The 143200-nt window shown below is 31.3% G+C and overlaps 14 protein-coding genes and 1 long non-coding RNA gene across 22 annotated transcripts; 9 read left to right on the forward strand and 6 right to left on the reverse strand.

Moving 5' to 3' along the window:
• Positions 1-1541: 1541 nt before the first annotated feature.
• Positions 1542-2230, reverse strand: LOC128296298 (uncharacterized). The gene is made up of 2 exons (XR_008286857.1): positions 1733-2230; positions 1542-1614 (listed from the first exon to the last, which is right to left on the reverse strand). It is a non-coding gene; the product is annotated as an uncharacterized LOC128296298 (long non-coding RNA).
• A 10376-nt stretch (positions 2231-12606) lies between these two features.
• LOC108469791 (protein TOPLESS-RELATED PROTEIN 2-like) lies at positions 12607-16009 on the forward strand. Of its 3 annotated transcripts, XR_001869200.2 has the most exons (6): positions 12607-12957; positions 13215-14384; positions 14731-14905; positions 15069-15182; positions 15264-15668; positions 15759-16009. XR_001869200.2 is itself a non-coding variant. In XM_017770835.2 (5 exons), the coding sequence occupies exons 2-5, from the start codon at positions 14354-14356 to the stop codon at positions 15400-15402; spliced, it is 459 nt and encodes a 152-aa protein (XP_017626324.1). In that variant the 5' UTR covers positions 12607-12957; positions 13215-14353; the 3' UTR covers positions 15403-15673. The 3 variants fall into 3 exon arrangements, 1 of the variants encoding a protein (XP_017626324.1); XM_017770835.2 differs by lacking the exon at positions 15759-16009 and having other exon boundaries at positions 15264-15673; XR_008287163.1 differs by lacking the exons at positions 14731-14905; positions 15759-16009 and having other exon boundaries at positions 15264-15673.
• A 17276-nt stretch (positions 16010-33285) lies between these two features.
• LOC108467419 (zinc finger CCCH domain-containing protein 19-like) lies at positions 33286-38734 on the forward strand. Of its 2 annotated transcripts, none has more exons than XM_017768022.2 (10): positions 33286-33626; positions 34432-34511; positions 34635-34822; positions 35154-35402; positions 35494-35884; positions 36050-36159; positions 36694-36753; positions 37425-37475; positions 38019-38089; positions 38330-38734. In XM_017768022.2, exons 1-10 carry the CDS (start codon positions 33472-33474, stop codon positions 38484-38486), a joined length of 1512 nt encoding a protein of 503 aa, XP_017623511.1. In that variant the 5' UTR covers positions 33286-33471; the 3' UTR covers positions 38487-38734. The 2 variants fall into 2 exon arrangements, with proteins under 2 accessions (XP_017623511.1, XP_052874178.1); XM_053018218.1 differs by having other exon boundaries at positions 35497-35884.
• An 885-nt stretch (positions 38735-39619) lies between these two features.
• Positions 39620-40733, forward strand: LOC128296458 (uncharacterized). The gene is made up of 3 exons (XM_053031671.1): positions 39620-39984; positions 40135-40362; positions 40577-40733. Exons 1-3 carry the CDS (start codon positions 39620-39622, stop codon positions 40731-40733), a joined length of 750 nt encoding a protein of 249 aa, XP_052887631.1.
• A 4911-nt stretch (positions 40734-45644) lies between these two features.
• LOC108468494 (adenylate isopentenyltransferase 5, chloroplastic-like) lies at positions 45645-47208 on the reverse strand. The gene is made up of 2 exons (XM_017769374.2): positions 47181-47208; positions 45645-46663 (listed from the first exon to the last, which is right to left on the reverse strand). The coding sequence occupies exon 2, from the start codon at positions 46654-46656 to the stop codon at positions 45802-45804; it is 855 nt and encodes a 284-aa protein (XP_017624863.1). The 5' UTR covers positions 46657-46663; positions 47181-47208; the 3' UTR covers positions 45645-45801.
• Positions 47209-48163: 955 nt separating this feature from the next.
• Positions 48164-48860, forward strand: LOC108468495 (serine/threonine-protein phosphatase 7 long form homolog). Its single transcript, XM_017769375.1, has 2 exons — positions 48164-48223; positions 48315-48860. Exons 1-2 carry the CDS (start codon positions 48164-48166, stop codon positions 48858-48860), a joined length of 606 nt encoding a protein of 201 aa, XP_017624864.1.
• A 1656-nt stretch (positions 48861-50516) lies between these two features.
• Positions 50517-54466, reverse strand: LOC108467825 (uncharacterized). The gene is made up of 7 exons (XM_017768616.2): positions 54104-54466; positions 52687-52777; positions 52371-52486; positions 52199-52258; positions 52045-52110; positions 50921-51126; positions 50517-50805 (listed from the first exon to the last, which is right to left on the reverse strand). The coding sequence occupies exons 1-6, from the start codon at positions 54158-54160 to the stop codon at positions 50935-50937; spliced, it is 582 nt and encodes a 193-aa protein (XP_017624105.1). The 5' UTR covers positions 54161-54466; the 3' UTR covers positions 50517-50805; positions 50921-50934.
• A 1793-nt stretch (positions 54467-56259) lies between these two features.
• On the reverse strand, positions 56260-68892 carry LOC108469839 (protein EXPORTIN 1A-like). The gene is made up of 32 exons (XM_017770900.2): positions 68381-68892; positions 66674-66790; positions 66346-66438; positions 66155-66226; positions 65741-65848; positions 65579-65661; positions 65030-65168; positions 64832-64900; positions 64661-64738; positions 64418-64480; positions 64287-64331; positions 63876-63983; positions 63659-63757; positions 63016-63219; positions 62526-62585; positions 61747-61857; positions 61516-61613; positions 61147-61255; positions 60644-60709; positions 60433-60531; positions 60246-60326; positions 60028-60117; positions 59550-59635; positions 59367-59447; positions 59100-59282; positions 58482-58548; positions 57748-57858; positions 57482-57589; positions 57256-57393; positions 57045-57182; positions 56872-56976; positions 56260-56734 (listed from the first exon to the last, which is right to left on the reverse strand). Exons 1-32 carry the CDS (start codon positions 68477-68479, stop codon positions 56612-56614), a joined length of 3231 nt encoding a protein of 1076 aa, XP_017626389.1. The 5' UTR covers positions 68480-68892; the 3' UTR covers positions 56260-56611.
• Positions 68893-71999: 3107 nt separating this feature from the next.
• LOC108469843 (protein EXPORTIN 1A) lies at positions 72000-85465 on the forward strand. Of its 2 annotated transcripts, XM_017770906.2 has the most exons (32): positions 72000-72532; positions 73948-74064; positions 74300-74392; positions 74503-74574; positions 75406-75513; positions 75592-75674; positions 76393-76531; positions 76664-76732; positions 76835-76912; positions 77128-77190; positions 77281-77325; positions 77555-77662; positions 77782-77880; positions 78406-78609; positions 78947-79006; positions 79642-79752; positions 79892-79989; positions 80224-80332; positions 80627-80692; positions 80812-80910; positions 81012-81092; positions 81224-81313; positions 81718-81803; positions 81910-81990; positions 82075-82257; positions 82730-82796; positions 83402-83512; positions 83732-83839; positions 83927-84064; positions 84134-84271; positions 84351-84455; positions 84597-85465. In XM_017770906.2, the coding sequence occupies exons 1-32, from the start codon at positions 72434-72436 to the stop codon at positions 84717-84719; spliced, it is 3231 nt and encodes a 1076-aa protein (XP_017626395.1). In that variant the 5' UTR covers positions 72000-72433; the 3' UTR covers positions 84720-85465. The 2 variants fall into 2 exon arrangements, with proteins under 2 accessions (XP_017626395.1, XP_017626396.1); XM_017770907.2 differs by lacking the exon at positions 83402-83512.
• A 10779-nt stretch (positions 85466-96244) lies between these two features.
• LOC108469339 (feruloyl CoA ortho-hydroxylase F6H1-3-like) lies at positions 96245-97596 on the forward strand. The gene is made up of 2 exons (XM_017770228.2): positions 96245-96840; positions 96931-97596. The coding sequence occupies exons 1-2, from the start codon at positions 96335-96337 to the stop codon at positions 97502-97504; spliced, it is 1080 nt and encodes a 359-aa protein (XP_017625717.1). The 5' UTR covers positions 96245-96334; the 3' UTR covers positions 97505-97596.
• A 6521-nt stretch (positions 97597-104117) lies between these two features.
• On the forward strand, positions 104118-105725 carry LOC108469299 (feruloyl CoA ortho-hydroxylase F6H1-3-like). Its single transcript, XM_017770194.2, has 2 exons — positions 104118-104736; positions 104964-105725. The coding sequence occupies exons 1-2, from the start codon at positions 104231-104233 to the stop codon at positions 105535-105537; spliced, it is 1080 nt and encodes a 359-aa protein (XP_017625683.1). The 5' UTR covers positions 104118-104230; the 3' UTR covers positions 105538-105725.
• A 1399-nt stretch (positions 105726-107124) lies between these two features.
• Positions 107125-108842, forward strand: LOC108469473 (feruloyl CoA ortho-hydroxylase F6H1-3-like). The gene is made up of 2 exons (XM_017770353.2): positions 107125-107714; positions 108083-108842. Exons 1-2 carry the CDS (start codon positions 107209-107211, stop codon positions 108654-108656), a joined length of 1080 nt encoding a protein of 359 aa, XP_017625842.1. The 5' UTR covers positions 107125-107208; the 3' UTR covers positions 108657-108842.
• Positions 108843-113144: 4302 nt separating this feature from the next.
• Positions 113145-113882, reverse strand: LOC108468496 (uncharacterized). Its single transcript, XM_017769376.1, has one exon. The coding sequence runs from the start codon at positions 113880-113882 to the stop codon at positions 113145-113147; it is 738 nt and encodes a 245-aa protein (XP_017624865.1).
• A 15419-nt stretch (positions 113883-129301) lies between these two features.
• Positions 129302-135033, forward strand: LOC108469637 (D-xylose-proton symporter-like 2). The gene is made up of 14 exons (XM_017770596.2): positions 129302-129579; positions 129951-130048; positions 130827-130905; positions 131053-131112; positions 131255-131321; positions 131422-131546; positions 131909-132010; positions 132149-132517; positions 132606-132653; positions 132762-132824; positions 133347-133427; positions 133644-133742; positions 134201-134338; positions 134690-135033. The coding sequence occupies exons 1-14, from the start codon at positions 129535-129537 to the stop codon at positions 134819-134821; spliced, it is 1506 nt and encodes a 501-aa protein (XP_017626085.1). The 5' UTR covers positions 129302-129534; the 3' UTR covers positions 134822-135033.
• Positions 135034-135087: 54 nt separating this feature from the next.
• Positions 135088-143102, reverse strand: LOC108469636 (pentatricopeptide repeat-containing protein At5g27270). 4 transcript variants are annotated; one of them, XM_053031630.1, is made up of 11 exons: positions 142397-143102; positions 140264-141668; positions 139789-140100; positions 139286-139390; positions 139117-139204; positions 138921-139042; positions 138005-138069; positions 136971-137636; positions 136236-136374; positions 136008-136125; positions 135088-135689 (listed from the first exon to the last, which is right to left on the reverse strand). In XM_053031630.1, exons 1-8 carry the CDS (start codon positions 142931-142933, stop codon positions 137079-137081), a joined length of 3192 nt encoding a protein of 1063 aa, XP_052887590.1. In that variant the 5' UTR covers positions 142934-143102; the 3' UTR covers positions 135088-135689; positions 136008-136125; positions 136236-136374; positions 136971-137078. The 4 variants fall into 4 exon arrangements, with proteins under 4 accessions (XP_052887590.1, XP_052887591.1, XP_017626083.1 ...); XM_053031631.1 differs by having other exon boundaries at positions 136527-137636; XM_017770594.2 differs by lacking the exon at positions 136236-136374.
• Between the last annotated feature and the right edge of the window lie 98 nt (positions 143103-143200).

Raw genomic sequence — 143200 nt, forward strand, 5'->3', positions numbered from 1 at the left:
CTGCCCTACGATGCTAGACCCTATAGGCTTTGAGCCCACAAATTGGTGACGTGTCCGGTTATAATTGATTCTATCAATTAACCAAAATGCCCTTTCTAAGATCAAATCGACCACAGGGTATTAAAAAAGAATCTGATGACATGACAGTCCAAACTTTAAAAAGACCAGACAGAGACCTTCGTAGGAGACAGAGTCCTATTTAGGTGGGCAGTCAATTTGGTCCTTAATTTCTTTTTAGTCTGCATTAATTCCTTAATTTGGATTTCATTAACTTGAACTAGGGGTGTTAATATGGTATTTAGGTTAATTTTTTAAATTCAGGCTGGACTTAATTGAAAAATAGGTTTATTTTTTCTCAAATTTAGTCTAATTTAAGAAAGATAAATTCAAATTTGACTCAACTCACTCATATTTAATTTTTTAGATTATTTTATTTAAAATAATTTTTAAAAACATAATACATCAAATGTATTAAAAAGGAAAATAAAAATTTTCAACACACTAAAAATATTTCTATTAAAACTACCATAAATATAATAAATATTTTATTATATTAAAAATACAAATAAATAAAATAAATATTTTATTGTATTAAATATAATCTTTAAAATTTTATATTTTGGGTTGAGTTATTTAGTTGGGTAAAAGTTTTTTTTAGATTTTTGACAATGAATTTAATTGTTATTGAGTAGTGATTTAATATTGATATAAATATATATAATAATTATTTAACATGTATAAATAATATGATTTTTATAATATAATATATTTGGATTAAGTCGGGCCGGGCTTGGGCAAGAAATATTGCCCAAGACTTGGCCCATGTAGAAAGTGGGCTTTAAATTTTACCCAAAGTCCATTTTTTGGGCCCTATATTTTGTTCAAACTCTCCAATTTCTCGGGTAGCCCAACCAATGAGCAAATCTAATATGAATCGACTAAAAATACATGCATGAATGTATTTAGGGTAAATTGCACTCAATGTCACTAAATTACTAGTAAGTTTACGTTTTGGTCACTTAACTTCGAAATGTTATAAAATAGTCGCTGAATTATTTAAAAGTTATAAAATAGTCGCTATTTAAAAGCTCAAATTTTAAAAAATAAAAATTCAGAAAAAGAAAATAAAAAAAAAAAGAAAAAGAAAAAATGAGCACAAATAAATAAGAAATTGGAAAGTAAACTTTGCCATTTACCTATGACTTTGCTTCAAGATAAAGTGAGAAATTTATAAAAAGACAAATTGGAAAGTAATAAAATCGATGAATATCTTACACTTAAATGGTTTACACATGAAACTCACATCCGTAAAAGGAAAGTATTTAATTGTTCTTTTCAACCGAACTTAAAATCGTAAATTGGCAAGTGTAATCATATATAAGTAAAGAACCTAGTCATTCATAACCCCAATCAAAATGAATTTTCACAGCTGCCTCCTCACAAAGTGAAATGTTTTGCTAGGTTTTCATTTCTCATTCTTTAAGAATTATCGATCCTTGAAACCTACTCTTTTTAAACAATTTTTTAGTTAAGCACAATAGTTTCACCAATAACTTGAGTACCATTTTATTCCATTGGATTCATTCATTTCCTTGTAGTTCTAAGAACAGTAACCTTCCGAGAACATAGAGTGGTCATATAAACAAACAAGCATTAATCACTCATAAAAAATGGTTATTGGATAGGTTGTTTCTAGGAAAGTAGGAGTTTCTCGTGTAGGAGCAAAACTTACAACACTAGGTCTTTTGATAATACCATCTTTTATCCTCCGTTGCAGATCTATGCATTCTTCCTGTTAACACATCATCATGCAACTAAGCATACAATGCAATAAGTTACCAAAATTCACAATAATATCATATCTCATGTGGAATGAATTTACGATGAACATATCGACTCCAAAATAGCATAGAAACAGATATAACCGGTATCCAACAACACAAGGGATAACTAATACACCAAGGAAGCTCAAGCAGTTATTTGAAATCTGTGAATCAAATATGGGAAAATAGTGGAGATGAACGCATACACACTCAATCACATTCCCAGCTTGCATTCCCAACTTTTAAAAGTTCACAACTAAGGACCTTATTAACACTCAAAACGACCATAGAATAAGTAAAAGTCACATCTGGTTTATTAAATTCCTTAGTTGTGAACTTTTAAAAGCTGGGAATGCAAGCTTATCGCGAAATAAGGGATTTGCTCCAATCAGCATCTTAAGCTCTACAAGCATGATATTCCAAGCAGATTTCCTGTCACTGTATTTTGAAAGCTGCTTATTTTGTCTGATAACAGAATACAAACAGAAAATTTGCAAGAGTACACACCTAAAGTTATCAAGAGTAAGCAAATGTGTAATCTCTTTAAAATGTTCCTTGTTAAGGGATGCAAAACCTTCAGATCCTTTACAATAATTTCAACAGCCTTTGCTCGATCCTGCCTGGTAGAAGATAATGCTTAGATTAATCCAACCATACAAAAAAAATATGACCCTTTGCATTATCGCCATTCAATTCATAAAGTTATAAGTGCAAGAAACACATAGTTCGTGAATCCTAAACAACGACAAACAAGAGATTAACAGCAATACAATAACTGCTCACCTATTGAGAGCTTTCAAATACTTCTGTAACAGCCTAATTTTCAGTGGTGTCGGAACAGTGATTCGAGATCACTAAATCCGACAAATGAGTAGGAAATATTATTAATTTAGTGAGTATAAATTAAATTTGAAGTTAGGAAAAATTTTGAAATAGTGAATAGTATACTAAAAATAAACATTAAAATAATTAGAATCGGAAAAGAGGTATTGATACCTCGGGAATTTTAAATCGAGCCATAAATATTTTTATAAATATTTATGGAGTGTTAATATGTTAGTATTAAAGTTTCGTCAAGAAATTTTAAAGTTCTGATAATTAATTGAACAAAAAGGACTAAATTGTATCAAATGCAAAATTGTGAGAAATGATTAAATGGCTTAATTGATAAAAGAAAGAGGGTTTAAAAGGAAAATAAACCCAAGGTCTATTTGGGCTGGACGGCAAGGGCATGAAATCAGCAAGAAAATAAGGAGAATTAAGGGTAAAATTGGAAAATTGCAAAATTTACTTAATAAAGGTAGGACTAAAGTGGAATTATCTAGATTTCTCTTTATTTTTCTGCATTCCCATCAGAAAAACGACATGGAAGAGTTCTATTAAGCTGGTTTTTCATATTTTTACTTCAAGTAAGTTCAATTCTTGATTATTTCTTGAAATTTTTGTGTTTTTGTGACTTTTACAACTAGGTCCACTTGTTGAATTCATTAGTTTTTGATTCTATGAAAGAAATTGAAAGTTTCTATACATATGTGCTGGAAGTATATGATGATTTGGAATGGATTTAGAGCTTTAAATTGTTTATATCTGGATTTTATTGTAAGAATTGAATAGAAAGTGAATGTTTGGGACCTAATTGTAAAAGAGTTTGAAGTTAGAATTTTATGTGGAAATTCTGAATTTCAATAGTTATGAAATAACTTATAATGTTTAGGAAAAGTATTAATTGAGAAAATTATCTTAATTGAGGGGTTAATTGAGCAAGGACTGAATTGTATGAATTGTGAACTTGGGGCAAAATGGAAATCAACATTTTGCACTAAAACTGTTTTGGACAGCAGCAGTAGTCTAACTTTGAAAAATCACCAAAAATTTTAGAAATGGAATTAGAGGATGAATAAAATATGAAATTAAAGCTTATTGAGTCTAGTTTCTTATAGAAGAAATAATGTAAGCAATGGAATTGTAAATCATGAGATATGATAAATTTTGTGAGACAAGGTCAGAATGATTTCGGGTTCCCCTGTTCTGAATTTTTAAAATCATCAAAAATTGGATAAAAATAATTATGGGCTTAAATTTATATGTTTAGAATCCTGAATGAGTCTATTTTCAAGAGAAACAAACGGGAACATCATTCGAATCCTGTACAAGGAGATAATTAATTTTTAGTGAAGAAGGGTCAGAACTGTCAGACAGCAGAATAGGGGAGACTTCAATGATAAAACTGTATTAATTGGCCCAACCAAAAATTATGAAAATTTTTTGATAAGAAGATATGTGAATCTAGTTTCAGGAAAAATTAGCGGATCTTAATTTGGAGTTTCGTAGCTTCAGATATAAATAATTCAGTGACTATGACACGGGTGGATAGCTTGAATATTCACATAAGTAATTAGTGAAAATTATGGATAAGGTTACTTACAAGTGTGTTATTTATACCAAGGATGTTGATGGAGATGAGGAGGAGGAAAAATATATGAATGACTCGTGTATAAATTGATCACATGCCTGATTATAATCAATAAGTGTTGAATTAGAAACGATATAATGTTTTATTTGGAATATTTATTATGAAATTACGATTATCGCTATAACACAAAAATCAAACTTGTGAGTTTATATAACTAAATTTAGTGACCATTTGTTAATATTATTAAATTTCAATATTATTTTATGAATGGTGATTAATATTTATGTATGTTAATTGTTGAAAATAAGTAAATTATATACAAAAGTTATGAAATTGAACTGAGAATTTCGGAAAAATGGAACGCAGGAAATAAGTACAATATTTTAGTGAAAAATATGAATTGACGGTAAATTACCCAAGTAAATCGAGATTCAGCATTTGTTGCGAATTCTCGTGTTTGCTTTCCGTTTAGCTCTTACGAGCTTTCGTTAACTCATATGAGTTTCAGTTAACCCTTTCGGGGTTTCAGTTCAGCTCTGATGAGCTTCGGTTAGCCTTCGGGCTTCCGTTTAACACTTATGTGCTTCAACTAGACTTCGGGCTTCAGATCACGATGTACTCAAATCCGTAAGCTGTTTCTTGAATGGACAAGTTGGTAAGTCATAAATGTAACATGTGGAAAAAGAAATGTAAGTAATGTTATCATTATTATTATTAAGCTCAATTATGTGATTTTGTCATTCAGAGATTGTGTTTGACATGATATGTTAGTAAATTATGAGTATGTGAATCAAAGTGACAGAATTTAAACACCTAATGAGGTTGAGCTCATTCACACGAATTTGTCATTTGAAATTGTGATTGACAGGAAGAAACAGTGAATTGCATGCTTATCAATGGCTACACATAATTATCTGAAAAACAAGAAAAATGACAGTTATTGATATATGGAAATGTGAGACATTGATATATGAATGTGGAATATGTTTGATAAATGTGTTCATTCTTAATTATGGAATTATGTACCTCATGTGTGCTATTTGCATAAAGATGATATTTCAAATACTTTGGTGAGTAAAGCTAATATGAAATAGTATGAAATAGTATGAAATGGAGACAAGTTGTTATGAAAATATATTTAAATTATCTGTAAGTGTTTTTGTACTCCTCGGTAATACCTCGTACTCTATTCCGGCGACGGATACGGGCAGGGGGTGTTACAACTTCTGCTTTCTAGTTTCAAATAAAATCTTAGTCGAGTAAGGGTTATCTTCAACCTTAGTGAACCCACATAGATAACGCTTGACTTCATCCCATTCACCCGCCTGGACTTGATCTTCAAAATGTTTCATATTGAATAAAAAACCAGACTCTTGTTCTAACCTATAATTCAAGCACACCATGCAAAACAAGACATTAAACAAGGACTCGAAATCTAGTCAAAGTCAATGAACTAAAAATGCTACCACAAAAGGGTACCAATGGTTTTTTAGCTACTAACAGAGCACATTTCTATATTGCTAATCAAAATATCCATGATTTCTCACCATTTGCTACACAAAAAATAAAAAAAGGCATTAACTACAAGGGTTTTAACAAATCACATAACATGATCTAAAAAAAACACTCTTATGGCATAATCTTCTAACCTATCTCAAAAGCCAAAAAAAAAACAAAGAAAATTAACATGAATCAATATAGCAAAATGAAATAATCAATTTACTTATGAACAGTTTCCTTGAATTTTTCCTCATCAAAGAACTGTAATATCAAAAAACACCAGCTCCCTACTTAAGGAAGACATTGTCCCGGGTACTCCCTACTTAACAAAGTGTGAGAGAGTTAACTAAAGCTTGAACTTCACTCACAACAACACCACATGTTGCTTTGAGTTAAAGATAAATAAATACAAGCCAAATCATTAAGCATATTGGGGTGTTTGAGTCCAATAATCTTTTTGTGAGATTTGTTGCTTTGAGTCAAAAAATCATTAAAGGCTATTAAATTAATTATTGTGTTAAAAATATGTACACCTCATCTAGACCCTGTAGGGTAGCCCATAAATAGGTGATAAAATGCCCAATCTAATAATTTATTAATATGAATTTTGAATAAAATTTAGTATTTTTTATGTATTTTTATAATATTATATATAATATATAATTATTTCTATGTATAGCAGCCTACACCAACACCATTTCTTTTTTTTTCACAAATTTAACAGTTTTTTTCACCATTGAAACTCTATAGATTCTAGCATTGCTATTATTTGAAAGAGCATCCTGTCGAAACTATTTTTAAAAAAAAAGGGAATCGGTTTTATTTGAAAATGAAAATTAAAAACTGGAGTCGCCACCGATCTTTATTAGGTGTGATCGGATTACCCTTGCTTTAATAAAACGTTTTAGTTTATTAAAACGATGTTTTTGGTCTACGAAACTTGAGAGAAAAGGATTCGGGAGTCGGTTACGTGCGAGGAAGGATTAGCACCCCCGACGCGCCCACAAATTGGTACCGAATTGATTAGTTAGTGTCTTAATATCGAAAGTTAAAAATCGGGAATAGATTTGAAGTACGATCCCTTGTTTATATTAACATTGAGAACCTCGCTTTCTACCCGAATACCCAGTGGCTGAGGTAGAACGATCCTGGTACTTCTTCAATTTATTTAGAGCAGAAAACTAGGATTTTCCCATCGGTCTTTTACTAAAAATTCAAGCTTCACTCTCAGCCTGTTTCTTTTCTTTGCTCAATCTTCTGCTTTATAAGCTCTCTCTGCTAATGTAACAAACTCTCGAATTTCAAGAATTCCGATCAATAGCTTAATGTCTTTATTCAACCCTTATTCGAATCGTTTGCACATTTCACACATTGACCCATTCCATTCTCGAGCATATTTACTCAATCGAACAAATTCTCTTTCATACTCGAATCGATCATTACCTGTTTCACTCAAGAAATTCTTTTCTCTTCGATCGAGAAACCTCTGGTGATATATTTCTTTCGAACTCGGTTTGAAAGAATTCCATGTAATTTCTTCTTCGAACAACTGAAGCTTTAGTATTCCACCAATGGTAAGTTGTGTCTTTTAGCGGTGAAACGACACATTTCAGACATTCTTCGGTGTACAAGATAATTCCTCCAAAACCCGAGTAGTGTTTTCTAACGAATTCACTGTTCGAATCATCATCAACTGCTGCTCAAATTCTTATTTATATTTTCGAATTTTATCTACTAGAGCTTTCCCTTTTCTAACAGATTCAGTACCTGTACCCTGTGGGATCTTGGGAACCGGTTGAGGAGCAGGAGGGGGAGCTTGAACTTGTTGCACTACAGGGTTAGTTTTTAAGTATTGACTAAACCATTCATTCATTATTTGAAAGAAGGCTATTTTTGCCTTCTCCCCTCGACCCTCTGTCTCGGGCCTTCTACTGCTAGTTTATTCTCTTTGTACTGAAGCCGGAGCATGACTCCCATCTTCCTCAGATTGAGCTCGGTCGGTAGACATTTACTATAAGAAAAACACATTTAAATGGTCAGGAGATATCACACTATCAATAATAATTTAAATGGCATGTATAGCTAATCCCGTATTTGCTATTTCAGTCCGAGAACCGGCTAAACTGTAGCTCTGATACCAACAAATATAATACCCTCTACCCGTATTCATTACCAGAATAAGGTACGAGGTATTACCGGAGTTTACGATTTTTTTTTATATATTCAATATAGCCCCTCTATAAATATCTAACCTTACCTACAATATTAAATCGAGACCAAAAATAATCCACATCAACCAATCCAATTCAACATATTTTCAAGATAGGTTAACGCATATATATTCACGCATATTTATAAGATAACATCATCGCATACCAAAACCAAGATTTATTAGCTATACCATTGGTTGACCTTACATTCATTTCACGGAATCATTTACTTTATTAGCTTATACATGCCATTGATTTCCAAAATAAAGTTTTTTTTATATACCGAAATCCTGAGGTTGATAGTGTGATGTGTCTCTGACCAAATCCGACCTCCGAGCTCTTAACACTACAAAACAGGGGAAAAGGAAACAGGGCAAGCACTTTGTGCTTAGTAAGCTCATGTAACAAGAATTATACTTACCTAATATTTTAAATACAATACAATAAACATTCATATATCTATTCAATGCATTATTACCCTAACATGCACAAACTCAACATTCAAGTTAGTACAATAATTTCCATGTACCAATAATATATACTATGATTGATGAGCTCATCAATACCATGATTTCCATTTCCTTGTTATTTTTCCATATTTATCCCGTTGAATTTATCAGAATTTCAATGGATTTTTAGAGGTACACTTTTAGTGTACAATTCCGGGTCTGTCAATTCATATTCATGTGCGCACATTTCCATTTTAGAGAGCACACTCCCGTGAACCTTAACCTTGCAGCGGGATTACCAGTCCAGGCTAAATCCCCTACAATATAAACTCATAGAGTATTGTCGCGATTACAGTCCGAGCTAAATCCTCTGCAACGACAATTACTCTAATGAGCTTGGATCGAATTACAGTCCAAGCTAAATTGAACCTAATTCGGTTTACTTGTCCGGCTAAATCCATTTTACACATATTCTTCGGGAGAGCTATATCAGGATAGGATCACCCGTTCAGGCTAGATCCTTTTTACCGTCAATTCCTTTTCAGAGATCCATCGAATTTTCCTTTCATTCAACCGGGATTTCTTCCCATTTTATCAAATATATCAATGTTTCATTAATTTTCATACAATGAACATTCAAACCATATTCACATCAATAACATACAATCTCAAGCAATTTAAGAATATAATTCAAGTTACACGAACTTACCTTGATACTTGTTCGTGTACAAAAATCTACTAATCTGAACTTTTTCCTTTCCTCGATCTAGCTTCAGTATTTGAATCTTCGGATCTAAATAAATAAATTTAATTATCAATTTAATACATTTCATGTTCATATGCAACAATTTCTATAATTTTATTATTATTATTTATAGTTTCTTCAAAGTTGTCTATTTGAGTCATAATTACTAAATTATTTATAACTCGAGCTACGTAACTCCAAATTAAGATCTGTTAATTTTATCTGAAACTAGACTCATATATCTTCTTACCATAAAATTTTCAGAATTTTTGGTGTAGCCAATAAGTACAGTTTATTCTTTAAAGTCACCCCTATTCTACTGTCTGACGGTTTCGACCCTTCTTCATTAAAAATTAATTATCTCACAGTACAGAACTCGGATAATATTCCCGTTGATTTATCCTAAAAATAGACTCATTAAGGATTCTAAACATATAACTTTAAGCCTCTAATTATTTTTCTCCAATTTTTGGTGATTTTGCAAAGTCAGAATAGGGGAATCTGAATTCATTCTGACCTTGTCTCACAAAATTTATTATATCTCATAATTTACAGTTCAATTGCTTACAACGTTTCTTCTATAAGAAACTAGACTCAATAAGCTTTAATTTCATATTTTTTTCATCTTCTAATTTGATTTCTACAATTTATGATGATTTTTCAAAGTTAGTCCACTGCTGCTGTCCAATATTGTTTTAGTGCAAGCTGTTTATTACCATTTTTCCCTTAAGCTTTTAATAAATAACAATTTCATCCCTACTCAATTAGTCTCTCAATTTAGCTGATTTTTCTCAATTAATACTTTATTCCATCACCTTAAACTAGTTTACAACCTTTAAGAATAAAAAATTCAGCAATAGACTTTAATTCCAAATATTTTCACAATTAGGTCCTAAAATCAATTTCTATTGAACTTACCTAATAAAATCATCTCATAAACAAATTAAAGCTTTAATTTCATTCTATTTCATCATAAACTTACAGCACTCAACCATGGTGACTTTCAATTTCATCCATGAAATCAAAAACTAATGAATTTAATAGTAGGACCTAGTTGTAAAAGTCTTAGAAACACAAAAATTACAAGAAAAAGGCAATGATTAACTCACTTGGTGCAAAAATTATGGAATACCAGCTTAGATAACCCTTCTATGGCATTTTTAGCTGCTGGAATTGAAGAGAAATGAAGAGAAATCTAAATATTTCCTATTTAGTCCTAATTTCATTTAGTTAATTTTGCAATATTCCAATTTTACCTTTAATTTATCAATTTTCCTGCTGATTTCATGCCCTTGCCGTCCAGCCCAAATAAATTTTGGGTCTAATTTCCTTTTAAATCCTCTCTCATTAGATACTTAAGCTATTTAATCATCCCATCCACTTTTACACCTTTTACAATTTAGTCTTTTTCATTTAATTAACTATCCAAACATTAAAATTTCCTAACGAAATTTTAATACCACATTACTAACATTTCATAAATATTTATAAAATTATTTTCGACTCGGTTTTACGAGATATAGGTCCCGATACCTTATTTTACCCAATTTCTTTAATAATTTCTTTTTCTAACTAACCACTAAATCGGTAAAATTTTTCTATCAATATTTTCATACGATTTTCCTATCATATCAATTTTCATGCAAAAATATTGAAATAAATTTATCTTTAAATCGAGTTTGTGGTTACTGAAACTACTATTCCGATAATCTTGAATTTAGGCCATTACACACATAATAACAATAATCACTCAACATGCATTATTTAAATGTTAACATTAGTAACCAAGGAGGAAAAAATAATAAAAATAAATAAATGAAATAACATATGTGATAATCTAAAAAATATATAGTATAAAGCAAATTAAAACGAATAAAATATAAAAACTATTTAACATGATAATAACTAAGTTTTAAAAGTAAATAAAGTGAAAATGAATATTTAAAATCAATAATATATATAATGATTTAAGAAAAGATGATACATTTATTTACAAAAATTTTAGATCAAATGATGCATACACGTATATATGTATATATAAGTATAAAATAAGTAATAATATAAGGAAATAAATGGGTGATAAATAAAAATATTTAAAATAAAGAAATTGAGCTCTAAAAAAGGGCATAAAATAATTCAAAATAATAAGACAGTTTTAAATAAATAATACATAAAACGATTTTAAAATGAAAAGGCAATTTAAAGTAAAGAATATAAAACAATTTATAATAATTAACATATATAATATTTTTGGCATAAAATAAAGTAATATATATAAAGCAAACTTCAGATAAACAATATGTTAAATGGAATAAGATGAATAATACAAAATAAAAATAAAAATAAAAATAACAAGAACACTTTAAAATAACTTACCAAAGAGCTTAAAATGTGTAAAAGAAAAATTTAAAATAAATATTGTTCAAAAATAATTTAAATAGAAAATATATATAAATCCAAAATAATATTTATAAAAGTTTTTAAAATAAATACCTATATAATCTTAAAATTAATGATAATAAAGGTTTACAATAAATAATAAAAGAGTTTAAAATAATTTTCATATAAAATAATGTAACTAAGTAATATATAAAAATTTAAAATAGAATTTAGTTCAAATGACATATAAAAAATTTAGAAAGAATAATGTGAAAAAAGAAATTTGATGTAAGATGATGCATAGAAAATGTTTAAAATAAAAATATATATATAGATAGACATGTAATAATCTAAAATATCAAAATACGTATAAGAGTCTAAAATAAATACTACATATCATGATTTAAAAGAAATGATATATATATAAAATATTTAAAATTGGTAATAATTTAAAATGCATGATGTGTTTAAAATGAACAAAATAATAATAATAACAACAATAGTGTAAATAAATGTAAATATATATATATATATATATATATGGTATATATATGGTTACGGCAATAGTAATAATGTACTAATAATAAGGTAGAAACTAATAATAACAATACATTAATAGGGATAATGATAATATATTGGTGATAACAATGATAAAGTGATAAGGCAATAATAACGATAAACCAAGGAGTAATAATAAAATAATAAAAGAAATAATGACAGCCATAATAATAAAGAATGAAAGTAAATACAACAGTAATAGCGAACATAAGCATAAAAATTAAAATACAATTATAAAGTGATAGCAATGTTAGTTAATAAAATACAAAGGGGCCAATTTGAACTTTGGACACAAATTCGGGGCGAATTCGAAATAAAAAGGAAAGGTCGGACCACATTGAAACGCGCCAAAAAGTATAGGGATCCGATACGTAAATAGACCATTCAGTCAAAATGCGCGGATCCTCCGTGGGAGCGGGTCGGGTCGCGCGGGTCAGAGGCCCAAACGACGTCGTTTTGGCCTCTGAACCCTAATCATCCAAACGGCGCCGTTTTGTCTCTACTACTTAAGCCAAAACCCTTCTTTATTTTTTCATTTTCAGCCCCCATTTTAGAAAAATAAAGAAAAAAATCAGAGAGCTTCTTTGCTCTCTCTCCCTTCCCTCTTCTCTTAACCTCCTCCATGGCCGGCCATGGGCTCATCGGTGGTCGTCCGCGCCCACACCCTGAACTGCTGTCAGTATCGGGCGAAACAAATCCTCTTATCCTCCTACGAACGGGGCCGAAGACAAAGCCTTCACAATCCACCGCGACAGAGGAGAAAAGGGGAGGCCTTTTGGTTCGTCGCTCCCTTCCACGGCCTTTGGCTGAACCCCCTAGGGGTTCAACGACCTTCGAGTCGGAGAGGGACACCAGAGTACCCCCTAACGGTGGATCGGAGGTACGCTTTATTACCCCTTTTATTATTATTTTTTATATTTTTTGTAAATAATAAAAAGGAAACCATAATAGAAATCAAACAAAAATATTCACCTTTGAAAAATCTGTTCTTTTGATTAGTCTTGTTTTTTTTTTTGTAAGTGTCCGTAATACAATCTTTTTGAGGCTTCTTATAGCCGAATATATATAAAAAATTAATCCATGTTTGCTACTGTTCCTCTGCTCTCTGCGGTTCTCCTTTTTTTGTTATGTTTGCAGGTCTATGGAGGGTCAACGGGGGTGAAAACCGGCCATTTTGGTGCAGGGAAGCAGCCATCGGGCTTCGCGCGTGCCGAGGGCGCACATGGGAGGGGGGTACGGCGTGAGGGTGACCTAGGGTTTCCATTTTCCTAAACATGAGTTTAGGTCTTGGGCTAACAGGCCTAATTTGTAATGGGTTAGTGTTTAAGTTAATGGGTCTGTAAATGGGGTTTTGGAAAAATGGGCCGATTTAACTTTGTAACTAGACATTTAATGGTCTTGGGACTTTATTTGGTTATTTTTGGTTTCTAACGGGCCGGGCCAAAATAGGGCTCTTACACATGCAACTGTCATACCACTTAATCGGACAATTTTGTATTTGTATGAGAGACATAAAAAGAAAAAAGAAAGAAAAAAAAAAGTCCAACAGAGCTTTGTCCTAATCTCACAAACAAAAAGATACAGACAGAGAAAGAGAATCAAAGTTTGAGTTTTCCCCTTTTTTTATTTTTTTTTCTGACAAAAGTTAAGGTTGTTGTAGAAAAAAAACAAGGAAAAAAGAACCCTAACCCTGTTTTTAGTTTTTTTTTTTTACTCTGCTTGCTCTTTCATGGTGCTACAGCAAAGGCCAAAACTTTACTCTTTTTAATTTTTTTTTTCTCTAGTAAAGCTTAGAAGTTTCAGACTTTTGGTGTTGTTGTGAGTGAAGTTCAAGCTTTAGTTAACTCTCTCACACTTTGTTGGATCTTTTATTTAAGGTGAAATGAATTAGGGTTTATGTGAAAGGTTGAAAAAAGGGGGTTTTTTTTAAAGGGTTCTTTTGCTTATTTATTGTTTTTAATAATTTGGGTTTTTGTTGTTTTGGCCAGAAAGGGTTTTGGTATTTTGATTTGCAGTTTGTTAGTTGGGAAAAGTGAAATTGGAGTGTTTAATGAGTGATTTTGAAGGCAGTTAAAGAAATGCCATTTTCTGGGTATTTTCTTAGGGTCTTAATGAATTGTTAGTTTTTTTTTTTTTGGTGTGGTGGTTTTTTGGGTTAGTTTTAAAAAATTAATTTCTTGGTTCACCCTTAGTATTTGAGCTGGAGCGATTAGGAGTACCAGGGACAATGTCTTCCTTAAGTAGGGAGCTGGTCTTTTTGATATTATAGTTCCTTGATGAGGAAAAATTCAAGGAAACTGTTCATAAGTAAGTTGATTATTTCATTTTGTTATATTGATTCATGTTAATTTTCTTTGATTTTTTTTGGCTTTTGAGATGGGTTAGAAGATTATGCCATAAGAGTGTTTTTTTTTAGATCATGTTATGTGATTTGTTAAAAACCTTGTAGTTAATGCCTTTTTTTATTTTTTTGTGTTGCAAATAGTGAGAAATCATGGATATTTTGATTAGCAATATAGAAATGTGCTCTGTTAGTAGCTAAAAAAGCATTGGTACCCTTTTGTGGTAGGCTTTTTAGTTCATTGACTTTGACTAGATTTCGAGTCCTTGTTTAATGTCTTGTTTTGCATGGTGTGCTCGAATTATATGTTAGAACAAGAGTCTGGTTTTTTCTTCAATATGAAACATTTTGAAGATCAAGTCCAGGCGGGTGAATGGGATGAAGTCAAGCGTTATCTATGTGGGTTCACTAAGGTTGAAGATAACCCTTGCTTGACGAAGATTTTCTTTGAAATTAGAAAGCAGAAGTATTTGAAAGCTCCCAACAGGTGAGCAGTTATTGTATTGCTGTTAATCTCTTGTTTGTCGTTGTTTAGGTTTCATGAACTATGTGCTTCTTGCACTTATAACTTTCTGAATTGAATGGCAATAATGCAAAGGGTCATATTTCTTTTGTATGGTTGGATTAATCTATGCATTATCTTCTACCAGGCAGGATCGAGCAAAGGCTGTTGAAATTCTTGTAAAGGATCTGAAGGTTTTTGCATCCCTTAACAAGGAACATTTTAAAGAGATTACACAGTTGCTTACTCTTGATAACTTTAGGTGTGTACTCTTGCTTTCCTTTGTTCTTAATTGCTAGTTGATTGAATTATGCTAAATTTTCTGTTTGTATTCTGTTATCAGACAAAATAAGCAGCTTTCAAAATACAGTGACAAGAAATCTGCTCGGAATATCATGCTTGTAGAGCTTAAGATGCTGATTGGAGCTAATCCCTTATGTCGCGATAAGCTTGCATTCCCAGCTTTTAAAATTCACAACTAAGGACCTTAATGAACCAGAGGTGACTTTTACTTATTCTATGGTCGTTTTGAGTGTTAATAAGGTCCTTAGTTGTGAACTTTTAAAAGTTGGGAATGCAAGCTGGGAATGTAATTGAGTGTGTATGCGTTCATCTGCACTATTTTCCCACATTTGATTCACAGATTTCAAATAACTGCTTGAGCTTCCTTGGTGTATCAGTTATCCCTTGTGTTGTTGGATACAGGTTATATCTGTTTCTATGCTATTTTGCAGTCGATATGTTCATGGTAAATTCATTCCACATGAGATATGATATTATTGTGAATTTTGGTAACTTCTTGCATTGTATGCTTAGTTGCATGATGATGTGTTAACAGGAAGAATGCATAGATCTGCAACGGAGGATAAAAGATGGTATTATCAAAAGACCTAGTGTTGTAAGTTTTGCTCCTACACGAGAAACTCCTACTTTCCTAGAAACAACTTATCCATTAACCATTTTTTATGAGTGATTAATGCTTGTTTGTTTATATGACCACTCTATGTTCTCGGAAGGTTACTGTTCTTAGAACTACAAGGAAATGAATGAATCCAATGGAATAAAATGGTACTCAAGTTATTGGTGAAACTATTGTGCTTAACTCAAAAATTGTTTAAAAAGAGTAGGTTTCAAGGATCGATAGTTGCTTAAAGAATGAGAAATGAAAACCTAGCAAAACATTTCACTTTGTGAGGAGGCAGCTGTGAAAATTCATTTTGATTGGGGTTATGAATGACTAGGTTCTTTACTTATATATGGTTACACTTGCCAATTTACGATTTTAAGTTCGGTTGACGAGAATGATTAAATACTTTCCTTTTACGGATGTGGGTTTCATGTGTAAATCATTTAAGTGTAAAATATTCATCGATTTTATTACTTTCCAATTTGTCTTTTTATAAATTTCTCACTTTATCTTTAAGCAAAGCCATAGGTAAATGGCCATGTTTACTTTCCAATTTCTTATTTATTTGTGCTCATTTTTTCTTTTTTTTTTTTCTGATTTTCTTTTTCTGAATTTTTATTTTTTTTAAAATTTAAGCTTTTAAATAGTGAATAATTTGTTTAACCAGTTCGATCATCGATCCAATTTGAAAACTCAATAAACTATCACGTGGAAAGAGATTTTATCAAACATCGATTTCCAAAGAACAGATTTTATAAAAATAGATTATACCCAAACTGAACACACTTGTAATTATATCTAAAAAGATTAAATTTTAGCATAATTGGAACCATTAGCAACTAAAAGAAAGTGAAGTTCATATATGCTTAAAGCACGTTTTTTCCGTGATGCGAAAATTAAATAGAAGGTGGATCTTTGGATATAATTATTATTTAAGGGTTTGTTCAGTGTTTGAAGCTAAGCTCCAAGGGATTTTAGATGGCTTGGCTCTCCTACAAAAGCGGATTCACTAGCTAAAATGACAACTGATAAGAATTATAACGTTCAAGGATCGTAACATTCAAATTTTCATAGGAATAATGTTCAAATTTTTGAGCTCTTAAAACTTTTGAAGTCTAATACAGATAGGAATGCTTTTGTTTTATAATAGTTCAATGTAATATTATAACACCCCTAACTCGTATGCGTCGTCGAAATAGGGCCACAGAGTATTATCGCAATTTATAAAACATTCACAGATAATTCGTGTTAGAAATATTAATCATATGCAACATCAATCATATTGTCCTTTGAATGGTCCATCGAGGCCAATAATGAACAGTAAAATTGTAACAGCCCGCTTTTGGGTCAAGTTAGAATAGTAGTTTCGGTACCATAAATCTAACGTAAAAATTTTTATTTTATTATTTCTTTAAGGTCTACGACATGATAGAATGATTGTATGAAAATTTCGTTAAAAAATTTTATCGATTGAGCACTCAATTTAGCAATAAGGACTAAATTGTAATAAGTACAAAATGTGAGTTCTATAGGTTAAAGGTGTCTAATTGCCATTAATTTTTAAATTGGAGGTCCTTAAATGATAATTAGACCATTTTTTAAATCGGTGGACAAAAGTGGACATGGTTAGGTATGTTTCTAATGTTTTTCGTTAAGGGTATTTTAGTAATTTGGTTATTAAATTAATTAAAAAGCAAAATAAGGTCAAAATTCTTGTCCATCTTCTTCCCCATGACCAAAAATACCAAGAAGGCCGTAGCTAGGGTTTTGACCAAGCTTCCAAGCTCGATTGTAAGTCCGTTCTTGTAACACCCCTTACTCGTATTCGTCGCTGGAATAAAGTACGAGGCATTACCGAGAAGCACGAAACACTTACAGATAATTTAAATACATTTTCATACCAATTTGTTTCGATTTCATACTATTTCATATTTAAGCTTTATTCACCAAAGTATTTGAAATATCATCTTTATGCAAATAGCACACATGAGGCACATAATTCCATAATTATGAATGAACACATTTATCAAACATATTCCATGTTTTTATATATATCATAGTTTCATTTTTCCATGAATCAATTACCATCACTTCCTCGTATTTCAGACAAATACGTGTAACAATTCATAAATATGCAATTCATTAACTCTTCCTACCAATCACGATTTAAATTTCCAAATCACTTATTGAGCTCAATTTCAATGTTCACTAAAATCTATCATATAAATTTGGATGTACGTATTCATCAATAAATTCCATGTACAGATATCATCATCTCATATTTCCACATACATTTACTTTCCACATTTATGAATTCAAATAGCATATACAAGACATACTAATGTATTTCAAGTACGTTTTCATGATATTTTATTTCGAATTCAGATTATTTCATACGGATAATACACTCAATGCGTAGAAATATATAATCACAAATGAACTCATTCATCAACCAAGTTTTATGCTCATGTCTTATCAACTCGTATTTCCTTATGTCACATAATTCCATGTAATACTTACCAAACTTCTTCAAATTGGTGAACATCTTACGGAATTGAGTACTTCATTTTCTCGATGCCATAGTTCAACTATGGTCTTACACATCTTCACATAATGATGCCATAGCCCAGCTATGGTCTTACACCTATTCATATATCGATGCCATAGCCCAGCTATGGTCTTACACGAATCACATATCTCACTGATGCCATATCCCAGATATGGTCTTATACAGTAGCATATATCACACCGATGCCATATCCCAGATATGGTTTTATCTAAATCACTTGTCACTTGTCACTTGTAGCCGAAGCTACCACTATTCATCGATCGGTAGCCGAGCTACCATTTTCATCGATCGGTAGCCGGCTACCACTTTTCATCGATCGTAGCGAAGCTACCACTTTTCACTGATTAGGTAGCCGAAGCTACCACTTTTCACTTGTCATTGATTAGATAAGTGTAGCCGAAGCTATCACTTATCACTTGTTGTCATGGTCCAACCATGGTCTTTTCTTTCAATTCATCTTGTCACTGAACTGAAATGCTCAATTTGATCATTTATTCAATTTTCATGCTTTTACATTATTCACGATTTTATCAATACATATGAAATAACACATCATGAAATTCATAAAATTAACAAATAATCACTAAAATTTAGCCATATAAACTCAGAAGTTCGATTTTTGTATTATAACGATAATCATAATGTCATAATAAATATTCCAAATAAATTATTATATCATTTCTAATTCAACACTTATCGATTATAATCGGGCATGTGGTCAATTTATACACGAGTCATTCATATATATATATTTTTCCTCCTCCTCCTCTCCATCCACATCCTTAGTATAAACAACACACTTGTAGGTAACATTATCCATAATTTTCACTATCTACTTATGTGAATATTCAAGCTGTCCATATGTGTCATAGTCACTAAATTATTTTTATCTTGAGCTACAGAACTCAAAATTAAGATCCATATATTTTTCTAGAAGCTAGACTCATATGTCTTCTTACCATAAAATTTTCATAATTTTTGGTTGGGCCAATTGATATAGTTTATTCATTTAAGTCTCCCCTGTTCTGCTATCTGACAGTTCTGACCCTTCTTCACTAAAAATTAATTATCTTCTCGTACAGGATTCGAATGATGTCCTCGTTTGTTTCTCTTGAAAATAGACTCATTCAGAATTCTAAACATATAAATTTAAACCCCTAATTATTTTTATCCAATTTTTGATGATTTTACAAATTCAGAACAGGGGAACCCGAAATCATTCTGACCTTGTCTCACAAAATTTATCATATCTCATGATTTATGATTCCATTGCTTACATCATTTATTCTATAAGAAACTAGACTCAATAAGCTTTAATTTCATGTTTTATTCATCCTCTAATTCCATTTCTAAAATTTTTGGTGATTTTTCAAAGTTAGACTACTGCTGCTGTCCAAAACAGTTTTAGTGCAAAATGTTGATTTCTATTTTGCCCCAAATTTCACAATTCATACAATTCAGTCCTTACTCAATTAACCCCTCAATTAAGATAATTTTATCAATTAATACTTTTTCTAGACATTATAAGTTATTTCATAACTATTGAAATTCATAATTTCCACATAAAACTCTAACTTCAAACTCTTTTACAATTAGGTCCCAAACATTCACTTTCTATTCAATTCTTTCAATAAAATCAGAATATAAACAATTTAAAGCTCTAATTCATGCCAAATCATCATATACTTCCAGAACTCATCCATAAAAACTTCAAAACTTAGACATGGAATCAAAAACTAATGAAATAGTAAGTTGGACCCAATTGTAAAAGTCCAAAAACATAAAAATTTCAAGGAGAAGGCAAGAATTAAACTTACATGAAGCTAGAGTATGAAAACCAGCTTGAACCCTCCTCCATGGATATTTTTCAGCTGATGAATATGAATAGAAATGAAGAGAATTCTAGATATTCCAATTTAGTCCCATTTTTATTTAGCCAATTTTGGCAATTTTCCAATTTTGCCCTTATTTCACCCATTTCCTGATTTTTCTCAGCTATTGCAACCCAAAATATCTCTTTTGGGCTTATTTTCACTTTAGGTCCTTCCTCATTTGACAATTGAGCTATTTAATCCTTTTTGCAACTTTTACACCTTTTTTAATTTAGTCCTTTTTATTTAATTAAGCACCCAAACGTCAAAATTTTCTGACTAAATTTTATTACTACCTCACCAACACTCCATAAATATTTCTAAAAATATTTATAGCTCGGTTTATGAAGTCGAGGTCTTGATACCTCATTCTCGACCCAATTTACCTAATTAATTCTTTTAAATCACCAAATTCACTAATTCAAAAATGCTTTTATATTCACATTTGACTCGTAGGTATTAATTTATTAAATTTTCAACTCACCTGTCGAATTTAGTGATCTCAAATCTCTATTCCCGATACCACTGAAAATTAGGCTGTTACATTCTAGTCCCGTTTTTAATGATTTTTATGTTTTTGAGATCCTTGTAACCTAATCTAGCTATATCAAGGACTAATTTGAAGAGAATTCAAAGTATAATATTTTACCCATGTTATATGTGCATGTATTTTGATGTTTAATGGTAGAAAATACATGTTTGTTGTTAGATAAACAACATTTACAAAGTGATTTTTGATGGAAATGTCAAATAGGGACTTATTTGTAAAAAGTTATAAAATGTGTGCTAAAATATGAATAAATGAAAAATGTGGGCTGTTATGAGCTTGAATAAGAACCGGCTAGGCTTGGGTTTTGAAAAAAATGAATACATTTCATTTTATGAGCATAGGGACTAAATTGTAAAAATGTGAAATATTAGGGAAAAATATAAATTTGCCATAATGTGATTTTTGAGTTACATTGAATAGTGTGACGATTAAATGAGTCAAATTTGATATTATAGATCAATAAAAAAATGAAATTTGGATATAGATCGGGGGAAAAACAAAATAATTGACGATTAGGCCCTTTTTGCCTTTTTGCATCCAAGTTAAGTTCGTATGTTAATAATGTAATGTTATAATTGTATTTTTAATGCTTTGATATTACATGAATTGTATGATTGACCATATGGATATATTCGACGAAGTTCCGACAAGCGAGAAAACCCCGGTTGAACCTTAGGAACATGTCACTGGGAACACATGTGATTATGTGATTTATGTCATCCCGGGTGCTGGTCATGTACGTCCTACCAGTGGCTGAGTATTTTGGCATGTGTTGCGGATACTTGACAGCTTGTGGGAGCAGCACCGTGTAGTTATGTCTCGACTGACAGCTTGTGTGAGCAGGCCCGTGGATAGCTCGAGAGCGAGCATTTATGTGATATGAGATTGAGGTAGCATTGGCTACGTATGTGGCACCTAGTGTGCGAGATCTTTTATGTATCTGATAATATTCCAAGTGGTTCAACGGGTATGTCAAGGACAAAGATGAGTATGTGATTAAGTTGAAACGACACAAGTATGTAAGCGAAGCTTATAATTGTTGAAATTGTGAAATGATGATGTCTTTTGTGATGTTGTTATTATTTGCTTGGTAAATGATAGATTGTAGCATGTAGTACGAAAGTTTGATGGTTGAAATGTGACTCATTGATAAGATAACAAACTTATGCTAAAATATGTGATAGGAAAGTAGTTTAATAATGCCTATTGAATGTGAGTTGGCAAGTTTGGACTTGGTAAAATATGATGTTATGAGTATGCATGTAACACCCCCTACCCGTATCCATTGCCGGAATAGGTACGAGGCATTACCGAAGTTTACTGAATATTTTTAGATAATTCCGAGTTATTTATTATTCATATTTTAAAAATAATCATAACGTCTCTCTATTGGGCCCTCGAAGCCCGAAACATACATTAAAAATCAACCAAAATTAAATCGGGATCATAAAAAAATTTTCGCAAAATCTTAAATTTTATTTTCATCTAAGTACTTACCATTTCAGTACTTCTTATAATTAAACATGTTACCATTCAATCAATAGCTTGACACTTGTCTAAATGTCAAACAACATCATTGTTAGTATACTTGCATGTATTTCATATAAATTCAACATTTATATACTTATTTTCTCGACATGTTACACTTGAGTTTAATAATTGTCCTTGTATCAACATATCAAAGATAATCATATATGTACATGTCATGAAACATATCATTCTCTTACCGTTTCTTCATAAGTATATATCAATCATTTCGTTATATCAATATTTCATGCACCATCATTTCCATATATTTTATGCATATTTATTCCGTAAAGTTTATATCAAACTTAACATAAATTATATTCCATGTACTTATTCTTATTTTGTTTATCTATCTTCATAATTATTTCATGCAACTACTTTGTACATATATTTCCATATGACCAGTTCTTGTAAACATTTCACATAACTATTTCATATAACCATTCATCATCTGATACATATTACCTGAATATCAATTATTCAATAGATGTCATCGTGTCTCCCATCCACGGTCTTATTTATCTTTGACATGATGTCATAGTGTCTTTCAACTATGGTCTTACTCATTTTCTGTCATGTTGCCGTGGTATCTTTCAGGTCTTATTCATTTCATGTCACGCTGCCATGGTATCTTTCAACCATGGTCTTATTAATTTCCCGTCATGTTGCCATGGTATCTTTCAACCATGGTCTTATTCATTTCATATCAGGTTGCCATGGTATCTTTCAACCATGGTCTTACACATTTCATATCAGGTTGCCATGGTATCTTTCAACCATGGTCTTACACATTTCATATCAGGTTTTCAACCATGGTCTTACACATTTCATATCAGGTTGCCATGGTATCTTTCAACCATGGTTTTACACATTTCATATCGAGAGCACACTCCATGAACCTCATCCTTACAATGGGATTACCGGTCCAAAGCTAAATCCTCAGAATATAAACTCATAGAGTATTGTCGGGATTACCAGTCCAGGCTAAATCCCCTGCAATGACAATTACTCTAATGAGCTTGGATCTGAATTACCAGTCCAGGCTAAATTCAGACTCTAATTTGGATTACCCGTCCGGGCTAAATCCATTTACACGTATTCTTCGGGAGGGCTATATCAGGATAGGATCACCCGTCCGGGCTAGATCCTTTTTACCGTCAATTCCTTTTCAGTGATCCATCGAAATTTCCTTTTATTCAACTGAGATTTCTTCCCCTTTTATCAAATATATCAATGTTCTATCAATTTTCATACAATGAACATTCAAATTATTTTCACATCATTAACATACATTTCAAGCATTTAAGAATATAATTCAAGTTACTCGAACTTACCTCATTGCTTGTTTGTGTTTATAATTTCATTAATCCGATATCTTTTCTTTTCTACGATCAAGTCTCATATTTGAGTCGTCTGGATCTTTATAAATAAATTTGATTATCATTTTCATTCATTTCATATTCTAATGCATTTAATTAATGCTCTAGGCAAAATTACCATTTTGCCCCTAAACTTTTAATTAATGACAATTTCATCTTTAGGGTCAGGGAAAATAAAATTATTGCAATTTAATCCTTATTTCCAGCTATTATTCTCATATGTATTGATAATAGTTCATGAATTCTATAAAATATCAGAATTTTCCATAATTTCAACACTTTTCAATTTAATCCCTAAAACATGTTTTCCCCCGATCTTGAACTAAATTAATAAATTCATTCAATTTTGTAATTTAAATAATAAAATAATCCATTTCATGCAATTTGGTCATTTCTGACATTTTTACAAAATTGCCCATAAAGTTTTACTTTTATTCAATTTAGTCCCTGAGCCTAAAATATACAAATTAGCCATGCTAGATGAATATTCATACACATTTTTCCTCCTCCTCCTCTCCATTCCACATCCTTAATGTAGATAACACACTTGTAAGTAACATTATCCATAATTTTTATTATTTACTTTTATGAATAATCAAGCTGTCTATCTGCGTCATAGTCACTAAATTATTTATATCTGAAGATATAGAACTCCAAATTAAGATCCGCTAATTTTACCTGAAACTAGACTCATATATATTCTTACCATAAAATTTTCAGAATTTTTGGTTTAGCCAATAAGTACAGTTTATTCTTTAAAGTTACAACTGTTCTGATGTCTGACAGTTCTGGCCCCTTCTTCACTAAAAATTAATTATCTCCTCGTACAGAATTCGAATGATGTTCCCGTTTTTTATATTGAAAATAGACTCATTAAGGATTCTAAAAATATAAATTTAATCCTATAATTATATCTATCCAATTTTTTATGATTTTACAAAGTCAGAACAGGGGAACCAGAAATCATTCTGACCTTGTCTCACAAAATTCATCATATCTCATGATTTACAATTCCATTGCTTACATAATTTCTTCTATAAGAAACAAGACTTAATAAGATTTAATTTCATATTTTATTCATCCTATAATTAGATTTCTACAAATTTTTATGATTTTTCAAAGTTAGACTACTGCTGCTGCCCAAAACTGTTCTAGTACAAGATATTAATTACCATGTTATAACACCCTTATTTTCTTTTTCTACGCCATTTCTCATCACTTTATCTTATTTTATCTTCACTAACATATCAAGAACATAGGACCTTATGTAAGAAAACTCTACTATAACATTGTCAATAATAACAAACTTAAAAACATATTGAAATCTTGATATACTTACCTTGTTCTATTGATACTAATCTTTAACTTGATTTTCTCTCTCCTCCAGCTTTTATTTCTTGAATCCAACTTGATATTCTAACTCCCCATGGTCTCCTTAACATTTTTCTCTCTTAGTAGCTATGGAAATTCTTTTGATTTCTAGGTGAAAATGGTGAATTTTTGGTGGAAGGACCAAATTGTAAAGAAAACAAAATTTCTTTCTTTTCCTTCTCTTCTAACGTTGGTTGCATGGGAAAGGAAATGTGATGTTAATTCTTCATCTTTCCTTCCTTTTATACTAAATAAATAATAATATAATAATAATAAACATCTCATAAAAATATTAATAAAATAATATTTATCTAATTAATTAATTTAAAATATCATCAATATAATCATTACATTCTAGAATTATCTCTATTACTAATTGACCATTTTGCCCTTCATGATCTTTTAGAATTCCATCCTTGAGTCATCACTTAATTTGGTAAAATTACGATTTAGTCCCTCATAATTTTTTACCTATTCAATTTGGTCCTAGTTCATCAATTTTTCTTGGTTTCTAGACCATTCCACCCTTAAAATATTTGCACCATTAGTCCTTCAACTTTTTATATTTACACTTCAACCCCTTAAATTTTGAGTATTTACTCTTGTGCAACAAGACTTTTCTCATCTTTGCAATTTAGTCCTTTCTTGAATTAATATATCATAATATACTTCCCAATATTGACATAACTCAAAAATTCCCTTATTGTCACTTTATTTCCTTATTTTACTATATTACGGATAATATTTTACTGTAAAAATTTTCGGGGTATTACAATGCATATGTTGGCATGGAAATGGTTATGTTTAGTTGCTTAACTATGCTATGATCTATGCCATAGAAGTTGTGTATGTGTATGAGTAAATAAGGGTGACAAATGGCTTAGTAAATAGCCTTTAATTTGTCCACACGGGTAGACACATGGGCGTGTGTCTAAGCCATGCGTGACACACGGTTTGCCTCATGGGCGTGTAGTCTGGCCGTGTGTCCCCTGCATCTTAATTTTGAGAAAATAGAATGCTTAGTTATTGAGCACACGGACAGAGACACGGCTGTGTGTTTCAGCTGTGTAAGGGACATGGCCTTGGATATGGGCATATGTCCTGGCCGTGTGAAGTTTGCACCTAATTTTTCAAAAATTAAATTCGCCACACGGCCTAGCACACGGGCATGCCTGCTCACACAGCTCACACGGCCTGCTCACACGGTCTAGGGACACGCCGGTGTGGTCAGGCCGTGTGAGCAGGCATGCCAATATTCTAAGCTGTGTGGCTATACACGCCCGTGTCCCTTACCCGTGTAACTCTCTGACTTGCAAGGCATGAACAAAATGAAGTCACACGGCCAAGTCACATGCCCGTGTGCTAGGCCGTGCGGCGAATTTATTTTTCAAAATTAAGGTGTAGTTTTCACACGACCATGACACACGCCTATGTTCAAGGCTGTGTCCCTCACATGGCAGAGACACACGCCCGTGTCTCTGCCCGTATGCTCAATTCGAAGCATTCCGTTTCTTGATTTTTAGATGTAGGGGACACATGGCCAAGTCACACGCCCATGGGGCAAGCCGTGTGTCACACACGGCCTACACACACGCTCGTGTGTCTACTCGTGTGGACAAAACGAAGCCATTTTCTAGCTTCATTTTCTCACCCAATTATGCCAAGAACCTATACCAACACTTGCATACTTATACCAGCCAATTCAAGCATTAAAACCAAGACAAATCTAACGTCTAACATGGTATATTGTCACATGCATATCATGTTTATAATCACACTTTTAGTGCACATACAAACTAAACATAATCTAGTCATCCACATTTAACATATAGACATTGAACATGAGATAACTTTATAAACATACCAATCAAGTATAATAATATATTTTATCACTCTCTAAAAGACATGTCTTTTGGGTTCTTGAACAGACTAAGGAGTAATGAGTTCCGACTTTGAGGAGATCTTATGGCTATTTACCTTCCAAATCTGCCACTTAGAGAAGCAGAAGACAAATCTGCCACGATTTTTTAAAACTTTTCTATATATATATATTTTTATAAATTATAATTTTTTCTATTATAATAATTTTAAATATTTTTGTATTTATTTATATTTTATAATAATTTTAAATGTATTTATATAATTTTTAAATATTTTATATTTTTATGATTTTTTTTCTATTTTATAATTTTTAATAATTTTCTTTAATTTTTAAATTTTCAATAATTTTAAAAGTTTTCTACATTTTGATAATTTTGGATTTTTTATGTTTTATATTTTGACAATTTATATATATTTCATGTTATTTTTATATATTTATATTACTTTTCAAAAAATTTATTGATGTGACATATAAAATAAAATATTATCATGTCGTGAAATTTACGTATATTTTCAATAAATTAACATAAGACAAAATTATACTTTGACACTAAAAATAAAAAGCCTATTTAATCCCATCAAAATAATGAAATCAAATTAATATATGATAAAATCTACAATTTTCACATTTCAAAATTTAGAATTCAATTTTACCCCTAAAAGGATTTTTGAATTCAATGAAGCTTTTACGGAAAATATTTTCAGCTTTTTTCGATGTTTATTTCATGTAAAATAGAATGGTCAACGTAAAATTACCTCCTTATTCCAGTAAAATGTCTTACCAATTTTTTTCATAAGACATTTTTCAAACCGTTAAAGCTCTGTTCACTATAACACCCCCATACCCGACCCGAACATCGAGTCAAAGCACCGGTATTCACTTATCAAATATTTTCTTATAAATTTTCATAAAATTTTAATTTAGTCCCTTTTCGTCATAAAAGTTCAATATTCACTAATGAATTATATTAAATTAATTTTCTTTCTTGTTACACTTTAATCACATAATTTATCTCAATATCTTGTTTCACGTATCAAATTTCTATGTATTTCACTTCTATTATTTTATCTACATATTTTCTCAAGTTAACAATTCAATCCTTGTCATCATAAAATTTCATATTTTCCCACAATTTCACTTTTACAATACTCATTAAACTGTTATCATAATTTCTTTATTCACATATTAAATTGTTTCACCATAGATTCAACTACTCATCATCATTCCAGTACAAGCAACAACTTAACATATATTAAACGTATACATTAACATAAGCACAAATATAGGATTAAAAATATGGTCAAAACATCCATTGTGATTCTTTCTCGCTTCCATTCAGGAATTGTGATCTTTTTACCCGTTGACAAACTAAACACTTCAAAACATATTCAATAATATCATTTTTTCATTCTTTTCCACCAATAATAGGGTTTCAGATAATGATACATCTTATTACTTCTAAAATGCATAGCAAACATACTACAATGAGCTTCTCAAAGTATTATTTGTTTCAGTTCATCACCCTAGTTACACATAATCTACTTTAAAATCACATGCTCCCTTCATTGTCAACTTCAAATCCGTTTTTCTTGCCATCTTCCATTTGTTCATCTTTCACAGCTTGTAACATAGTTGGTTTTACTTTTAATTCAGCTATCAATATCCCATTTGACTCGAATTTCATATGAGCATTTATTGCTTTCAAAGCTGTAAATGGATTTCTACTCAAGGCATTAGTTACCACATTCGTCTTTTCATGGAAGTTTTTAAAATTAAAATTAAAATTGTTAAAAGATAGATCACAATTAAAATCTAAGAAAATCTGTAACGACCCGACAATTACGATCATCAAAAATTAAAGGTTTAAGTCATTATTTCCGTAAAACGAATTCGTAAATATTTATTAGAAATATTTACGAATGATAGTTGAGTGATTAATTAGAGTCTAATTTAGTGAATTATTTTGAATTAAGATTAATTGGGAAAAAGGGACTAGATTGCAAAAAGAATAAATGTTTAATTATAGACTAAAGAAAAGCTAAGAGACTAAAGTAGCAATTAGACCATAAGGTGACGAGTGTGTGTTAATAGTAAAATACATGTGGAATTAAAATAAGTGATATAAGTGTATGATTATTAGGTAATTACTTATATTATAAGTAAATTATATTATATTATATAATTATAAATATTAATTAAATAAAGAAAATAAAAGAAATAAAACATAAAAAGAAAGAAAGAAGGCATGAATAGCAGGGAAAGAAAAAGAAAAGGGAAAATTAGGGCTTTGAAGTTTCAAGTTTGATTGGTAAGTCAATTTAATCCATTTTCTTGCAATTTTGATGTTTTTGGAATCCTAAGACAAGGCTTTACATGAATTATGTTGAAAATTAGAAAGTTCATGAATTGTTGGATGTTGGTTAAGTTGGATAAATTTAAGAATTATGAGTTTAATTCATAGAAATTTAAGTTAGAAGTGGGAGAAGGACTAAATTGTAAAAAAGAGAAATAAGTTTTGACATAGTAGGGATTAAATTGAAAAAAATTCAGAATTTATGTTCTATATTGAATACTAAGAGCTGAAACTTACTTATAATAGGTATTGACTGAAAATAAATGACTAATTTTGAAGAGAAAGAATGATTATGGTGATAGGACTAAATTGGAATTTATGTGAAAGTTACATGGAAAATAAAGAATGTGTTATTAAATAACATACATTGATAATTTTAAATGTTAACTTTTATGTAGGTAACGTAGCATCGGAAATGTCATCGAAGAAGGGAAAGAAGAAAGTGAACGAGGATATCGAGTAAACTCGAGAATTACGATTTGTATTTCTATAAACTAAACTTATTGCATATTTATTAATGTGACTCCCAAAAATGTATAATGAATGAAAGTAAAGGTAAGTATATCTATTATCGAGCTATGAAAACCCTATTAACAGAGTCGGGCTAGTCGGATATACTTGGCATGCCATAGGATTGGAAGTGTTCAGGGATATTCCGACTGTGTGTTGATGAGACACTATAAGTGTCGACCACTGTTACTGTTCCGGATTCGTTCCGAAGAGGTACTCCATACCTGACTATTACTGTTATTGTTCTGATGAGGTACTCTGTGTACCGTTACTGTTACTGTTACTGTTACCCTTTTGGTGTATTCCAGCTTCGGCCGATGAAACACTATATGTTATCCTAGTGTGTGGGTTGGATCCATGTATCCGTCCAGGTCCGAGTTATGTTAATAGGGGTAAATGAAAGTACTGAAGACTGATTGATATAGATTATATAATTACGACTGAATGTTGATTGTTAGCGAATATAAATGACATACTGATGTATGATTATTGAAAAGTATAGAATGATACGAAATGTGTAAAGAATTGTTTAACGACATTTAAAGGCTAAGAGATAAAGATGAGTAAACGAATCGTTAAGATCATGAAAGTAAAGGCTTGGGGTTTAAATGTATAAACGATTTATTAATGCTTCAAGTGCTAGTATATAGAAATACCACTGAGTGTATACTTAGTGTACAGTTTTGTTTCCGTGCGCAGGATTAGGTACTAAAGAGCTAAGGACTCAGCATCCAAGCCAATCCCGGACTCAAAGCGGTGAAGTACCTTTCTTTTTGGTAAAATGGCATGTACCTAGGCTATTAAGTTGTTGTTTTATACATAATAGTAAATGGTATTAAAGATGTTGGACTATGGTATGGAATATGTATGTTTGAAGTTAAATCTAAGTATGTTTGATTGTTGTGGTGATCTAGTATATTTGACATAAATTGTGGTACCAATGATGGTACATTGGTTGGATGATTTAATGTTGAAAGTTAAGAAAATTGCTAGCTTGAAGCTTAAGTTTTGCAGGGATGGTAAGTTTGTGATAAAAGGCTTATTTTGAGTCCACATGGCCTGGCACACGGGCGTGTGACCAGACCGTGTGAGACACACGGCTAGCACACGGGCATGTTGTTAGGCCGTGTGTCCTCTGCACCTAAAAATGTCCAAAACAGAATGCTCAAGCGTTGCCACACAGGCAGAGACACAGCCGTGTGTCTCAGCCGTGTGAGGGACACGGCCATGCACCACTGGCATGTGCCATGGCCGTGTGAAAACTGCACTTGTTTTGAATAAAAAATAAATCGATACTGGCTAAGCACACGAGCGTGTGTCTTGGCCTTGTGAAATTAATTAGCCATGAGTAAATTAACAGAGAGCTCCACGGGTAGAGGGCACGAGGGTGTCCAGACCGTGTGAGCGATACGGGGTGTTCACACTGGCATGTTGAAAGGGGCACACGGCGTGTCCCCTAGACCGCACGAGTGTGTGGTACTGTTCATAGGAGGAAACTTTGAAATTTCACAAAAAAATTTCTAAGCTTCCGATCGAGCCCCGATTTGTTTTAAATGTACTTATTAAGTACCGAGGGCCCATTAAAGGTATATTGAGATGTATTTGATGTACAATATTGTTTTTATTCATGTTTTACGTGTAAATGTACTGTAATGACTGGTAATACTCCGTAGTTCTGTTCCGGCGACGGGACGAGGTTAGGGGGTGTTACAAAATCAATATGATAAGAGTCTGGTCAAAGGTAAAATCTCAATTTTGATTTATTGTATGATTATCGATGCAAAGACAAATTTCTTTATTCAGTTATAAAATGGTTATAGTTAATTACAATTGCCAGGCGACCAATCTTTTCTTACATTTTCGAGAATCAAGACAAACAACATTAATTATTCCCCTTATCGATAAATATCCTTCTAACGAATATTTAAGATTTTTTTTTTTTTTGCTTGGCCATACAAATGCCTAGGATTTAATTGTTTAATTAACCAATAATGTCAATCGTCACACGTATTAAAATAAATTAAACAATTAAATTCTAACTAAGACAAATATTTTAAGTTATTAAAATTGAATTCAACATTCAACGCACCTGAATATTTATAATTAAAATTGAAGACATACAAATACCAAGAACAAAGAAAGAAAAAATCAATTAGATTTCATAAACTTTAAGAATTAAAACTTTGAAATCCATTTAAATAAAAAAGAAATTTAGAAATTTTATAGAGACAATAAAACGTAAAAGTATATAAATATGAAAATATGGCCAAAAAGTACAAAGTTTGAGCCAAAGTATCTTATTTATAGGTGTTTAAGTGATCTAATTAAAATGCTCTTCACAAGTGACTGCGTCATAGTTTCCTAACTCTTAATTCTTTTATTGTTTCATTTCTCTTTCCTTCATGTTGGAATCCGTACCTCAAGCTCATATTGACTTAATTGAAGTTACGAAACATTTATTTAATTACTAATTATTAAATTTATATATAATCTAAGATAACTAAAATGCAAGAAATGTAAATATTTTTTTATGTTTATGTTTTTTACATTTTTATAAATCTAAAAAATATTATAAAATTTGAATTTAAAATATTAAAATTTTTATTATTCAATTTCAGCATTTCAATGTCATATTTGTTTTTAATTTAAATTTTTTATAAATTTGATACATAATTATTTCCTGTATCTAATAAAATATTTATTTTATTAATTACTAAATGATACGGAATTTATATAAATTTAAGGCAACCCCGAACCAAAGGTAGGTAGATGTCTGGGACTCATTTGGTTTGGTAAATTTGAGTTTCAGTCCCTTCTTACATCGCTAATAAAATTGTAAAATTTATATTTTAACCCTTTATTTAAAAATTATCATTATTTTTTTGTAAGGGCTTAAAATAGAAGATAAGATTAATATCAACACATGTAAATTCATCCATAAATTATTACATGCTTTATGTTTATAAAATTAATAAATTTATTATTTTATTTTTTGACTCGGGTTTCTTGATGATGACTTGAAGTTATGTGTCTTTTCATTGTATTAAAAAATTATTGGGTTAATATATCATTTGGTATCTAATTTTTTATCTTAATTTGGTACTTAAGTTTGACTTTGATGTTCAATTTGGTATCTAGAACAAATAGCATCATTTGGTCCATTGAATAATTAACATGCATATTCTAATAAAAATTGAAGGTACTTAATTGGAAAAAAATTAAGATGCTAAATTAAATATTAAAATTAAACTTAAAGTACTTAATTAAAATAAAACTCAGATATCAAATTGAAAACTCAAATACAAAAGTGAACGTTAAAGTCAAAACTAGATATTAAATTAGGACAAAAGACTTAAATACCAAATTGAATTTGAAGCCAAATTCTGGTACCAAATAGAATATTAACACCAATTTATTTTTGGATGATTAAAATAATAAAAACCACAATATTATATATATGAGAGCTTTAAAAGTTTTTTAATTTCAAGTCAGATAATACCTGACAATAATAATCATATTATTTTACCTTCTTTGACTTAAATTGCTCAAAGATTTTACCTTTTTAACACTCTCTGCACACTGTCTCCTCCTCCTACGCTTCAGCGTTGAAGAAACATTGAAGTTTTTTGACAATGAGCAAAGACAAAGGGAAGCAGATAATGGAAGAAGAAGAAGACGAAGAAGAAGAAGCAGAAGAAGAAGAAGAAGAAGAAGAAGAAGAAGAAGAAGCAGAAGACTGGTGTTTTGTTTGTAAAGATGGTGGGAACTTGCTTCTTTGTGATCACAAGTGAGTTTCTTTTCTTTTGAAGTAAAATTTTCGTTTTTTTTGGAAGGGTTTTTCTGGGTAATTTTAGGGTTTTTCTTTTGCTTTTGATCAATGATTTTTTGGGTTTGTTTTGTTTGTTCTAACTAAACATTCAGATTTGGATTAAATCTTTGTGTTGTATGTTGGAATAGAAGAAAAAAATTAGTGGAAAATGACAGGGAAAAAGGTTAACAAAAGAGAAAAAAGAATAATGAAAAACGAAAGAAGATTAAAGGTAAAGGAAAAAAGGAAAAGGAAAAAGAAAAACAAGTGCTTTTGTTAATATAGTATTGTTAATGATGTACTATTGGTAATTTATTCTTGTCATCTTTAGGGAAAAATTTAAGAAGCATGTAATTTATTAGCAGTGAAATTGATTGTTAGAAAACTTTGTTTTAAGAGTTCTCACATTGTTGAATTCTTTGAATGTGTTTTTATTTTTCATTTAGTATGGTGGATTTAAATGGCTGTTGGAATTTCTTTTACGCAGCTTGAATACTTCATATAAGTACAATAAGTTTCGTGCTTTTCTATTACACTGGTTTCGAATTTGGAATTTTGGTCATAAATAATCTATACTATGATTTTTCGTTTATCCATGCTTGACAAGTATTCGGATAGGGGTATGGGGTGTAAGTTGATCATATTTGTATGTGAAAGTCAGTCACCCTAAATCTCGGTAACGTGATATGTATTATCGTTAAGATGGTGTGTCGATATATAGATTCTCATTTCTGATTCCCTAATAATGTATGTATACGTTACTCGTTGTGTTCTTTGTTTCCAGGGGCTGTATAAAAGCTTATCACCCCAGCTGCATTGGTAAGAAAAATAAAGTACTAAAGTCTGAAGGTAGCTGGATCTGCCGTAAGTCTTTTCTTCCTCTTTGCCAACAGTTGCTACATATACTTGTGATTTGCACTGTTATAACATATCGGATTCCTTTTAGACCTGCTGTTTAATGTTGGTCTCGATTATTTGTGTTTCCAGACAGGCATTCTTGTGCTGAATGTGGTGGCCCCCCTCAGTTTTATTGCCTTGCTTGCCCTGATTCTGTCTGTAGGCTCTGTGTTGGGGCATATGAGTTTGTGCGTCTTAAGTTGGACAAAGGACTATGCAAAACATGTTTCGAGCTCGCACTGCTTGCAGAAAAGAATGCAGAAATCGACTCCGAGGGAGTATGCAACTCGATTAATAATGGCTTCATAACCTTTTTCCCCCTTCTCTTTGGCTTTAGCATGTTTTCTTTGAATTTTGTAAATGCCATGTTATTTAATATTCGGAGGCTTTTTGATCATGAAACTCTTTTTAAGTAGATAGAATTTGATGTTTGTAGAAGATTAATGAGTAAAGAAGAGGAAATCAGGAAGCAGTTAAGGGAAATGGGCGCAAGGCTACGATGGGAATATCGATAATTTTGTTTTCTCTATTCTGTTAATCATGCGCTTTATCTCTCTCCTATTTGTTTTCGGCAGAATGGGCCTTTGAATTTTTCGGATTTATCTGCAGGAGAAGCTAGACTTTGAAGATCCAACGACGGATGAATTCTTGTTTAAAGAATATTTGTTGATAATAATGGAGCAAGAAGAGTTGACCTTTGATGATTTACATCATGCTTATTCGAAGAGGGAGAACTATAACAGTGGCTCAGATTATGATAAGAACAAAGATAAAGATGATGTAATCTCAATATCGGATGCTGATAACTGCTCAGATTACGCTTCAGATGATTCGTTTGACAAAATAAAGAGGTCTCGGGTAAGAGAATATGTTCGACAGGGTTCAAACCTTCTCACTGTGATCTCATAAGGAATGCTTTCTGATGCAAATTTGTATTCTCTTTTTTCAGAAGAAACGGGAGCCAAAGAACAAATTATGTGATCTTTTGAAAAGTCATTTTGCTAATACTTTGGAACCATCGATATTGCATGGAAAGCGGAATGGTGGTGAAAGTCGTTCGGTGAATGAAGATGAACAAATTATCTCAGAATGCAAGAGGCCGAGAACATTGACCCCCTATAAAGTACCTATCAAGGTGGAATATGCAGTCCGAAAGAGTTGTTATGCTTCTGTAGTTGTTGAAAATATCAAACTTGTGTACTTAAGGAGGAGCTTAGTGGAGGAGCTCTTGATGCATCCTGATACATTTGAAGAAAAGGTTGTGGGAAGTTTTGTTAGAGTGAAGAGAAAGCCTGGAAACTGTTTGGGGATGACTTCTTTTCAGCTTTTGCTAATTACTGGTATTCTTTTATATGAAAATAGATAATCTTTTACTCTAAACATCATATAGTCTTTTGCTATAACCTAACCCTTATTTGCATTAAATCTAAGCTATAAATATCTTTGTTTCGTAAACGATTCAAGATTATGTTAATTTTTGTAATTTTTGATCTTTTACTTCTCAGGCGTAAAGAAAACCTCAAATGCTGAGAGCAACAAGGGGATTCGCCTCGAGGTTTCTTGCATGCCGGTTGATATTCCTATCGACATGCTTAATGATGATGACATCTCAGAGGTAATAAATGTCAAGGAGATTTATCTTTTTTCTTTTTTCCAAAATGTCGAATATTGATGTAAAACACATACAAATGTAACATTCAGGATTATTTTTCAAATTTATGTTCTCAAACATAGCAGTAAAGTTACATGAATTTTAATTTCCAGCAATATATCTCTGTACGTTTCAAGCATGTGGAGTCTCTTAAAGTTACCGAGGGAATTTCCTTGGCTTTCTATAAACAGTTAGATGGTACTGGCATTGAGTGAATTTCCCATGATAACACCTCTTTTTGCTTACATTGTAATTGAGTGTGTATGCGTTCATCTGCACTATCTTCCCACATTTGATTCACAGATTTCAGATAACTGCTTGAGCTTCCTTGGTGTATCAGTTATCCCTTGTGTTGTTGGATACAGGTTATATCTGTTTCTATGCTATTTTGGAGTCGATATGTTCATCGTAAATTCATTCCACATGAGATATGATATTATTGTGAATTTTGGTAACTTCTTGCATTGTATGCTTAGTTGCATGATGTTGTGTTAACAGGAAGAATGCATAGATCTGCAACAGAGGATAAAAGATGGTATTATCAAAAGACCTACTGTTGTAAGTTTTGCTCCTACACGAGAAACTCCTACTTTCCTAGAAACAACTTATCCAATAACCCTTTTTTTATGAGTGATTACTGCTTGTTTGTTTATATGACCACTCTATGTTCTCGGAAGGTTACTGTTCTTAGAACTACAAGGAAATGAATCCAATGGAATAAAATGGTACTCAAGTTATTGGTGAAACTATTGTGCTTAACTCAAAAATTGTTTAAAAAGAATATGTTTCAAGGATTGATAATTGCTTAAAGAATGAGAAATGAAAACCTAGTAAAATATTTCACTTTGTGAGGAGGCAGCTGTGAAAAGTCATTTCGATCAGGGTTATGGATGACTAGGTTCTTTACTTATATATGATTACACTTGCCAATTTACAATTTTAAGTTCGGTTGAAGAGAACAATTAAATACTTTCCTTTTTACGGATGTGGGTTTCCATTTAAGTGTAAGATATTCATCGATTTTATTACTTTCCAATTTGTCTTTTTATAAATTTCTCACTTTATCTTGAAGCAAAGCCATCGGTAAATGGCAAAGTTTGAGAGTTTATTTTGTAAGATGGGTTCTTATTTATTTCTCTTAATACATATTGAATTTGGATCGATTAAAAATTCATCACAAGTGGAGAAAGGTTATTCAGAAGCTTAATCCGAAAATTTTGTGTTAACAGGTGGAGCTTGAACAGAAAGCCAAAAGTCTGCATGAAGATATAACAAAGCATGTAAGTATATGTAATTATTCTGATTCTCTTGATATTCTATTGAAATGCTATACATTTTTAACTTTTATTTGCATTTCGATTCCATGTATGTTGTCTCTATATTGCTTTATTATTTTTGGGGACTTGCAGTTTGAAATATGGAAACAAATGCAATGCTAATAAATGAATGTTCTAGTGTTTTCTCATGCAAATTTGGTTATTGTTTATGTCCTTGTATATGCATGCATGCATGTGCGACTATTGAGGGAGGAGGAAGTGTTGATTACGGACATCTTAGATTTTTCCGCCCTTATGTTATATATTTAAAAGCATGTTCAGTTTTATGTTTGCATGATATAATCTGTTCTATTGTATGCTGCAATGATAATGCTCATGATTAATGAAAACTCAATTCATTCAATCAATTTGCTTTTGATTCAATACCGATAGTTGTTTGAATAATCTTATGATGCTCGTGTTAGTCTAATATCTGTATCTATTTATGGCTCATTCCATTATAGATTTCTTTAATTTTCTTTGCCTTGTTTGGAATTTTATTGGCAGTGGATTCAGCGAGAATTAGTCCAATTGCAGGGTAAAATCGATTTCGCGCATGAGAAGGGACGGAAATACATATATCCTTTTACGGTGTTATGTCATATCATAGCTATTGAATTGGCAATTAAAATTTTTGAACACGTCTTTAATAGAAGTCTTCTTGTCGAATTTTCTTACGGGACGATGCAAATCGAACCTTTCCGTATTGATTTTTATGGATTGCCTTGAACTAGTATCTCCCTTTTAAGTTCCAACTTATGTTAGGTAGTGCCAAATTTCAATAAATGATTTTACCTTAACTCTACCTGGTTTTATACGTTGGAACGATTTCTGTACGAAAGGGAAATGCTGCAGAAACCGTCTGAACAGCAGCGGCTACTTCAAAAGTTGCCGAGAGTGATTGCGGAGGAAGTCGAGGTTAAAAGAACTGCTGATAGGAATTACTCGGGAAATAATTGCCCAACTGGATTGTGAAAGCTGCAAAATCGAGCTGATAATGAAGCTTAATGGCAAAAACTGGATTGTTCATTTAAATTTCTGTTGATTTCTAACCTCATTATGTTTTATGTCTTCATCAATGGTGATTTAGATGCTATATGAATTGCAGGGTTGATTGTAGCCACTGTACTGTAAATAGCATTAACTTAATATACCTGGAAAATCATGGCTGCATTCTTTTGGATGAACCATTTTTCTAAAATTGATATTTTTTATGCATCAAAGCTTATGGTAGTGTGATATGATTTAGAAGAATCTTGTAAAAGTCATGGTTGTTTGAATTGGATTAGATCAACCTGTTGAATTGGTTTGATCGTGAATCAGTTAGGGTTCCAATTTAGAGGGGTTTCAAATTGGTTGACTCACATACGTGGCTAAACACCGATTGGATTAGTTTTTTTTTTTTAATGATATATTTTATCGGATTGGTTAGATCGACAAATTGGTGACTTGCCTGGTTTAATCACTTGTCTCGTTGAACTTTAAAAACTAAATTTTTTGGGGTGTTTTGAGTCAAATAATCTTTCTGTGAGCTTTGTTGCTTTGAGTCTGCGTCTTCTATTCATTATTCATGTTTGATATTTGGGTTTTACTGAAGTATTTGTGTCGGAAAAAACCACCATCAATGTGCTTTTGCCATTTTTGTGATAAAATATTTGAGGAATTCTTTTATCACTGCTCTTGCGGATTGAGCTTTCATGTGCTTTGTTTAACATTTAATATTGCTGAAAATAATTTGGAAGAGCTGGAGAATGTCCCACTTTTTTCCACTAAAATGATTGTTACTAGCTGCGTTGTGTGTTGGGAACCATTAGCGAATCATACCTTTTCTCCTGATTTTGGATTTAATTTACACCAAAAATAGCCGAGCGAGTCATGCGTGTCATCGAAAGCACCCTCTCGTTCTAAAATTTGAAACTGAACAACTCTCGTACAAGATATGTCAAATGACTGAACGACGGGGGTCTGTATATGGTTGTTCGCTTTGTAAGTTTGCTAGCCTATTGATGTTCCATGTGCACACCATCACAATGAAGATATAAGTCATCAACATCCATTGTCTTTGCTGTTGAGACAAGCTCCATTCATTTGTGATGCGTGTGGCACTAATGGCAATCATGTTGCCTCGCATTATCAAAAGCAGGTTTCATGGCCATCGTGTTTTTCACACGTATTGCCTTGACAAAAAAGATTCTGGAAGATTAGATTGCATAATATGCCATGATGAGGTCAACATGGAATACGGTAGTTATTATTGTACGAAGTGCAATATCATATTGCATGTGAACTGTGCAGTGGGAGATTCATCATTGTTTTATGCTATTTCACCCGAAGATGAAGATGAGAAGCCTCTTGATGTATCTTTCAACTCCATCACTGATGTTCTTAACAGGAATGATGCAGGAGAAGCCACGATAATAGAGCATTTCAAGCATAATCACTACTTAATTCTAAGTGATAAATGTTGTGATGGGTACATGTTGCCGATCTTGGCTTCATTCTACTATTGCTCTCAGTGTGAATTCTTTCTTCATAAATAATGTGCCGAATTACCAAAGATGAAGCCTATTTGGCATCATGATTACCAATTAGCAGCCTCTGTCCTTTAAGACTACATTTTCAGATGCGAAAAATGTAAGTTCGTTTCTAATGGCTTTGCCTATAAATGTAATGAATGTGAAGAGCACATTTGCCTTCAATGTGCAACTCTTCCTCCTGATGCTCTAACATATCCAGAACATGAACACCCCCTTCTTTTCTACAATGATTTTGACGGGCAATGCAGTGCTTGTGGTAACAATATAATAACGGCATTCGGCTGCAACGATTGCAATTATTCAGTAGATCCTTGGTGTATTCGACTATCAACTAGAGCTGGACGAAAATGCAATGTACATATTTTTTCACTCACTTATCTCGAGGCAAGTGATCATTCAAAACATCACTACTGTAACATTTGTAAGTGAAAAAAAGGATCCAAAGCACCGGTTTTATCATTGCATAACTTGCTATACTTGTGCTCATGTGAAATGTGTTCTTGGAAAATATCTATTTATAAAAAACAGGAACATCTACAAAGAAGAGAATCATCCACACCCTCTCACATTTGTGAACTACACAAAGTACTACCTTGAATGCAGTGAATGTGATGAGGTGTGTCAAGATGTAGCTCTTGTATGTGCAGAACAAAATGTATCTGATAGCATGCAGTTTCACTTGTGATACTTGATATATACAACTTTTTTTAATAGATATTTTAAATAATGTAACATTGAAATTTTGTTAGGTTGAATTTGTGACGTTTGGAATGTTCATTATTTATTTATTCTTGTTATAGTACTAGCCATCATTTGTTCTAATCTGATTTGTTATCCGATTGAAATCGACCCGACCAATTATTATTTATGAGTATGTAACTCGTTACTTAGCAACTCGCATATTAAACAGTTCGCCAGTATGCTGGCGAATCTATGCTAGGAAGACAGATGCTGATATTAGGGGAGGATACATGTTGGCATGAATAAGTCCTATTTGAACCTAGTACGTCAAATTAAAGAATCGTACTTAATAAATATGAAAATGAACCTTCAAGGAAGGAGAGAGAAACCCAATCACTCAACAAATCTATAATTTCCATATAATGGGTTGTACACGTCAATTGTGATACTTGATACTACTTGCATTGATTGTGTGAGTAGTTTTGGGGGAAGTGAAACTATTGAGAACATGAGCATCGGAAAAGATATGCAAGGTATTGAAAATAAAGTTAGAATTGAGGTATTGCAATTGTCATTTATTTTCGATAATTTTTCATATATTCAGAAGATAATAAAGTTTCTTCATAACTATGTTCATATGTTAGTAAAAAATTGTCTATTTGATGTAAAGATTATAGTGGTAATTATAATGAAATTTTTATAATAAAAATAATGTAAATAAAAATATTTTAAACATTTGATTAAAGTGAGTTCTTTTTAAGCCATAGATTTATATTAGGAAAGGGTAAATAAATTATTGCAACTTATTTTTTAGATATTGAATCTAAAATAATAAAATATTTATAGATTTTGAATGTGATAAAATAAAATAAAATAATGGTTTTGAAAATTTATAATTATTTAGTAGAATTTCATTTTTATTTTGGTAAATTATAATAAACATGACTAGTAATCGTAATACCCGAAAATTTTATAGTAAAATATTATCGTTGATATAGTAAAATAAGGAAATAAAGTGACAAAAAGGAAATTTTGAGTTATGTCAATATTAGGAAGTATATTATGACGTATTGATTCAAGAAAGGATTAAATTATAAAAGTAAGAAAAGTTTTGTGGCCCAAGAGTAAATACTCAAAATTTGAAGGATTAAAGTGTAAATATGAAAAGTTGAAGGACTAATAGTGAAAATATTTTAAGGGTGGAATAATGTAGAAACCAAGAAAAATTGATGAATTAGGACCAAATTGAATAGGTGAAGAATTATGAGAGACTAAATTGCAATTTTACCAAATTAAGTGATGACTCAAGAATGGAATTTTAAAAAATCACGAAGGGCAAAATGGTCAATTGGAAGAGAGAGAAATCTAAAGACAATGATAATGTTGGAGATATTTTAGATAAATTAAATAAATAAATATTAGTTTATTAATACTTTAAAATTGATTTTTAAATGATATTTTATTATTTTATTTAATATATATATATATATATATATATATATATATATATATATATATATATATATATATATGAAAGGAAAGAAAGGGAGGAGGATATGATCACCTTTCTCATGCAACAAACGTGAGAAGAAGAAGAAGAAAGAAAGTTTTCCTTTTCTTACAATTTAGTCCTTCCTCCAAAAATTCATTATTTTTACCTAAAAATTGAAAGAATTTTCATAGCCATCAAGAGACAAAGATAGCAAGGAGATGATGGGGAGCAAGAATATCAAGTTGGATTCAAGAAATAGAAGCTGGAGGAGAGAGAAAATCAAGTTAAAGATTGAAGTCAATAAGAAAAGGTAAGTACATCAAGATTTCAATATGTTTTTAAGTTTGTTATTATTAACAAAGCATGGAAATAATGTTATAGTAGAGTTTTCTTACATAAGGTCCTATGTTCTTGATATGTTAGTGAAGAGAAAATAAAAGAAAGTGATGAGAAATGGTGTAGAAAAAGAAAATAAGGGTGTTATAACATGGTAATTAATATCTTGCACTAAAACAGTTCTAGACAGTAGCAGTAGTCTAACTTTGAAAAATCACCAAAAATTGTAGAAATCTAATTATAGGATGAATAAAATATTATATTAAATCTTATTGAGTCTAGTTTCTTATAGAATAAACGGTGTAAGTAATGGATTTGTAAATCATGAGATATAATGAATTTTGTGAGACAAGGTCAGAATGAATTCTGGCTCCCCTGTTCTGACTTTGGAAAATCATAAAAAATTTGATAGAAATAATTATGAGCTTAAATTTATATTTTTAGAATCTTGAATGAGTCTATTTTCAATAGAAATAAACAGTAATATCATTTGAATTCTGTACAAGGAGATAATCAATTTTTAGTAAAGAAGAGTCAGAACTGTCAGACAACAGAACATGGGTAACTTTAAAGAATAAACTGTACATATTGGCTAAACCAAAAATTCTGAAACTTTTATGGAAATAATATATATGAGTATAGTTTCAGGGAAAATTAGCGGATCTTAATTTGGAGCTCTATAGCTCCAGATATAAATAATTTAGTGACTATGACACAGATGGACAGTTTAAATATTCATAAAAGTAAATAATAAAAATTATAGATGATGTTACTTCCAAGTGTGTTATATACATTAAGGATGTGGAATGGAGAGGAGGAGGAGGAAAATATATATGAATATTCAGCTAGCATGGCTAATTTGCATGTTTTAGGCTTAAGGACTAAATTGAATAAAAGTAAAACTTCAGGGGGCAATTTTGTAAAAATGTCAAAATGACCAAATTGAAGGGAATGAATTGTTTTATTATCTAAATTAATAAATTGAATGAAATTGTCAATTTAAGACCGAGTGAAAATTGGGAAAATGGTAAATTACCAAAATGTCCCTGAATCTTGATATTTTTGCAATTTCGCTAGCTAAGTTCGTGTAACTTGAATTATATTCTTAAATGCTTGAAATGCATGTTTTTTATATGAATATGATTTGAATGTTCATTATATGAAAATTGATGAAACATTGATAAATTTGATAAAAAGGGGAAGAAATCACGTTTGAATGAAAGGAAAATTCGATGGATCTCTGAAAAGGAATTGACGGTAAAAAGGATCTAGCCCGAACGGGTGATCCTATCTTGATATAGCCCTCCCGAAGAATATGTGTAAAATAGATTTAGCCCGGACGGGTAATCCGAATTAGGGTCTGAATTTAGCCTGGACTGGTAATTCAGATCTAAGCTCATTAGAGTAATTGTCGTTGCAGGGGATTTAGCCTCGACTGGTAATCCCTACAATACTTTATGAGTTTATATTACAGGGGATTTTGCCTGGACTGGTAATTCCACTGTAAGGATGAGGTTCGCGGGAGTGTGCTCTCTGATATGAAATGTGTAAGACCGTGGTTGAAAGATACCATGACAATCTGATATGAAATGTGTAAGACCATGGTTCAAAGATACCATAGCAACGTGATATGAAATGAATAAGACCATGGCTGAAAGATACCATGGCAACATGACGGGAAATGAATAAGACCATGGTTGAAAGATACCATGGCAACATGACAGAAAATGAGTAAGACCATAGTTGAAAGACACTATGGCATCATGTCAAAGATAAATAAGACCGTGGATGGGAGACGCGATGACATCTATTGAACAATTGATATTCAGATAATATGCATCAGATGACGAATAGTTATATAAAATGGTTGTGTGAAATGTTTATAAGAACTAGTCATATGAAAATATATGTACAAAATAGTTGTATGAAATAATTATGAAGATAGATAAACGAAATAAGAATAAGTACGTGGAATATAATTTATATTAAGTTTGATATAAACTTTACCGGAATAAATATACATAAAATATATGGAAATGATGGAGCATGAAATATTGATATAATGAAATGATTGATATATATTTATGAAGAAACGGTAAGAGAATGATATGTTTCATGACATGTACATATATGATTATCTTTGATATGTTGATACAAGAAAATTATGTAAGTAAAGACAATTATTAAAACTCAAGTGTGACATGTCGAGAAAATAAGCATATCAATGTTGAATTTATATGAAATATGTGCAAGTATACTAACAATGATGTGGCTTGATGCTTAGACAAGTGTCAAGCTATTGATTGAATGGTAACATGTTTAATTATAAGAAGCATTGAAATAGTAAGTACTTAGATGAAAATAAAATTTAAGATTTTGTGAAATTTTTTTTATGATCCCGATTTAATTCCAGTTGGTTTTTAATGTATGTTTGGGGCTTCGAGGGCCCAATAAAGAGACGTTATGATTATTTTCAAAATATGAATAATAAATGATTCAGAATTATCTGAAAATGTTCAGTAAACTCCGGTAATGCCTCGTACCTATTCCAGCAATAGATATGGGTAGGGGGTGTTACAAACACGACTCGAACTTAGGTCACACTTGAGGCGGTGAACACCTTTGACCATCAGGCCATCACATGGGGTTCTAAATAATTTTTTCACTTTACATAAGCGGGAATTCGAATACAAGACCAAAGGGTAAGTTGAAGCCTTACCACTAAATAATTTTTGAATTAGTGAAAAACAATGTAATACCTCAATTAAAAAAAAGTAAATTTTTAAAAAGCATATGATATTTTTAACATGGTAATTAGAATCATTTAAAATTTAATTTAATAAACTCAAATTTAAGCTTAAATTTGGCTTAATCGATATATAATTAAAATCTAAAATGATTGAATAAGTAACATGAAATTATTGACTTGATTTTTAAAATCCGAGCTTCAAACTTGCGATTAAAACAACTTAAACTCAAACAATCTGAATTTAAAATAGTTTGAATATGAATTAACTCTAAATCCAAAATAATACAAATTGAGATTGAATTGAAATAATATAAATTTAAAATAATATAAACTCAAAATTGATCTAAAATGATTTAAGAAAAATTTCGATCTAATAAAATGAAAATAACATAATTATTTTAAAATCTAACCAAAATATTTTCATAATTTTTATAAAATTGCTACATATATAATCCTTAAATTTATTAAATCTAAAATGGTCCTCCAATAAAACATTTAGTTCAAAAATGCCCCCACTATTTCAAAACTTTTCTTTAACACCCTTTGCTCCCATGCAAGTTGAGCATCTCGTCCACATTTTTCATGCACGGCGGTGGCGTCGACCCTTTGCAGTTTCCACCCAACCTCTTCTCTCAGCCGCCATATCTTCCCCAGCTGTGAATCTATCAACTTTAAGGTGTTCCTTTTTGTTTCTTCGATACAATTAGCTAAGATTTTCGCTTTCGTCGCTTCATCCACGTTGGAGTCCTTCTCCACCGTGAAATAGGCTTCCAGTTCCGGTAACCCAATAGCTCGTCTTATTCCTCGACCGTAATCTACGTTGGCGACGAAAATTTCTCGTACCTCGTCGACAAGTCCGGCCGCCACCATCTGGTCGACCCGTTCCTTAGCCCGTTTGTGCAAAACGGGTAAAGAAACGTCGACCCAAATGAAACAGCATTCAAAACGTCGACAGAAGTTCGGGTCATCCACGAGGTGTTCGACGTAAGAGTTGGACCCGCCGGCGACGATGGGGACTTTGCCGTTGCTTAAAACCGATTCGATGGCTTCCTTCGCGTGACGAAGGAAGTCGTCGGCGGAGAAATCTTGGTCAGGGTCGTCGACGATGCCGAGCAAGTGATGGGGGATGCCTCTGGTTTCTTCGTTTGTGACTTTGTTGGTTACGATATCGAGTCCTTTGTAAACTTGAATCTTGTCGGAATTAATGATTTCACCGTTGAAATGAACGGCGAGGTCGACGGCAAGTTTGGATTTTCCGGTGGCCGTCGCTCCCATAACGAAAATGACTTTGCTCTTTTTGGTCTTCTGGTTTCCGGTGGAGTAGCCATTCACAATGGTGTTGATTGTCATAATGTTTCTGCCAAAAAGAATATTGTTAATTATTAAATTATTCAAAAATTAATTATTAAAATAAAAATTAAGAAAAATATATTTTTCATACGAGGTTTTTCAATATCATGATAATTTAAATTCATAAAATATTTATGCATGAATGATGCATGAACCCAACTCAAATTTCACATTTAAAAACTAAAACTCTAAACCTTTAACTTAAAAGTTTGAGTAAATTTTTATTTAAATTGATATACAATTTATTTTCGATTCAATCAGTTCGACTAATCGATCCGTTTTAATTTAAATAAAATGACACATAAAAGTTAAAATTTAATCAAATTTATACATCCTATTAATAAAGAGAAATCTACATCTGCCCCAACAAAATTTTTGCAACATTTTAAAAGTTAAATAAAAGAATGAATATTTGTATACATGTAGATGAAAAGAAAAGAAAAGACTAAAATAATACAAAAAATAATGAAAATATCATATTTTTTTTGTGGAAAAATGGGGAAAAGAAGGTAAGGAGGACTGACATTGATAGATTTTCAGAAAAAGAAGAAATAGAATAGATATACAGAAAATGGAAGTGTATATATAGGACTAGGGCTTTGCTAAAATGGTTAATGTATGGCAACTAAGAATGTACCATAAAAGCATAATTTTTAAAAGGAAATATTTCTTAAATAGGCATAATAATTTAATTAAAATAAAATGCCACACAAAATTGAGGTTGTAACTACCTTTTATTATTGAAATTTACCAAATATGGGTTTTTTTTGGATTTTATCACTCAACAACACAATCATTAATCTTTAATTTTAAATACATATGTTTATTGTCAATTTTATGTATAATTATATTATTAAATTTTACCATGAATTTGTTGTATAAATTTGTTATTTTATATATTACTAAAGATAATACTTTGATTGATTTGATAGTAGTACAATATGTTATTCAATTTAACCGTTAAAACTATTAAAATTTTAGTAATACGAATACATATTATGAAAGTGTATAAAACTAATATAAGTAAACTCGTTCGAAAAATAAATACACTACAGGAAAACTAAATTTAATTTCACTAATGACATTTTAAATGATTTAGTATAGGTTACTTGGGTTTAGTACCAATAAAGGCCCATTTTCGAAATTATTTATAGAAATGGGCTGTTTTAAAAAGTAATAATGGGTATGGACCGAAAACTTAAAAACGTATTGATGTGGGAGCGTTTTACTAAAAAGCTTTGACAATGACGCGTTTTTGGTCGTGTTTTTCTCCAACGGTCACCTCTAACGGCTGTTTAAAAATCTGATCATTGGGCATCCAACGGTTAGGAAAAAAAAGACTAACTCCCCCTTCCCCCTAAAAAAAAACTCATTTCACACCAAAATTTATTATTCTTCCAAATTTCTCTCTAAATTTCTCAAAAAAGCTCTCAAAGCTCTTTAAATTTTTTATTTTTGTTTGAATTATTATTTTTTATAATTTTTAAGAAATTTGATCGTGTTAGCAATGACCCGACAATTAATTCGTCTCGATGATAAACATATCTCCATCAACCAAATGCAAATAGTAAGGGTTAATTTCAATTTTTTTAATATTATTTAATTTTTTTATTTAATTTTTATAATTTAATTAATATTTTTAATTTTTTTTATAATAGCCGGTAGATCGAGTGTTACAATGTTTTATTCGTAATTTACCTGGTCCTCCATCACCATTGATTGAAAATTACTTGAGGGAAGTTGGTTTTTGGCACGTGGCCAATATAGGCCGAGGTTGCAAGTTGGACCTGAAACTCATCAGCACGTTTGTGGAGAGGTGGAGACCTGAGACGCACACATTCCATATTCCATGTGGGAAGTGTACCATCACTTTGGAGGACGTGCAGTTACAGTTAGGGTTATCAGTGGATGGGTCTGTACTTACCGGGTCCGCTCAATCTGTTGATTGGGGAGCCATATGTTATGATCTTTTGGGTGCGATTCCAGATAATATTTATGGAGGTTGGATCGATATGAGTTGGTTACGAGAGACATTCCCGGTGCTGGGGGATGATTCGATTGAAGTACAAATAGTACAATACGCTTGGGCGTACATCCTTCAGATCGTTAGAGGTTATTTGATGCCAGACAAGTCACGAAACTTTGTACATCTGAGGTGGTTGCTGAAACTCATCGATTTTAGAGCAGCTGGAGAACTCAGTTGAGAGTCTACCGTGTTGGTAACATTATACCGGGAGATGTGTCGGGCGACACAACCAAATAAAATTAAAATCGAAGGTTGCCTTGCACTGCTACAATCATGGGCTCGGTTTCGCTTTTAATTTTTACGTCCTCAAGTGAACCACCCGTACACATTCCCACTCATAACAAGGTAAATTTTATATTAGATTTTACAATTATTAAAAAGATTTAAAATAAAATATTATGCTAAAATTTTATTTAAATAGGTGGAACCATTCCCCAAGTTATAAGGGAATACCTACCGCTCTTGAAGACATACGGCTTCTATTAGACCAACGATCGGAAGCGCATGTAAGTATTTATTTCATTTTGAACTGTATATACATACCATAGTCGATTTCGTATTTAGTATTTAGTATTATGTATATAACTAATATTTTTATCACGTTCATATAGTTTCAATGGACACAATACAAGGATCCGGCAATTCGGACAGTAATTCCAGATGAATTCCTACAGAATTCGAACATCTAGCACGTTAGGGTCCCATTGGTTAGCTACGCTACCATCGAGATGCACCAGACGGATAGAGTGTTGCGACAATTCAGATTCCGACAACCGATTCCCGTGGCACTTGAGGTGCTCGATGATGAGCACAAAATCGATTTACGATGACCAGATACACATTGGCCGCTCTTCCACTTGAAACATATCGAAATATAGGAAAATCAGTACAATAATATACCTACTCGTGAACCGATTATCATTCCGGAGTTAGCGTGTAATCCGGATTACATGCTATGGTTTAGGATCCATGGCAAACCATATTTGCTCTCGGAAGAGGAGAGGCGTCAGCAAATCTGTCCCAAAAGGGAACGAAAGGGCCCTTTAAATCCAAGGACAAGGGGTGGCGAAGCGGGTCTATCAACAACACTCACGCAATCACTGGCCCCAAAAGAGCAAGCAACGATGCCCACACCACAGCCCTTTCAGATTATGCCAAGTGTATATTCTAACCCTTATATGTATCCTTTTTCCACTCCTATGTCATGTTGGAATGTATGGCCCGGTGCATCTCATTTCCCGATGAATTCAACACAATCGATGATATATAGGCCATCACCGCAGGAGGGACCACACAAGGCACCATCAGAGAGCTCAACTCATTTCCAATAACCAGCATCGTGGGTGATGCAAACACCTACGGGATCCTTTTTCTTTCAAGGTGAGTCATCTTCCCAACGCCCACAATCAGAAGCAGGTCTCGAATAATCACAACCCTGGCCGGAAGTTAAACCAAGAAGAAATTCAACGTGTAACCGTCGACCACCCCCATTTGGCACTGATTCCGACCGATACATGTATTGATTTATTTTTGTACAAATTAATTTTATATTGTTTCATTTAATAAAATATAAGTTTTTCTTTGAATATTTTTATACAAATTATTTTTATATTATTTCATTTAATAAAATAATTTTTTTTTTAAAATTATCAGTAAAAAAAAAGCATCCAATTAGCAAGAATAAAAGATGAGAATAACAAGACTTAAATACATGTTATACGAGTATCTGACAAGAGCTTTAATCATCTCCCCATTCAAATCAATACACATTATTAATTAATTTGCAATCTGATAGTGACACAAAGCAACCACATACCAAAATGGTGATTCAAAATTTTACTTGCACAATTATAATTATATTGTAAAATAATTGTAAATATTCCTAGAGAGAGTAACAATTTCCATTGAACATTGTAGAGTAACCAGCTTTGTTAATATACACAATGGAGGAATTCATTCTTGTCTAACTTTCATCAGCTTTACACTAACAAAACAAATATTACAACATCTGGGTTTTAATTTCCCATTGGTAACACATGGCTTTTACAAGCAAGTCATTTATGGCTTTTACAAACATCTGGCTTTCACTGCCTCTCATGATGATTATGATGATGATGTAGTACCTGAAGAGATTAAATCAAGTCATTTATGGTACTGATATTATTTTTCTCATTGACAAGCTCTGATTTAATGCCATGCCATACATATAAAGCAAGGGAAGGGGTTCCAAGTTCCAACCTGTATGATAATGATTAGATCGATGATGCACCCAGCGACGAATATCCGGCAGCTCTCATCTCCTTGAGAGTTTCTGATAGCCAGTCTAATCCTTCATACAGGCCATCTCCTCGAAGCGCGCAAGTACCTTGTATGTGCCATTTCCGATTCTTTATATCAAATAGACCCAATCCCTCCGATACCTCCATTGGGGTCATGGCACCTTTCTGAAAGGAGGAACACAAGATCAGATAAGTGGAAAAGGCATACTTCATCGATAAAGCTTCGGTTTATGCACAATGAAGCTAAAAGGCAGTAATAGTTTATTCGTTTCAACCAGAAAGCTCAAAATATGAAAATTTTAATCAGAACCTGATAACTAAGTTACTCTGGTTCTTTTTCTTCTACTTTATATATAATATTAATTACATGAATTAGACGTATATTTGGACATAAGCATGGGGATATAGCACCTCCTAAGGACCTACCAATAAAAGGAAAAAACTTAATAAACTTTTTTGGGATACGTATCCGTATTCAACACTCACACCCAAATCTGAGTAACAGTCTAACAGCAACATGCCAACATCTATGTATTATAAATTCATCCGCCAAAAGCAATATTCAGTAATGTTTAGTTCAGGGAAGCAAAGCACCCATACTGCAACTTCATATGCTTTATCCATTATTATGCCTTGCATGATCCATTTAAGGGAATTACAGTTTTCAAACAATGATAAAAATGAGGCCTTCTTCAAGAAGCAGAACAAGGCGAAACATGTCAATCTAAGGGCCTTGGAGCTAAGGATTACATTCTATTCAGACACATTCTTAATGTTTGGTACACTGCTAACGAAGCATCGCATTATGTTAATCGAAAGCCAATAACACGAAACAAAACAATGAAATGAATGAAGTCATCGAAAATGCAGCTATAGACGACACTTCTCACTGACCACAAGAAAATGGAGGATCTATGCAAACAACAGCAGAACCTATTTTTCGAAACTAAAATATCCTTGACATTGGTACTTCCAGCAACTAAAAAATTGCATGTGTTCTCAGTAGTTCAAGCAAATACTGCATGCATTTTGCTATATACAGAAAAAGAAAAGACGGGTCTAAAACAGCTAACTGAATCATACCAAGTCCTGCTTGTTGGCGAACACCAAGATGATAGCATTGCTCATAAACGGATCATTGATTATGGCCTGGAAAAAAAAAATTATTAAGAACTAGAAAGATACTATGTTAAAACCTAAATCGCTAACAAGTTTGTGCTCATTCTAAATTTACAACCTGAAATTCCTGTTTAGCTTGGCGAATCCTCTCTCGGTCCAAGGAATCAACAACGTAGATCTGCAGAGACAAATATAGTAGAGAGAGAGAGAGAGGATTTTCATTACCGGTCCATCTGTGTCGTTAAAGGGAGAAAAGTTCCTTTTTTTCCTTTGAGAGAGTTAATTATTACCAGTCCATCCGTGTTGTTGAAGTAGTGCCTCCAGAGTGGCCTTAGTTTCTCTTGGCCACCAACATCCCAAACCGTGAACATCACATTCTTATATTGAACTTTCTCGACATTGAAACCTGGACAAGACAACCACACAAGAACTCAGTCGTTATATCAACTTGTCCATCCAACTCAACTGATATACACACTGAAATAGGTTTCACACGACCACTTTGTTTGAATAACAGCTCCTCCGTGGACGAACGTAACAGAAAACCATCAAAATGTGAGAGCCTCAATCATTTAAATCAACCATATCTAAAACCAAGTTGCATACCGATAGTGGGAACAGTTGATAGAACTTCTCCAATGTGTAGCTTATATAATATAGTTGTTTTGCCAGCTGCGTCGAGGCCTAGCATCACAACCTATATCAGCTCAAGAAAAAGTAAATGTAAGGACAGAGAATATAAAGCAGAAAAAAAAGAAAACAATTGCGGTATAAAAAGACATGAGAAATATGCTAATCCGTAAGTCAGATAGGAGAAAACAATATACTAATTTAACAACAATGCACTGGTTTGCATGCTAGATTCATATGGAAAACGGACTGCTAATATAAAATGTTCTCCTTATGCATTATCTATCGTACATGCTTATTAGAAACAGAACCTGTATCAAAGTTGTACACAAAGGTACATATATTTTGAGCCTTGCCTAGGGAGAAGAAAACAATGCAGGGGTACCTTTATCCGATGTTTTTGGAACCAGACTGATGGTTGAACCAGTTAAGCCACTGGTTCCTGGTCCGACCACTGGTCCAGTTTCAGTTAAATAAAGGTTAAAATATGCCATAAGTCCTAATACTCTTCACAATTTTGAAATTTAGTCCCTCTATTTTTCAGATTACAAAATTCAGGTCCAACAGTTAAAGCTGTTAAATTTTGCAATGAACCTGAGTTTAATAAAATAATTTTAACATTGTTAACAACTAGATTTGAATTTTGCAATTTGAAAAGGGACTAAATTCCTAGAAATAAAACTACAAGGACTAAATTCCAATTTTCAAGAGCTTAGGGACATATGGCATATTTTAACCTTAAATAAATTATTAAAAAAATCATTAAAAATTTCAAAAAATTTATAAAACCTGGTTCAGCTGCTAGCTCAACCGATTTTTCCAGTCTAACTGGAATTTTTTTTTTCCAGTTTGGGTTATTTATTCGGATCATTTTTTGCAATGATCATGTTCGGGTTTGACTTTTTATGATCAAATCGAATCAGGTTTATCTGCAGGTTGATCAGGTCAGATTTTAGGGTTGGGAGTCAAAATTTCCAGGTCTATTCCAGCTAAAACAAGCTATAATAAATAGTTACAATACAATATATTTGGGATTATCTTCCTTCCTATCAACAACATTATAAATGTAAATACTTGCAGAATTCAACTAAAATTTATGATCTTCCTTTCTATCAACAACATTATAAATGTAAATACTGGCAGAATTCAACTAAAATTTATGATCTTCCTTTCTATCAACATCATTATAAATGTAAATACTTGCAGAATTCAACTAAAATTTATGATCTTCCTTTCAAACTACAATTAACAGTAACAAATTTCTTCAGTTCTACATTAACTATAAACCGGAAATTTCAGATTTTTTTTAAACGAACAATTACCAAAAGAATCAGTTCAAAAAAAAAACTAAAACAAAGAAAAAGAATTAAACAGAGAAAAAAAGAAGAAGTACCCTCATCTCTGTGTTACCGAAAAAGGTATCAAAGAGCTTGCGGAAAGCTTGACCCATGCTTCTTTTAAGCTTCGATTTTTCTTTTCTACCTTCAAAAAACAATTTTTTTCTTTTACATCTGTTTTTGATTTTTTGTTTCTCTCTGTGATGAGAAAAGTTGGAAATTTAGATTGATGGAAGAGATAATTTTATAGAAGGAAAAAAAAAATTTTGGCTGCTGTCTCTTTTTTTTTTTTTTTTTCCGAAGATCAGATTTTTAAATACAGAAGTATAAGGGAAGTTTCTTTTTTAAGGGAGAAAAGGTCGCGTTTATTTGCCGAATGGGTTCTGTCTATGGGCCGGGGGTACCACCGGAGCCGTTCGGGCCAAACCGGATTACGAAATCCTGGTTTTGGCAGTTGCACTACTCTAATATTGTTAAAAAATGGTAAATTGTATCAAAGGTCATTAAACTATTAGTAAGCTTATATTTTGGTCACTCAACTTCAAAAAGTTACAAAATGACCCCTAAATTTTTCAAAAGTTTTTATTTAAATTATTTGGTTGTTAAAATCGTTGTTGTATGGCATTCTCTTATCACACCATCCGTGCTAATCAAAAGCTCTCATTATCATTCTTCTCTTCTATAGTTTAATTTTTTTATTAAAGAGGTTTGAACATCATGAATCTACAAAACAAATTTAAATTTTTAAAGTTGAGTGATTGAAATGTAAATTTATTAATAGTTCAGTGACAATGAGTGTAGTTTACTCTTTAAAATTTTAAACATAATAAGTGAAAAAAAGCTTAAACACTAAAACAAATTTGGTAAAATAATTAAAAATCAATCAAACTCTTAATTAGAAATGATAATCAATTGAACATTCAAAAGTTAAATCACTGAAATATAATTTCTCTTGAAGCCTCTAAAAGTGTGATTGGATAAAGAATTTTAAAAATTTTAGAATTCATTGATATAGAATGTTTGCATTTGTAATTATTTTGTTGGATAAATAATTATTTTAAGAAAAATAAAGTTATTAAAATTTACAAAATAAAAAATAATTATAAAAGGAAAAATAAGTAGTATAAAAATATTCAATATAAATATTATTAGATTTGTATAAATTTGTACATATTTTTAATAAATTAAAATTTAAAAGTATATATCATATTTACGAGGAATTTTGATAAACCACCTCACTTGGTGAAAATTGAAAAGGAATTTGAGTTACTTAAATCCCTTCTTGAAATTCCTTCACAAATTTTGAAATTTCTCATTACTTTTAATCAAGTAAATTTATTTTTAGACCTTGATAAAAATAAAATATTTACCCAAATCATTTATCCAAATACACCCTAAGAAGTCATTAAGTAATGACGTGATAAGTGACATGAATAATGTTTAATTATTTTTATGAAAGTTTAATTAATTTTTAATTATTTAAACTTTAAAATTATTAAAATATTATTAATTAAGTCTTAGCTCGAATGTTGTTGTCACAAGAAATTATGAGTTTAAATACATTAAAGTACATTACCTTGTATTTAAGGGAGGTTGAAAGGAATTATGAGTAATTTTAAGTATTATATCAAAAAAAAAGATAATTAATATTAATACAATTCATTAACCCCTATTCAGTGTAATAAGGAATAGAAATCTCATTTATTCACATCCTTCTTTTCCATCTAACCAATCCATAACCCACCCAACACAGTGAACCAAGAAATCTCTTTCTCAAAAAACGAAGCTGCTATGTTTTTTTTTTTCCTTTCAATATTATGCTCACTCTCTTACTCTGTTTGACTTGAAATTTCTTTAATTTTTTAATTTTTGATTGCTTTGATGACGATTTATTGTGATTTTTGAAGAAAAAAATGTCCGAATCAAGCTCATGCCTTTGGAAGCAAATCTTCTCTTCCTTCACTTCTACACCGAAGTAGCTTTGCTCAATTTCTTAAATTTATGTAAAATTTGGGCCTGCCAATTTATCTATAAAATTGAATATGAAATTATTTTCCTGTTATTAAAACATGTATAAGGTTTTTTTTTTTTTAAAAAGAAACTACAAAGCCTTCTGTTAACTTAACACTGAAACCACGTAATAATGGAATTCAACTTAAATCAACTCAAAAAAGAAAAAGATAATATTCTGCACAACTTTCAGAGGTTAGTGTTCCCTTTTTAACCTTGTATGAAACTAACATTACTTCAAAACCAGTCATCTAAACGGTACAAATATCAAGCTGTAGCTATGGAACTTCTATAATACGATTCAGGATCGGATATAGAGAGAGATATAGATCCCTACCTAAATGTTCTACACTTTTCTAGTTGACATACATGCAGCATCTCTAGCAACCGCACTTGTGAGCAATGGCAACTTCGTGACTCACCATTTTTGATAAAGGAGAGATGAGTAACAATGGGCAAAAAATGGTGCATCTGTTTATATTCTGGGATACGGCCACAACCTTAACTCCCATGTCAAAACTTAAGAACTTGGCTAAGGCAAAATTAGGCCACGTCTACGAGTCCAACATCTCATCTTGTATTTCGTTTGGGGCTATGAGACCTGGGATTGAAAGCATCCGTTGCCGCTCTTTTTCCCTCTGTACAGCAGCCTCTTCCGCATAGAGATCTTTATTGTCCTGCAGAAAATACAACTAAAACAATCAGCTCGTTCATTGAAGCAAACCACAGAAAACTCCACCATTGATAGCATAGATCTATCTACGAGCTTGTAAGCTAAGAAGGTTTGTTCATTTTCCTCTTTCTAAGCTTTTACCTGAGCTGAAAATTCTTTTGATTGCACAAGAAAATCCCGTATGTGATTCTTAAATGTTGGCAAATCATTTCTCGACTCAAATAGTCCATTCACTAATTGAGTGACCTGAAATCCGCATAGATCAGATTATATCAACTCGATAGATAAAAGAATTATCTGAACCAATTATTTACCTCAGCTGCAGTCATGTTGGGGAATGATGTAGTAAGAAGTTTTATTGTGTATTCACGAACAAACATTTCATTATTTGGATACTGAAATGGAACCGTAGCAGCATCCCACAAAGGCTCAGTCAATAAACCATTCTCAACCTGAGAACAATTTGTTAAGTAAGATAAAACTGATCCAAAGTTGGAGCAATCAAGGCCAAGTACGATACTTAACCAGGCAGAACAGCTGCTGTAAAATCAAGACATGCAACTTGAAGCCAGGTTTGTGAAATGTGTCTGTCAAGACGGCAAATATTTCTTGCTCAATTGTCAAAAAGTAGGTTCGATAGAACTGGTTACAAAATTCAGAAGCCTGCCAAGTTACCAAAACCGAAAACTCAGCATCTGGTTCATAAATCAACACACTAATCAAATATGCAAAAAGTAGAACATTGTCAAACCTGAAAGTTTCTCAGCATCTCCAATAGAAGATTTAAACCAGTTTCTGCAATATTCCTCTCTGTATGCCGAAATGCCCAAATGATTGAATCCATAACTAGCTTTAGTTGCTGATGCAAATGCATGAAAAACAAAAACCAGTAATTAACAATTGACATGAAACTCTTTCAAAAGTTTAGACCGAAAAAGAAATTTAAAGAATTATTTCAAGCTTTTAATTATAGGACAGCTATAATTTGATCAGCAAAAAAAAGAAATCATTACTAACCTGACTTGACAACTGAATAAGTGCAGGGAAACAATGAGTAGCAATGGCACGAAGCAATGAAAAGAACTTGAGGCGATGTTCCGGGTAATCTTCAAAATTTTTGGTTATCATCTGCAGGCCATGGCAACAATGAATAATAGGCAAAGCAGCTTAAGAAAAAAACCTGTGTTATTCCGATTCTTCGTTTTCCCAAAAGCATCCATTTCCCACACTATTCAGACATGGGAACCAGGATACAATCTTCCAAATGTAGAAGAGAACTTGAAAAGAAAATTAAGCATACCCATTTCGGACACATACGGGTATCCGACACTCACCCCGAGTCCTAGTAACACATGAACAAACTATAACATTTCAGCTTCAACGGATCATCAGCATCAGACTTTCAGCAAAAATATTATCAAATAATGCCTTTATGGCAGTTAAATGTCAGCACCTAATTCACATGGTAAGGATCCAGAATTTATCATATCTCAAGGAAATGTGAAAACAATCAAGAAAAATTCCACCATTAAGATATAACAGACCATAACTTCTGCGGGACCTTCAGTTTGCTTAGTGACATGCATGCTGCATTTCAGCACCCATTCTTAACATGCTTGCTCCAGTAATTTCTCATGACTTAATACACAGTATCAGAATTCTTTTTAGGGCGCTTTTCCATTTAGTACCAAATCCTAAGCTCTTCCTCCTTTCAGTAACATGCATAAAATAAATATATAAATAAAACTCACCTCCAGCGTGCACTGGAAAACAGCTTCAAATATACGGGGAACATCATCTATCATTGCAGCTTTGTACCTTCATGCAGAAAATACAGGATCAAAATTACAAGAAATGCAAAGATTTGATACTAGAAATGACAACCACCAATGATGCTAACAAGAAATGGAAATACTATACGCCAGTACCAGTGTGATAAACAGACGGTCAATGTTGCTATGTTTTACATAGATACAATGTTGCACTTAGCCTTAAAACAATTAACTATGCAATGGCTTGAAGAGTTTTAGACAAAGGTCACAGCATATGGGAATGAAGCACCAATTTAAAACAAATAAATAAAATAAAACTATTTGGACTAACAAGGAAAAGATAGCTGCTTCAGAGGCAACAGTCTTAGCAAAATTAATGTGTAAAAACAAAAAGTGCTTCCCATACTTCTTGTCATCTGGGCCGTATAATTAAATAAGAAAAACAGACATAAATATGCACTAATCAACAAATACCAAATACATCCTAACCTTTACATCTGAAGGACCAAGAAGTGCTCCATTTATTCAAGAAGTTGCTGATTAGTGTTAAATATCACATTATTGAAAATGGAATACTGTATTAAATGGTTATCATACTTGTTTATTATTGTAGCAAAAAGTGATAAAACTTCAGACTCTCTAGCATCTGGCAAATTCCTAGCATAATCACCAAGAACTGGATCCATCATTGGGGGCACAAATTGTTTCCCAATTTGCGGTTGATCTTCTGCCTTGTCTAAAAATGTCTCAATGAGCTTAAGAGTCTCCCTCTTAACAGATCTGCCTCATAAAGCATAATAAATAAATGAGAGACTATAGGATGAAACAAACAAAGAAAAGGATGTCTATAAAAATTGATCTCACCGTAGAAGTTTCACATAGGATGTTTTTGAAGCAAAGGGTACACCTTCTGCAATACTACTTGATATAAGCTCACTGTACATTCTGTCCAATTTATTGCAGAATCATAAACTATTCATGTTAGCAAAGAAGACAGTTTACAGAATTTCCATGCTCAATTTTGCAATTTGAACAAATGAAATTTACCTGTACACATTGAGCATATCCAGGAATATTAAAGAAATCTGAGATAAGAAATATGTTCCAAGAGAACTGGCCACACTAGTATTTGTCTGCAAGGTGAAGACTCATTCTAAGCCTCACAAAATCCCAATAAGCATTGAATTATAACCACAGGATGCATACATCACAAATATCAAGTCTGCAAGGAAAGAATAGCTCTCATCCACCACCTAAGAATCCATCAACAGATGCATGGGCATAAATAATTAATTTATCATAGCAATTGAGAATCCTCCCCTCCACATAAATAACAAGCTTTTGAGCGAACTACCCTTTTAATTTCTATTTTTTATTTTGTCAATACAATAGAACCAGATAAAAGTAAACATGCTTATTTTTCAGCTTAAGGCAGATACCTGCCAACCATGTGAAAAAATAATATGTTCCATAAAGTTCAACAAAAGAAATAAAAAATAAACACTTCATATTAGAATCAGAATACCTGCAGTATGTTCAGCACAGTCCTTATCACATCCTGATCTTTAAGGAAGTCAACACTTTGACGTGCCTGCCCTATAATTTCACCCCATTTCTGCATAACAAGCAGCATCTTCAGAATCAAACTACCAGCACAACCTCACCACATTTGCATGCAATGACAGACACATGCACATATACGAGCAAACAAAAAAGGTAACCTTATGTCTATCAATAACAAACCTGGTTGGGAAGTGCCATCAGTCTCTGCAAGTATTCATCCCTCTTATGGGGATCAGATTCTGCTTGAATCATATGACCAACCTAAAATTTAAAATTAAGAAAAACACAAAAAGGAGAATTGAGCTCATTCAGCAACAGATTAGACATGCAAAGATCTGGACAGTAGAGGCATTGAAAAGAGACATACAGATTCATAAAAGGAATGAATCTGATGAGGCTCTAGATCAGCAACTGTTGTTGCAAGAGCAGACAGAAGTTCAGAAACAAATGGTTCATTTTCTCCAACCTGAATTAACAAGATACAGTTCATCAATATAACAGGTTCCGACATGCATGCATGCACGTGCACAGATAAGATATTATAACCATAAGAGGCAAAACGCCGAAGTAGATGATACCTGAACAATCACAAATTTTCGCTTGCATTTCTGAACAATTTTCAAGAATGTGTCACAGGCCATATCCTGACACAGCCAGCTTGTTATATTAGGACATTATAGTATGAATAACAGCCATAATATTGTCTTATCATCATCAGAAGCAAAGTCATAACATAATGATATGATCATTAACGAAATTAGATAAAAGGCAATTCTGAACTTGTTGGTATACTTTCAATTACACTTTGCAAAGCACCATAATAAACAAAAAAAAATATACTACAATGACAAGCACATCGATGATGTTAAGCATACAAATGTTTTCACCATAGAACCATTGGATCAAAAATTTCAAAAGATAAAAGTTGTTCCGTTTTACAATTAGTTTACCTGTAATCCAGGATGTGTCTCATGCATGAACTCAAACAGCTTATTGACAACAGTTTTCAGGAACTTCTTTTCGCCATAGAATTATTTGATCAAACATTTCAGAAGATAAAAATGATTTGTTTTTAGTTTACCTGAACTCCAGGATGTGTTTCGTGCATGAACTCAAACAACTTATTCACAACAGTTTTCAGGAACTTCCAGTGAGCCCTTAAAAACCTTGGATACTGTCCAACAACATACCTGGAATAAAACCAATAACAAACATTAAATTAATACAAGCAATTTTAAAATATAGCAAGAAGAAAACAAGCAGCAAATAAGTTCCTTCAGGATCCCCAATTCACCAATAAGCACATGGCATACTAAAGATGACCAAAAATAGTCATGCCATCCATATAAAACCCAGGTTTTAAAAGAAAAGTAGATGCTTGAAAAGGTATAGATTCCAGAGAGAAATCAACAGGACAGTCTACAGATACCCTTGAAATTATATATCTTACATTATGTTACTAGCAATAACAGCTTTATTGTCTTTCCCTTTAGTGATTTCACACAAATTCAGCAAATCACGAATGACCATCACCAAAAACCTATTTTCCTGCCATGAACACCAAAATTTTAACATATATCAGAATTATGCATACAAGGAGGGGACAGCAACTGATGCAAGTAAATGCATGTCACTGATCACATTGTGTCTAATGGTCAACATTTCTTGGTGTAAAGGATACCTGCTCTTCCATCATGGAACCAGAAATGGATCCTATTGCCCAACATAATGTGTTCAAATTGTTCCAAGTCCAATCCTCACCACTCAATTGCTTGCTCAATTTCTTTAGCATCTGCATTACATAGACAACAAAACAAATCCAAATTTAATTGAATAATTTAACATCTCCCATGAACTTCAAAAAAGAATAAATAATAGAAAATAGCTAATAAATAAGATCCCTAGATGGTAAACTAAGCTCCAAGACTAAACTATAGTGGAATCCTTCATTCTCCCTACGTTCTCAAAATTGGAGAGATGGCTTCTTTTTTATCTGATGCACAAAGGGGCAGACTGCGGCGCGAAAAAATTTTACATTCCTTGCTCAGGCTCAAATCAGGCCAACCCACTAACCCATTTCACTATTTTAAAAAAGTAAATATATTAAAAGATATTTTATATTAGTATTTATATATTTTTATAGGTATATTTAGATAAAATAATGTTTATTATTATTCATTTGAGCTGGGTAGGCATGAATTCATAAATACCTTATCCAAGGCCTCACCCATATGGGGCAGGCAGGTAGCCTGGACCTTTACAGCTCTATATTGTTTTTTGTTTTTGTTTTTTTTATAGAATCCATATTGTTGTTTAGGGAAGATATAGAGAAAAAAAAAGTTTCATTTTGATTCATGACCAAATACACTCCAAGCTTCAGGAGAATTAGGTCGGAAAGCAGTACATAACATCATTTAACTTTATGAAAACAGAAAATTTAAATGTCTCAGAGGACTATACCTGCTTTTCAGTATCCTCGTGATCTAGGTGAGACAAATAGATCAAAGTCTCCCTCATGATCTGCAATATTTAACTTCATTAACAACAGAATACGGGAAGAGAAAAACTAAATTTTCACATATATAAGACAATAACAAAACACAAGCTAATACTGTAAAAGCTGTTGGCATAAAGCTTTGACGTGTTTGCTCTACATATCAACTCCAACATATTGTTCTGAAGATAGAAGAGTTCCATTTACAGGCATCTTTATACAAGATAAAAGCACCTAGTAGATATCTTTACAGGTGAAGTATACAAATCATTGCAAGAAGAAAAAAAAAACTTTTCTTAAGAAGAAAGCCGCAAACTATCATTCAATCCAGTTGGCCACAATCAGCCAGTACCATTTCAGGGGAGTAAAAGATTAAGCACTTGTAAATGGGAATTATATGTCATGAAAGTTAGTCATTTAGATTAAGCATCACAGACTACATTTGAGATCTATCACCTTATATTGAACAAGAACATCATTATCTTTCATTGTCTCTCGAACAATGTTGCCATTTTCATCTTCAACTATCAGAACCTCCTCAGGCTTAGCCATACGACAGATCATAAGCATTCTTAACTTTGACATTGTACCAGCATAAAGTCGGCGTCGTTGCAGAAGCTGGGCACAAAGGCCATCAACAATACCAGGAAGCAAAGACACCTGTCAGACTCAATTCATTAAAATAAATGACTGACCCTTCTGCAGTAATCAGATACTAGCAGAGTGCTGTCTAGAATTAACAATAACAATTTCATATCAATCTCCACAGAAGATAGAAAAGATTTACAGAGAGAGAGGTCTTATCTAACAAGTCATCCATCTAAACATGCAAAAATATGTAGTCCAACATGATTTTTTTCTTTCACTTCCTAATATATATCATTGCTGGATTTGACACCAATTATGTCTAGCTGGCATACTCTCAGACAGAAACCAGAGAAGAAAAGGAGAAAGATGCCACCAAAAAAGTGGCAAAAAGAAGAGTTACAAGGCACGATGCACATGATAACACTTGCGCTATAATGAAGATTTGCAGTACTTTTTCTGAATTCCCACTATTTCAAAATAAATGAAAAGGTAACATAAATAATCCGGGTACCTGCAGTCCCATCATGTTTGCAGTTACAGCAGGATTGTCCATGTTATGATGTGAGTCAAATAGCTCCAAGATCAAGGAGTTCCAATAGTCCAGGCAAACCTATTTAACCAGATAATCAGCAAAGTAATACTTCAGAAACCAAGTTCCAAAAGGTTAAAAACGGAACAAGCAGATACAACAAAATTTACAAATAAAGGATATTGAATTGCCATGGTACCTTAAAGACCTCTGTGTCATCCACATAAGATATGTTGATAAGATATTCCAGACCCATTAACAGCGCAGAAATATTTTCTTGTGAAGACTCTAGCACCCGAATGTGAAACTAAAAACAAAGAATAATTTTAGTAACACAATTTATCAAAAAATAAACTGCAACTAGTTCAAAACATTTTAAGCTTGATCAATCCAATATTTAACATATGATTAATCACAAAAGAAAAAAGCCAATCTTAAAAATCATCCATTAGAATTACAATATTTGCATCATTCTTTGCATCAAAATGCATATAGGCACCCATAAACCAACTCAGGCACAGAAATTGGTGGGTGCTAAACTATTACCAATGATCAACCATCTTTCGCCTTATGACAAAAAGGAGCCTCGTTCATTTCATAGGCAGCTTACCTTGTAGAATGAAGTGAAGAACAGTGCCAAATTCTGAATGAATGCCTGGTGTAAAAACATTAAAACAATAATTAGAGGGGAGGGGGGAGAGGAATTCATTAGACAAATTTCAGGTGTACCAAAATGTATACCTGTTCCTCACTGCTTCCATGTGCATAAGCCTCAGGGATGTTTGTAGTTGGTGGCAAAATAGTCTAAAAACACCCCAGAAAGTACCCACATATTAACCAGTGAACAAAGGGAAAAAGAGAAAAAACACGATGAAGAAAAGCAACATCAAATCTATATATCAACTTAACAAAAAAAATTTAAAATCTGGAATTTAAGCTCTAAGTGCAAATCTCAATGAACTTATAAAGCACATGCTGACACACCTGCAGCTGGACCATGAATATATTGTACATCTTAACATACTGCACATTATAATAGTCCCCAAAGTTTAGGGATGCAACCTGCAATAAACCAAAATATAAAATAAAGCTCCACCCTCTTAGAGTGACAACAATATAACTTTATTCATTTAAGAAAATCTTATTAAACAATACCTCTGTTAAACATTGGAGTGTGAGATTCCGAGATGATGGCACAGGGAAAAACTTTAGGAGAGTTTCCAACTGTAAGATATGTAAATACAGCATGAGAGGAGAAACAAATGACAATAAAAAATATGAACAACTTCATCAAAAGAGTAGTACGCGTGACATACTGACAGCTAAGTCATTTGAGAATCCGGAATTACTAACCAAAGTTGATTCAAAAATATAGCCCAGAGGAATCCAGGAAAGAAACGCATGCAAGGTGGATAGTGTAGCCCGTATAAGCTCTATTCTCTGAGAAGCTGATAGCACGTATAAGCATAACTCATGAATGAGTTGAAACTCACTGTAGAAAACAAATACAACACTTAGAAAAATGGATTGCACAAAAAATAAACCATGCTTGATAAAACTATCATCAGCAAGACCTTGACTTGCTTAATACAGACCAGCAAGGTGAATACAAGAATTGATAATAGAATCTTAAGGAGAGACCTTCAGGCCTCAACCTACTTTTTTTCCTACCAACAATAATGACATTCACAAGAGTAGAGTTCATTTAACAATTTTTTACATGTAGATTAGAAAATATATATCAGGATATACAGCTTAGAGGAAGAAGACAAGCTTGATATTTAGAGGGCAGGGGGGTCATTTTGGCCCTGTTCATTTTCAAACCAGTTTTACGCTTAAAATTGACATCCACAAAAGTCAATTCCTAATACTTCAAAAAAAAAAAAAAAACAATTGTTTCACCTGTTCAGCGATTGTTTAAGCTCTTTGATTTTCTGTTGAGTCATTTCACCTCTTGAGAAATCAAAAACTTCTTCGCTTAGAAGCTAACCACAGAAAAGCTCATATTACCATCCAGATTCTGCAACCAATTTTACCAAGAAAAAATCCTAATACAAAACTTACTTTCAGTATTGCCATGCAATTTTCGCATATTGTTTCACTAGTTTTCGCAGCTGCAACAAGATCAGGAATGAAGCTTTGCCATCTAGCAGGCCAATCATGCTTTAAGATCTGTACATCCAGTACGCATATATTGTTTTAGACAGCATTTAGACTAAAAGGTTAATATTTGTGAAACCTTAAAATGAGAAATTCGTAGAAACATATCAGTAGGGTAACCATGAAGAATATGGAAAGAATACTTTGATGTCATAACTAGTAAACATTGTCATTGGTAAAAGAATTAAATAAAAGAATAAAAGGGCAGTCGGATAAAGCCCCGACAGAGGACCTCCTAATTTGTTACAAACTCAATGAAATCTAAAACAAGCTTGTCTTCTTTTAAGAAGTATATTTTTTGAGGCAGATAAGTTATACCTGAACCAGTATGATATTAAGCTTGTTGACATACAGCCTTTCTGCTCGGAAGGAGGCCTCGTTACTTGACAACTAGAGCAGGACATTTCAGGATGATAACACAAAGAGAGAAGAATTAAAATGGAACGAAAGGTACAAATTTTTCAGATTCCTCAGTCCTAAAGAGAAACAGCAATTAAGAAATATTTTACCTGGACAATGACTTCAGAAATGTAATTTTTCATTCCATCTCGCTGCTCAACAGGCAACGCATTCCACCTATACTTGATAACACCTTCAAGAACCTGTAGGCAAAGCACAAGAAAAGCTCCCCAAAATCATCACTAATTTGCAATACTCTAGTCATTTGTTAGAAAAAGTTCTTGCAAACTATCAATCAACTAGCCAACTACAAGAGCAATGGCAAACTATAGGTACAAACACCACCAGACAACATATGGATGTCAACTAGAGCTCCCTTGGGCCAGTTTGATGTACTTGTTATTATAGATCATAGAGAAAACAGTCGTTTTGACTGACCTGCAAGGCAAAGAATTTGGTATTCAGGCTCTTTGTCTGCTGCAGGATGTGCACAACTTGAAGCCACATATCTGGATTATTTTGCAGATATCGTAAGATCTGATCTGCAGTTGCTCTCTGTGAAGTTATGTAGAATTAAGGAAAAAATTGTCAACAAATAATGGGAAGACCAAGCCAGACATAACTATAGGTGAATGAAGCATGTCACATATGAAAAATACAATGGGACGTAAAATTCCGGATATATGTTAGTAGAAACCATCTGACAAACCATTCACTTTTATCAATAGTGCAACCAAAAAGACTGATAATGTTTGAGCAACAAGGTGGAATAAGAAGTATACCGAAATGTAAATGAGATGCTAGACTTAGGATTCTTAGGCTAGACTTGGGACTTTTCTTTACCTCTGTTTCAAGAGGGTATAGAATAGACTTAAGGTTGTTAATTTGTTAGGAAACATTAATATTTAAAGGTCTTTTGCTCAAAAAACCAGGGTACCACATAAACAACTTTGATCGAAAAGCACATTTAACTACTCAGTTTAACTTCAAAAAGGTTGTCGAAAACATTTAACACACAACAGAAAATTTAACTGCAGAACAAAGTTTTGATATGACCACTTGCCAGTTTCTAGAAAAATGTTTATCACCACTATGAAATCTTAAGACTTAACAGAACTTGCTTATACCTAGAATTTATCATGGCCAGCAACCTACAGAATTAAGGTCATAGCCAGTCAGCTCTTTCTACAAAGCATGAACAAGTAGCAACCAAATTAAAAAATGCATCCAACTACAAAGAACCCAAAGCAGAATTTTTTTGTAAAAAAAAAAAAGGAAAAAAGAGGAATAAATCATATAAACTTGGCTCATTTGATATATAGCATAAAAGAGGAAAGAAAATAAATGATAAGAGAAAGTGAAATAAATTAAACGAAATTCGACTTTTCTTTTGTTGTATAGTCCTGAAAATTTAAAGCTCCTATCCATCCCATCAATGAACTAACAATAAACAACCCAATATTTGGTTTCATTTTTCTCCAACTCTATTAATATTCAGAGAGATTCGAAAGATTGGTCAAGGGAAGAGAAACATAAGAGACAAGTCGTTTTCTTTTTACATTTATCATAGTTATATCAAACAGAAGGACTAAAACCCAAAATAAGGCCAAAAGCTTACCATGTTCTGAACCATAAATCATATCAGCTAAAAACCTTCAACCTTCATTTTTTCCAATAGTTGAACAAGAATTCTAACAAGTTTTCTTAGTTCTAATTTATATGCACATGTAAAATTCAAAAAGGCCTAATTGAATGCCAATTTTTTACTTCTGCAATCATATGCCACTTCCCAAAAGCAAGGTTCATTCACTGAAAGCTCTCCCATCCCCACACTCGCCGCATTTTCTCACATAATCCGGAAAACCAGAAAGAAAATTAAAGTTCTCCCTATTAAACCCTAGAAATTCGAAAAAAAATCCTCCACACTTCCCGGAACTTATCTCCAATTTGAAGTAAAATGCCCAGCTATATTAAAGCCTATCAACCAAAATCTCCAACACTCTTCCTTTACTTTCTAGGAAACCAATCAGAAAACCAGTCTCAACTAAAAACACATTCAAACACTCATTTCCAGTCAAAGAGTGAAGCAAAGGAAACAGAAAAAAGAAAGTAAATGGACAGAAAATATCTTTTAAAAAAACGAACCTCTTCTTTAGATCCGGTGCCATAAAAAGCTGCAACCGTAGCATCAAGTAATGGTACATCAATCGGCTGACTCAAATCCTTAAGCCTCTCAGCCGCCATATTTTTTAAAAAATAGATAAATAGAATAAATGAACTCCCCTCTCTTTCTCTCGCACTTCACTTCCCCAAAAAAACAAATAAACCCCAACACTACGATCTCTTCCACCAGAAATGTCAACAAAAACCCTATAAACTGTACGCACCAAACCCTACAGCGATAAAAGTGACAACAAATAAAAACGAAAAAGAAAACGAGAGAATCTTCTAGAGAAAAAAAAAAGAGGAGGGTTTTGGGTTTTGCTGAGAATGAAGGAAATAATTGAAGGACTGGTAAAAATTTATATGTGATTTTAGAGAGTGTGAATTGTTTGTTTTGTGAAAAAAAAAGGGGGGGGTGGCAGCTTAAAATCGAAGCAGAAAGTAACGAGGGAGAGAACCAAGGGAGCGTTGAAGAATGTTTGAAACGTTATTTTTTCTTTATATTTTCGCTTTTGGCTTTTTTGCAGAAGGGTTAATATATCATTTAATACTTAAATTTGACTTTAATGTTCAATTTAATACCTAATTTTGTTTGCAAGATTTTATTTAGTACCTAAATGAGGGAAAATATTATATAAAACAGAAATGTCACGTCACCCTATATTCCTTACTAATTATTTAATGTTATTTCTAATTATTTAATGTTATTTTTGTATTTTTTCATATTATTGACACATCATTTTAATAATTTTTAACTTAAACTTTGATTCATGGTCTAGGGTCAAATGTCCAAAGTTTTAGGATCTAAGGTTTAAGTTTAAAAATTACTAAAATGATGTGTTAATAACGAGAAAAAGATGCTGAAATAGCATTAAATAATTGGTAAAAGAAATAGAATGATGTGATGTTTGTGTTTCATATAATCTTTTCACTCAGACAAATCAACTATATAATGAATATTTGACACAAGTGCTCTATTAAAAAAACATAAGAAATTAATTGAAACAAAAATAATTAAAATATCAAATTAAACATTAGAATTAAATTTGAGCATTTAATTAGGATAAAATTTTGAAATATAAAATTGAAAAGGGCCAAAATCAAGATTAAAATTAAACTCAAGTATCAATTTGAATTAAAAATAATTTAAGTACCGAACTGAAAATTAAGGGTGAAATAGTATATTAACCCCTTTTTAAGAATATGAAGAACGAGGGTGCAATACAATGGATTGTGGTTGGGTCCAGCTGAGAGTTGAAAAGTTTTTCTTTATTTTAATATTTTATTTCCATTCAAGCAGGTTCTAGCTTATTTGACAATCCCCTTCACGTTGCTCACATGCTAATCAATAGTAGAAGTGTCCAAGTTTATGTGGCCCGGTTAAAAAAAAAAAAAGTTTCTTCACTCGTTTTTGGGTGTTTAAATATGATAAAATGGTTGTTATAAATATGATAAATATTATTATCAATATAAAAGATATGAATTTAAGCACGTTAAAACATATTATTGGGATATAATTAAATTTCTAATGAGATTGTAAAAATTATTAAAAATATTTTATAATTTAAAATTGAACAACATTAAAACTATATTTTTATTTAAATTTTATAATTATTTTAAATTTTAAAATATTTTATTATTTAAATTTAATTCAAACCTACATGTGAAAATCTACAAAGGTAATTGAATTCAAATTATATTAACATCACTAAGTATCCAAGCAGCTTTGTAACTGCACTTTCGTATATTTATTATAACATGAAGTAATAACTAAATGGTATGTAACAACTAGATTTTATCCCCATGATTCTTAAGTCATATATCACATGATTTTTCACATATTATCAGTACGATCGAGTGACAACGTATAATTTCATAAATTGGCAAAGAACTCACTTTTGAAGTTGAATTTTTCGACATTGATGAAAATCGGGTTATTACATATTTATAAGATAATTATTAGTTGTATTGGTGCACTTATTAGAAATGTCGATGTTATGGTTTGTTGTTTGAAATTTTCAACGTGACGTAATTTAATGGTGTGTTTGGTTTATATTGTGTAATATTTCACATTGTAATTCCCCATTCGGGATTAAAATTGCCTTATTTGGATCCAAAACATTTCCACATTTTCATAATCTCGTATTCTCAAATAGCATTAAGATGATGGAATATAGGCTGCAATCTAAGTACCACCCATCTTTTAGGTTATCTTATTATTATATTATAAGCGAAATCTAAAAACTTGAATCAATTTGCCATTTGTTTTTATTGCTTTAATCAACGAATGAATTTGAGTTTAAAAGATTAACCACCAAATGACTTTGATAAGACAACACACCTGATTGATATGCAAATATGGAGTGGGAAAAAGTTGACACGGACACACAATCGTTGATGTATCTATCAATGACTCGTTAGTTTGTATCAGTTCCTGATTCGAGAAAATCATCCTCCATCACATGGACATGATTGTTTGTTCATCCTATTCTACTTGTAGTATGTTGCCAATGTGGGTTTATGTATCTCTAGTAACATGATAAACACTAATGGATACACAACTATTTTGGAAAACCTTGAACCAACTTAAGCTATTGTATAATCTGATTAGTTCGATGCCACTTAACGATAGGAAAACATACAAGTGCAATGAATGCTTTCCGTAGACAATTGTGCTCGTATCATTCTAAAAATACTATGACATTAATCACTTTATTCCGGTACGACATCCACACAAATTATGAGCAATTATGCTAAATACAATTATATTAATTTTATAAAAATATATATTAATGAAAAAAGGAGTGTATTGATAACTCACCGATTCAAAAGCATGTTGATCGATTTGTTATCGAAGTATATTTATATATATGCAATTGAGATATATTTGCATATATATAATAATATTAAAATTACTCAAAAAATATAGATAAACTTAAAAAATATATTAAAATATACCAATACGGGTACATATCAATATAAAAAACACTCTTAACATATATATTTGTATGGTATTTAAATTTTATAAATTTATGATTTTCCTAAATATTATAAATTTCTGTATTATCTTTAAAATTGAATTAGTAATTATTATAAACATGTTTATCTCTTTTTACATGTTAATATAAAATAAATAAAAACTCAAGATTTAAATACTGATACAATAAATTTTAAACATTTTTAGATTTAATTATACCATTTAATAAAAATCATTTAATTTTTAATAAAATTTTAATAGACATTTAATTCTATCATTTTAATAAAATAATCATTTAATTTTTATATAAACTTTTAAAATGAAAAAGGTTAAATATTTCATAGGTCATTGTACTATTTACAATTTTAAAATTTAGTCCCTATATTTTATTTCTAAAAATTTAGTCTTATACTTTTTTTAAATTTTAAAATTCAGGTCTAATTATTAACATTATTATTATATTTGTGAGTATGACATTTTGAAAGAGTAAAAATACTAAAAACGATGTTATAATAAACTTAAATTTAATAGTGATAAATTTAAACTTTAATTTTAAAACATGAAAAATAGAGGACTAACTTTCTAGAAATAAAAGTATAAGGACTAAATTCCATGTTTATGAAGAGTTTAGAGACTAGGGATATATTTTACCCTGAAAAAAACCCTTCGAAAACGTTTTCGAACTCTCTTCAACGCTCTTCGCTCTTCATTTTCGCTCCTTTCTGCTTCAACTTTAAGCCGTCTCTTTAAAAATAAAAATAAAAATAAAATCTCTAAGATTATATATAAATTAATTCGATCTCTGAAAATTAAAATTTCAATTTTCATTCTTCGAAAGCCAAAATCCCTCCATTCACCTTATCTTTTTTTTTTATAGAAAGAAATCCATTTTTTTTTCGTTTTCAGTCCCTTCTTCTTTATCACCTATTAGGGTTTGGTGCGTACAGTCTCTAGGGTTTTTCTGGAGTAACATTTATAGTGGTAGAGATTTTAGTGTTGGGGGTTATTTATTTATTGTTTGAGCAAAGTGCGATAGGAGTTCTTTTTTTCTTTTAAATATGGCGGCTGAGAAGCTTAAGGATTTGAGTCAGCCGATTGATGTTCCCTTACTGGACGCCACCGTCGCGGCCTTTTATGGCACCGGATCTAAAGAAGAGGTTGGCTCTTTTCTTTTTTAAAAGTTCTTTCTATATTTAGTTTTTTCTGTTGTCATTACTTCACTCTTTTGAGTGGGAATGAGCGGGGAAACGTGTTTTTGAAAGTTGTTTTCTGTTTGGTTCCCGAGAAAGTAAGGAAGAGTGTGGGAGATTTTGGGTTTATAAGGTTTAATTTAACTTGGCATTTACTAAAAAGTGGAGAAGCTGGGGGACATGGGATTTTTTGTTTGTTTGTTTGAATTTCTAGGGTTTAACGGGGAGTAATGCTGTTTTTTTTTTTTTTACTTTTATATTATGGCTTTAAATTTCTTTCTGGTCTGCTGGATAATGTGGGCTAAATGCAGTGGTGCTGCATGATTACAGGAGTAAAAATTGTCACTCAATTAGTTCATTGATGAATATGCACTTTAAATTCGTAGACAACTTATATAATTTTATCAGTACTAAACAACAAGAGAAAGTTTGGCCAAAAAAGAAGAGAAAGTTGAATTTCATTTATTTCATTTTATTCTCTCGTAATATAATTTGTGTTCTTTTGTCAATCTAATAAGCTGAGTTGATAAGGTGTATGCAATTTTTTTTTTCTCAATTCTTAGAGTTCTGCTTCGGTTTCTCTTTAGTTAAACATGTTCTGTTTGGTTGTACACACTGGAGAATTGTAGAAAGAGCTGACTGTCTATGACTTTAGTACTGTAGGTTGCCGCCCTTGATAAATTCTAGGAATAAGCAAGTTCTGTAAAGTGTCAATTTTATAGTTTTGATAAACATTCTTCTAAAAACTGGCAAATCGTCACTTAAAATTTTGTTCTGGAGTTAAATTTTCTGTCGTGTGTTTATTATGTTTTTGACAACCTTTTTGAAGTTAAACTCAGTAGTTAAATGCACTTTTCGGTTAAAGTTGTTAACGAGGTACCCTTGTTTGTAGGAGCAAAAGACCTTTAAATATTTAATGTTTCCTTATTGATTAACAATCTGAAGTCTATTCTCTACCCTCTTTAAAAAATAAAAAATAAAACATAAAAACTCCTGAGCCTAGCCTAAAAGAAAACCAGAAGTCTAACATCTCATTTACATGTCAGTAATACTCCGTCTCCACCTTGTTTTGGTCAAGCATTATCATTTTTTTTTGTTGCAACATTGTTAAAAGTGCTTGAATGATCAGATAGTCACTACAACTATCATATTTCCGGAATTTAACGAGTCTCCTTTCTATTTTTCATATATGACATGCTTGCAACATTGTTAAAAGTGCTTGAATGATCAGATAGTCACTACAACTATCATATTTCCGGAATTTTACGAGCCTGCTTTCTATTTTTCATATATGACATGCTTCATTGGCCTATAGTTATGTTTTGGCTTGGTCTTACCAATATTGCTTTTTGACAATTTTTTCCTTGTGCACAACATCACAGAGAGCACAAGCAGATCAAATCTTACGACATCTGCAAAACAATCCAGATATGTGGCTTCAAGTTGTGCACATTTTGCAGCAGACAAAGAGCCTGAACACCAAGTTCTTTGCCTTGCAGGTCAGTCAAAATGACTGTTTTCTCTTTGATCTATAATAACAAGTACATCAATCTGGCCCAAGGGAGCTCTAGTTGACTTTCGTTTGTTGTCTGGTGGTGCTTGTACCTATAGTTTGCTCTTGCTCTTGTAGTTAGCTAGTTGATTGATAGTTTGCAAGAACTTTTTCTAACAAATGACTAGAGTATTGCAAATTAGTGATGATTTTGGGGAGCTTTTCTTGTGCTTTGCCTACAGGTTCTTGAAGGTGTTATCAAGTATAGGTGGAACGCGTTGCCTGCTGAGCAACGAGATGGAATGAAAAATTACATTTCTGAAGTCATTGTCCAGGTGAAATATATCTTAATTGTTGTTTTCTCTTTAGGACTGAGGAATCTGAAAAATTTGTACATTTCATCCTCTTTGCATTTAATTCTTGCATGTCCTTTTTCCTGTGCTAGTTGTCAAGCGATGAGGCCTCCTTTCGAGCAGAAAGGCTGTATGTCAACAAGCTTAATATCATATTGGTCCAGGTATAACTTTCTGCCTTGTTAAAAATGTATTTCTTAATAGTTTACAGGATTGCTTTATAGTTCATTGAGTTTGAAACAACTTAGGAGGCTGCAATTGGGGCTTAATCTGTCTGCCCTTTTTATTTTTTATTGTTATTATTTATCTATGGTAGGGGCGTAAATGACCTGGCTCAAATGAACAAAGCTTTGTTTGTGTATGTTTGTTTATTTTTGAAGTTGTTCATGTTCAGTTGACCTTGGTTCATTTGCTATTTGGTATGTTTAGGCTTGGTTCATTTAATGTTTGTGAACATGTTCATTTATATGTTTGTGAACATTAAGCGAACATGTTCACTAACAGTAAGCCAAAAAAAAAAAAAGAAAAAACTAAATTTAAATATAAAAATAGTGTTAAAATATTGTTAAGTATTTTTCATAGGAAAATATCATCTTTAAGTAAACGAGCTTGTTCGTGAACATAAATGAACCGAACACACCTCTGTTCAAACTGTTACATTTATTAATTGAGCATAAGTTATTTGTTCATGCTCGTTTATTTAGTTTAATAAACAAACATATATGACCATTACATGAACGGTTCACAGGTAGTTTGTCGAACACACTGTTCATTTACAGCCCTAATCAATGATGATGTTTACTAGTTATAAAACCAAAAATATTATTTCGATATCTTTCATGGTTACCCAACTGGTGAGTTTCTATGAATTTCATGTTTGAAGGTGTCACTCATATTACTTCCATAGTCTAAGATGAGAGGGTATTAAATATTACAATAATTTCATTTATTTGGTAATTGTTGTCCAAAACATTATATGCTTATTGGATATACAGATCTTAAAGCATGATTGGCCTGCTAGATGGCGAAGCTTCATTCCTGATCTTGTTGCAGCTGCAAAAACTAGTGAAACAATATGCGAAAATTGCATGGCAATACTGAAAGTAAGTTTTGTATTTGAATTCTTTCTTAGTAAAACTAGTTGCAGAATCTGATGGTAACATGAGCTTTTCTGTGGTTAGCTTCTAAGTGAAGAAGTTTTTGATTTCTCAAGAGGTGAAATGACTCAACAAAAAATCAAAGAGCTTAAACAATCGCTGAACAGGTGAAACTATTTTTCCTATTTTGAGGTATTAGGGTTATTTTCGTGGATGTCAATTTTGAGATTTCCTTTATGTTTTAGTTTCTGTTTGATAAATGTTTTTATTCTGCACTATTCTTGGATCTTCATTGGTAAGTTCTCTGTTTGTATTTTGTTCCCGTTGTGAAAAAATTTATATTCTGGTTTAATAGTGTCATATGTAAAATCAATATTTTCTGAAAGAGAATTCTGATTAAATTTCAAGCACATCTTTCTTCCCTTGGATATGCGCCACTTGAGTATCACATTAACAACTATGATTTGTTGCCGTGGCATGTTTGGGCATATGAGCTCATGGCTTGGACCGTAAAAAATTGGCAACATGATCTGAAATTAGTTCAAACTGTAAGTGAAAAACTGGTCTGAAAGGAACAGTGCCAAAGTGATTCCCTGCCCCCTAATTCCCAAATAGCAAGTTTGTCCTCTCCCTCTAAGCTATGTAATGTCCAGATTTTTTTAATCTACACGTAAAAAACTATTAAATGAACTGTAATCTGATGAATATAATTTTTGCCAGTATTAAAAAGAAAAAAAGAAGTGGGTTGAATGTCTCTCCTTTGCATTCTATTATTAATTCGCGTATTCACCTTGCTGCTCTGCATTAAGCAATGTTTATTCTTTCAAGCATGGTTTATGTTTTTGTGCAGTCCATCTCGCTAAATATTGTATTGGTTCTCTGCAGCGAGTTTCAACTCATTCATGAGCTATGCTTGTATGTACTATCAGCTTCTCAGAGAACCGAGCTTATACGGGCTATGCTATCCACGTTGCATGCATTTCTTTCATGGATTCCTCTGGGCTATATTTTTGAGTCAACATTGGTAAATAATTCTTGGATCTTTCAAATGGATTAGCTGTCAAATATGTCATGCATGAAGCTTTTTTGGTGAAGTTCTTGTATATTGTTGTTATCATTTGTTTCACATCTCATGCTGTATTTATATGTCTTACAGCTGGAAACGCTTCTAAAATTATTCCCTGTGCCATCATATCGAAATCTCACCCTCCAATGTCTAACAGAGGTTTTTTTTTTTAAAAAAAAAAAAAGATATTCTTAAATGAGTCAAGTTATATTGTTGTCACTCTAAGATAGAGCTTTATTTTATATTTGTGGTTGATTGCAGGTTGCGGCCTTAAGTTTTGGGGACTATTATAATGTGCAGTATGTTAAGATGTACAACATATTCATGGTCCAGCTACAGGTGTGTTGGCATGTGCTTTATAAGTTCAATTGAGATTTGCACTTCAAGCTTAGGTTTCCAGATTTTGTACATTTTTCTTTTTGGCTTACCATTTTTTATTTTATTGGGTTGACATGTAGATTTGATGTTGCTTTTCTTCATTGTGTTTTTTTTTTTTCCTTTTGTTTCCATTTGCTCTCTGGTTAATGTGTGGGTATGTTTTTGATCTGTTTTAGAGTATTCTCCCACCAACCACAAACATCCCTGAGGCTTATGCACAGGGAAGCAGTGAAGAACAGGTATATTTTCTGTCAGACAGTTCTTGTCTGTTTACATTTTAATATACTTCAAATTTGTCTAATAAACTCATTTTTTTATGTTACCTCCAGGCATTCATTCAGAACTTGGCACTGTTCTTCACTTCATTCTACAAGGTAAATTGCCTATAAAATCAATGAAGCTCCTCTTTATCACTAGGTGAAAGATGACTGATGAGAGATATTAGTTTAGCACCCACCAAGTCCCAAGTCTAAGTTGGTTGATGATCTCCTATATGTATTTTTATGCAGAGAATGATCAAATTCAAATATACGATCTTTGTGATCTTCTTTTCTTGTTTTGGTTTTGATGATATGAGTTACTAAAATTGTTTTTTGTTTTCAGTTTCACATTCGGGTGCTAGAGACTGCACAAGACAATATTTCTATGCTGTTAATGGGTCTGGAGTACCTTATTAACATATCTTATGTGGATGATACAGAGGTCTTTAAGGTACCATGGCAATTCAATGCTAGTTTTTGTAAATTATTTGTCATATCTGCTTGTTCCCCTTTTAACCTTTTTGAACTTGGTTTCTAAAGTATTATGTTGCTTGTCGTCTGGTCAAATAGGTTTGCCTGGACTATTGGAACTCCTTGGTCTTGGAGCTATTTGATGCACATCATAACATGGATAATCCTGCAGTAACTGCAAACATGATGGGACTGCAGGTATTGAGATTATTTATGATACTTTTAAGCATTTATTATGAAGTATATGGAATGCAGAAAGACTGCTTTGAATCTTCATTATAGCTCAAGTGTTATCAAGAACATCGTATAACTTTTCTCTTTGCCATTTTTATCAATATCTTCATTATTCTCTGGGTTTACTGAGGTGTGCCTACTGGATACAAATGGCATAGGGGCACACCTTTATTCCCTGAAATCCAACTATTGATATATATTAGGAAGTTTGAAAGAAAATCATGTTGAACTGTATGTTTAGATGGATGACTTGTTAGATAAGATCCCCCTCTCTCTCCCCTTTCCCCCCCTCTAAAGTACTCTACTTCCTATATTGATCAATATGGAAATTGGTATTAATTCTGGATAGCATGGAGTTAGTTTTTGATTATTGTTGTAAATAGATGTTGTTGGCTGTATTTTCAGTGAATATTGAACTACTACAATATTGCCAGCTCTAGATTACTGTAGAAGGGTCACTCATTTCTTGTTAATGGTTGAGTTGGACAGGTGCCGTTGCTTTCTGGTATGGTTGATGGCCTTGGTGCCCAGCTTCTGCAACGCCGCCAACTTTATGCTGGTACGATGTCAAAGTTGAGAATGCTCATGATCTGTCGTATGGCTAAGCCTGAGGAGGTTCTGATAGTCGAAGATGAAAATGGAAATATTGTTCGAGAGACAATGAAAGATAATGATGTTCTTGTTCAGTATAAGGTGATGAATATAGATGAATAACTTCCATGAAATTTAATTCCCATTTTGGTTTCTTCTTAAGAAAGTTCTATTGGTTTTCTTCTTGATATTATTTGTATGCTTCACTTTGTAAGATGTCTACTAGATGTGTTTAGCTTGTCTAAGGATGCTGTAAATAAAAATTTCTTTTATTTTCAAAACATTACACAGCACTATGCAGTGCAAACACTTCAAAGCTTTATTGTACCAACAGCTGATGTTTTAGAAGTTTATGTTTTGTTATTATGATATATATACACGTATTAAGAATCAGTTGTTTTTTCCTGGTTTCCGTTGTTCATGAAGTTTTATGTTGCAGATTATGAGGGAGACTTTGATCTATTTGTCTCACCTAGATCATGAGGATACTGAAAAGCAGGTATAGTACTAAGAGACATTATATTTTTCTGATCTCTTAAAGTTAAATGATGTCTTGTACTGCTTTCTGATCTAATTTTCCCGAGTCTGGGCGTGTATTGTGTTTGCTGATAAAAATGAAAAAGTTATCTTTCCTTCATCATTTGTAAACAACATAGACCTGTCAAGAGCTAGGTGGTGGGCCAAGCCTTTGATACGGTATTCGTGTGGGCCCTGCCCGAGTTGATAATTAATAATAAACTAATATTTTATTTAAGTTTAATTATATAAATATATAAAAAATTGATATATATTATTTTTAAAATGGTGAAATGGGTTAGTGGATCAGCTTGGTTCAGTCCTGGACAAGGAAAGTTAAATTTTTTTGGGCTGCAGCCCCATCCATCCAAGCACCATGGGTGCATCAGAGGAAAAAAATATATCTCTCTAATTCTGAGAACCTAGGGAGAATGTAGGCGTCCACTATAGTTCAGTCTTGGATCTTTGTTTTTGTTTTGTTTTCTTCTTCTCTCCCTCCGTTTCCCCTCTGGGGTCTTATGTAGTAACTATTTTCTATTCATTTTTTTTTCTAAACTGTCACAGTTTTTTAAATTATATGATTAAATTTGGATTTGTTTCATTATCTATGTGATCCAGATGCTAAAGAAATTGAGCAAGCAATTGAGTGGTGAGGATTGGACTTGGAACAATTTGAACACATTATGCTGGGCAATAGGATCTATTTCTGGTTCCATGATGGAAGATCAGGTATCATTTAGACCAAGAAATGTTGATCGTTATACATGATGTGATTAGTCACTTATGCTTCTACTTGCATGAGTTGCTTGCCCCTCCTACTTATATGCATTATGCTGATGTATGTTAAAATGTTTGGTGCTCATGGCAGGAAAACAGGTTTTTGGTAATGGTCATTCGTGATTTGCTGAATTTGTGTGAAATCACTAAAGGGAAAGACAATAAAGCTGTTATTGCTAGTAACATTATGTAAGATATATAATTTCAAGCGTATTTGTAGACTGTTTTGTTGATTTTCATGACTACAATTTCCATTTTAAGCATGCTACATTTCTTTACAATCTGTGCGTTTATTTGGATGGCATGACTATTTTTGGTCACCTTTGTTGTGTCATGGGCTTATTTGTGATTCTGAGATCCCAAATGAATCTTATTTACCAAGTTGCTTATATTAATTTAATGTTTGCCTTGGTTTTATTGTAGGTATGTCGTTGGACAGTATCCAAGGTTTTTAAGGGCTCACTGGAAATTTCTGAAAACTGTTGTAAATAAGCTGTTTGAGTTCATGCATGAAACACATCCAGGAGTTCAGGTAAACTAACTGTAACAACAGGAAATAAATCTTATCTTCTGAAATGTTTGAATTGATGGTGAATTTTGTATGGTTAACATTGCTGATGTGCTCGTCATTGTAATATATATTTGTTATTGGGTATGACAAGCAAAGTATAATTGAATGTATACCAATAAGTACAAATTTGCCTTTTATATAATTGTGTTAACAATCATATAATTATGTTATGATTTTGCTACTGTTGATGATAATACGAGATTGTAGCTATTGTTTGTACTATAATGTCCTAATATAACATGCCGCGCTCTTCAGGATATGGCCTGTGACACATTCTTGAAAATTGTTCAGAAATGCAAGCGAAAATTTGTGATTGTTCAGGTATCATCTACTTTGGCATTTAAACTCTACGGTTATTATTTCGTACATATTGCTTGTATGTTTTTGCACACCTGTGTTGAAGCCTGTTATATTGATGAATTCTGTCTTGTTAATTTCAGGTTGGAGAAAATGAACCATTTGTATCTGAACTTCTATCTGCTCTTGCAACAACAGTTGCTGATCTAGAGCCTCATCAGATCCATACCTTTTATGAATCTGTATGCCTCTTTTAAATGCCACTACTGTTCAGATCCTTGCATGTCCATTCCGTCGCTGGATGAGCTAATTTTTCCTTTTTCTATTTTAATTTAAATTTCAGGTTGGGCATATGATTCAAGCTGAATCTGATCCCCATAAGAGAGATGAATATTTGCAGAGACTGATGGCGCTCCCCAACCAGGTTTGTCATCGATAGAGGAACGGTTACCTTTCTTTTTTTGCTCGTATATGTCCATTTGCCTGTGTCATTGCAGGCAAATGTGCTGAGGTTGTGCTGGTAGTCTGTTTCTTAAGGTATAGCTTGTTATGCAGAAATGGGGTGAAATTATTGGGCAGGCACGTCAGAGTGTTGATGTCCTTAAAGATCAGGATGTGATAAGAACTGTACTAAACATACTGCAGGTATTCATATTTTATATGAAGTGTCTTCATTTCTGTTGATTTTCTTATGGAGCATAATTTGCCTTGTTAATTTTTCATATTATTGGTAGGAATCTGCCTTTTGCTGAAATATAAACCTATGCTTTTTTGTCTGGATCTATTGCATTGTACAGAGTAAAAAATAGAAATCTATAAGGTAGTTCATTGTTGAAAGTTTTTCATGTAAATGGATGGAGGGCAGGATTGTTAATTGTTGTGATAAGTTAATGGTTTATTTCCATGTATCTGTTGACTGAAGTCTTTGTTGGTGGATTTAGGAAGGTTCTTTCCTTGCAGACTTGTTATTTCTGATGTATACATGCTGTGGTAATAATTCAGTGCTTATTGGGATTTAGTGAGACTTAGACTGAGTCTTCACCTTGCAGACAAATACTAGTGTGGCCAGTTCTCTTGGAACATATTTCTTATCCCAGATTTCTTTAATATTCCTGGACATGCTCAATGTATACAGGTAAATCTGATTTAATTGTTCAAAATGCGAGTTTGAATGTGGAAATGCACTATTTCTCTTTTCTTGCTAATATGGGTAATTTCTGGTGCTGTAATGAATTGGACAGAATGTACAGTGAGCTTATATCAACTAGTATTGCAGAAGGTGGACCCTTTGCTTCAAAAACATCCTATGTCAAACTCCTACGGTGAGACCAAATTTTACAGGCTTGCTTTTCTTTGTTTGTTTTGTCCAAAAATTTCTCGTGTATTTATTGTGCTTTATGAGGCAGATCTGTCAAGAGAGAGACTCTTAAGCTCATTGAGACATTTTTGGACAAGGCAGAAGACCAACCACAAATTGGGAAACAATTTGTGCCCCCAATGATGGATCCAGTTCTTGGTGACTATGCTAGGAATTTGCCCGATGCTAGAGAATCTGAAGTTTTGTCACTTTTTGCTACAATAATCAACAAGTATGGTAGCCGTTTTATACGATCTTCCATTTTTAATAATTTAGTATTTAACATTAATCAACAACTTGTCAAGTACATGAAGCACTTATTAGTCCTTCAGATAAGTTCTTATTATGGAATCACGTATGCTTGATTTTCATATTTCTTCTAAGGCCCTACTGAAAGTTATATTAGAAGCCCTTGTTGTCTTTGCACATTAATCTTGCTAAGGTTGGTGCTGCTGAAAGAACTATCCTTTTCTTAGTCCCTTGTTAGTGAAAATAGTTTTATTTTCTTATTTTTGGATTTAAATTGTTTAAGGCTAAGTACAACATTCTATTTGTGCCCAAAACATAGCAACGTTTACCTTCTGTATATCATACTCGTTATTGCTGAAGTAATGCCATTTCTCTTTAGTATTGTTTATTTTTGTTGTCAGTTTTAGTATATCTTGCATTTCTTATCTTTTTGGTCCTGTTGCTTATGCATGAAGGTACAAAGCTGCAATGATAGATGATGTTCCCCGTATATTTGAAGCTGTTTTCCAGTGCACGTTGGAGGTGAGTCTTTTATTTATATATTTATTCCACGCATGAGGATGATGAGCTTAGGATGTTGTCTGAAGGCAAAATTTCTTGAATGGGAATTATAAATGTATTAAGTTGTGCAATTATCAGAACAAGCACGTCAAGATTGAGTATGAATTCCTGTAGACATATCATTAAATAAAATGCAGGTTCCACAAAAGTTATATTCTGTTATTTTATTTTTAATGGTATAATATTTCTAGATCGTTTTCTCATTTCCTTAAGATTTGATAAAATCTGGAATCTTACTATGTGAAATAGAGGATATTTCACCTGTCATAAATGCATTATTTGATAATATCCTTGCTGAAAGTCTGATGTTGCTGTCAGTTAAAGCTGAAATGTTATAGTTTGTTGCTATATTACTAGGACTTGGGGTGAGTGTTGGATACCTTTATGTTTGTGAAATGGTTATTGTTAATTTTTTTTCTATAATTGCTACGTATATGAGGACTCTACTCCCATATCTGTCTGAATAGCATGGGTGCAACCATTTCGAGACAATGAAGAGTTGTACTAACATGGGTTTATTCTTAAGCTGCTTTGCTTATAATTTCTTTTGTTGCCATGTCCTGCAGATGATAACCAAAAATTTCGAAGATTACCCAGAGCATCGCCTAAAATTCTTTTCATTGCTTCGTGCCATTGCTACTCATTGTTTCCATGCACTTATTCAGTTGTCAAGTCAGGTTGTTGATAGAGTTTTTTTACTGATCTATTATTGCTGGCCTGTAAATAAAAATGATATGTTGCTTTAAATTTCTTTTTCAGTCTAAGCATTTTTTTTCCTTTTTTCCCCCAGCTATTAATGGATAATCTAATTCCGATTTGGTTTTGTTGGATGTTTGAAAGAGTTTTATGTCGATTGTTGTTTATTATTAATTCTTTTTTTCATGCATCTTCATCAGCAACTAAAACTTGTTATGGATTCAATTGTTTGGGCATTCCGACATACGGAGAGAAATATTGCCGAAACTGGTTTAAATCTTCTACTGGAGATGCTGAAAAACTTTCAGGTCTGACAATGTTATGGTTTTGCATATTTTATATCCGTGTTGATTTATTAACCGGATGCTGAGTTCTCGGTTTTGGTAACTTGGCAGGCTTCTGAATTTTGTAACCAGTTCTACCGAACCTACTTTCTGACTATTGAGCAAGAAATTTTTGCCGTCTTGACAGACACATTTCACAAACCTGGCTTTAAGTTGCACGTCTTGATTCTACAGCAGCTGTTCTGCCTGGTAAGTGCTTTGCCTTGTTTGCTTCGATTTTGGATCTGGTTAATCTTAGTTAATGAAATATATTTTCAGGTTGAGAGCAGTTTATTGACTGAGCCCTTGTGGGATGCTGCTACAGTTCCATATCAGTATCCAAATAACGGAATGTTTGTTCGTGAATACACGATAAAACTTCTTAGTACATCATTTCCCAACATGACAGCAGCTGAGGTATAATAAAAGGTTCACATCCAATCAATTTATTGTGTTATCTACAGTGATGATATAATCTGATCTATTCGAATCTCAGGTCACTCAATTGGTGAATGGACTATTTGAGTCAAGAAATGATTTGTCAACATTTAAGAATCACATACGGGACTTTCTTGTGCAATCAAAAGAATTTTCAGCTCAGGTAAAAACTAAATGCTCCATAAGGGGGAAAAGCAAACCTTCTTAGCTTACGAGTTTGTAGAGAGATTGATGATATTCAAGGTGGAGTTTTATGTGGTTTGCTTCCATGAAAGATCTGATCTTTTAGCTGTATTTTCTGCAGGACAATAAAGATCTCTACGCAGAAGAAGCTGCTTTACAGAGGGAAAGAGAACGACAACGGATGCTTTCAATCCCAGGGCTGATTGCCCCAAATGAAATACAAGACGAGATGTTGGACTCGTAGATGTAGCCAATTTTTGCCTTGGAAGCCAATTTCTTGAATTTTGACATGGGAGTTTAAGGTTGTGCTTTGATTTAACGCCCATATCCCTGAATGTAAACAGATGCACCATTTTTTGCCCATTGTTACTAAGCTGCAGTTGCCATTGCTTCACAAGTCGGGCTGCTGGAGATGCTCCCTGTATGTCAACCAGAAATGTGTAGAATATATTTAGGTAGGGATATATAAATATTTCTAAATACAATCCGAGTCATTATAAAGTCTCAGTCATTATAAAGTCTCATCACACAGCTTGATATTTGTACCATTTAGATGACTCATTTCGAGGTATTCTTAGATTCATACCTAGGTTAAAAGGCCAAAACTAACCTTGGAAAGTTGTGCAGACGTTTTTTTGTTTGATTTGAGTTAAAGCAGAAAGCCATTGTTATGTGGTTTCAGTTTCAGTGTTTGGCATACGGGGCTGTCTTTTTTTCTTTTCAGCTTTATAGTTTCCAAAGTGAAGAAAATGTACTTTTTAACTTGGTTATATAGTGCGCTTTATTTATCTATTACTTGGTTCCAGTTATTCCTCATAGGGTTTTCGGTTGTGACATGAATGGCAAATTCCATGGATTGGTTTGGCTGAGTGGAGTACGAGTCTGGATAACTATTCCGGCTATATTCCTCAAGATGGGTCTAAATGAGACAGAATTGTAGGAAACACATATATTATTTCTTTTCAATCATATTAATAATTTTATCTTGAATTTTAAGATTTTATTTGTATTTATTTTTTAAAGATAATATTTATGTGACATTAAACTATTAGAAAAGAGATACAAATGATGTATTATTATTATAGACAATCCCTTACCCTTCAAATAGTCTTATTTTTCTTGAAAATGCACAAACAATAGAAATTAAATTAATGCAGAAAAGTCGAGTTTGGGTGATTTAAGGTTTGGGCAAATGGGAAAGAATATGTACAAAAATGAGGCAGTGGCCAATGTAGATCTATGAAAGGCAAACCAAAAAATGTTTATGCACGCTTCCACATCATCATAATATTAATATGGCTTAATGCATAAAGTATATTGTGTTTCCTATTTTGTTTGTTATAATTTATTAAAATTTCTCTTCATTTTTAGTTTGATGTTTTTGTTTTTAGTGCTTTTTGGACATTAAAAAAAACTCATCTTGAATATCTAACCACGATGTCACAATAATGTCTAAAACAGAACTTTTAGAAATGAAAAAACATATAGGAGTTGCATTTTTAAAAATTACTAAAATAATTAAAAATAAAAATTGTAAAAAATATTAAAAATTGTAGCAGTTTTTTTTTTCTTCTGAAGTAGAAAAAACTATAAAAAAAAAAACTATGCTTGTCATTTTCATTGATGGAGAGTCTTCACTTCTTTGTCATGTTTGTTTATCATCAACCCTTTCATACTTTCAGGCACTATTGAATCGTCACTGTCAGCTTTTCATCAACATGGTCCCTGTTATGGCCACCATAAGCATCTTCATCATCAACTTGTTCACTGTGTACGTCGCCGTCGTCAACCAATGTACACTGTAGTGTGCCATTCTTCGATGCCTTCATAGATTTTGGAAGGCTCCATTGCAAAGAATTACTAGAAAAAAAAGAAAGAGCTGTCAAAAGAATGTGAAATTTATCTTAAATTTGAAAGCCCAAGATTTGTATATGTATAATTCTAATTTTCCAATCTCCTACAATTTCTAATAGTTTCTTAAAATTTTATAACTTTTAAAAAGTTTTTAATATTTTTATTTTAAAGATTTTTTTTTTATTTTTGAATGAGGTCATACGTTGTGATGTCATCTTACTATATGTGACAATTTATGATAGGATAAATATTTTAACCTAATTTTTAACATTTAAAGGACTAAATTGAAAATTTTGACAATATCAACGACTGAAGGAACTATAAAGTGGGTTACAAATGGGAATGGTTGACAATTGAGAAAAGTGAGAAAAGAAAATATATAAAAATCAGTTTCTATGTCATTTTCTCAAATTTCCACTATAAAATATTTTCTTTACTCATTTTTCAAAAGATTATCATTTTTTATTTTTCCATCTTTCTACTTTTATCCACTAATTAAGGCTTTATTTAGTAAAGTAAGAAAAATTGGAGAGAAGGAAAAATGATGAGATTTGAGAAAAGTAGAAAAAAATATGGGCATAATACATAATTTACATAATTTAGTGTTCGAGTTTGATATTTTTAAATGCTATATTTAGGATTAGATTTTTAAAGTTACAAATTTGAGTAAATGTATAATGTTTTTTGTCGAATATTATTAGTTACTGAATTTTGAGGATTAATGATAAATTAATAAGAATTAAAAAATTACACAAGCTTATGTTGGTCTAATTTTAATTTAACTTGTATCTATATTATTATATATTGTTAAAATTTTTAAAGATTAATTATTATGATATATTAATATATATATATAAAGTTGGGTGAGCTTATAATATAAATAATATACCATTTTATTTAATTGTTAGTGTTACTATATGTAAAAGCATTTACAACATGATAAACCCTACTACATATGTATATTGGTTACAAATCAAAATTCTTTGTACCTTTCCATTTCCCCAAAATGTGCTTATGATAATTAAACATGCCATACTATTAGTAAATATATTATAATATATTCTTGATTTTTTTTTGTATAATTATATGTGTTTTCATCCGTTTTATGATATGAAAATAGTTTTATTCGGATCGAATGATATTCAAGTGAAACCCTCTCAACAACATCAACTTTAAATTATATAATTAATTAATCGAGTTAATAAATATTAAATTTGTTCATAGATAGGTGGGATAAGATATTAAAATGCTTTGTGATTGTTCAACTATGATTTAATGCAATTGGCGAAATTTATTTCAACAATTAAAATAATTAATTTATTCTAAAAAAATCATACCAATTAAGGGTTAAGTTTAGAGGTGTTCATGGGTTCAAATTACACAAATATTTTTTAATCAAAAGTTTTAACTTTTGAATAGACGTAATTGATCACGATTTGACAAAACTACTATGCAACCTATTTTTAAAATGAATTCATTTTTTTATAAACTTTTTTTTCGAACATGAAATTTTTTGTTTTTGAATATTTTAAGTCAATATTAAATTATGATACGCAACTTTTTTTGTTGGTGAAATACAAAAATAAGGTAAAGGCTAAACAACAAACACGATTAATGTGATTGAAATTCAGGCCACACTTGGGGGGATGAACACCTGGACAATCAAACCATCACAGAAGCACTCTTGAAATAAAAACATTACTAAACGAGATGCTTTTGAATTTTCAAAAGTAACCAAAAATAGAAATAAAAAATTCTAACTTTTACTCAAAAGTACTTTTTGATTAAAAGGCATTTTTAAAAAACGTTATTAAACTAACTCTAAATCTATAATTTTTTTAAGTAAAAAATTATAATTTTGTTTTATGGTCACAGATTTTGGAATTCAATGTGTTGAAAATCCAAATGGAACTTTAATATAGTGGAAGAGTTGTTCACTTTTGTTTTTTCCTACTGTCACTAAGGAATCATGAAATGAAAATATTCCTTCTCCATCCTCTTATTTTAGCAAAGGACGTGATTGTCATACATTCAATTTAATCTGCAATTTCATAATAGGAAAAAGGGTTTTGATATTTCCATAATATATGGCTTCAGGTCTGCCAATATTACAAAAATCAGATTATTTTCACCAATCAAAACTCAGGTAAATGTCAAGTGAGGTATGCCATTGCAATCATCACTGCAACAGCTTTTAAGAATGGAAGTAAACTAACGAAAAAAGAGTGGGAATATAAAGACAAAATCTCAACTGCTGCACTACAGTACCTCAACTCCCCATCTTCCATCATTTCCTTTCATTAATTTCTCATCGGGTTCCCAAGTTTTATGGGTGGATCAAGTTAGCAATTAAGAAGAGTTAAAAAAATAAATTTTTTTTAAAGTGTTAGAATTAAATTATATATTTTTATAATAATAAAAATATAATTTTATTATTTTAATTTTAAAAAATTAAGTTAAATTTTTATCATTTTAATACTGTGCAAGTCACCACTGGGAGGGGGAATCCCCTAATTAATTTACCACTCAACCATTATTTTGATAAATGTAGTAGGTTTTATTCAACCTATTGCCCTACATAAGGCCAGTTCTTCATTGCTTTTGAAAAATGCTTTTGAAAAGTGCTGTGGAAAAGTGCTTTTGAGAAGTATTTTTGAGAAGTGCTTTGGAAAAATTTAAGTGTTTGATATTGCTGTCAAAAAGTGCTTTTGAAAAGTAAAATGTCTATTTTAGACATGATATTATAAAGTAACAAATATGTATTTAAATAATGTTCAAATTAGTTAATATTATGATATTTTAGTAAAAATATAAAAAATAATTTATTATAATTTATTGTTAATATTTTAATATATAATATTAATTTTAAATATTTCTAAGTAATTAATATTAATTAATTATTAAATTTAATTAGAATATATAAACTATATTTAAATATTTAAATATAATAATTAAATATTTGTAATTAGATATTGACACAATTGTATTATTTTAAAAATATTTTTTATTTTTAATTTATGCTTTTAACACATTTATAAAATTCATATTAAATAACCAAGAAAGAGAACACAAAATAATAGCATCAAACACATTTTAAGTCAAAAAGTAAGGTTAAAACGGTAAAATAATAGCCAAAAGTGCTTTTTGGCTGAAAAAAGTTAAAATTTACTGCTTTTTCATCTTTAAAAAAGTTCATCCCAAAAGTTAAAAAAGTTACCCCAATGATATGTGTTCTTCATTGCTTTTAAGAGAAAAGCATTTTTTTTAAAAAAAGTTCATCCCAAAAGGAATAGAGAACACACCCATAATATGGCCTACCTGCTTAATACTTAATTCATCTCACTTCTTTTAATAAAAAATGATGTCATCTCGTGAAACTATACTTGAGTTTATTAAATTATTTATTAATTTATGTTTTAATTAATAAAATAATTATTAAATTATTTAAAAATTTTAATTTAAATCATTAGATTCTTCAAAAGTTTTTATTTAAATCATTGGGTTATAATATTTTTCTTTTTAAAAGTTCAATTAGCGAGTTCCAAGCGACAATTCATTATCGGTATAGTGGATTAATACCCATTGATAAGTAGAACAACACACTTTAAATCTAAATTGATCTGAAACTCAGTGTCAAAGATAGGAGAACAAATTTGTTCACAGATATATAACATTTAAAGCTGTTTCGTGAAAAAAAATGAATTGTAAAAGAGAAATGGAAAAAGAACTTGAAATTAGTACAGATTATGTGAACTGAAAAGATTATATAACATCGATGTAAATAGAATAATTTATTTTTATATAAAGAAGATTTTTATTTCTTTTACATAATCTTTTAAAACAATTTTTTTAATTTTTTTATAAAAATTCATAATCATAATGTTATATATAATATTTTAAAACAAAAATTTGAGAAATCTTGTCAAAAATCCAAAATCTATATATTTTTTAAAAGCATCCTTGGTTTGTAGTGTTATGTTAGGGAGTTTGAAAATACTTGGCATTAATTTAGTTCTTACTTTGTTGATTTAAAGAGGTAGATAAGTACTTTTGGTACTTTAAATATAAACACCAATAATTGAGAGATGAATAATTTATTTTAAGTGAAAATATTATTATTATGAAATATTTTCTCATTCTTTAGAATATATATAAATTTATTCTGATTAAAAATAATTCAAAGTGTAGTACGAACTGTTTTATTCAAGTAAAGTTAGTTCCTTAAAATATTTTTGTATTCAAATTCACCGCACAGTTTTTTTTGTCACTTGAAATTGTAAAAATATGATTAATGTTTATTGAGAGTCGATTTATTTGGAAGAAGATTTCATTATATCATCCACTAAACAACTGTTTGATCTCCCTAATAATTGAAAGTATTATCATTCAATAGGATTTTGTTTTTCATACTCTATCAAAAACTGACATATTGTGGACTGTTGCTCGATAGGCATAATTCAGAGTGGAAAGCTTAAAATAATAATTAGGGAGCTAATCACCACACTAAAACTTTTTTTGTGAAGAAAATAACCAAAGTTTACATTAGCTTAAGACACTAGGTGGAACCTCAAATATCACTAACCCTTTTATTCTATCAAAGGTCATCTTAACTATACAATCAATATCCTTATTATTTTCTTTAGGAATATATTGTAAAAATCAATTATCAGTCTCCTTCAACTTTTGTTGAATTGCTTGATCAGTTTAGAATTCAAAGAAGACATAAATAATCTGAATCAACTTTGTTGCTTCTATACTATCGGTCTGAATCAAAATGTTCTCAAAATTTCTATTCAACATAATGTTCAAATCATCTAAAATTTTCCTTAATTCTACATCTAAGACTGAGCATTTCCCCATATATCTATTATAGCCACAGATCTACTTACCTTCTCGATTACGTAAGATACCACCTAAAGCAGCTTTACCAGAATCTATCTTATTATTTTATTATTATTGTGAAAATGTTAACCCACTTAGATGTGAGAATGTGAAAATGTTTACCAGAATCTACAGCTTTACTAAAACTTTAACCCACTTATATGTGAAAATGTTTATATATTTTATTATTATTATAGTTTAGATGTGTCCCTAAACTCTAAACATTTATTAATAATAAAAGATTTCGTGAACCACATTTTTAAATTGGACTAATATGCTTTTTAGTACTTGAATTTTACCTTATTTTTCAATGTGGTACTTGTAGTTTTTTTTCTTAATTTGGTACTTGAGAAAGCACGTGGATTTTTTATTTAAAGAATTAGTCAACATGTGGAAGCATCATATTGGTCCATACTGCCATGTCATATTTTCATTACGGTTTGAGGCAAACTGATCAATGGAGTGATTTCATAGGTACCAAATTGAGAGGAAAAAATTATAAACATCACATTAATGAATGATGTATAGTTTAGGTACTAAATTGTATATTAACCATTTTTAATTTAAAGTTAAAAGAGTAAACTAAGTTACTTTTAAATTGCAGCATCGACATTGTTGTCGATGCAGGAGGACATGAGGTCGAGTGCGTTAAAGCGCATTATCCTCTTATTTATGGGTTGGGAGGGGCTATGGATAGTTCTAAACATTATATTAAAAAGAGCATATATTACTAGACATAATCATGAAGTCATCTATCTAGGTCCGAAGGTTGACTAGAAAAGTAAATGCATTTGGACAAAAATATAGGTTCGAAAATGGATTCGGACCAAAAAAAGACCCATTTTCTAAATGGGTTAGGTCTAGGAAATTTTTTTTGGCTCGGGCTCGGACTCACTTGAATTTGCCTAATTTTTTTCCACTACTGTTTACTGTCAATTTGGTGTTGTTTTGTTGGGATTTTGTTATTATATTGCTACTATTTTGTTGTTATTGTTTTGGTATTGTATAACTCTTATTTTATTATTAATTTTGCTACTATTTTAGAGACATTTGATTGCTAAGTTGCAACTATCTTAATATTATTTAAGTATAAAGGCTTTCTTTAATGTATTTTCAATTTTCTAGAAACATTTTTATTTTAATATTTTTAGTGTATTTGATGTATTATATTTTTAAATTTATTTTTATATGAAAAATAATATTTTTTCACATATTTTATAGAAAATATTTCATCAAGTGTTTGTTTATTTTGGATTATCAAACATACATTTCACTTGATTTAATTTTTCTGTACCGATTTACTTTAAGTTAATTATTTAAAAATGAAAAAACAGTTTTTAAAACTAATTTTATTATTTAAACATTATAAAAATAATTATATTTATCATAAAATAAAATTTAATAAAAGTTTTTATTTCTTTGTAGAATTTACTGTTCCCAGCTTTAAATGGTAATGGAAAATATAGTCAATTGCCTTTTTCATTTCCCATCAGGAAATCATGTAAGCTTAGTCAAATTAAGTTGGAAATATGTGATTAACTAAATTATTTTATAATTTAAAAGAGGGTTTCGCGTGAAAAATGAGGCCTATTGAACTCATTACTTGACCATTGACTATGGATTTTCCATTTGTACAAAATTTTTGTTAGTGGCGTGTCACTTGGTAATGATTTTCTCTCTCAATTATATTAAAAAATTATTTATATTTGTTCGTGATTGGAACTCGTGGTTACCTTCTCAATAATATTATTTGTCGGATTACACCCACTTTCTGCTTAAAAATGTTAAGCGTTTATTTTATGATATATGATCAAGATTCATGACTGTCTCTCCTAACCCATATCCTCTACTACTTGTGGACAAGAGATAATAACTTCTCGAATTTGGAGTAGTCAGTCTATCAAAATTGTTATCTATTGACTTGATTGAAATAGTTATATGTTTATATAATAAATTTATATGAAAAAATAGTTTTATATAATTTTATAATTATAATTTTAAGATTTAAAGGTTATTAAAGTTGACATAATACCTTACTTTTTGCAAACGTGGCAAATGGTGACCCAAGAATGCTTGGAATAACTTAATTAATTTTTTTTTTTGTTGACAAGGACTCAATTGAATTTTCTAGCGAGAACTTTTTGACCCTTAAACCATATTATAATAATTTCATCGTCCTTTTATTTTTATTTTTATTCGTATAGATAATTATATTGAATTTTTAATCGATTTAAAATATTTAACTATTTTTTAATATAAAAACTAATCGTTAAATATATATTGATAATCACAATATTTTTGACCGATATAATATAAATATTAAATCGGTTCAATAACACATAATATTCCTCATCTTACCATTGAATTATTAAAATATAAATTATAGAACGGTAAATTATAAGAAAATTAAAATAAATCGATAAAGATATTACATAATATTCAAACATTACCCAAAGATTTTTTTATTGAAAAGATTAATATTAAAATATCGAATATTCTTTTGGTTTTATAAGTGTGGTTTGAATTAGAATATTAGTTGAGATTTGAGATAAGGTTAAATATTTCATTTTTAATTAGGTTTAGATCAACTAAGATTATTAATCAATTATATTTTTATTTAAAGTCATGGGCATAATTAGGGCTGGTACTGCCTGACACTTCTAAAATATTATGTCCTTTAAAATTTTAAGTTAGTAAAGGTAAAATTATACATTATTCTCGTAAAAATGATAAAAATTGATTTAATTATTTAAAAGTATAAAGTTACTAAAATGATGAAATTACATTTCTACAATCGTAAAAATACACTAAAAAATTTAATATTAGATTATCATTTTATCATTAAATAGTTTTTATCATTTTTATTAGTAATTGATGAAGGAAAAAAAAAAGAAAGTGAAAGGGAAAAATAATTTGAAAAATAACATTTAGGTTAAAATGCTTTAAAAATGCAATCATGACAAATTAGATTTGAAAAGAATAATTTTAGGTGGAGATGCTTTCATGTGGTGTTGGCTTGCAGGGCACTTCTTTTAGTTGTACGTTTAGATCTACTTTTTATGGGTTTTAATAATAAATTTTAGGATTAATATATAATTTGGTATTTAATTTTAGTATTAATATTTAATTAGTTATTTGAATTTTTTTCATAATTTGGGATCTAAAGTTGGTTTTAAGGTTTACTTTGGTACTTAAGTTGTTATAATTTGATATTTAAGTTTTTTTTTTTGTTTTATTACCTAAATTTGACTTTAATGTTTAATTTGGTATTTAAGTTTTTTTTTGTCCAAATTAGGTACATATGTTTTTTTACAAAAGTACACATGTCAAACAATAATTGGGTCGTTTGGTCTAGGTACCAAATTGGGGAAATTTTTTTTGAAGGAGGTCCCTAAAATCCTAAAATTTCCAAATGATTCAATGTCCGACTTGTAATTTTTTTAATAAAAATTGAGTGAGCAAAATATAAATTTACTAGTAGTTGAGAGACCTTTTAAAAAAATTATAAAATGTAATACAATAGAATAAAAACATATACTAGTAATAAAATAAAAAATTGGGGGTCCTTTTCTTTTCTTTTTTTTTTTCTGCACGCAATGTAGCGTTGATCAAATAACTTAAAAGGTTAAAGATTTTTTTTTCCACGTTAAAAGTTGAAAAATTTATTTTTCTAGTCTTGGGCCCTGGGCGGCCACACTCCCAAACTATCCTTAGGGCTTGGCTTAGATAGTAATTGGCTTTTTCGTGAAGAAAATGTAATGATTATTATGAGATAAAATAAGATTATATTTGGTGAATGAATTTAACTCAAAGATATTATAATATTCTATGAGGGTAACATACATATGACAACGCCATTAGACAATCACTTAATTAGTAATTTTGGTAATGATATGTAATAGGGAGAGCTCAATCTTGGTACTTTACTGGAGTGACTCATGACTAAATAATATTTTTAGAACTTAGTTACAAACTATTTGAACCCTAATTATATATGTTTAATTGACCATTTTACTAGCTTGGTATAGCCTTGAATGACTTGAATTTGAATCGATGAGTTGAATATATGAAAATGACGAGTTAAAGAAATAGATCGCATATATTACTAGCAATAATGAAAGCATTTTCTCGCTTTGAGCAAAAGATGCTTAGAGATTAAATTAATTTATTTAAATTATTGTTTAATTGATGGTAATTAAATAATTAAATTTCAAGTGGAAACTAAATTAAATAGTCATCATTTTCTTGTTGAACAAGATAATTAAATTTATTTACTCATAAATTCTAGCACAATAAAGTTGTCACGACTTTAACATAATTAAATTAGATTAAGAAAATAATTTAATCTGGTACATTAATTAAATTTATTTTAAATAAATAATATATGGGTTGGTTAAATTATACAAGTTAGTTAAAATGTCAGACTATACTAAAGGCTGACACTTTATCAAAATTCATTGAAATTTATTTTTCAAATAACTTATAATTTTGAGAGAGTTTGCTTTTCAATTTCCTAACTCAGAGAAATTGGTTTTCTCACTAGAATAGCAAATAAGTTTTCATTGTGTTTATTGGTTTGTCCTCAATGGAATCTCAAGTAAATTTTCATTCTTTCCATCGATTCATGGATTAAAACTCATACTCTAAATAAGTCGAAGTTTGAGAATAGCGAAAAAGGTTGTAATAAAAACTTAAAAGAATGTCATATAGATCATGATAATGATAAAAAATAAAGCTAATACAAACATAAAACAAATACAAAATAGTAAAGAAAAAAAGAACTTACAAATAATCCTATGAAAATTATACATAGTATAATGTAATCATACGAATAATGTCATGTTCTAATGTTAAAAGGAAAGGTGTAGGAAGTTGCATAAAATGCAATACGTGCCCCATAAATTCAGTAATAGGGCTGCTACATTGATTTTGTTTTGATCATAAAAAAAAAAATATCATAATATTTTAGGGTCGGCTCAAAGCATGGTTGGCGAGTCTTTTTTGTATATAAATAGGTGTGGATTGAAACATAGTTTCACCATAACTTTCTCTTGTAAACACTATCCCAATCTCTTCGTCAAATACACACCTTTATTCTTTTAACTTGAAGTCAATAGGGAAACAATGGCTCCTACGCGTGCTGAACCATTCAGCGATTCCTCCGCTCTCATCGACTTCGTTATTAATCAAGGGAATGGAGTGAAGGGTTTGTCCGAAATGGGTCTCAAAGCTCTCCCAAGACAATATATCCAACCTTTGGAAGAAAGGATGTGCATGATCAATATCAAAGCTCAGGAATCGATCCCCATTATTGATATGTCGAATCCGGACGATCCTGATGTGGAGAAATTGATCTGCGAAGCGGCTTCGAAATGGGGGTTCTTTCAGATTATTAACCATGATGTACCGATTGAAGTTTTGGAGAATGTTAAAGATGCTACTTATAAATTCTTTGGATTATCGGCTGAGGTTAAGAACAAGTATTCGAAGGAACATTCGTCGTCAAACAATGTGAGATTCGGCACGAGTTTTACCCCTCAAGCTGAGAAGGCACTTGAATGGAAAGATTACCTTAGCTTGTTTTATGTCTCCGAAGAAGAAGCTTCTGCTCTATGGCCTCTCGCTTGCAGGTAGACTGTATAAGTTAATAGTGCTTGACTTGCACACAGTTTGCTAACATGTATATTAATGAGCTTCTTCTTCTTCATTTTTATTTTCAGGGAACAAGTGCTAGATTATATGAGGAAATCCGAAGTTGTAATTAAACAATTATTAAAAATGCTAATGAAGGGTTTAAATGTGAACGAGATTGATGAAACAAAGGAATCACTATTGATGGGTTCTATGAGGACTAACCTTAACTATTATCCTAAATGTCCTAACCCTGAACTCACTGTTGGAGTTGGCCGACACTCCGACGTCTCAACCCTCACAATCCTCCTTCAAGATGAAATCGGAGGGCTTTTCGTAAGAGAAAACAATTGTGATAATTGGATCCATGTTCCTCCGATCAAGGGTTCCCTTGTGATCAACGTAGGAGATGCATTGCAAATAATGAGCAACGGCAAGTACAAGAGCGTGGAACATCGTGTGGTTGCCAACGGATACAATAACAGAATCTCTGTCCCCATTTTCGTGAACCCGAGACCTAGTGATATGATCGGGCCACTTCCTGAACTGATCAAAGGTGGTGAGAAACCAATTTATAAACAAGTTCTTTATTCAGATTACGTCAAACATTTCTTCCGTAAAGGACACGACGGGAAGAAAACAATAGAATTTGCTGAAATGTAAACTATAAACATAAAAGGTGATAATGTGTTATGTAAGTTGTCTTGTTGTTCTTTTCTTTTTTAATTAATTTCTCCATCCCAGAATTCTTCAAACTTATCACTTTAGTTCTAATTTTTTTATTTATTCAAATCAGAACCTAACGTTTTCAGCCGTTCATCGAATCAGTCCTTTGATGGTTTAGAAAATGCATCTAAATTTTAAAAATGAAATATTGGGTATTTACCAAATTCAATGAACAAAGAATGGAATCCTAGAAACGTCAGCTAGTTTTCCAGCATAGTTTATTATAATGATAATAATCATAATTCACATTTTTCCAGACAAGATCTGGAGCAGTAAACAAATATATAATAATATTAGCATTGATGTTTGTTTAATCAACCTCAAATTACTTCAACCCAATTCAAACAAGTTTGAATCAAACTCTGTTTTTTTTTAATGTTTTAAAATGTATGAATATAAAAATATGAAATATTTATAAAATTAATAAAATAATAAATGAGTTTTTTAAAGGCTCGAGTTTAAATTTTATTATGTGTATTTCTATATAAAAACTAATATAATAGCTATTAACAATTTAATGAATATAGTAATTTTCGGTGATCAAAATTTAGTTTAGACCATACGTAACTTTATCCATGAATTTAATATTATTGAGTTGTGTGACATCTATTCTATTATTCTCGCCCATTAATCGAGTTCCATTTTAGGGTCCATGACCCCTACTTATACTGAACGCTAGAAAAGAAATTGATCAATTGATATCATATTTTAAAATTATAAATAATATAAATACTTTAAAAATAAATAATAAATATAATAAATTTAATTATGTTTAATTTTTAAATTAACCTATAGTGCTTATAACCAATGAGAGAATTAGGAGATATAAACAGTAAAATGAAGATAAAAACATTAAATATATCATTGAATAAGTAATATTTTAAAAAATTGCATAACCAAAATCTTGATTTAAGGATAAAGATATTTGGTAATATTTCAAACTTTACCCTCAGATATTGGTATGCATAGAACTGTAGTCAAATAAACACAAATAAAAAGAAAATATTTTGTTTTGTTGAAAAGTCATATTAAAAGATGGAATATTCATTTGGTTTTATCATTTAGAATATTATATATGATCTCAGATAAGGTTAAATATTTTATATTTAAATAGCTTCAGATCCAATAACATTTTTTTATTTAAATTGAATAATGGACCATATTGTAATTTTTGATATTTCGATCTGAGTTGATCCGATATGTAAATTTTTATTTGTGATTAAATTTTACTATTAGCCTCTGTACTTAAATAAAGTTGTGGATTTAGTCTCGTACTTTAATTTGATCATTTTAATCATTGTACTTTTCAAAATTTCAAAATTCAGTCATTATTAAATGATAATTGTTAAATTCATTATGCGTAATGTAATGCCAACTTGTTATTTTCTCATATTACTCGCTAAATGTCTAGTTAATAGATTAATAACTGTCATTTGTATCAATACTGAAATTTCAAAATTCAAAAATATAGATACTTAAGATGATTCAATTGGAGAATATATGAATAAAATCTACAACTTTATGCATAGTATATGACTAGAAATTAAATTTAACTAAACTGATTTAATTGCTACTTCTTGAGTCAAGACTAAAATTGACCAAATAGGGCTAAAATTGATCAAATTAAAGTACATGGGCTAAATTCATAATTTTTGCAAAGTACAAGGACTAATAGCAAAATTTGACCTTTTATCTTTTATTTGAAATAAATTTTTATATAATTAATCTAAGGACTTATTAAACGTTAAAAACTATTATTTGATAAAAAAATTAAAACCAAAATTTAAGAGATAATTTTAATGAAAAAGTTTTAAAGATTTATTAATATTTTATCCAAATAATAAAATTAAATATGAACTTACCCTCATATATACAAAATAGTAAAATTATCCTTTTCAATTATTTAATAACATTTCAACTATTTTTCTCTGTCATTGACACATAATTTTGATAATTTTTTTTATTCTTAACCCTAAACCCAAAACGATGAACCCTAAGTCTAGAACCTCAAAACCTAAATCTTAAACTATAAACTAGTGTTCTAATTCTAAAACCTCAAATCATAAACCCTAAACAATAACCCCAAACCCTTAAATTTTAAAACTGAACCCTAAACACCAAACTAGTAACATGTGACCTTGAACCCTTGAACATTGAGCCCGAACCTTAAATCTCGAATTTGCAACCCCAAACTCTTGAATCCTAAACATGAACATTGAATCTCGAACCTAAAATCCAAACCCAAATCAAAACCTTAAACCTTAAATCTTGAATCCAAACCCTAAACTTCGAGGTTCAAGATTTAAGATTTCGGGTTTAAGTTCAAAATTCAAGGTTTTCGATAAAGTAATTACCAAAATTATGTGTCAATAATAACATGAAAAAAGTTGCACGAAAATTACTAATTCTTTTTTTCAAAATTGATGGCACAAAATAAAAATATTAACTTATGAAAAAATGATTAAAATTTGTAAAAGAAGAAAAATATTTGTTTATAGTTTAAAAAGTAATTATTTTAAGTAATTTAATTAAAGTTAAATTAAGTTAGAAAAGATATTAAATATAAATGAGTATATAATAACACATTATTATCTTTAAAATTTAACAATACGACTTTATTTTGTTAGTGTCTAGAAATTATACTTTTAATATTCTATCTTAATATAATTATTCACAATAAAATATAAAATTTTTAACGTTGATGTTTATCTAAGGACGGAAAGCAACGTAAAGTGAAAGGGAGAATTGATGGAAGTGATTAAATTAATATTCATTGAAAAATCGTTCGGTAAAGAATAATAAAAGGTCAATACTCAATACGTGACAAATGGAGCAAAATATATAATTATAATAATAATAATTTTATTATTATTAATTGCACAAATAGTAAAATATAAATAGAATATACTTAAAAATGTTATTATACGTGTATGCATGTCAAAACTACATATTTAAAATATAAAATATATTTATAAATAACGTACAATAAATAATAAAACATATTATTTGAAATTAATTAATAATTACACGTGTAATGTGTAATATATTAAAATAAAAGAAATTAGACTAAATTGTGAGTAAACAAAATTTAGACACGTAAATATATTAGATTAAAAATATTAAATGTATTATAGTTGTTTAACAGAATGTTGTCATCAATCTTGAGTTGATATATGTCGAGTTAACTTGTGAGACCAACTCAATCAACAATATTATTAAGATATACAATTGATTTAGGTAATACAATGTGCATAATAAAATTAAAATGTATAAAATATAAAATGAAGCTTTTGTTAGAAGAATGGTGGAGATAAAATTTGTGGTCACAAATAGTCAGAAAATGGTATGGCTAATTCATTTGCAAACGCTGGACTGTTCAGGAATCACTTTTTTAAAGCTTATTGGTAATCTATTGCTTTTTTGGTGATTTGTATTAGTGCAGTCTGCTTGCTGTTATATTTCTTTGTAAGTTATACTACTATTTTTTGCAGTTCTATCCATCAGACATGAGCTGGAAGTTTTTATTGCTCCATTTCGTTTGTAATCAATTGATTGAGCTAAAAAAAAAAATGAAGCTTTTGTTATGTGGTAAATTTAAAGTTTTTCTAATGCATTTAACTTGGGTTTAAATAAAAAGATTAAAATACTTTCGAATAATTTAATTTATTTTAAATAGAAATAATATTTTAATAATTTTAATTAAATTATTATTTGATTAACTCATGACACCGACTCAATTAGAAATTTATAACTTTCAATAATAAAAAAAATAAAAGAAAAGGTCAATACTTCCTTTTTGGTATTGGATTATAATTACTTATGGTACCTTTTCAATAAAAAACTGTTTGTAATCAATAAAGCAATAGACTAAGAATGGAAAAGGAGAAAATTTGAAAAAAATTATTAAACTATTACGGTATAAATAGATCGAGAATTAGAATAATTTAAACTAATGCATCAATTATACATAAATAAACTAAGGACTAGAATAACTCATACTAACACCAACTAATATAACTAAAAATCGAAGCACACACAGCAACAACACATGATAGGATTTAGAAACCTACACATATAATTACACATTATGAGTATCAAACCTCAATATATACTTACAATCCAAAACTTCCATTTTTATCAACTGTCACTACAAGAAAAAAAGGGTATTACCATCGCTAAAAGTTGTTATTAAGTATTGTATTAATGTTGTTAAAATTTTATTGTAACGACAAAAAGTTGTTGCAAAGTTGTTGCGTATACCTATGTTGTCTAAAGTATGCTTAATGATTTTAAAATTAAAACTCATTTTTAATTATATATATTGCAACAACTTTTTCATTTTCAAATATAATGCTTTTTAATAACTTAATTTAATTGTGTAAAAATATTTTAGTTACAACAAAATTGGTTACGAAATTTATAACTCAACGGCAATATTTCAGTTACAAAAATTATTATATAACAACAATATACTAGTTGCAAAATAGGATTTGTAACAATGTAAATTTAGATGTTAAATCTTTTACGTAACAACAATATAATGGTTGTCAAATATTATTTTGTAACGATATTTTAGTTGGTTGTGTATTACATTACGACGACTAAATATTATTTCTAAAAAAATGTTTTAACAACCATAAGATATGTTTGCCAAATTATTTACGTAATAATAATACTATTGGTTGCCAAATATTATTTTGCAATGATATTTTAATTGGTTGTGTATTATTACACATCAGCTATATGTCATTGTCAAAAATTTATTTTAACAACCATAAAATGTATTTGTCAAAATCTTTACGCAATAATAATATAATTGTTAATACTTTTACTAACAATATTTATATAGCTACTAAATATTAATTTGCAACGACGTAATAATTGGATACGTTTTATGCTACATAACGACTTTTAGTGATTGTGTAAAGTTAATTTTAGCAATGATATATTTAGTTTCAAAAGCTTATACATAACGATGTTTAATTTTATTGTGTAGTAAAATATAATCCAATTGATAATAAAATAGACAACGACAATTATTTATTTAGAAATAATATTATTTAATTGAAATTTAATTAAAATAAAAATATAACAAAATTAAAGAAATTTTAAGAAATATTGTAATAAAAATAATTTCACAATTAAAATTGAAATAACCCATAAAATAGTAAACTATTTTTATTGAATCATAATAAAAACGTAACTAAAGTTTACTAAAATCATTATCAAGCAATGTATTAATAAAATTTTGACGGCAAGAAAATTAAAGGTTTATATGATCTAAGTTTGAAATTTGAACCAATGCACATGTAAATACCTTTGAATAGTTAAACTTTATCTTGTAATTGACAAATTGTACAATAAAGATTAGAATATCGATAGATATTCATTAAAAAAAAAAAACAACTAAAGTATCATGGACTTTACACATTTAATTCATAAAAAAAAAAATATTAAGTCACATATCAAGACTTTTAACTAAATGACGACCTTTTTTTCAAGAGAAAAGTTGAGGCATATCTTTTTGAAGGCTATTTGCGAAATTTTACTAACCAAATATGAAATGCACAAAGAAATTTAACATTGGATACAACGTAGTACTTTACTTACCTACGAAGGCATGTAGAAATATTGCTAATATTGCATCATCAAACTGAAGTTTTCACTTAAAGTAATGAACATATAGGCTAATTTCCACAACCTAACATGAAGATATATTTTGATAACATCTTCTGAGATATTGATTCTCCGATCTATATATATGCAATAGTGAAAGTTGAATTAATCTTCTTTAATTTTCAAAGTGTCTTTTAGTTGTTTGAGTTTCATTTTATAAACAATAGCTCTTTCTATAAAATTCCTACTAGATATATGATTTTTCCGGAAAACAATTATGAACTTCTTGAAATTTCCATTTTCCTCTATATCGACTATTCATCCTATACAATATCATGTATATATTAAAAACAAATGCAAAAGTAATAGTGTATATAAATTTGTTATAAAATAGAATATATTTACCCGTAGTTTTTATTCTCTTTAGATGAGTTTTTTTACATTAAATTTGTATGTTTAATTTTTAATTTCTTTCACTATTTTTTACTTGTTCGCTACTTAAATTGAGTCAATATATTATTTTACAAAAAGGATTCATCCTTTAATATAAGGATCAATCTTTTTCTTAATAAATTTTTTAATGAAAATGAATTGATGTGTTTAGTATAGGGACTGATCCTTTTATATGATAGAAGCATGGATTAATCTTTTAGAAAAATGGATGAATCTTTTTTCCAGTTTAGTATCAAAGTCGTACGAATAATGTCGTGTTTTAACATTTAAAAGAAAGTTGTAAGAAGGTTGGCTAAAGCTGAAAAGGTGCCAAAGTCGTACGAATAATGTCGTGTTTTAGCATTTAAAAGAAAGTTGTAGGAAAGTTACAATAAGTGGCAAATCAATTCAAAAAATTGAGCTGCGACAGTGCTCACCATTTTTGACCATTTTTTTTCTTTTAAAATTTCAAATATTTGAATATTATAATGTTATTAGGGTTGGTGAGGCTTTCAGACGGGGAATTGTGTATAAATAGCTGTGGATTGAAACCAAGCTTTCATCATTGCTTTCTCTTGCAAACACTATCCAAACCAAATCTCTTCACCAAAAACAATGGCTCCATCACTTTCCGAACCATTCAGCGATTCCTCAGTTCTCATTGATTTCGTTATTAACCAAGGGAATGGAGTGAAGGGTTTATCCGAAATGGGTCTGAAAGCTCTTCCAAAACAATACATCCAGCCTTTGGAAGAAAGGATGTGCATGACCAACGTTCAAGCTCAAGAATCAATCCCCATCATCGACATGTCAAATCCGGATGACCCCGAAGTGAAGAAGTCGATCTGCGAAGCGGCTTCGAAATGGGGGTTCTTTCAGATTGTTAACCATGATGTACCGATTGAAGTTCTGGAGAATGTTAAAGATGCTACTTACAAATTCTTTGGGTTAGCAGCTGAGGTTAAGAATAAGTATTCCAAGGAACATTCGTTGTCAAACAATGTTAGGTTCGGCACGAGTTTTACACCTCAAGCTGAAAAGGCACTTGAATGGAAAGATTACCTTAGCTTGTTTTATGTCTCTGAAGAGGAAGCTTTTGCACTATGGCCTTCCGTTTGCAGGTAAATATATATTTTCATCATAAAAGATCCTAACCATATATTTTCTTAAAAAATCTTAAATATGTCTTTGATTAATTGTCTAAATTTTTTATTATATATATAACCATATCAGATACCTCATTCAATTAATTCAACCGACAAATTTAATCTGATTTTCTCAATCGTACTTGACATGCACATAATTAGCTAACAAGCATATTAATCGATTTCTTCTTTTTTGGTTATAGGGAGCAAGTGCTGGATTATATGAGGAAGTCCGAAGCCGTAATTAAACAGTTATTAAAAGTGCTAATGAAGGGTCTAAATGTGAATGAGATTGATGAAACCAAAGAATCCTTGTTGATGGGTTCGATGAGGACTAACCTTAACTATTATCCCAAATGTCCTAACCCCGAACTCACTGTTGGAGTTGGTCGACACTCTGATGTTTCGACCCTTACAATTCTCCTTCAAGATGAAATCGGTGGACTTTTTGTTAGAGGAAATGACGGAGATAATTGGATCCATGTTCCTCCGATCAAGGGTTCTCTCGTGATCAACGTCGGAGATGCATTGCAGATAATGAGCAATGGAAAGTACAAGAGTGTGGAACATCGTGTGGTTGCCAACGGAAGCAATAACAGAATTTCCGTCCCTATTTTCGTAAACCCAAGACCTAGTGATATGATCGGACCATTGCCCGAATTAATCGAAAATGGTGAGAAGCCGATTTATAAACAAGTTCTTTATTCAGATTACGTCAAACATTTTTTCCGTAAAGCACATGACGGGAAGAAAACAGTTGCGTTTGCTGAATTATAAATATTTTAATCCCATAGTTGTAAACAGTCGTAGATTTAGTTCTCGAGAAAATGGGTTATAAGTGAAAACAATAAATTATAAGCATAAAAGCTGATAATATGCATACTGTAAAACGCCACAATGACTTCTTTTAATTTATTGTTCTTTTCTCCTTTCTTTAATTAATTTCTTCTTGCAACTTAAGACAACTTTTTATTTATTTTTAATTAATTTCTCCATGCGAAGTACTTTTTTTTTTTTGAATTTATTACCAATATTCTTCTTGCAAACCAATGTTATATATATAGAGAGAAAATATATTAATTTTTTCGAGGAAACAAAATAAACATGACGTGTATTTTACTATTGGAAAATAATAATATGAAATAATGATGTCACGTCATTTGTATATCTTTTTAATAGTTTTATGTCAAATCGAATTCTCATCTTAAAAAAATCAAACCAAATTAAATTCTTGAAATTTAAAATAAAATTATTGATGTGGTATAAAACTATTGAAAATGAATAATATCATTATTTCATATAATCCGTTTTCACTACTATATTATATATTCATGATGAAAGGATTTAATAAATTTATAATTTTTTAACATTAATTTTATTATAGGTTCTTATTATATATACTTTTTTAATATAATACATAGAACTACGCATAATCTCTCTCCAACCCTTACATAGGATGATAATGTACTTCAACATACTCATACCCATGTTTTCCTGCACTAGTAACAATACCGATATCAATCGAGTTAAAACTCAACTGGCATAAATTTATAAATTTTTAAAAAATTATAAGACCAACATAATACAAATACAAACATGCAAATAAAAGAAGACCTTCATAACTCAAAGGATAACCTGTCAAAATATACAACCCTTTACAAAAAAAAAGGTAAAAATACGTCTCAAGTTCCTATTAATTTTGAAAGTAAGCAACTAAGGTCAATTAATTAAATTAGTTAATTTTTTTTGTCAATGGTATATAATCTTAATTGAAATAATAACAAAAGCCCTCAATGTTTATATATTCAATCTATTTGGTGCTAAAATGAATAAATTTTTAAAAAAATCTAAAATTTAAAAATTTAATATAAATAAATTTAGCTTAAAAAATACTTAAAAGTAGACAAAAAATAATCATTTTAATGTCTAAATTAATTATTATACCAATTAAAATGATGTAAAATAAACAAAAATCTTAACTTTATGATTGATTATCCTTAAAATTTTGTTTCCATAATTGACATAAATTATATTACTTTGATTTTTTTTAGAGTGTCCATGAGAGACTTTTTACCAAGAAAAAAAAACAATGTCATGTCGTTTGTTTTTTCCACTAACGTCATGTCGTTTTCACATTTAAAGACAAGTCATAGGAAAGCTGCTTAAGCCTAAAAGTGCAAAACGTGCCCCATAAACTCCAAAATTGTGCAGTCATATTCTAACTATGCCAACCATTTTTGACGCACTTTTTTTTTTCAAAAAATAAAATATAATATTATTAGGGTTGGCGCAAAACAAGATTGGTGAGCTTTTCTTACAGAAAGTTTGTGTATAAATAGATGTGGATTGTGAAACCTAGTTCTCACCATAGCTTTCTCTTCTAACCTCTATCAATCTCTTCATCCAGTACACCTTTGTTCTTTTTAAGTTAGAATCAGTAGGAAAACAATGGCTCCAACAGTTGCTGAACCATTCAGTGATTCCTCTGCTCTCATCGATTTCGTTATTAATCAAGGGAATGGAGTGAAAGGTTTGTCCGAAATGGGTCTCAAAGCTCTTCCTAAACAATATATTCAGCCTTTGGAAGAAAGGATGTGTATGACCAATGTCCAAGCTCATGATTCGATCCCCGTAATCGATATGTCGAATCCGGAAGATCCCGAAGTGACAAAATCGATCTGCGAAGCGGCTTCAAAATGGGGTTTCTTTCAGATTGTTAACCATGACGTACCTGTTGAAGTTTTGGAGAATGTTAAAGATGCTACTTACAAGTTCTTTGCGTTACCGGCTGAGGTCAAGAATAAGTACTCCAAGGAACATTCGTCGTCGAACAACGTGAGGTTTGGCACGAGTTTTACCCCTCAAACCGAGAAGGCTCTTGAATGGAAAGATTACCTTAGCTTATTTTATGTCTCCGAAGAGGAAGCTTTTGCACTATGGCCTTCCGTTTGCAGGTAGGTAGTTTCTTTTTTTCATCACAATAGATTCTATCTAACATTAGGGTTTGAAACCGTGTTAAAACTAGTGTCTAACAAAAAAATTATACAATATTAGATTAAGCAACTTTTAAGGCATGTTCTTTTATACAATATTAAGTTAGGTTCATACTATTTAAACATGTATCAAACAAGTGTCTGACAAAAAATATAACCACCAGTTTATACAAGTCATTATATGTTTTTCATGGATTTCCTACATTTTTATTTTATATGCCACCATGTTAGATGTCCATTGATTCAATCAGCACGTTTGATCCAACTTTTTCTATAGTGCTTGATATCACGCAATTTGCTAACAAGTTTATTAATTGTTTCTTTTTTAGGGAACAAGTGCTAGATTATATGAAGAAATCTGAAGTTGTCATTAAACAATTATTAAAAGTGCTAATGAATGGCCTAAATTTGCATGAGATTGACGAAACAAAAGAATTATTGTTGATGGGGTCAATGAGGACTAACCTTAATTATTATCCCAAATGTCCTAATCCCGAACTCACTGTTGGAGTTGGTCGACACTCTGATGTCTCGACTCTCACGATTCTCCTTCAAGACGAAATTGGAGGGCTGTTCGTTAGAGGAAATGACAGCGATAATTGGATCCATGTTCCTCCAATCAAAGGTTCCCTTGTGATCAATGTTGGAGACGCATTGCAAATAATTAGCAACGGCAAGTACAGAAGTGTCGAACATCGCGTGGTGGCCAATGGAAGCAAGAATAGAATCTCCGTCCCCATTTTTGTGAACCCAAGGCCTATTGATATGATCGGACCATTTCCTGAACTAATCGAAAATGGTGAGAAACTGATTTATAAACAAGTTCTTTATTCAGATTACGTCAAACATTTCTTCCGTAAAGCACATGACGGGAAGAAAACAGTTGTGTTTGCTGAATTATAAACATTTTCATCCAATACTTGTAAACTTTTATAGATTTACCTTTCAAGAGGAAGGGTGATAAGTGAAAAAATAAATAAATTGTAAGCATAAAGCTGATAATATATATGTGTCATGTACATATGTAAAATGCCAAAACGAGTTCTTTTAATTTAAGGTAAACTATGTTCATAGTCACTTTAAAATAAATTTTACTTTATTTTGGTCGCTCTATTTTTTTTTCAATTTAGTCACTTTAATTAATATAGTTTTTCGAAGTCACTGCCGTTAAAATTTTCGCTAATCCACTAATAGATTGCTGATGTGGCACATAAGCCCATTGAGTGATTGACAGATGATTTTTTTAAACTTGACTTAAACTAAGGACCTCTTTATAATTAGCCCCAAACTTAATGGGCTAATGTGCCACGTTTGCAATCCGTTAGTGGATTAACAAAATTTTTAACGATAGTGACTAAGTCAAATAATTATCTAAATTGAGGATAAACTCTATTTTAGAGTGAACATGAGTTTAGTTTACCCTTTAATTTATTATTCTTTTATTTTAATTTTTAAATTAATTTCTCCTTTTAACTTAAGATAGCTATTTAAAAAAACAATGAAAATAAACATAAAGATAAATAAAATAATTTATATATATATTTATTGTATTATAATCATAATTAAAAGATTTTATAAATATAATATTTAAATTGTCGATTAAGTCTTAACTCGATTGGTATAGGTATTATTGTCAATGCAGAAAGACGTGGGTTCGAGTGCGCTCTATTTATAAGTTGGGGAGGGGTTAATAATTCTAGACATTATGTAAAAAAGAAGAGATATAATCAAAACTTATAATGAGAAAATCAATATATATAATATTAAATTTTATGATATTTCATGTATTCATATTATATTTTTATTTATTGTTAGTAAGAGTGAACCACACACAATTAGTTTTTTGAAGTAAATTGGAACAAGTAATTTGTTGAAAATTCTATGGAAATTGCAATATAAAGATTGAAAAAGATACACAGTCAAAAGCTATGACATACATAAATTAGAGAAAATAAATAAATAAAACAGTCAAAATTTTCATTCAACCATTTGATTTCTTCAAAGCATTACACAATTCAAGAAAATATATTTTTTGTTGAAAAATCACACAATATCCTTTTATTATTTAGCAATAAAGTTTTTCTTTTTATTTTTTAATAGTACACATCATGCTATCTATGGATAATAATATATAAATTAAGGTAATTAATATTATATCTATTGATGTATTGTTTTCTATCAATATTAATATGTATAGATATCGTGTTATTTTGATGTAACATTTTCGACTTTATTGTTAATTTTAAAAATAATCAATAAAATCAATCAATAAATTCACAATAAACAAAAAAAATTTATTCCAAGTTTCAAACAAATAGAATTAACCAAACATTCATATAACTGTTTATATCATATCTAATATTATTAGAATTTTCTAGCAAAAATTATATTTTTTGAATCCATATATATATATATATATATATATATATGGTATTTAAAATTCTATGTGGAAAAAGGAGAGAGAAAAAATTATGTACATGTTTAATTACAAATAATACATGTTTGAATAATCATAAATAAAATCAAATCAAGATAAAGTATTAACAGACTATAAAAATCAATAAAACCTAAGCATAATGGTTTTTTTTTTTACCTTTTTAGTTAAAAAATTATTTTAGTCTTTTTATTTAAATTTTTTATCTTTTTAGCCTTTAAATTTACATTGTTTATAAAATTATATATTACTTCAAAATGGATAGAAGATTAACATCTATTTACTTTCTTTGAGGTGACAATCCACGTGTATGTCACAATAGTAATTAATTAATTATTTTTACAAGTTGTACCTAAATTATGTTTCATTATTCAAAATTTTACATCCATTTATTTCCCATTTTTAAAAAAATTAAAATATTTTATAGAAACAAACCAAATTAGGCATGTGGCAAACTGTCATTGGTGAAATTTTTTTAACAATTATTAATTTTATAATATTTTAAAAATTATTTTACAAATTCATTTTATAATATTTTAAAATTATTTTACAATTTCTTCTTTATCACATCATCTATAATCTATAACCAATATGTAATATAAAAATCTGAACCACTATTTTCCTAATTTTCTCAATCAAAATTACCAAAATAAAATTAGGGTTTGATTTTTACCCGGTTGTTATTCCAAATCTTTTTATTGCCTACCCAACCACCCACATTTTAACAATTATAACATGTTAAAACAAGGACCAACATGTATGAACAATGTGTGTGATGTTTTAACATTTAGGAAAAGCTGTTATTCCAAATCCTTTTATTACCGACCCTACCATCCACATGTTGAACAGTTGTAACATGTTAAAACAAGGACCAAAATGTACGAACAATGTGTGTGATGTTTTAACATTTAGGAAAAGTTGTTATTCCAAATCCTTTTATTACCGACTCTACCACCCACATGTTAAACAGTTGTAACATGTTAAAACAGGAACCAATATGTACTAACAATGTGTGTGATGTTTTAACTTTTTTAGGAAACAGTCAACAAAAGTGCCAACCAATATTTATAGCATTGGATTTGTTCTTATCCATGGGATGTAAGATTAATGGCTATCTTATTGTAGAAATTGATTCAAAAATGGTGTACAATTGGTGTCTGAACAAGGATATGAGACCGTGGTGGTTACAAACAATATTTTCAGATACTACGTGGAAAATTGAGCAGGTGGGTAGTGTAGTATTCTCGATGGCAGATCAGAAAGGTAATGAAATAGTTTCAACCTTAGCGGTAGCAGGTATTAATCATGGTGACATGCTTAAAGCTTGGTGGTGAGTTTTAGCTTTGATGTCGAGAATTTATTTGTAATTATAGGAAATACTTCATATATTGTGATATTTTGTAAGTTGTTCCTTTGAATGTTGTTCTACAATAGATCCATTTGAATGAAGAAAAAAAATCCAAATATATATAATATGATATTTTAAAAATTCTAATTATGTGGAAAAGAGAGAGGAAAGTCATGTGCATGTTTAATTATAAATAGAATTAAATTAGTATAAAATATTAAGGAATTAAAATAAGAATAAATCATATGCATGATAATTTATTTTGCCTTCTAACTTAAATAAAAAGTTGTTTTAACTTTACGTTTAAATTTTTGTCTCTTTTAACCTTTAAATTTGTATTATTTATCAAATCACTTTAAAATAGATGGAAAATTGACGTCTATCAACTTTGTTGACTTACATTCACGTAACAATCCATGTGTATGTCACATTAGCAATTAATTAACATTTTTACCATAATTAATATTTTTTTTTGTTACAAGTTACCTAAATTATGTTTCATTACTCAAAAAGTTAACATCCATTAGAAAAATTTGTCAATCATAACTTACCTCACATACCGTTTGATTTATTTTACAAAATATTTTTAATTTTAAAAATAATAATTAAATAATATGTAAAATGGAAAAATAATAAATGGAAAAGCCTATCAAGTATACCTAGAGGTGAGCATGGGCCGGGCCGAACCGGGTCAAGTCGGGTTCGGGCCGGACTTAACTAAAATTTTAGGCCAGTTTGCTAGGCTCAGGCCCTGCCCGGCCAGAGAAATGGCCTAAAATTTTGCCCAAGCACGACCCGGATAAAAATACTAAAACTCGGGCCTGACCCGGCCCGTCGATATTAATTTTATATAATTTAAAATATATATAATGCATCAAAATACTAAAAATATCAAAATAAATATTTTCCAACAAATTGAAAATAAATTTTAAAATATATATATACTTAAATAACACTAAGATAAATGCAACTTAACAATCAAATGTCTCTAAAATAATAACAAAATTAACAAATGTCTTTAAAATAATAACAAAATTAACAATAAAATAAATTTTATAAAATATCCAAACAATAACAACAAAATAGTAGCAACATAATAGTAAAATGGTAGTAAAATAGGAGAAAAAATAAGAAAATAATATTAAAAAAGTAGATTTTTTTCTTTTAGTGTATTCGCTACCGATAGAAGAGATGAAGAAGATGAAGCGAAAATAACAAATCTTTTCATTTCACCCATTTATTATTTCCCAATTTTTACAAATTATTTCATTTTTTTAATTAAAAATATGTTAAAGACACAAATAAATCTAACTATATGGCAAGATGTGATTGGTGAAATATTTTTAATAGATATTAACTTTTGAATATTTTAAAGATTATTTAACGGACCTTTTTTTTTTTTTGATAAAACGACCTAAAGGTCAACCTCATCTTATTGTATCTCGAATAATAACATTGATGATTTTCAAAAGATAATCCATATTAAACATCAAATCACATCTATTCTTACTAGCAATTTTATAGAGCATATCCGCAACTTCATTACTATTTCTATCAATCCAATTAAAATGGATCATACCAAACTTTCTAATAGCCTCGCATTCCTGTTTCAGACAGCAGCCCAAGATAGTGGCATCCTTATCGCTGTTTTGATTGTATTGATAAGAGTAGCATTATTAGACTCCATAATAATCTTGGTTATATTTAATCTTAAGGCCAACTTCAACCCCAAAGTCAATGCTTTCAGTTCCGCCCACACAACATCGATGGCCTTATTTTCAAAGATATAGCATCCAGCAATCACAAACCCATTAGCGTCTCTCACAATAGCCCCGTAGCCGACATTCCTATTTAATACTGTTGCATCCACATTAATTTTAATAAAATCTTTGGGATGTTTTCTCCAACCTTTACACACCAGGGTAGGTCGAATTACAGAGGGTTCATTCAAGTTGAAAATTCTAAATTCGTTACTAAGAATCTGTGCCCTTTCCCATACCATCATAGCAGGATCATCATTGCCCATCTTGTTCATGTTGTTCCAGTAGTTCCAAAGAAGCGTGAAGAAGTCAGCAGCAGTATTGGAATCGAGCTCGCGCAGGATATCTTCCAACCAGTCGGTGCAGCGAACATAATTACCGTCAAGAAGCCTATTGTTTAAGCCTCCGATAATAAGGGTTTCACAAACTTTCGGGCATTTTTTCAAAGCATGAATAAGAGACTCTTCATTGTTCTTACATCTCAGAAAAGTTGTAGAGAAATTATGGCGGATGTGACCAATATTGACGTACGTGGGTAAGATATCAAGACCGATTCTCCATCTAAACACTTTAATCTTAGGAAGCATTTTGAGCTTCCAAATAACTCTCCAAAAAAGTTAGTGAGGGCCATAGCCAATCCTCTTCATAGAAAGCCAGGAATATGTAGATTTCGACGTGTAGACACCATGGAGGTTGTGTAACCACGTTATGCTATCATTAACATCAATAGGAGGAATGGGTAAATTGCAAATGCACTCCCCCATCTCAATACCATAAAGCTCAATGATCCTATCCCTTTTCCACCACTTTTGGCCCTGGTCCCACAAATCATTAACTCTTCTTTCATTATTAGTCAAAAGAGATTGACAAACGAAGTCCCCATTTAGCCCTTCCATACCCCAATGGTCCCATCGAATATTTATCAGGTTGTCGTTCCCAACTTGCCAAATAAACCCTTCCTTCAACGCAATTGCAGCTTTTGCAATATTAGACCAGGTAAACGACGATTTATTGCAACGTTTTGGTAGGAGCACGTCTTCATCAGGAAAATATTTAGCGTTCAGGACCTTGAAACATAAGGTATCCTTGAAGTTTATAAGCCTCCACTCTTGTCTTCCTAATAGAGCTAAGTTGAATAAGTGCAAATCCCGAAAGCCCATGCCGTCCATTCCTTTTGGATGACATAGATGATTCCAGGCTATCATATTCCAACCACGGGTTTTCTTATTATTTGCCCACCACGTTCGACATATTTTTGACTGAAGATGCTTAATAATCCCTTACGGGGCAAGAAAAATAGATAAGGCATAAGTAGGAATGGACTGGAAAATGGCTTTAAGAAATACCTCTTTCCCACCATAGGATAACAAACGCTTTCACCAACTATTAACCCTACAAGGGCATCGATTAATAATATTAGTGAAAGCTGTTGACTTTTTTTTTTTGTAACAGATAATGGTAATCCTAGGTAGCTATCAAGAGTGTCAACCATGCGCATACCAAGCATAGAGCAAAAAAATTGTCTTTGGGCCAAAGGGGTTTTCATCTTTGGGCTAAAGGGGTTTTCATGTTAAACATAATTGTATACTTATCGTAATTAGTCTTTTGACCCGAAACCCTTGAAAACATATTTAAAATATTGACAATTTCCTCAGTGTCTTTTTTTTATTACGAATAAAGAGGAGAGCATAATCAACGAAAAAAAAAGTGATTAATACGAAGCCCATTTATGCTTTGCTTTAATGCCTTTTAGAATATTTTCATTTTGTACACGAATTAACAATTTAGAGAATGCTTCCATGCAGAATAGAAAAAGGTAGAGAGAGAGAAGGTCCCCTTGTCTTAGACTCATTTCTGACACAATAGTCTTTGAAAGGGTTGAATTGCATTTGACGACGTAGCGAACTGAACAAACGCAGCTCATGATCTTTTTCACCCACTCATCGGCGTAGCCCATTTTGCACATAACCTCTTCAATGAAATTCCACTCAACCCTATCATAAGCTTTGCTCATATCAAGCTTGATCGCTAATCATTTGTTGGGCCTATTCTTAGTACTTTGGAGGTAGTAGATAAGCTCATAGGCGATCAAGATGTTGTCGTGAATCATTCTCTCGGGAACAAAAGCGTTTTGATTTTGGCTAATGCATTTCGGGAAAGTATATTTTAAACGATTTACAAGCACCTTGACCACGATTTTATATATCACCCTGTAAAGACTAATCGGACAGAAATTAGTCATATCTATAGGCTCTTTAACTTTAGGAATTAAGACAATAGTCATCTTATTAAGGTTGTCCACGTTTCTATCCCTAAGAATCCCGTGGCACAAATTAATAATATCTTTTCCTACAACGTCCCAATTTTCTTTGTAAAAGTTCCCCGATAGTCTGTCAATTCCCAGTGCTTCTGTGATCAATTTGATTGAAAGTTTCCACTATCTTATTATTTGTGAATACCTTCAGCAATCTTCCGTTTATCTCCCTTGAAATGCAATTTTCAATGTAGTCAAGGTTTAACACTTCATTATAATGTAAACTTGACTCAAATAAATTTTGTAAATACTCTCTGGCCATCTCGCTAATATCTTTAGTTGTATCCTTCCAATTACCTTGCATGTCTTTCAATCTTTCAATGCTATTTTTTTTCTTCTATTCGTGGCTTTAACATGGAAAAACCAGGAATTTTTATCACCCTACTTTAACCAATTGATTCTCGAACGTTGGGCCCAGTACTTCTCTTCTTTGTCAAGTAACTTTCCAAGTTTTAATCTCATAGCTTTTAGCTTGTTATTGTACATTCTACATTGTTTGTCAATGATGCTATTTATTTTCATCTGAAGAATTCCAATTTGCTTAAGCATTCTTTTGTATTTTTTATACTGCCAATCGCCAAGGTCGTGGCCCACCTTCATAACTTTTCCCATGATATCAACATCACCATTTTGCCATGTATTCTTTATAATATTCTAAGCTTCATTTTCTTTGGCCCAGCAAACATCATATCCAAATTTGAGCCTAGGATCTTTTATCAGCTCTCTCGGCTTGTGGCCCTTTATATCCAAAAAAATAGCATCATGGTCAGAAGCAGACTGGTGAATCACTTTGGTCTCCATAAATTGAAAACACACCATATCGCTAGAAGAGATAATAAAGCGGTCGAGTCCCTCTTTCATAAAAGTATTGCCCTCCCTATTGTTAGCCCAAGTAAACCATCCTTTGTCAGTTTTTAGGTCAACCAAAGACAACTCACCTACAACTGCTTGGAAGTCATCAATTAAAGCTTTAGGTTTCCTCCCTCCCCCATTTTTTTTCTGCATTGTCCAGAATCGCATTGAAGTCTCCCTCAATGATCCTTTTTTCTCTAACCGTATCTTCCACCTTCCTTAACATATCCCAAGAGCTTTGTCTTTTATTAGGGTCAGCATTCCCATAGAAGCCCGTGAAGCAAAAGGAGTTATCATTATCTAACTAAACTCAAGAATCTATATGGTTGTTTAAATAGTTTTTTATTTCAATCTTTATGCCTTCTTTCCACATCATAGCAAGGCCACCACTTTTACCATAGCATTAACAGCCAAGCACCACTCCATCCTGCATTTGCTGCACATGGAAGCCAACCTGTTAGTATGAGTTTTTGTTTCACAGAGAAAGATAATGTCAGAATCATTGGCAACAAGAAGTTGCTTAAGTTCACGAACTGTCGTAGGGTTCCCAATCCCACGATAGTTCCAGCATAAGATTTTCATTGCTCTTGGCAGTTGCTGGCGAACAGCAACCGCCTTGCTTAGTGAAACATTTTCCAGTAATCTCTTCCTCACAATCTTTAAAGGGCTCTCGTTAGTGTTATCTCCATTTGATCCCGTATGTCTCTTTTTTTTTTGAACTTATCAACCTATCATGCATTGGTTTGTTACATCTCTTTTCTAATGGAGAGTTAAAGACTGACTCTTCTTCGCATCCCTTTTCTTTTCTTTTCTGTTCTATTTGTCCACTGTCTTTCCGAGTGTCAGTTTTACTCTCTTTTTTGTCCTCATTTGGGGGTGTCTTTTTTACCATTATCTCAATCCCGTTTCGCCCTATACCTCTTTTCTGGTTCGAAGCCACAAAATTAACTTTGAGCCAGCTTCTATATTAGAGGTTTAAAATATTAAAGCCAAAGTCTCTGTCCTTGCTTACACTTTTTTATTGTATGTCCAATCGGACCACAATAGTAGCAAAAGGTTGGTAATCTCTCGTACTTTAGGGCGCATATGATTTCGATTCTGTCTCTTCCCATAAATTTCACAACCCTACGTACTGGGTTTGAGATATTTATTTTAATTTTCAACCTTAACAATTCAGTCCAACCCCCATTTCTATCCTTCCAATCAATCGCCACTAGCTCCCCTATAGCATTTCCAACATCTAACGCAGTTTGACGATCCATGTATTTCAAAGGGATATTGTAAACACGTAGCTAAAATGGGGACAGATTGAGCCGTAGGTATCTATGTTTTTGCCTTTAACAAAAGGTACCATAGCAAATAGGAAATTATCGAATAGCCATGGTGTGAGGTTAAGGATTCTGCTTCTGTCTTCCATGCTTCCAAATTTTACAATAATAGCATCTTCTTTCAGGGCTACAAAGTTTACCTCCTCTTTTGTAAACTATAATGTCCTGAAAATCTTATACATCGCCTCCCTATTCAGTTTCTCCTCCGCCATTATTTTACCTACTGCCAATGTCTCAAAACCTTGAAAATTGTTTTCAGCATTGGTATTAATGACCTGGACAGACTCTTCTTCCGAAAACTTCAGATTTTCAAGCATCACGTTGATATCTTCAACCATAGTAAAACTAGGCCACTACCTAGGCCAACTACTCCTCTGGACACTACCAGGATTGTAACCAGAACTCAAGTCCAAGACCAACCTATCAACGTGATAGAGAACAGAATACAAAGACAAAGAATATATAAAAGCAAACCAAGACGCAATAATGCTACAAGTTACTAAACAACGACAAATAACGAAAATGAAAAAGAAACTTAAACAGAAAAAGTAAAAGCTAGTAAAATAAAAATAAAAAGATGTCAAAAAAATTTAACCAAACGCATCAAAACAAGTAAAAGGAAAAAAAAAAGAATTTCACTCAGGAAGAAAGAAAAATCATTATCATCAGTAGAAAACGGATTAAACTAACAAATATTTACCCTAAAGAGAGAATTTAAAAAGTTTTATGCAAAAAATCACTGTGCAAGCACAACTACGAACAAAAAAAAAACAAATTAAAGAAACTCATTTTCATGCAAAGGATGTGGAAAAATCAAACAGAAGATTACAAAAACTGCCATAAGCCTCATAGAAGGTAAAAAGTCAGACAAGCTGAAATCAAGCACGATGAATTTTCAATGGAACACCATAAAAGAAGAAAGAGAAAACAGAAAAACATCACCGTTGATCAAGATGTTAGCTGTCTCTTAGACCAACTGCTTCCCAACAATTGGAAAGAAAACTAATCACGTCAAATCGCAAGACTTTGAAATCCACCGAAGGAACACACAAAATTCAAGGAAAAGATTCGCAAATCACGAGTACATTCAAACCCCACCACTGCCATAATATTCAAACGAATAAAGGTTGACACACTTTACGGACCTTTCTTATCACATCATCCATAATCCCTAATCATGTTATTTTTTTCCATCTCATATGTAGCATAAAAATCTGAACCACTATTTCCTACTTTTCTCTATCAAAATTACCAAAATAAAATTAGGATTTGGTTTTTAGCCATTGTTATTCCAAATCTTTTTATCACCTACCCTACCACCCACATGTTAACAATTATAACATGTTGACGCAAAGACCCATATGTACGAACAATGTGTTTAATGTCTTAACATTTAGGAAAGTTGCCAATGAGGAAACAACAAATCGTGTAGAATAATAAATTATTGTTCCTATGCCAACCATTTTTGTCTGACTTCTTTTTTCAAATGATAAATTATTAGGCTTAGTGCAGAATAAGGTTGATGAGCCTTTCTTGCACAAAATCTGTGTATAAGTATACCGTGGATATGGGTATGAAAATTTCGAGTAAAATTAATTTAATAGATTGAATTGAATTAATTTAGTTAATCGGTTAATTAATCAAATTAATTTGGTAAGGGTCAGTTAATATTTTTTAGAAATTCAGTTAACAGTTAATTTGGTTAATTAATTTAAAATTTATATTTTTATATACATTTTATAAATATTAAATTTGATTAACTTGATTAATTCAGTTAATTTTTTATATGTTTTATATTTGTTTTAACCAAAAATAAAAAGTTTATATATAAATTTTAGTTAATCGATTGAATTAATCGAAAAAGTTCAGTTCAGTTAACGGTTAAGGGTTTAAAAAGTTCGATTAATATTAGTTCAGGTCAGTTAACCGATTGAACACCCTTAGCCGTGGATTGAAACCATGCTTTCATCAAACTCACATTTATTATTTAACTCAGAAATCAATAAAAAAACAATGGCTTCATCACTTGCGTGGAACATTTTTAAATTTTTAAAATATTTATAATGTTTCAATTGTTATAATTGAAAAGTTACAAATGACTAAAAATTATATCACTTGGTTATTAATCAAGAGTCGTTATTTATAGTGATTAGTTATGTCTCTTGTTATCAAGAGTTATATTATTTATTTATTAACAAAGAGTTATGATTATTCAATTAGACATCTATTAAATAATTATGTTTATTGTTAAAAGATGTCAAAATGAGTGAATTTTCATTTGTATGATACACCAAAAAACGTAGAAATAAAGTTTTTTTTATTTTCTCGTCATCTTTTATATTCCTAAATTGTTCTATAAAGAATTACTACAGAAATTCTTTATAGAAATTGATGTCATTGTTATGCTTCGCTCAATGCTCAGTGGATTGTTTCGGTCAATACAAAACGTAGACAATCATTAAACTTCATTATATCCTTGAGGTTCATTTGCAAATAACTCTTTTATACATCATAATATAAGTGTGGGCGAAAAAAAACTTAAAAAAAGTAGCATTGATTTAAGTTTATTTTTATCCTTACACACAAACAAACCATTCAGCAATTCCTTAACCTTCATCAATATCGTTACTAACCGAGAGAATGGAGTGAAAGATTTATTCGAAATGGGTCTCAAAAGCTCTTTCAAAACAATTTATCCAGCCTTTTGGAAGAAAGGATAGACTTATAAATTTATAAATTTATGACGTGGTCAATCTTTGACTCATAAATTTGTGATGAGCTGAATCTGGCCATTTTAAATTAAAGTTATATTAAGATTGAGTCAATTCAATGTTTGTTTTTGACTTAAGTTGTATTTTAGTGGATGTGATATGTCTACTTGTTGGTATCTTTTTAATTATTATTTATAATATGTAATTTAATGGCGAAGTTAGGGTGGTTAATAGGCCCTTGGTTCTTCTAAAACAGAAATTTTTATTTAGATCTTTTATAATTTATAAAATTTTAAATTAATAATGATAGAATTGCACTTTAAACTCTCAAAATGATAAAAATTTAATTTAATTTTTAAAAATTATAATAATAAAATTATATTTTTACTATCTAAAAATATACAATTAAATTCGAACTCAACAAAATTTTTTTAAGTCAAGGTGTGACATATAGAGGTTAGAAAAACAAATCAGACAATTTTTAATTCAATGGAATTTTGATTCAACCATTTGATTTTTTTTCTTTCTTTGAGTTCTTCAAACAAAATATATTATTGTTTGAAGGAAAAATTTCATATTTGATGTATTGATATATTAAATGAATTAGATAATATAATTTTATTTAGAATGAAATTAATATTTTATTTATTAATTATATATATCGTATAAACGGTATATAAACTCGTGTATTTGACTTGTATCATAGAATTATTTTATATATTATATAATTGTAATATCGTAACGATTAAAACATCACGTGAGTATATATAATTGGCTTAATGATGAATTTGGCCACTAATGTTTGCATGTTTTGTCAAAATAGCCCTAATTGTATTTTTGAGTTTTTTTTGGCTATCAACTTTTATTTTTTTTCCAATCTGCTTTTTTAATGATTTAATGAATAAATTCAAAGTTTCAATTTTTTTCTTTCAAAAGGTTTCAATTTTTCATACGTTTGTTTATTGAGAAGTTTTTCTACTAAGTTAATTTTTTTTAGATAATTACGTTTATTTTCTTTAAATTAAGAGTTGTTTTTAATTTCTTGTATTATTTATTTATTTTATTATTCCCGTGTAATTATCTTATTGGGTTATCTTAGTAATAAATTACATATCATTAAAAGTATTCCACATCATCCCCGTTAACTATTTTAACAGTACTTTCATTAAATCTATTAGAAATAGTAGATTGAAAAAAAGAACAAAGGTTGATGGCCAAAAAATGCTCAAAAATACAATTAGGGTCATTTTGACAAAACATGTGATATCCCGAATTAGGGCCTAAACGGAATAGTGATTTCGAAACCACAATTCTGAAGTAGAAAATTTTATTCCGATTAATTTTTATAATTTATTGAGTGATTAGATGCATGTGTTAGAATATCGATAGAAAATTTCATGAATTGCATGTCTAATTTGCCTATTAGGACTTAATTGCAAAAGTTGATAAATATGGGTTTTAGATGTTAAAGGATTTAATTGAAGAGCATAATTAAAGTAGAGGTCCTTAAATGGTAATTATACCAGTAGGTTTTCATGGACAAAAATGGACATATATAGGTAGAAATAACTAAAGTTTTTAATAAAGGGTATTTTAGTCATTTGGTAATTAAAAGATTAAAAAAAAAAGGAAAAAGATGGCAAAATATGTCCATCTTCTTCATTAGGACGAAATTTCAAGGGTTCTCCATAGCTAGGGTTTGTTTCAAGCTTCCAAGCTCCATAGTAAGTGATTCCAAGCCCCATTTTTAATGTTCTTTACGTTTTTTGAGTCCGGGTAACTTTATTTAGGTTATTCTAGCAATAATTTAACCTAGAGTTTATATTTTGAAAAATACTCATAGGTGAAATGTGTTTATCTTGATGTTTTATGGTAGAATATGAAGCTTTAAATTGTGTTAAACAACTTTTGCTAAGCGATTTTACGTGAAAATGAGTAAAATGACATAATCGGTAAAAATACCTAATGTTTATAACTACATGTTAGAGTGAGAATTTGATGTTTCCATAGAAGGGAAAAATAATCAGAATGTCATAAAACATAATAATTTTGGAAAAAAAATTAAATTTTGGGCTTTGGGGCAAAAGTGTAAATATGCAAAAGTTTAGGGGCAAAATTGTAATTTTGAAAAGTTAGATTTAAGGACTATTTTGATAAATGTGAGTATTAAATAAGCCAAATGTGTTATTTTAGACCAAGAAAGAAGTGGAATCGACCTTGATCGGGGAAAGGAAAAGATTGTGGACTAAATTGCAAAATTTCTTTACTTTGTACCGAGGTAAGTTCAGGCATAAATGTAGTAACATAATTGTCATTTTAAGTAATTTAATGTTATTTATATGATATGATGATTATTATCATGAAATATTATGCTTTGTGGTTATTGTTAAGTAATATGCAAATTATGTTTACTACTTGATAAATATGAATTGTTACCAAGTACCGGTTCTGACATTCCGTGGAAGACGGAAAAGATGTGTGATCGAGGAAAAAGCCCGTTTGAACCTTGGGAATAGATTAGAATACAAGTGACATGTCACTAAGATATTTGAGTTCTGAGCTCGCTGAGTTGAGTCCGAGTTCGTGAGATGTAATTAGACATCCGAACTCGTTGAGTTGAGTCCGAGTTCACTTATGGATGCGAACGCCTGAGCTCGTTAAGTTGAGTCTGAGTTCACTTATGGGCGGGTTACATGGTAGCTTGGCTACATAATTTCCGCAGGCTATTGAGTTTGTCTAGCTGCAGGTATGGCACTTATGTGCATGAAATTCGTGTATTCGAATCATATTCCGATGTGTTCAACGGGTAAATCTTAAGTGAATAAGGTGAGTACCTAAAATGAAGGTGACATTTTGGTAAGTGTGGTGAATGAGAAAATTTGTATAGGTATGTACTTAACCCTCGGGTTGAGACTTCAATATAACAATAATATGGTAGGATCATGAATGAGAAAGATGATATGAATGCTTTGGTGATATTATGCAAATGTGGATTTCGTATTATTGTATGATTATGTTACTTGCTATTTACATGTGTGAACTTACTAAGAATTTATGCTTACTCCCTCCCTTCCATTCCTTGTAGTTTTGACAAGCTGGCTTGGAGATCGGGACTGTCGGAGGCACGTTCACACTATCAACGGACCATCTCGGTATAGTGGTTTGCATATTTTGGGAATATGGCATGTATAGCATTATGATCCTTTTGTGTATATAATCTTATTATATGGTGAATGAGTGATGTGGAAATGCTCGTTGATGATTAGCTATTGGAATGGGTAATCAAAATTTATATTTAGTGTTATGTATGCTTAATGAATTTCCTAATCCATGAAAAACCATAAAATGGTGAAATTGGCTATAAAATAGTGTCATACAACATCAGTGACGTGAATTTGAAAATCACTAAAAATAGTAGAAATAGAATTAGATGATGAATAAAATATGGAATTGAAGAAACAAAATAGGTAAAAGAGTTGTATTTTATGATATATTTACGTTTTGGTGAAATAGGGTCAGAGCGATTTCTGGATTCCCTGTTCTGACTTTAGAAATTCATCATAAATTGTGTAAAAATAATTAGGACTCAAAATTTATATTTATGGATTCCTTATTGAGTCTATTTTTAAGAGAAACAAACGAAATGGTCATTGGATCTCTGTGCAAGAAGAATTTTGATTCGTAGTAAACAGAGGTTAGAGCAGTCGAACACTGAAACAGGGGAAACTTTAACTAATAAACTGTACTAATTGGCCCGACCAAAAATTCTAGAAAAAAATTAGTAAATAGATATATGAGTATAGTTTCAGTAAAAAATTACGGAATTAGGTTTCGAGTTTCGTAACTCAAGATATGATTTTTTTAGCGACTGTGACGCAGATGGACAGTTTACTACGAGAATTGTTTGAACTTGTTTAAATGCTAAAATAAGTTTAGTAATGTCTCATGCTCGACTCCGGCGACGGTCTCGGGTAAGGGGGCGTTACAAAACATGTAAAAATTAGTGGCCAAAGTTATCATTTAGCCTATATAATTTGAATACTCCATATGGTTTCTTATTTCTTTTAGGTTTGTGCTATTCTTAACTCCATTTTTTGCAGTTATTGAAAAATGATTAAATTTCAATATTGATCCCTCTATTATGTCTAAATTTGATATTTGATCGCTACACTTTAATTTCTAATGTAATTTGGTCCCTAAATTTTTATGATGTTATTAACTGGTCCAAATAGTTAATATCATTAATTTTCAATTAATTTGTATTTAATTTTTTTATTTTTTATACTTTAGATTTTTGTACTTTAATCCATCAAGCCCAATAGTTTGGGCCTGTTTGAGTTCAACTTAAGATAAAAGCATTTTATAATTTGGGCCAGCATGACTTTGACTCAATTATTTTTGTTGATTTAATTATAAAAATACATAAATATTAATATAAACATTTTTTAACACTTTGCAAATATAATTATTATAAGAAAAATCATAAATATAAGTATACTATAAATTATAAATAATTCTTGTATAGTCAACTAAAATTAAAATAAATTCAGTATGAAATATAATAGAATGAATATCAAAATATATCTAGAGTTAAATCAAAATAAATCTAAACATGATTTATATATGGTGGGAGTTAGATCGGGGGATGGCATTAAGGGAGGCAAGGCCCGTCACCAAATGGTAATTTTTTTGAATTTTTAAGTTAATATCATGGTTAAATTACACTTTAACTCTTTAAAATGGTAAATTTTCTTTATAGTCCTTTTAAAATTATGAAATAATATGTTAATACATTGATAAAATTATTACTTTGACCTCCATTAAAAAATATAATTTAATCTTGACCCTCCTAAAATAATTTTTTGACTTGGTCCCTACTTAAATCTAAAACAATCTGAAAAATAACTCACCTAACATTTGGGCATGGTGGAACTCAATCTTAGACGTTAAGAATTCAAGGCTTTTCCTTTTGCCAAGGTAAAGCTTAATTTATGGAATTTTTTAATATTACATGAGTAATGAATTGGTTTGAAGACTAAGGGTGTGAATGAGAAATTAGTGCGCACAAAATATTCGATTTCAACTCGAAAAAAATCGAATTTGATTCAATAATAATCAAGTTGAGCTCAAACTCGAATAACTTAAGCTTAAAATAAATATTTAATCGAGTTTGAGCTAAATATTAAACTCTAAATTTCAAGCTAAACTCGAGCTCGAATTTATTAATATTTAAACTGGGCTCTGCTCAGTTACTATTGTTGGAAACCACCTAACCTTGAGAATTAAATTTGGGCCCAACTTAGCCCGTGAAAAAATGAAACTTGGACTAACGATAGCCGTTAAAGGTTTCAAGTTGTTGGTTTAATTCATGTGCCATAAATGACAAAATTGGTTGGTCTTCCTACCTTTCTAAGCCAATAAATACCAAAACTCGTATTTTTTAAATATTTATATAATTTCTAATATTTTTTATATTTATAACGTTGTCATATTTTTAATTTTATTTTTTTGAGAAAAATATTTATATCTGTTTTAATTAATTTTGTCTCATATAAAATTTTAATTGAGACGAAAAGAGTATATAATAATATATAAGTGTTGCTATTTTAAATTGTTTATTTGCTTAGAATGAAAAATTCAATGAAAGTGATAGTTGCGGTGGTCACTACGATTTGGCATTGCAAAAAATTATGTAAATAAAACGGAAATAATAGAGAGGTTTGTTTAGTAGTTTGGTTTTCTTATGTTTGCGAAGTCTAACTCAGTAAATAATTCGACTATCTTTTATCCCAAAATATAGAGATCTTACATTTTTACCTAAAGATTAACCTCTAAATATTCCCCCTAAGAACTTGAGCAGTAAACACTTTGCCAATGTTTACAATAACAGTTTCCGCTCGCTTAAAAAAATGTTTCCCAATGAACAAATTAGAATGCACTCAATAAGCTCTTATTACGTACAAGCTTCAAAACATATATAAATTTTGGTTTGCTAGCATAGAATTTAGATACAAAGTAACTCATTAAAAATAGCTATTATATCAATAACAATCAAAACAAAGTCACTATGCTTACCAAAATCAACAGCATTATCTCGATCAAATCGCCATATTCTAACAACTTAATTGGTTCACTCGAATCCAATCCAATTTTCAAATGATAAGAGTTAGTTTTCATAGATGGACCAAAGTATGTTCAATATAACAAACCATTACTAGATCCAAAGATTTTATTCATTAAATTGCCAAATCAAATAATGCAAGTTTTTTAACCACCTCAGTGGCACTGTTGAATACTACTAAATTACACTTAGCACATTTTGCATCAATAATAATATTATATTTATTGACAATCATATTTATATAATGACACGTATCTTTTAAAATATAAAAAAATAATAAAAAAATGTGATAATTTTTTAAATCCTTAATAAAAACCTTTACATGTTAAGATCAAGATTGAGATTTTTTGTTTTAAAACTCTCAACATGTTGGATCGTTTCTAAATGCTAATTCAAGTTATATTAAATTTATGTTTTGTAGTGACTTTTTTTTCATGCTTTTATTGTGATTCACTAAATTTTTTAAAAAGACTACAGTATAAACATTAATTTTGTCGATTGGCCTTTTTTTATAACTAAATTTTTATCCCTCCGTTAATGTTGTGACTAAAATATCATGTGACAACAAAACTCTCGTTTAATAAATACATTGAATCCACGTAGTTTCCGGTTAATATTATTTGACTACTTGAATAATTGACTTCTTTTAACTCCTAATCTTCTTCCTACTGAGTTTAAAGAGAGCAAGAAATGAATGCCTTTACAAATTGAGAGTTTAAAAGGAGTGTGTTGAGAGAGGAAAGTAGTGATTCAAAGACTAAAAAAGTAACTGTATTAATATATTTTTGAAAATTCGGGTGAGTGATTAAATTTGTAATTTATCTTAAATTTTTTATGATTTTAATTTAATAATCAAAATATATAAATACTTCTATTGGATCATGAGTGTATTGATAAACTATAATGTACTTTTAGAAAAACGAAAATTTAAGTTTAAAAATTGAAGATGACATTATTACTGTGAAAGTAACTACAAACCTTTTATTCATAGACCGAAAAATAATTAGTTTTAAGATATAATTTTAATATATTAATGATTGCATTACATAACGTTCAAAATATTTATTTTTGTTTTATCTATTTTTAATATCAAATTATATAGACTGATCCAGTTCGGATAGAAGAGATTATGTAAATATGGGCCCCATTTGATCAAACAAGTCAGAAGTTAATGCCATGAACGTTTCCTTATTTTCCACCACATTCTTTCATTAATGATAAAATATTTTTATTTATATAAATACTATTGATAAATATCAAACTATGAGTTTAAATTTATTTTGATATAATATTAAGGATAGTGATACGAGCAATACAATTCGAATCTAAATTTAAGTTCGTTTTAAATAAATATATGGAAAGAGTTTTAATTATCGCTCCATTTAAGTTAATTTCATTTTAATTATATTATATATAGATTCTGTCCAAATTATTCTATGTTTGATTTATAATTTGTTATAATTAATTTTACTTTTAGTGATTCAGATGTATTATTTTTATGGTTTTTAATTAATATTTATCAATCTAAACTTTGTGTAAAAATGAGTTTTTACAAAGAACACGGAACTTGTTATAAGTTCTATGATAGAAACATATTATCATATAAAATCAAGAGTAAAATGATAAATTGTCGAACTTAAGGCTACGCCTAAGTTGATTTAATATGATCCTAAGAGAAGATAAAATAACGAAGTGTTATATTTCAAGATGATTTTTTCAAATTTGAGCTCACCTCTAGCAATTCATATTTAAGTTACTTATGGTTTAAGAGCAAAACTCAAGTTGTTGTTAGCCTTATAATCTTTCATGAGAGGTTGGATTTGTTTTGAGTTGTTTGTTAGAGGAATTTATATATATTTTGGACAAAAGAGTTTATAAAGCTGAAATAATACTTATCTTTTTTTTTTTCAAAATAGTTACAGTAAGTTTGAATGAGATAACTCTCCTTTGAAAATTTTAAATAGAATTAAATTAAATAGATTGGATGTATCAAAAATTGATTAAGGTATGTATTAGAGAAGGATTAGATTGAACTTATGAATAGCTTAGAACTAATTAAATTGAATAAATAAATCAATTAAACTCTAAGAATCAGTTGAAAAATTATGTCTTCCTTATTTGGGGTGAGCACAATTTAATTTGACTTAAAAAAAGCTTCAAATTTCGAATACGATTCAAGTTGATTTTTCAAATTCAAATAAACCAAATACCGAATCTCAAAACTTTTTGTTTTCCCTCAAAACCAACTCGAATCTTTTTGCTTTCATTTTTAAAACTTTTACTTCCCTAAACCTTAATTTTTTTAATCATGCTAAATTTTTATCAATTTCTGTTAAAATTGAATTATTGATCATATTATAAAATATTAGTGTTAAAATTTTTTGTTGGTATTAATTTTATATTTTATTTTTAAAATAAATTTTATTGAAAAATCATATTTTTTATATTTAATATATTTTTAATTTTAAAATACATGATGATAAAAATAAAAATAATTAAAACAATTAAGCTAATAAAAATTAACTCACATGGGATCGTATATTTTAATTATGATGAGTGGATAAAATTTTTTTATTCGATTTGATTCGATCCAAGCTTAATCTAAATGTGTCATAGTAAAAGAAATCCAAAAATAAAAATTTTTAACGTTTCAAAAATCAACTCAACAACTACCGCCTGACACCCAACATTCAAGTTTCAATATTTTTCTTTTTTAATGGTAATTTCTAGTTTTCTACCATAAAAATTATTTTCATATAAATAAAAAATTTATTCCAACAAATTGTCAAACGAGCTTTATCTGTTTTTTTGTTGTTTGGTTTCCCAGCAAGAAAAGAGCTCAAAATCGTACTAATTAGTCGCTCTTACAAGCGTCAACTCTGTTGCAGTTTCAGATTCTTTTCTAGAAGAAGCATGGCATCAGATCATGAGCAACCTGGGCTTTCCTCTCTTGGAAAGGTTTTGTTTCTCTCTTCATTTCTCAATCTGGGTTTTTCTTTTCTTACCTGTTTGGTTACTAAGAAAATGCATGAACGTGTAAGAAAATGAAGGACAAGTATTGGGTATTGCTTATCAAATTTCTTTCTTCTTTGAAAGAGCTGGAAAATAAATTAAAGAACCCCATATTAGTGCATAAGATAGATTGATTTCTATAAGTTTTTTTTATTTTTTATTTGGACTCAAAGTAATAGAAGATATTATGATATCTTTAATTTGTGAATATATATCCTTTAAGAGTACCCTGATTTCTCTGTAATTAACCAAAAGACTACCCTTTTAGCTGTATGAGTTAATTTTAGAGTTGTTGAATGAATTGTTGATTTTATTAGGTGGGAAGGTCTTCTGGTGAGATTGGTCCAGAACATGAACCCCTTATTAATGGGATTCACACTTCTGAAAGCTATTCTGCTTCCACTGCTATCCTTCCGTGAGTTTCTCTTTTAGATTTTTGTTTATCCTTCGGTTTTTGTATTGATTGTATTGATATATGCAATGAGAAACATGAAACATCAACGCATTTGTTAAAATATTGGCAACCATATCTTTCTTACCATGATTCCAACATATAGTAACTACTTGGCAAATTTATGCTATGGCAAATGTTTAATTGGATGCTGCTTAAAGATTTTGTCTTTTGGCCTAGTATGAAAGAAGTTCATGTATGGGAATGAGGGGGAAATGGTCATTATTGTTCTATTAAATGTTTCATTTCCGTTAGCTAAACTAGTGAAAAGATATTTTGACTTATATATTACTATGAACATGGCTGTTATTTAATTAAATGTACTTGAAATAGCTTGGATTTGATTAAGAATTGAGTTGCAATCCAAGGTTTTCTGATGGGATTTTTAGCTTCTTCCTTTGTTGTTTCACACGAAATTATTTCATCATATCTGGAGATACCTCATGATTTAAAGAAGTGATTCAACGGTGTAACAATGTAAATGCAGCTTCAACAAAAACGGAAGAAGCTTCTAGTAAAATGTTAGCTCTAATAAATACTCTTGAGTCTAGATCCTTCCTCAATAACCTCATTAAAACAAACAACTTAGGGTACAATCCATGGAATTTTCAAAGCCAGCAGTCAAACTGGAGCTAATACAAGGCCTAAACTGTGATTAGCTGATCATTTATTGTAACTTCAAGGAGCCTAAACGTTTGTGTGATTATATTTTTCTTACCGAAGGAATGTCTTCTGATTTCAGATTTCTCTTCCCAGCTCTTGGTGGACTTCTATATGGTTATGATATTGGTGCTACATCCTGTGCCACAATTTCAATTGAGGTATACTTTTTACGTAGTAGTGAGCTGCAGTAAATATTGTTAATTATCATGCTTTTATTGTTGTTCTATTTGGGTCTGTGCCAATTAATTCTTCGAACTTGCTATTATACCATGTTTCTGGCATTTAATCCTCATATTTTCTTGCAGTCAGCTACCCTAAGTGGAATTTCATGGTATGACTTGTCTTCGGTTGAAGTTGGTCTCATTGTGAGTGCCTAATTGTCTCTCATTATTTATTGACATTACCAATCATTAGTGCAAACTTTCTGTTTCTTGTTGAAGCGCATGTTTGTAAGTAGCAATGCAAAGAACTTACCATGCAAATTATTATTTTTGTTGCTTTCCACAGACTAGTGGCTCATTATATGGGGCCTTAATTGGCTCAGTCTTGGCTTTTAATATTGCCGACTTTCTAGGTCAGTTTCTTTTTTTCATAACTTGTGATGGGAGCCGTATCTTTGAACTCAATTATAAGGCTTTTTCTGATGAAATTGCAATGACTTATCTGAATTATAGGACGACGAAGGGAGTTGATTATGGCTTCCATCATGTACCTTGTAGGAGCGCTTGTGACAGCATTTGCACCTAACTTAGTAGTTATGGTGATTGGACGTTTTGTGTATGGCATAGGGATTGGACTGGTAATATACTAGATACTCAGGCATTAGCTTATGAATCTTCTGGATGACCATGTTGTAGCGTACACTTCTTTTGGGTTTATATTTCTGTTTACAACCATGTACATGTATAACCTCAATGCACAACAGCATATCATTTAAACAAATTATGTAACAAGGTAAAAGTTCAGTACATTGTTGTATTCTTATATTAAGGGAAACTGCAAATTTTCAACAATTAGCTAGCAGACAACATAGTCATTGAAAAAGAATCATCTATAACTATAAAGAAGAATTTACTTTTGTTTTGTTTTCTTTTGTTTTTAAAATAAGCTAGCTGTTCTTCTGTGAATGAGTGAATGAATTTTAAGTTTATTCACTTCCAGGCAATGCATGCTGCCCCAATGTACATTGCTGAGACAGCTCCAAGTCAGATTCGTGGCATACTAATTTCTCTCAAAGAGTTCTTTATAGTTCTTGGGATGGTTGTAAGTGCTTCAATTCATCTCTCAGGGTTTTTCATTTTGTTTTAAGTCATTATAGCATGAAGTCTAATCCACCAATATCTGCTTTGAATTTCCCTTTTAATTTAACATGCAAACAGTAAGCTACTGGATATTTTGCAGGCTGGTTATGGAATTGGCAGCCTCTTAGTTGAAACAGTTTCTGGCTGGCGCTATATGTACGGAGCTAGTACCCCTTTGGCAGTGATCATGGGAATTGGAATGTGCTGGCTTCCAGCATCACCCAGATGGCTGCTATTACGTGCCATTCAGGGAAAAGGCAATATGCAGGAGTTAAGAGAAACTGCAGTATGTTGTTTATGCCGACTCAGGGGTCAATCTATTGGTGACTCAGCTTCTCAGCAGGTAGATGAGATTTTGACTGAGCTTTCTTATGTTGGTGAAGAAAAAGAGGTCACACTAGGGGAAATATTCCATGGAAAATGCTTGAAAGCCATGATTATAGGTGCAGGTTTAGTTTTGTTTCAACAGGTATTCATCATTAACTAAGGAGCTACCCCTTATGTAGATATTTTGCACCTACAGTTTGACTGACTTTGTATCCTCAATTTCATGATAGATCACTGGTCAACCAAGTGTGCTCTATTATGCTGCATCAATCCTTCAGGTATGAAACTGATTTACATTGATGGTACTCATTGCCAAATTTAAAGCGAGTTTTTGATGGATTTAGAAGAAGACATGTACTTTATCCTAACCGAGAGAAATCTAATAGAGTGCAGGATTTTCTGCAGCATCTGATGCTACCCGAGTCTCAATTTTACTTGGTTTACTTAAGGTAGATTCTTTTCATAGATAGATAAACTTGTTCAAAGTTTTGTAAATGCTATCTTATCATATTGAACTTTCCAGATGTTTATATATCTATGTTCTATTGCTTCATGACTTTGAGAGTATGTGCATCTCTACTGCAAAGTTTCATTTTACTTAGCTGACACAAGATGCTTGACTTTGCTAGTCAACCATATGAAAGATATTCCACCAAATGTATGGTGGAGTCCTCTGAGAAACTACAGACCTTTAGTGCTTGGGAAGATTTTTGATATATTCTTTCTTGCATGATTTGTTATCTCCATTTCTCCAATTGTTCGAGCATCCATGTAAAGAAACACATGTGGTCTGCTATCAAGATGCCGACAACTGTCATGAACAAAAAAGTAATTTTGTTTTTTAAGTAAATTTTATGCCTATAAGATGGTTTCCATTGCTACCTTCTGCATGATTGGCAAATCTTGTCTCTAATTGGTACTTGGTAGCTGTCTCAACCAGAAAGTCTTGACATTTTTTGTTGTTGTTATAGTTGATTATGACAGGAGTAGCCGTTGTAGTCGTCGATAGGCTCGGGAGGAGACCTCTTTTATTGGGTGGTGTTTCCGGGATGGTAAGTCCTTTTACCTCTTTGTTTCTTGAACTGTTAGAGGAAAAAGTTTACATGTTCTTTAATCAAGTTTGTGAGGTCATTCCATTGGATCCATGTTTCTGCTTGCTTACTGCAATTAAATAATTCAAATCTGGGTTCAATTATTTGACTTGAAATGCTAGCAAGAAATTAAAAACAATTTCCTATTATGAAATATGTTATTTGTCTGTGTGACAGGTTATTTCTTTGTTCCTTCTTGGATCATATTACCTTTTCCTGGATGATTTGGCGGCTATTGCTGTTGTTGCACTGCTGTTGTATGTCGGGTGTTATCAGGTTATCAATATTATCTTTCCTTTCTTCATTTTAATGATCTTTTTCACCATACGTACTTCTAATGTTACAGTGTTCATCTATAGTATATCTCATTAATGCCTTCATTATCTTATTGGTTTCTGTAGATATTGGTTAGACTGAAACTTTGTTGCATCCAGGCTGTACTTCCGTGTAACTATTGTTGTTTGGATTCCATTATAGGAAATTCATTAAAATGGTAGTGAAAAATATGCATCATGAAAGTTCTTGCCTCACTATTCTATGGCACTCTGTTTATAAGACATATTGCATGCGATGCTGTACATATGTGACCATATTTTCAGTAGCTTTTGTTGTTACCTTGCTTATAATACAAGAATGTGTAGCTCTATACCTATCAAGTATGGTTTGTGTTAAACAAATTTTGGATTCAAATCTATTTAGTTTTGGCTTCCATGCTTACTATATTTATGATGCAGCTATCGTTTGGTCCTATTGGTTGGCTGATGATCTCGGAGGTTTTTCCCCTACGCCTCAGAGGGCGAGGACTTAGTGTTGCTGTACTTGTGAATTTCGGAGCAAATGCACTCGTAACATTTGCATTTTCTCCTTTGAAGGTACTTAAGCATTTCCATCATATATATTGCCTCAATCGTAATTCTTTTCTATGTTTTCCATATATTTAGAAGATTGTACCCCATACACATTCCAAATGTGTGCCGAACATGAGTCCTTCAAGGAAATGAAAAGTCAAAGCATCGTAGTTTGCTTTAGCTCTCCTATATTAATATATACATGCCTTATTTTTTGAATCATGAAGGATGGAAGATACTGTTTAGCACTAATGTTCTCTAAACTTTTGTTAAGATAGATTATGGCATTATTTTTCGTTTCTTTTTTTCCCTCTTCAGAATACCATTTTCTTTAGGTACTGCCAGTGGTTACTGTAGTTTCTGTTTTGACTGTAGGCATGGCTTGGAGCTGGGATTGTGTTTTATGTGTTTGGAGTGATAGCTATATTATCTCTCGTCTTTATATTCTTCATTGTACCGGAGACGAAGGGTTTAACTCTCGAGGAAATCGAGGTGAAATGTCTATAGGTTTCGGCACTGTGCTACTTGTTCAATGGCTGAATGCTTTGTAGAATATGTCCCTATGTAAGTTCAAATATGCAGGGAAGTTCTTCATATTCTGCAACATTTAGGTAAAAAGACAGTAGTATGTATCTCCTGGCTGAATGCTTTGTAGAATATGTCCCTATGTAAGTTCATATATGCAGGGAAGTTCTTCATATTTTTCAGAAAGAAAATAACTTAGAGATGAGCTGTAAAGGTAAACAAAGCTATGAAAAATTGAAAACGAAAAATTGAAATCAGGTAAAATTCACTTCACTTAAATTTCCAGGTTCCTAAACACAAGTATTATCATGTTCGTATGTTATATTACATTACCATACAACCATGGGTATGCGGATATTTTAACGTACAAAAAAGAACATATCCAAGTCTGAAATTCACCCGAGCTTAAGGTGACATAAATCAAGCAGGCAATGCATGGGGTAACATAAATGTCATATCAAAACTAAAGAAAAATCATCCAAAAGCAAAGGCATTGAACTTGAGAGCTCCAATGAGCAAATAATACTTGAAATGTTCTTTTTAACAAGCTAAATATCGATTGATTGATCAAGTTTTCCGGCCAAAACTAGTTTTTGAACATTGTTATAAGAGTCTCGGTAATACTTGGGTTTTCTTTTCACCTAACTTTATGAATGCCACCGACCTGAAGTTCCCTCAGTTGAATAGGGCTGCTGCCAGCTCTGATTCCTGTCAAGGTTCTTGAAGGAAGCAACAAAGAGTATAATTCTTCACCAGCCCTTTCAATACGGATGCAAGAGTTGCTTTCATGTTAGCATTTTCATTTGACCACAATGCCCCCAAATAGCATAGATAGAATAAACTCAGGTACCTAAACAATGGGCAGAAAGCACAATCATCGATATAACATAAAGGGGACAAAAATGAAAGTAAACAAACAATATAAAAGAAGAAGAAATATTAAGTCTGCAATACAGATAAGAAAGACTCATGTTAATTGACCAATAATCTGAACCTCCTCACCTTGCCCTTTTCCGTTTCTTGAAGAAAAGGCAGGAGAGGGAAGTCAGTAGAAATTTCGAAAGGAGAATATTTTATTCATTATTTAAAGTTCAAAAGCACATAAAAATCTTGATTTTTTTTTATTTTTTATTTTTCATTCAGAAGAAAAGTAGAATAACATCCTCACCATAGAATTACAACAATTGGGCAGTTCAGAGGAGAAGATTCCGTTTGCTTGCTGAAGCTAACATGGCAGTGTTCCAATATGGTTGTTAAGGTAGTTTTAAAAGAAGACCTCCAGTTGCCTACAATAACAGTGCAAGTATGGGTGTTCAAGTTGTGGATTCTAGCAGTTAAAAAAGAATATTAAAGCTTAATTCTGTTCAAATGGTTAAAGAAATTGGTGCAAAAATACAAGAGTCTGGTGATTTCAACAGCAGAGATAAACAACTGCTTTGAAATCCTTAAGGTTCTTCCTCATGTCCATAACTCCACCGAGTGAAAAATAACTTGGAATAATCTAAGGCCTAATGGTCCATCAATCTTCAGATCCCCTGTAAGCAAATATCAGGTGAGATGTATTGATGAAGAGATTTCCATGTTAAAAGTGATTCTTAGACATTGTTAAATATCAATCAAACAATTGTAAAAAGAACGAATATAAAGATTATACTAGAAAGATGGTTCAGATTGATGAATGGTTCACCTATCAACAACTTGAGATGTTTACTGGAGTACAAGAACCCAAGACTCCAATTTCCCCGCTAATGATAGTTTTGTTACAACTTCCATACAAAAATGATGTGGCTTTAGAAACATTTCATGCCAACAGCACAGTGGAGCAGTGGTTAAGCCCCTGGTTTAGCACCCCAATGACCAAGGTTCAAACCCTGTTGATGTAATCTCCTCCCCCAATTTGTAATGTATCCCAAAAAAAAATTCATGAATCATGACTACATAAAGGAAAATATGCAGATTGCAACATCCAGAAGGGATTTTGGGAAATGAACAACAAAAGTCGTGATTTTGTAAAGTTGAAACGAAAGTGTTTGCCTACATAAATAGGCATATGAACCAATTTCTGGGGAAGACCACAAGAACAATAAAATATATCTGATGCAGGAAAAAGAAAACACAGAGATGGGCTAACCTGGTAAATAATGGCCTTCTTCAAAAGAAGGAAAAAAAGCTGGTATTGGTTAGAAATGAAGATAATTTCCAAATTCGAAGCATTGTGCTGGAATGGTACTCTTAAAGATCAAGGGATTTTCATCTTGGCTCCAACTTTGAGGTTTTCCAAAAATGGGATCCCAAAATTATTCATGGAATCCTGAACACTGCTAGCTTCAGGTTCCTTTCCCGCATACTTGTAAATATGCACGGCTGCACTCATGATATACTTATCTGGTTCAGCAGTATCCTGAATCTGCTCAAAAAAGTTGATGCCTTCTTCCACCAATCCATAGTCAATGTAACCTCTTAGCATGGCACGGTAACATGCCAGGTCAGGACTTATACCAGTTGTAATTAGTTCCTTATAAACTCTCTCTGCTTCGCTCATCATCCCTACGTTTGCAAAAGCATACAATAAAAGATTAAAATGAGCACAAGTTGGAGGGATGCCCATTCTTCTCATACAACTTATAGTTTGCTCTGCTTCTGCATATTTCAAACACTTGGTATAAGCCTGAATAAGGGAAAGATATGTGGAGTTGTCAAGCGAGCAACCATCTCTCTGCATGGCTTCAATAAGCTTCTCAACTTCGTCACATAGACCTGCACTGGCGTACATATTGATCATAATTTTGTAGCTGACCTGCATTTCCCCGGAAGGCAAACAGTAGCACCAAATGAGTAGATAATAGTTCAAGTAAAAATTTTACTTAAAATTGAGGATTAACAGATTAATACATTTTTCTATGTATGGATCTTCTATCATGTCATTTAAAAATAATGCGTAATGCCAAAAACCGCATCATATATGCAAACATACATAACGACAGACACTTGCACAGTTTTAATGTGGTGTCTCATGCTTCAATTAGGACTCCAAGTAGCAAAAAGAGTTGATGTATCAACAAAGGCTATTGCAAAAAATCATCCTTCAACATTATTAGGAACTAAATGGTTCTTAGGTTTCTTTCTTAGCTTCTTCATAATTACTTAAAAATGACATAAGCATACCATTCCTGGATTTATCCCTTCTTCTTGCATTCTAATGAACAATGAGAAAGCTTCATCCCTCTTACCTGCAAAATATTAAATTAGTGATGATACTGTAACACGGAAATCAAACTGCTGTCTTGACTATCTAGCAGTTTTAGTCAATAATCAGGCATATATGATCAATTATCCCATTTGGGGTAAATTTGCTCAACATTTTGATTAAAGCCTTTATGGCAATAATATTCAGCAGCTGGATTCTTCTATGAATGGATAAAAAGTAATCCAAAATGATGGAAAAAAAATATTTGCATTAACTTTCTTCTTGTCGTAAAAAAAAAAAAAAAAGGGCAATCTAGGACGAAGCCAAGAAATAATAGCACAACCTACTTCAAGGTGCAATGTGTTCATTTTAAAATGCATGATCTACATACAGCTACTACATCGAAATACATACAAAATATTTTTCTCCTATAATTATGAATCAAGCTAATAAAATCTAAGATATTTCTACCAATATCTAGAAAAAACTTGATAAAACAACCATAAGCAGTAATAATGCCCCTTTCTGGGAGGAATAAGGGTAGAAGATAAAGGACGATGTTAGCAGCAAGAATTATAAAAGTAAATGGGGCAGAGGCAGTGTACAAAACAGAGAAAAATGAAGTTTGGGAGAATGGATAGAGAAGATACGAAAAAGAAATTATGAGAAATTCAAATGGTTATCATTTGATTCTTTCAAGCAATTTTTCTTTTTTCGTTTGAACAGCTTCACATAGAAGGTATGACGCGGAAACTTATGAAAATTTCAGGGTTTAGATATTAAAAGTTAAAATTGTAGGGGATAAAGTGTTTTAGGAAAAGTTAAAGTTCCATTGGTATAAATTGCTAATTAATATTGCCAATTTGCCTTCACTGACAAGAAATAAAGCATTACCAGCCTTCCCATAATAGCAAATAAGATTCATATATGCCTTCTCATCCAGAGTCATGCCAGAGCTGTGAGCAAGGTTGAACATCTCCACTGCCTTGTCCAGCTTGCGACCTCGTCCATACACGCTGCACCAATAAGCTGCAACTGTCACATCAACATTCAAGTATTGACAAATTATTTCTCATGGTCAACCTCTTACCTAATCAATGTGTTATAAGTCTGAATTGATGGAGAAACTCCCTTGGAAAGCATGTGCTCATAAATGCTGGTTGCAAAATTTAATTTACCTATAAAATTCAAACAACTAGTTATTGCCAACTTTGACCAGCGAGACACATTATGCAGTGAACCAAGATAGTTTTAAGCACCTGCTTCTAACATTGCCTTGATAAATGTATTGTATGCTACAGTATCAAGTTCCAAATTGTCCTGAAAACTCAAGTGTATCATCTCTTTTGCCTCTTGATGTTTTCCTGGAGAAAGATTAATCTTGTTACTCATAGAAAGTGATGCAGGATATCAGCGACGACAGCATACTAAACTGTGAAACACATAAAACCATAAGATTTCTCAACATTTTAACTGAGTACCTTAGGATACTAGCATGAGATCAACAGTAAAAGATAAAAAGAAAACACTAACTTTACGGGGTAAATTTCAAGGATACTTGTTTGGTCTAACTCTTACGATAAATTATTGAACTATTTACACAAAGAACCTACAACTTTATAGACATTATAAACAATGAATTTTGAACCCAAATTATTTTTTTACTTAGAAGATTCTCATATAAACCATATACTATAAGTATGACCCCTCATTAAGTATTTAAAATGCTTTGTAGGTCTTCTGGAGTTATATAAACTAATACCAGAAGTAGTCAGAGAGTAGACAACTTTGCTGATGGCAATGGCACCTAGATCGTGCCCCTTTTTGAATGCTTCTTTGTACAGAGAATATGCTGCCTCAGATTTACCACATTTAATATACGCATCAATCATTGAGTTATATATCAATTTCCCACAAGTGGGAGAATCTGCAACTGCAGTGAAGACATCTTGGGCCTGTTTTAGCTTCTGTTCCTTCCCGTATATACCAATAATAGATGCAATTGTTGCATCATCCACACTGCAACCTAGTCTGACAACTTGATCATTAAGAGCTTTCATGTTGGATAGATCACCTATTCAAGAAAGCAAAACCAACACTCAAGTGAAACACACCACCCCAAATTGCAGTTCCAATCACACGGAACGAACAAATAGAAAATCTTTTAAAGAAATTTAAAAGATGTTTCTTTACTTTAATGAAAAATATATTTATTACAATAGTAAACAAAATTTTACCTTCTTTCAGAAAGTTGCTTATTAGTTGAGTTAATACAGACATGCTACCAGCAGTCTCAAGCAACAACTTTAATATTTCTTCCAAATTATTGAAATCCTTACATTCCAAATACAACCTAAGTAAATACCCCAGAGCAATGGAGTCAAGTTGGTTAGAGGCCACATTGCCTTTAACTTTCTGATGTCTGAGGGGTTCTCCACATATAGCTTTAAAAAATGTTTGAATAAACTTGTTATCTTTATACGAATCATTAGTAACCATCTCTTTAGTCAATTGACCAATGTCTTCTAGCATTCCCTCCTTGCAATATATTCTTACAACCGTCCTATATAACTCCTCATCAAAAGCTACTTGATCTTCCCTTATCTGGACAATAAATTTCTTGGCCCTTCCTGTCAAGTTGAGTTTAATATACAATCTGAGCATATCATTGCAAGAACCAGAATCAGGAAGTCCAGTCTTGGCTAAAGCCTGAAATGTAACTTCAGCAGCATCCAGATTTTCACTCATGACATAACATTGCAATGAAACAATATAAGCAAATCTTGAGAACCAAATGTCTCTAGATTTCATCATTTCAATAATATCCAGAGCCCTCTTAGCATTTCCTGAATTAAGATGGACTTGTGCCATTGCTAAATATGTTTTCTCATCACTTAGTAGGCCAAGCTGATCAATCTCTTCAAACGTTCTTTGTGCATCCTCATAAAGGCCAAGTTTGCCATATATTCTAATTAGCAAGCCATAAATAACTTCATCAACTGCAATTTTATTTCTTTCCATCTCTGTGAAAAGAGATAGAGCTTGTGAATAATCTTCATTCTTATAGTACAAAGTTAAAAGAGAAGCACAAGTGTAGTTGCTTGGAACTATTCCCCTGGATCTCATATCTTCATATAAATTTAGTGCATCCTGCCATTTACCGTCTTTAGTGTGTGAACTAATAAGCAGGCTATAAGTTGCTTCCTCAGGGACAAATTCAAGTTTCTTCATCTCATCAAAAGCCTTGAAAGCCTCTTCACAAAGACCACCTTTAACAAGTGAGTGAATTACTACTGTATAAGTGAACCTATCGGGTGCCACCCCTTTATCAACCAGCTGCCTCCATAAATCTATGACCTTTTCATGGAGTGATTTCTTTTGCAAAGAAGACAGCATAAAGTTGTAAACAGCAGTCGAAAGTGTGATTCCCCTTTCTTGCACAGCAGAATAAAAGGACTGCATAGCCTTGTGTCGTCCCCATCTAGCATATGTACACAACATGGTACCACAAGCTACTTCATCGGGTTCACATCCCACTTCAAGCATCTCCAGGAAAGTCTGTTCAGTCAGTTTGATTTTCCCAACTTGCCCATAAGCACGCAAAACAATCGTATAAACAATAACACTCGGGCGATAGCTCAACTGTTAAAGCACAAATCTATAATTACAATCTATTAAAGTCCATGTTTTGGGAGACAGCAACATAATTACTTTCCGTCTCTTCAAGAAAGTTAAACATAACACATTTAAAAGCAAAAAAGAAAACACCATATTCAGATATAGAGACAAGTACTAAACTATTTTTGAATAACTACATTATAAAAAATTTTAACCTTTCTCCTTTTTTTAAGAGAGAAATTTAAACCTTAATTTACTTGTATTGGAAATAATATAAATTTGAAGCAAGTTAGTCCATTCGTTGGAACATGCTAAACAGTCTGAATCCAAACACAGAGACATGGAAATAATGACATTGGGTATAATATAAATGATACAAACTTCAACAGCAAAGATTTCAGGTTAAACTTAGGAGCAAATTCATCCCTCTGTTATAAAAGCGAGCAATTTAGTCTTACATTTAATTTCGAAGCAAATAGGTAAAACTGTAAATGATAGTAAGATTGAAGTCCTTATCGTGTTCTAAGTCAAAATTTTTAGACATTCAACATTACAATATTTAAAATTTTATCTCTTCGCTTGAAAATTAAAAATTAAACGTAGAGAGGCTACACTATTCCTATTCATGTTTAGCATTTTCAATGTTAAGTTCAAGCAAATATGAGTTCCCACAAAATTTCAACTTAAAATAATCAATATTAACAACTAAAAGAAGCGTATTAAGTAGCAGAAAAGCACCTAAAACAACTGACCTGTAACTTCATCCAAGCAAAAAAATCCCTAACTTGCCTCCAATTCCTTTGTTCTTTCAAAACCACACACATATCCCTGAAGCTCAATTTCCCAACAAAACTCCCCATCACCCTCCTCACATCAACTTCCCCTTCTTTTCTTTCCCCCATAGCTCTAACAGCCTTTATCGCCGCCACTACGTGCTTCCCATACAACTCCCCATTCCTCTCATCTTCCAAATACTTCACCATCTGCTCTGGGGTCCTCTTTATCCATTTCGGAGTCATGGCGCGTGGACCTTGGTTACGCCTCAACGCGCTTAAGTACTGGGCCTTCTTCTTAATGATTCGACGCGCGTTGTCATCGGAGAGTGGGTTCTTGGGGTTTTTGGACTTGGGTTTGGGTTTTGTGGGGTTGCCGTCGCTGAGGGAAAATGGGTCCGGGCGGACTGAGGAGCGTATGCGAAGTCTGGGGGGTTTGGAAGGTGGTTTTGGGAGGGTAAATGAAGGGAGGAGATAGGTTGTACTGGAGAGGAAGGTAGACTTGAGGGACTCCATTGTATATGTACTCACGGTGCTTAGGTTCAGTGAAAAAATGGAGGCAAACTATATTTTCCGTTTGTATCCGGGGAAAATAAGAGTTTCAGTTAGTTAAGTGAATCTATTGGGAATTGAAAATTAAGGAGCGGATAAAATCCACTTCACCCTATCAAATTTTGAAAACCGGACCGGTAATGGAATTTCATCAAATTATTAATTTTTAATTTAATTAAATAAATTATTAATATTTTTAAAAATATATTTTAAAAATAGGAAAATAACTCA

This window comes from Gossypium arboreum, chromosome 8, assembly GCF_025698485.1.
Source record: "Gossypium arboreum isolate Shixiya-1 chromosome 8, ASM2569848v2, whole genome shotgun sequence".
NCBI lineage: Eukaryota > Viridiplantae > Streptophyta > Magnoliopsida > Malvales > Malvaceae > Gossypium > Gossypium arboreum.

What these genes read in the sequence shown, in the direction of transcription:
- LOC108469839 (XM_017770900.2), bottom strand. Translation starts at nt 68,479, where the DNA reads ATGGCGGCTGAGAGGCTTAAGGATTTGAGTCAGCCGATTGATGTACCA. An exon ending in TTTCTGAAGTCATTGTCCAG is followed by an intron (nt 66,227 to 66,345) that starts GTAAAATATTTC and finishes GTCCTGCTCTAG; the next exon opens with TTGTCAAGTAACGAGGCCTC. An exon ending in TTATTCAGTTGTCAAGTCAG is followed by an intron (nt 57,590 to 57,747) that starts GTTAGTAATGAT and finishes CATTTGCATCAG; the next exon opens with CAACTAAAGCTAGTTATGGA.
- LOC108467419 (XM_017768022.2), top strand. Translation starts at nt 33,472, where the DNA reads ATGAGCAAAGACAAAGGGAAGCAGATAATGGAAGAAGAAGAAGACGAA. An exon ending in TTGCTTCTTTGTGATCACAA is followed by an intron (nt 33,627 to 34,431) that starts GTGAGTTTCTTT and finishes CTTTGTTTCCAG; the next exon opens with GGGCTGTATAAAAGCTTATC. An exon ending in ATGAAGATATAACAAAGCAT is followed by an intron (nt 37,476 to 38,018) that starts GTAAGTATATGT and finishes TTTTATTGGCAG; the next exon opens with TGGATTCAGCGAGAATTAGT.
- LOC108469636 (XM_017770594.2), bottom strand. Translation starts at nt 142,933, where the DNA reads ATGGAGTCCCTCAAGTCTACCTTCCTCTCCAGTACAACCTATCTCCTC. An exon ending in TTGCTTGGATGAAGTTACAG is followed by an intron (nt 141,669 to 142,396) that starts GTCAGTTGTTTT and finishes GTGCTTTAACAG; the next exon opens with TTGAGCTATCGCCCGAGTGT. An exon ending in ACTTATAACACATTGATTAG is followed by an intron (nt 139,043 to 139,116) that starts GTAAGAGGTTGA and finishes TTATTGGTGCAG; the next exon opens with CGTGTATGGACGAGGTCGCA.
- LOC108468496 (XM_017769376.1), bottom strand. Translation starts at nt 113,882, where the DNA reads ATGCTTCCTAAGATTAAAGTGTTTAGATGGAGAATCGGTCTTGATATC.
- LOC108469339 (XM_017770228.2), top strand. Translation starts at nt 96,335, where the DNA reads ATGGCTCCTACGCGTGCTGAACCATTCAGCGATTCCTCCGCTCTCATC. An exon ending in CTATGGCCTCTCGCTTGCAG is followed by an intron (nt 96,841 to 96,930) that starts GTAGACTGTATA and finishes TTTTATTTTCAG; the next exon opens with GGAACAAGTGCTAGATTATA.
- LOC108468495 (XM_017769375.1), top strand. Translation starts at nt 48,164, where the DNA reads ATGACCCGACAATTAATTCGTCTCGATGATAAACATATCTCCATCAAC. An exon ending in CCATCAACCAAATGCAAATA is followed by an intron (nt 48,224 to 48,314) that starts GTAAGGGTTAAT and finishes TTTTTATAATAG; the next exon opens with CCGGTAGATCGAGTGTTACA.
- LOC128296458 (XM_053031671.1), top strand. Translation starts at nt 39,620, where the DNA reads ATGGCAATCATGTTGCCTCGCATTATCAAAAGCAGGTTTCATGGCCAT. An exon ending in AGTGATAAATGTTGTGATGG is followed by an intron (nt 39,985 to 40,134) that starts GTACATGTTGCC and finishes CTACATTTTCAG; the next exon opens with ATGCGAAAAATGTAAGTTCG. An exon ending in AATTATTCAGTAGATCCTTG is followed by an intron (nt 40,363 to 40,576) that starts GTGTATTCGACT and finishes TATAAAAAACAG; the next exon opens with GAACATCTACAAAGAAGAGA.
- LOC108467825 (XM_017768616.2), bottom strand. Translation starts at nt 54,160, where the DNA reads ATGGGTCAAGCTTTCCGCAAGCTCTTTGATACCTTTTTCGGTAACACA. An exon ending in TCGGTAACACAGAGATGAGG is followed by an intron (nt 52,778 to 54,103) that starts GTACTTCTTCTT and finishes GAGCTGATATAG; the next exon opens with GTTGTGATGCTAGGCCTCGA. An exon ending in AAGCTAAACAGGAATTTCAG is followed by an intron (nt 52,111 to 52,198) that starts GTTGTAAATTTA and finishes TTTTTTTTCCAG; the next exon opens with GCCATAATCAATGATCCGTT.
- LOC108469473 (XM_017770353.2), top strand. Translation starts at nt 107,209, where the DNA reads ATGGCTCCAACAGTTGCTGAACCATTCAGTGATTCCTCTGCTCTCATC. An exon ending in CTATGGCCTTCCGTTTGCAG is followed by an intron (nt 107,715 to 108,082) that starts GTAGGTAGTTTC and finishes TTTCTTTTTTAG; the next exon opens with GGAACAAGTGCTAGATTATA.
- LOC108468494 (XM_017769374.2), bottom strand. Translation starts at nt 46,656, where the DNA reads ATGACAATCAACACCATTGTGAATGGCTACTCCACCGGAAACCAGAAG.
- LOC108469843 (XM_017770906.2), top strand. Translation starts at nt 72,434, where the DNA reads ATGGCGGCTGAGAAGCTTAAGGATTTGAGTCAGCCGATTGATGTTCCC. An exon ending in CCAAGTTCTTTGCCTTGCAG is followed by an intron (nt 74,065 to 74,299) that starts GTCAGTCAAAAT and finishes CTTTGCCTACAG; the next exon opens with GTTCTTGAAGGTGTTATCAA. An exon ending in GAAAATTTGTGATTGTTCAG is followed by an intron (nt 80,693 to 80,811) that starts GTATCATCTACT and finishes TGTTAATTTCAG; the next exon opens with GTTGGAGAAAATGAACCATT.
- LOC108469299 (XM_017770194.2), top strand. Translation starts at nt 104,231, where the DNA reads ATGGCTCCATCACTTTCCGAACCATTCAGCGATTCCTCAGTTCTCATT. An exon ending in CTATGGCCTTCCGTTTGCAG is followed by an intron (nt 104,737 to 104,963) that starts GTAAATATATAT and finishes TTTTGGTTATAG; the next exon opens with GGAGCAAGTGCTGGATTATA.
- LOC108469791 (XM_017770835.2), top strand. Translation starts at nt 14,354, where the DNA reads ATGAGGAAAAATTCAAGGAAACTGTTCATAA. An exon ending in TATTTGAAAGCTCCCAACAG is followed by an intron (nt 14,906 to 15,068) that starts GTGAGCAGTTAT and finishes ATCTTCTACCAG; the next exon opens with GCAGGATCGAGCAAAGGCTG. An exon ending in CTTACTCTTGATAACTTTAG is followed by an intron (nt 15,183 to 15,263) that starts GTGTGTACTCTT and finishes TTCTGTTATCAG; the next exon opens with ACAAAATAAGCAGCTTTCAA.
- LOC108469637 (XM_017770596.2), top strand. Translation starts at nt 129,535, where the DNA reads ATGGCATCAGATCATGAGCAACCTGGGCTTTCCTCTCTTGGAAAG. An exon ending in TAATATTGCCGACTTTCTAG is followed by an intron (nt 131,322 to 131,421) that starts GTCAGTTTCTTT and finishes TCTGAATTATAG; the next exon opens with GACGACGAAGGGAGTTGATT. An exon ending in TTGCATTTTCTCCTTTGAAG is followed by an intron (nt 134,339 to 134,689) that starts GTACTTAAGCAT and finishes TTTTGACTGTAG; the next exon opens with GCATGGCTTGGAGCTGGGAT.